The 144,179-nt window shown below is 36.6% G+C and overlaps 4 protein-coding genes across 8 annotated transcripts; all 4 read right to left on the reverse strand.

Annotated features, from left to right (window-relative positions):
• Window positions 1-631: 631 nt before the first annotated feature.
• KDM5B (lysine demethylase 5B) lies at window positions 632-58,432 on the reverse strand. Of its 3 annotated transcripts, XM_039319072.1 has the most exons (28): window positions 58,156-58,407; window positions 48,011-48,088; window positions 46,736-46,858; window positions 45,602-45,772; window positions 41,928-41,984; window positions 33,541-33,675; window positions 31,898-31,994; window positions 31,433-31,542; window positions 28,871-29,029; window positions 27,127-27,246; window positions 25,810-25,968; window positions 24,264-24,445; window positions 23,908-24,070; window positions 22,025-22,144; window positions 21,204-21,398; window positions 18,702-18,883; window positions 17,515-17,639; window positions 15,413-15,563; window positions 13,832-13,946; window positions 12,865-13,220; window positions 11,331-11,469; window positions 10,712-10,891; window positions 9,669-9,827; window positions 8,732-9,217; window positions 4,870-4,981; window positions 3,564-3,694; window positions 1,972-2,280; window positions 632-1,469 (listed from the first exon to the last, which is right to left on the reverse strand). In XM_039319072.1, the coding sequence occupies exons 1-28, from the start codon at window positions 58,291-58,293 to the stop codon at window positions 1,338-1,340; spliced, it is 4,584 nt and encodes a 1,527-aa protein (XP_039175006.1). In that variant the 5' UTR covers window positions 58,294-58,407; the 3' UTR covers window positions 632-1,337. The 3 variants fall into 3 exon arrangements, with proteins under 3 accessions (XP_039175006.1, XP_039175007.1, XP_039175008.1); XM_039319073.1 differs by lacking the exon at window positions 41,928-41,984 and having other exon boundaries at window positions 1,332-1,469; window positions 58,156-58,293; XM_039319074.1 differs by lacking the exons at window positions 632-1,469; window positions 1,972-2,280; window positions 3,564-3,694; window positions 4,870-4,981 and adding an exon at window positions 5,250-6,488 and having other exon boundaries at window positions 58,156-58,432.
• A 17,203-nt stretch (window positions 58,433-75,635) lies between these two features.
• Window positions 75,636-83,126, reverse strand: LOC120297008 (tubulin alpha-8 chain). The gene is made up of 5 exons (XM_039319124.1): window positions 82,981-83,126; window positions 80,097-80,319; window positions 78,988-79,136; window positions 76,557-77,237; window positions 75,636-76,066 (listed from the first exon to the last, which is right to left on the reverse strand). Exons 1-5 carry the CDS (start codon window positions 82,981-82,983, stop codon window positions 75,773-75,775), a joined length of 1,350 nt encoding a protein of 449 aa, XP_039175058.1. The 5' UTR covers window positions 82,984-83,126; the 3' UTR covers window positions 75,636-75,772.
• Window positions 83,127-92,950: 9,824 nt separating this feature from the next.
• Window positions 92,951-95,256, reverse strand: RABIF (RAB interacting factor). Its single transcript, XM_039319088.1, has 2 exons — window positions 95,070-95,256; window positions 92,951-94,467 (listed from the first exon to the last, which is right to left on the reverse strand). Exons 1-2 carry the CDS (start codon window positions 95,217-95,219, stop codon window positions 94,222-94,224), a joined length of 396 nt encoding a protein of 131 aa, XP_039175022.1. The 5' UTR covers window positions 95,220-95,256; the 3' UTR covers window positions 92,951-94,221.
• Window positions 95,257-96,864: 1,608 nt separating this feature from the next.
• KLHL12 (kelch like family member 12) lies at window positions 96,865-120,762 on the reverse strand. Of its 3 annotated transcripts, none has more exons than XM_039319086.1 (12): window positions 120,562-120,762; window positions 119,669-119,904; window positions 118,286-118,439; window positions 115,951-116,168; window positions 114,977-115,126; window positions 113,829-113,943; window positions 108,665-108,771; window positions 107,438-107,633; window positions 103,819-103,977; window positions 101,818-101,916; window positions 100,904-101,090; window positions 96,865-98,570 (listed from the first exon to the last, which is right to left on the reverse strand). In XM_039319086.1, the coding sequence occupies exons 2-12, from the start codon at window positions 119,849-119,851 to the stop codon at window positions 98,444-98,446; spliced, it is 1,695 nt and encodes a 564-aa protein (XP_039175020.1). In that variant the 5' UTR covers window positions 119,852-119,904; window positions 120,562-120,762; the 3' UTR covers window positions 96,865-98,443. The 3 variants fall into 3 exon arrangements, with proteins under 3 accessions (XP_039175020.1, XP_039175019.1, XP_039175021.1); XM_039319085.1 differs by having other exon boundaries at window positions 120,538-120,762; XM_039319087.1 differs by lacking the exons at window positions 119,669-119,904; window positions 120,562-120,762 and adding an exon at window positions 119,034-119,148.
• Between the last annotated feature and the right edge of the window lie 23,417 nt (window positions 120,763-144,179).

The following is a 144,179-nucleotide window of genomic DNA, read 5'->3' on the forward strand; positions in this document are numbered from 1 at the left end:
GTAGCCCAAATACCATAGCCTCCAAGCACTGAGACAGAATCTTGAAAGATTCTTTTTTCTTCTTCCATTGCATTTATATCCTACCTTTCCTTTGTATATATAGCAATATCATTTCATTTTATTATCCCCAAATCAACTAAAAGATAGATTGGGCTGAGAGTAAATGAATGGCCCAAAGACACCAAATAAGCAAAGATTTGAACCTGTATCATCTTATACCTCCAAAATACCTTAATTCCTTATTTTGTTCCTTACATTTTGAATGTTTTTCTTAATGACCAATGCAACAATTTTTCTTCTCCCACATTATATTCAGATAGGACTACTGATCTAACACGGCCTGTTTCTAAGAATCATTTACCTGATCTTAGCCATATTTGTGTCTACTATAGGTAAGAACCATCACAAAATTGTATAAGATTGTCCCAAAATAACAAATTACCAGGTTTGTCCCAGATGTGACTCCAGAAAAGGAGTCTTTTGTCTGTTTGATTTTTTAAAATAATAAGGCTTTCCAGGATGAAAAAGAGTAATTAATCTGAATATGCAGTGGCATAGGTGCTTTTAAAAAAAATATGTGAAAAAGTGCCACAAAAGTGGCTGCAATTCAACTTCTCTTAAGACACCAGTGTTGAATTTTGTAACATAACCATTTGTTTATTTCACAATATAAACTGCAACATTTGATACAAGCTACCAAAAAAGAAAAAGCCAAAATACAGCTGTGGCCATTACTTTACAGAGCTTTCTTGTCTCCTACATCACTAGTGTCATCAGTGATATTAGAACCTAAACATTTGCTTCCTGTACATTAACCAATGCTAAAAGCACCAACACGCTGTTTGGAATTATAATTCCAGTCACTGAAAGTAGACACAAGTTATTGCTCAGATAAATAAATCTAGTCTACAAAATCAAAATGAGGAAAACCTAACATTTTTAAAAATGTTCAAGAGTAAACAGGGATTTCTTCAAAAAGAGAATTATGGGGATGTTTAGTGCACTGCTTTGCACCTAGACAGAGCTGATTTAAGTGTGCTGGTAAATTCCAAAGAGGTAATTGAATGCTATACATGAAAAGGTGCACATCTTGATGCCTTCCAAACAGGCGAAAACCCCTGGACCAAAAGAGTCAGCATTTCAAACCTTAATAACCACAAACAGTTTAAAGAATAAAAATACAAAAGTGTCAAATTGTTTTAAGTCTGAAAAAATGATCCCATGAGGACAGAAGTAGCACCATTTGCAATGTGGCTTTAAAACCAGCCCAGTGGCTTTATGGAGAAAAATCTCATTTTCTCTTCTACAGTCCTGAATGCTCATCAAATTATTTACTTTCAATATGGAGAATCTTTTCTGGTACAGCTTGTACAAATATAGTCTTCTTTTTCTGCCATCTCTGGAGAAACACCCACACACACTTGATGAAACCACTGATTGCAGCAGCCATCACACTGGACCCAGTCCACCTAGACAGAAAAAATCCAGAAAAGTCCTCAGTATATAGCATTATTATATATGTCTGTTTACAGTAAAAATTTCAACAATATATGTCATGCTATCCACCAGGCCTAATTCTGAATACTATGTCTTAAGAAAGAGGTAGATAACTAAGATCCTCCAACAGTATAGAAAACAAAATGCTAATTTTCTATAGATGTAAAATGAACCATGTGGGAGCATTATTATTTAACAGACTTAAATCATTCTAATGGTCTTAAAATGTGAGATATAGATTACAGATGAATGCGAGAAGAAACTTGTTGACGATAAAAGTAGCTTAACAATGAACTAGTTATCAGGATAGCTGGTTTTGCCCTTCAATGAAAATTTGTGAGCAGACGGGACAGTTGTTAAAAAATACCTTAACTCTGAATTCCTTTAATTAAGTAGAGCAATGGAATAGGTATCCTTTTATTATGTCCTGTATTTTTTATTCCATTTACTCCACAAGTGTTTGTTTCAATTTACCTCATCACCTTCAGGCTGTAGGCAGTTGACAGCTGGACAAATGGCATTCTCATCTTCAGAGTCTTCCTGTTCAGAGAATGACATTTCTGAAAAAAGCAACTGATTTTCGTCGGTATGCTGAATGCCAAGCAGCCCCTCTCGTTCTAAATTGCTCAGCTCCCTCAAATGAGTCAATTTCATTTTTTTCTTGTTTGGAGCTATTTTTCTTACTCTTGCTCTCATCTCACTGCAGAAATTCTCTCTTTCAAAGCGTCTCTTCAGCTTCTTTTCCATAGAACAAATTCCATCTCTCTTCCCTCGACAATCATTCTATAAGAAACATATTTTAAATTAAATACTATGTTAACCATTTCTTATGCTTATTTTTTCATGCAGCAATTCTCTATAAGAAGCATATTTGTAGCAATGTACTTAACTTTGGATAATATAAAAATAATCTGTACATTGTCTTGTTGTATAGCTTTACAATGTCTTTTTCTTAGTGTTTATGTAGGCTTGAATTAATTAATACAATTTTATTTTAAAAATTTGTGAAAGGGATAGTGCATTATTTGGTAAGTGTGGATTCTCCTTTTAACCAGTATTTCCACTTGTTAACAGCCAATAACCTTTTTTTTTTTGGGCGAGAGATGTATCTTCACTATAGCAAAGTTTATGTCTCATGGAAAGCCCTTTTTAACTTTTTCCAGTATCTCCTAATAATGGTCTATCTTGTTCATATCACCAGCTACCCCTTCCTCCTCTACCTTCATAGTGCTTACTGCCCCAGGTACTAGAGAATAGTGTATGGAAGGGCAAATAGGCAAGCCAACATTGACCTCTAACATTCAAGAGATCAAAATGTGGAACAATGGAGTTAAGATACAAATTAAAGCAAGAGTCCACTGAATGTTAGAATACATTTCCTAACAGAAGTAGAATTTCAGAAATAGAACTGATTAGCCAGAGAAACTGTAGGTTCCCTTCACTGGATATGTTCCAAAAAAAAGGTTAGATGCTATCTATGAAAGATCCTTTAATTTTATTCCCTGCACTGAACAGTGGAATATTGGCTGGCATCTTCTAAATTCTACAGAAAAATTCTATAGGAACTTGATGGCCCCTCTTCATTACAGCTACCTCCACAGAAGGCCAGGAAGCACAATGGTGCTGTTGAGGAGGGCTATATAAGAAGAGCGAGATGAATCTCTGGTGGAGTCTTCCTAGTAGCTGGCAAGCATGATAAAAAGAGAAAACTCAGAACAGTGTCTGCATTAATTTAGTTCTCCTGATAAGAGTAAGAATAATAAAAAATATTCTTAAGGATGTATCTGTGGATCCCACTGCACTCCCAATGACATGCTGAGGAATGAGCTGAGAGTTGAAATGTACGACTGGTACAGTAGGAAAATTACCATGAATACATTGATATGTATACACTGATTAGCCACATCCACAATGCTTGTGGCACTTTTTTTTAAACATTTTGGAAATGCCCTTGATTACTCTTCCCTTCTTCTAGAGCAAGTAAAATATTTTTTTTAAAAATCTACTCTTCCAGAAACTGTGTCCAAGCAATGCTACAGTTTCTAAGAGTCTAGTCCAATACTTACTTTTTCACTAGTTGGTCCTACTAATGACTTTTGCTTTGTAAATAAGATCTCATATAATTCTTGTATTTCAGGTAGTGATACTTGTAGTAATTGGGCTTCCATCATTAGCTCATTCAATTCTGTACTTATGGCTACAACAAATCCAAGATAAATTTTTTTTAATTCTCCAGAGGTGACAAAGGAAATTCATTTTACAAACACTTATATTTGTATAATAATACACATACCTATGTTCATTTATACATTATCCATAAATATTTGATTTATGACCACAAAATCAGAAAGATTCAAAGCAATCAGCATTAAAGTGTGAATAAAAAAATCATACAAAAATGCCAAAATTAAACAACATTAAGAAGTAGTTCCAGCCATTCCTCATCAATTATCACTCAGCAGGATCACAAAACACCTTAGACATAGCCTATCCAAAAAGGGTCTAAGACAACTCGTGGCCAACTCATCACAGTGATCTCACTGTGGCCAACTTGCCATGGGACAACTTGCCGTGGTCAATTCACCATAGGCAAACTCACCAGGGGACAAACTCAACGCGATGTTATCTGTCACTATTTCTTCAACATTATTTTCATTTTTTCCAATTCCACAAAAATGGAAATAATGTCAAAGAAACAGTTGTGGATAACATTTATCGCATTGTGGAACTGTCCTGAGGCGAGATGTCCCATGGCAAATTGGTGGCAGCAAGTTGGCCACAGCAAGCTGGCCATGGTGAGTAATCCCATTCTGGCCCAAAAAACTTAGGTTTTCAAATGCTTTTCTAAGATAGAGAGTAAGGTAGCCAAATGGATCTCTAAGAGAAATAGTACTCTTGGAGGCAGGAGTGGCAACAGAGAAGGCGTGCCTCTTGAGATGCCACAAGATGTATTTATTTATTTTATAACTGAATAAGATTGTCCTGTTCTAAACAACTCTGGACAATGTACAATAGAATTCATCATATAATGCATTTTTAAAGCCCATGTGCCATCAAAATTCCCAACCATTAAAAGACAAGCAAATATGCAAGATCCAGCAGCTTCTTTAACTGGGGACACAGCCAGGTTTTCTGAGTATTTTTAACACAACCAGAGTGGGGACCAGGTATATTTTGGGAGGGATAGTATTCCAAGGGCAGATGCTGTAACAAAGGTATATACTTCCTAGCCTCCATCAGATAGGGTTATTTTACTGAGAAGGCCTGGGGCACACCCATGCTATCAGATCTTATAGGACGATAAGAGACATGAGATATCTCATAATGTATTTAGGATTTTATACTTCAATACCAGGAAGTAAAAATACTTACTACGAAGGGGGATGCAATTTTGTCCTGTAGAAAAAGGTGAATGTAAATGCATTGATCTGTTATTCCACTCATGAGGCAATGAGAAAGATGTGGCACCAATTGTCTGTGAAACCTGATTTTTAAAAAAATTAAACATTTTTTTCTTGTAATAGTCTATAAACATGAATGACTAATACATTGATATGTACAGTATTATTGATTAAATCAGAATTGTCTACATACTTTACTTTTAGAAAGTTACATTTTTGTTCCCATTCATTTTGGGAACAAAATATGCAATACAATTTTAAAAGAAAATTAAGTCTTTACAAGGAAATCAGTAATAGCACATTTGGTTAAGAGGTCAGGAATTTAACCAATTTAATTATTGTTTCCATGTAGTTTGATGTAAAGCATAAAGCTAGAGTTATTAAACTGAGAAAAGAATAAATCATTCTAAAAATAAGCAATATAGGGGGGAGAGAGGATTATCTATACTGTTTATTGTTTAATTTTTGTCTCTCCCTCTCCCTCTCTTCTATATAGAAGGGGGGATATTTATTCATGTGTGCCTAATGTTTTTAAGCTGCTTCAGTTGCCACTCTAATCAGTAGATATAGCCATTTCCCAGTAAGATTAAGCTTCTAAAACAAAAAAATATTGTAAGAAGGATTGTGACTCGTGCAGGTATGAAGAAAATGTCTTCTACATTAAAGTTTTCCCCCATCAAAAGATATAGTCCAGAGAAAACTATAGTGAACAACAATCAAATACATAATTAACAGAACTGAACCACATTCCCCATTATATTGAAAAGTTTGGGCCCTGCCTAAATAGGTATGCAATACAGGTTTATAATTATATAAATGGTATGGAAGAGGAGTGTCAATTTTTACACCAATATCAAAACTTGAAATTATTTAATAACTTTATTAATTATACATTGAGGATAGACATGAAAAAAATTACTTTAGACCAGGCCTGCACAACATATAGCTTTCATCAAGCAGACTTTTGTAGCCCTCCAGCATTTTTTTTAAAAAACAATATAAATTCACGACACTTCCACCATTCAAATATGCTACTCAGTACCTCCAGGCCTCATTGCTACCACCAGATCCAATGCTGCTAATCTCCTAACCATAGAACAACTGACTAGCATACCAATTATTCTTTTGCAGCCTGCAATGATTTTCAGTTTATCAATGTAGCCCTTTCTTCTCCACAAGTTGTATAGGCCTGCTTTACAATATGAATAATTACTTTTATGGAATCAATGGCATAAATAGTCATAGGCTTAGATTACATTAAAAGATAATTAAACTGAGAAGACATCTATCAATAGCTATTACCAAGGATAACAATCAGGAAATAGTTAATGAAAACCAATTTACTCAAGGAAGGGAGCAACATAAATTGCTTCTGCATCTTATGCATAGAGATCACCACAGATCACTAGGAAAAACACTAGACAGACTTTGCTCTGAATTAGTCCTTTTCTTATATTATTCTTCTTTTCCTTCTTTTTCCAAATTCCCATTCCCTCACACCCTAAGACAGTCAGCTGATTTGGTTCAAGATTGACTGAGTTTGAGATTGACTGTCTCAAGTAACATCACAATAGTTGATTGAAGAGTACTCTGAAAGTTCAAAGTAAAGGGATGTTTATACACAGCTTCATAACAACCAAGCAGATTGGAAAGAAAAACAATCCAAGGAAAAATTATCTATTCACTTTTATATGGGAAAATTTTTGACAATGACATCAAGTAGCTGAAATCTGTAGGTAAACTGGCAAAGGGCAATATTCATGGACAAATGTACTAACAGTTAATAAATATATATATATGAATCAAGACCAAATACTTAAAATAGCTTGAAATACATTGATAGCATTTTATCTGAATAGAAATTTCTCAAAATTTAATACTGTGCAACTATATTTATTATTGGATCAGGCATGTGCATCCATTTATATGCACACTATACCCATTCACATATACTGCACTGTTGAGTCAATGAGGCTTTCATTTATCATCCCAGAAATACATTAAATGATTGGCCATTGTTTATTCTGAAAAAATAGAGAGAATCCTCACAGCTGTCATTCCAGTTACTTGTGTTCAACAACCACACTTGTGGTTAAGGCCTTCAAAAGGTGGCATGCAGTTGAGTCCAAGATGTGGTTAATACCTCATTGCAAGACAGAGTGAAGCCATATTCCCTGAAGGACATGGTTGTGCACTCCCTTCTTGAGGTCTTTTTTGAAAGGCATCTGTCATCCAGTCTCCAATTTTCCCTACCTAGGGAAAGCTGCATTGATAATACGAACTCAGCTTCAGAGGACTCTAGATGAAATGAATTATCTGCACCATTTTCAGTTTGTTTTCAAGCTGAGTTACGGTAATGAAACAGCACTGGTCCCTCTTATGGAAGACCACTAGAGGACTCAGGACGGGCCTTCCTGGATTTCAACAGTTTTCAAAGCCATCAACCATATTATCCTTCTGGCCTGATTTCAGGGGTTGTGGGAAGCATTATTTTCCAGTGGTTGTCTTCCTTCCTCCATGGCCAGTTCCACTCGGAATCAGAATCAGAGGAAGGTCCAAGTCCTTGCTTTGTGGGATGCCTCAGAGTTCCGGTCTGTTCCTATTTAAAATCTATATGCAACTACTAGGTGAAGTCATCCATTGGCAAGAAGCTAAATATCATTAGTATGCTGATGATATTCAATTATATATCCTAGTCTTGGTAAGACAGAGTGATTTGGAGTTTTATGGATTTGAAGAAATATCACATTTGATTTTTGATGGGGTAGCACTCCTATGGACAGAACTGGTCTACAATTGTGGAATCTCCAAGACTCATGGCTCCTGCCTGAGAGGCAGATGATAACTGTGAATAGGAAGCTTTTGTAAAGATCCATCTTATGCATCAATTGTGCTCATTGATGAATTGAGAAGCTTTGCTCTAAGTCACTCATGCCTTGATCATTTCTCAGTTCAATTACATTCTGCATGGGGCTGCTCTTGAAAGCCAACTAGAAATTACAACTGGTCCAGAACTCAGTGATGTATGTTGCTGTCCCTCAGTTTGCCCATTACCCACTGCTGTTTGAGCTGCACTCAAAGTACAATTCAAGGTGCTGCTTATCAGTTAAAAATCTATACTAGCATAGGTTCAGGTTATCTGCAGTGGTGCCTCTCCTTGAGAATTGTCTGCCTACTCCACTAGACAGGATGCACACACTCCAGATTTCTTCTCTCAAATATTGTCTTCTAGTGAGTCCTAGAAAGCATATTGTCTTAATAGCAGCCCTTGCCCCACGGAAAATTCTCCCACCTGAAATCTGGCAAGCCCCCTCTCTTTTAGTGTCCAGAAGGCAATATAAATGTGATTTTTCTCCCAGGTGTTGAGATAGGGTGAGGTTGGAGTCTAGTGATTGTGGTTTCTCATGTATTGAAGAATGTTGGTTTAAGGGTACTGGCAGCTGGCCTTTTTCCAGGATATTCTTAACAATTATTTTTTTTATGTTCTTATCATTGGTGCTATGAGCTGCCCTGAGTTATTAGTTTGGCAGCTGGAGGGAGGGAGGGAGAGAGGATGGATCTGTTGTATCACTTTTTTCCCTTCAAATCCACATCACTGCAGGATTCTATATTTAGCTGATCAACTAACAATTTGGAAAATCACTATACATTTTTATACCTCTGTAGGCCCCATATCATCTTCTTCTTCTACTACTACTACTACTACTACTACTACTACTACTACTACTACTACTATTATTATTATTTTGCTATTATTTATCTAACTAGTAAAATATGGAAGCATTCATGCTGGTGTTCATATAGACTTTGCTAGGATATAACTAGAATCTTACCTTATTGGTCTCCTGCAACTGGCCTGCCATGGTTTGCCATTTGCTGTACAATATCCCTGAGTCTACTTTGTCGGGTAAAAGTTTTATATTCCCTGAGGATAACATTTGTTGTGCTCTATGTTGCCAGTTCACGGTTCTCTCTATCATATACCGTAAGGCATCTCCCTCAGGCAGTCTCACTCGAATTCGCTGTAAGGAAGCCAGTAAAGGTAGAATCTTTTCTAAAGGTGGCTTTTCAGATCTATGGCAGTGAGGACAAAGCCATATCCAAGGTTCCTGCAAAGTGCTGGGCACTGAAACACAGCTGGTATGGAACATTGCTCTGCACAGCTCACACTGTATCATTGGTGCTGCCGGCTCTCTCTGACAGAGGCAAACTTTGATCTCTACATTCTGTTCATCAGAAAAGATTTTTTCTTCATTTATTGCTCTCAGAGAATGCAGTGCCTCCATTTCTTTTAAACGGGCTTCACCGAGCATGGCCATCTGATAACAAATTACATGAAAATTATTTAGAGACCTTAAAAAAAGTCCCTAAAATGTTCAGTTACAATTTTCTCTAACTCTTGCAAAAAAAGTTCTAAGGAAAATGAATGTTGATTTCTCAAATCTTTTTGAAATACAGTTCACTATCTGCCATTTGGACAACTGTTAATGTAATTTAGATGCTGAATGCAAAACTTTACTTTTCTTCACAGACTACATTCAGTCCTGCGGGAGTGGGGCGGTTTATAAATTTTAAAAATAAAATAAAATAAATGCATAGAAAATCTGATTTTACTTTACTAACTTCAAGAATATACATTAGTATTCTAAGCAAAAAAGGTACTAATGTAAAATTCTGTCTCTGAAAGAATGGAAAAAAGAAGCTTCATAAAATAACAAGCTGTTCTAAGCACAATATATTCATTAAATTCTTTTCAGAATATATACATACCGCAGCTACAGTTTCCTTACACTCAGATAAAGCTCTTTCTAAATCACATAAGCTCTCAAGTTTGGTGCTCTTTTTTTTCCCATTTGGAACTGATTCTTTTGTTTTCTTTGTTTTTCTTTTAAATCCTGATGTCCCAATGTCACATCTTGGACATAACACCTGATAAAAATTAAAATTATCATATTTTCTTATTTTGTATCACAGAGAAATGTGTTCTGCTAAACCTTCTCTGGAGAAATGAGGGACCATTCAATGATTATAGATAATACATATATTATCTATTTCTAAAAGCCCTCATGCAAATTTCAACTTACCCAGATTAAAATGCCAACATGCAATTTAAAGATTGGCAGGTACTTCCAAAATTTTACAAAATAATTAATAGAACTAAGCCAGGGAGGTGGGAGTGCTTGCCTACAATACCAGTAACTGAATAGCCTGGATTGTAGCAATTTTTTTCTTCCTCATATACCTCCATGAGCCATGACAATTGAAAGAGAAATATTCCACAGCATAATCCATCCCAATCATCAATTAAAGTGCTTTCTTCAGTTCATCTACATGATCTGCCAACACACACACACATAAAAAATAAGCATAACAGATTCCTCATGTGAGGGCAGAAGAATTAGCCTAAGATCTGTTAAAATAACACTATACTCATGATAAGCACCCTTACCGAAGTGTGAGACTAAACTTCCCGTACTGCATGGGCAGATGAAAATAGCACAAAACTGAACCTTGCTTCTATTTAAATAAGGCTTGAATGTTTACTTACAAGTTGCTGGCTTTCTTCTTTGATGACATTTTTAATTCATGTTAAAAAAAAGGGGGGGGGAGTCCAAGGAGTTATTACATTTCAACCTGAAAAGTTTCTACTTCCATTATTGGCCAGGACAAGCCTAAGATCTCAAAAAGAGGATTCATCCTGTAAATCCTAATCAAGCAGTTGACAAAACCTTAATTCTTAATTATCATTTGTTTAATTTCCATGATAGGCCTGCATAAATTTTCTACTCAAAGTAAATATGGAAATAAATTACCTCCAGTAGAGAATAGGAAGAGTCCTCAGTCAAGAAAGTATTGCTGGCACATTCTTTCCAAGCTTGAACTTCAGCTACTAAAGACTCCAGCCTTGGCAGATAGTCCAGATGAACAGGAATAGAGCGACTTCTTGTGATAAGTTCTACAAGCATATCTAACACAGGCACACGTCCACCAGCCTAATAATGCAGAAATGTTACAAATGTTCAGTGAATATTATAATGACGAAGATATACAAAATGAAATCAGACATTAGATAACAGCAGTCATTTCTGCTTTTATAATGTTTTACATTACTTATCATTGTAAGTAATAATCAACTATATTACTGCTTTTATAATTTGTTATAGCTATAAAATAGCCAAGTAGAGATATGAATTTTTAAAATAAAAAGTGTATATCTAATTGCCGCAGAAGCCTTATATTATACATTTTATAACGTACAAGAAGTCGTCTTTGTTGGTTTTTTTAGAGGAATCATTATTCTTTTTAAGGAAATATCATTTACAGTAATATTACTGCAACTGCTTACAATCAAACATCACAGATCTGAGAAATAAAAGTATAGTCAAGTTAAAGCATGAACATCACCTACAATTATTAGATTTTTCTTCCTACCTGGAGGCTCTCCACTTCCTGTAGCCAGTCTTTGGCCTTCTTTACAGCATCTTTCAGAGCTATTCCATTTGGAAGATAAGCAGGGATAACATCTATTTCTTTCACTGCTGCTTCAAGACTGCTTAATGACTGTCGTGGCCTTAAAATAAAGAAAACACACAGTTTTGTCACGCCATACTGTTATCACTTAAAAACTAGTAAGTCAAAAAAAAAATCTCTCCTATAAAGAAGCAACAATCCCCCAAAATAATGCCTCAGTATAATAAAAGGACAGATTCTTGCCAAGATTCAGAAAAGCGAGTAATTCTATATACAGATAAAGAGTCCCAACAAGTCATCTTCTTGATGCGTAAGTTTTCCATCCTTAGGTTTTTGTTGCTTCTGTATAGAACAGTGATTCTCAACCTTTCTAATGCCGTGACCCCATAATACAGTTCCCCATGTTGTGGTGACCAAGTGGGTGTGGCCACCAATAAGAGGGGGTAGGACAGCTAGGGAAAAGGGAAAAAATGGCAGGCAGCATGGCTTGGTGACCCTCGTGAAATGGTCATTCGACCCCAAATGGGATCCCGACCCACAGGTTGAGAACCACTGGTACAGAATATGTGAATTGTGAGAATCCTTGTCTACGAATTATTGAAACACAAGTTTCTCCCAGTAGAGAAAATTAAGCCCAAGACTTTGTTGAAGAGACCTGTTTCCCAAATTCAAAGGTTTCTAAAAAAAACCCATTAAAGTTTGAATTATAAATTTATAAGTTAAAACAAGAGTTAAAACTTTATTGCATTTCTCAGTGTGGCATATTATAGTGTGAACTTGTTATGAAACCATAAAACTTTATGTATGACTTGCTTTAGTCCCCAAATTCAAACTTTTTAATATTGTTGGACTGCAGCTCCAATCACTGATTACTTGTTAGCAATTCAGAGAATATTGGAGCTGCAATCCAAAACACCTTAAACTACCAAGTTGACACCATTGCAGAGAAATGGAACCAGCTGGCATATGAATGCCTGGAAAATTAGCAGGTAAGGTTGCAAATGGCAATCACATGATCACAAGGCATTGCAACCAGTCTTAACTGTGAAACAGTTGGCAAGCATCCAGATTGCAATCACATGACTGCCAGATGCTGGGACAGCCAGAGCTTGAAGAACCAGTATTAACCATTATTGGCTTATCTCCAGCACAACTTCAAACTGTCTCTGAATGAATGGCTGTATGTTGAGGACTACTTGTACTATGTAAAAATATTTCCCTTCCTTTATTTTAAATATCATTAAGTAATTTACATTCTCAAGGTAATGTTTAAAATAATAATCAGCAATGAAATTGCTAACAAAATCTTAATTATTGATTACCAAAGAAATATAACTTTCTTGTAGTAAAAATACAATTTCATTGTTGTTGTTTTTAACAATAGCAGAACACATTTTTCTTCATTTTTAGTACAGGCTGAGGCAAAATAATAATTTAATCACTGAAAAGCAATGGGGATTTTAAGAGTTCTGAAACAGCAAGATTCATTTTCTACCTGGATTTTATCAGGGTTCTAGCCTTGTCATCCCAGTGTTCAGACACTGTTAGGAGTTCTTGGAGCCTAGCCATTGCCTTCTCAACTGCAGGGTGAGGTGCTAGTCCAACACCAGAATCTATGAGTCTTCTCATATCATCAAGAGTAAGGGAAGTATGGTCCAAACAAACATTTTGTACATCTTCCAACCAGCGTGCTTGTTCTAAGCGTATTCTTAATTCACCAAGCTGAGGAAGGTCAACATCAAAGTCAAAACTGACTTCTAAAAGTTCTTGTAGTTTTGAAGCACTGGGAATTTCTTCAGAGAGGACTTTTTCACTATATTTCTGAAAATCTTCTACACGATTAAGAAGATCCTAAAATATGAAGCGGTGACAATAAGTAAAAAAAATAAAATTTTCAAACCAGAACTGTAACTATTTTTAAAATTACTTTAACAGCATTTCACATTTGATGACAAATAATGTAGATTATTTCTACAACTAAGTGACAAAAAATCAGAATGTAAGGTATGTTTTTCTCTAAATCATTTACACTACAGTCTAAATTAACAGCGTTTAAGGATTTAACAATTCTTCATTGGATTTGAAGTGTAACACCCTGGCCTGTGCCTGAATGGATCAAATGGGATAAGTCAAGAGAAAATAAAATGCTAAAACAGTTTTTAAAGAGGTTGTATAAACAATCTGGCTTCATCATAGGTCTCACTGGCTAAGGATAGGACCTCACTGAACCTGATGCAATAATTGTCACTTGGGGTTCTCCTAAATCATTCTGTTCAATCAGCAAATAGAGTCCATGAAATCCCTGTTAGTTCATACAGTTTATGAACTGGTTTATATCAACCAGATTTACAATGATATTTACTTATTCTAATACCTGAATCTTTGAAAATATGAGAAGGTATATTTATATTTATTTTTTGGAGAAAAAAATCTAGTTTATTCCATTTATAATTCCAAGTTACCTTCAGTAGTGTTGTTTGGCTAAGGACACATGGTAAAGCATGCAGTTGTCTAACAAATAAACGGAGTTCATTCACAGTCAGCTGATTTTGAGATTTTCCTCCTCCAGACCGGTATCTGCAATTACACAGAAACGTTTTATACCACCAAAGGGTACATTAAATACATTCATCTTATTTCAACTAACATAGTAGAAGAATACTTGTTAATATATGAATATTTTTCTCAAACCAGACATCCATCGAATCATAATCATGTGAACAGATTTTTATGGACCATGCTTTCTATGCTAGCAATCCAATTCTGCTGTCATGTTATCATCAATTAGAACAGGAATGCACAATATGCAACTCCTGAAAACTTTGCATACAACTCCTCAAATGTCATGGCCTTCTTTGAGGACTGCACTTAGATAATAACAATAATAAACAACAATTGGAAGGGACCTTGGAGGTCTTCTAGTCTAACCCCCTGCTCAGGCAGGAAACCCTGTACCATTTCAGACAAATGGTTGTCCATTCTCTTCTTAAAAACTTCCAGTGTTGGAGCATTCACAACTTCTAGAGGCAGGTTGTTCACCAAGCTCTCTGCATCAGTTCAGCTAGGCCCTGGTGTCCACTAGCCTGAGATCCTAAACCCAAGATTCCGATATAAATCACCCAAATTTTATGTGCAGTTATATTGAACCGCAGATAGGACTGCACAAATTGTACACACTATCTTACTTTAAGCTGAGAATCTGAGGTGGTAGGAGAAGACTTAGAGATATGTGAGATATGTAAGAAGTAATTCTGATTGGCCCACATTTTATCAAATGCATAAAGCATTTTCTTTTCCAAAGCAGTGTGTGTGCGCGCACCCGCGCCCGCCCGTCCACACATGCTGCCATGCATATAGTAGTTAAAATATCTTGCAGCAAAATGCATAATTACAATTTTTTATATTCTCCCAAGATGCTATTAAATCTATGAAGAAGGGAGTGAAGTTAATTCAGTGAATTCACTGAAGACTTAAAAAAAGCCTTGCATTGTTGTCTGTTGGCAGTTTAATAAGTCGCTTTCATTTGGGAAACAATTTTTAAATGGGTCTTGTTGTTGTCTTGGTCAGGATTACCAACTGGAAGCAGCAAAAGCAACAGTATTCAATGTTGTATAACTACTTTGGATTAGATTAAAAGATTACTTATATGGACTTTTTTGCCTATTCAAGACATTTTATTCATCTTGTTATGCTAATAAAGTGGCAATGCAAGAAAGAACAATGAATGAGTAGAAAGCAATAAGAAAGTGAAAACGTGGATGAATGAAATCCTCAAAAAAGTGAGAAAATTAAAAATAAACGGTAATATATTAAACTATGTATGCATTTGATGGAAATTTCCTTTTCTTTTCTAATACTATACCTGATTTCTTTGGTTTATTATTTCTTACTCTTTTGTGCATTGCATAATGTTACCTACTTTGAAAGGAAACTGCTCAATAGGTATGCACATAGACAAGTTTCAGTACCAACAGTAAGTGTGAGACATATAGTGTTTCCAAACAAACACCACAGGAATGTAAAACAACTCACAAAAACCATACCTTGTTTGCCTCTTGCCATTAAGAAGTTGCTGTGCAACCGAGGCACATTTCTCCGCATCCTGAGTAACTAATCGGAGATGTCGCAATAAATCATTGTCTGGAAACTTTCTTATTTCTGATTCTTCAATTAAAGCTTTGAAATTCATGAGACCTTTAGGAGGATAACAATTTTAGTTAAAAATGACAGTTTTTATTATTACATTATTGCACATTCCTATAGCTACAGTATATCAGGCATCATTTTTGTACAGACAATTCTATCCATCAACTTTGAACATTTTGAGAAGGCCTGCTGAGAGCCTCTTCTTGAAACATTCTTGACTGAAGCAGCAGGCTTTCTCTCTAGCAGGGTCTGGTTTATGGAATGTTATCACTAGAAGCTTAGACGTGTCTTTGCTTCTTATGTTCAGGGTATCTTTCCTTTTTCAATGAGCATTTAGCCCTGTCTGGTTGATTTTTATTCTGTTTATTTACTGATTTTATATGCCAACTGTTGACGGATAAGTCCTCCATATAGGCATATTTTCATGCATGTTTATTATTATTTACATGATTTGTTTTTACTCCATTCTTGTACATCACCCAATTGAAAGATAACAGATATAGTTAGCATAAATAAAAAATAAAATGTATGATTGCTTAGTTGTTTAGCTGTAATCTAATATATTATGACTAGGTTGTTGAAGATCAACAGGACTCTGGAATAAACATGAATATGATTGGATAAGCAATGTCATAATGTTTAACTACACTGGTCTACAAATTTTGGGAAATTATTGACCTCCAAGATAAAATGTGTTAATTCTTACATATTTTGATTAGATGAATTAAAAAACAGCAGGCAAGGGTGCTGGTTGGCCAAAGTTTTCAAGATATTTCACAATAAAGATTTATACACAGGCGAGTATATTTGCCTGCAAGGGAGAGAGGTGTCTCATGATCATGATGCCTCATAACGTCTTGACAAAGTACGGTAGAACAATGAAAACGGTACTACATGGAAGTATATAAATTTATCTTCACTTGATACTAAAGATTATTACCTAACTGTAATCTCTTATTGCAAGGCACATTTATCTTGGTCAGATTTACGCATCATATAATTATTTCTGGTGGCTTGTGAAAGTGTCATTGCCTAACATTTCCAAAGAACAGTTGCATGATATTTTCCCTCAGAAGCCAGGATGTCTCAAAATTGTGTAAACAAGGCAGATATCTTCTGCTACAGTTGTGCTGAGGTTACATTTTGCATCTCAAAAGTGCAATAAGACAAGTGTGGTAAAAAAGGCTTATCAATTATATTTTGGATGCAAAATAGGGGATTAGGACAAGAGTTAGACCTTTCATTATCGTGGCTTACATGTGCAACTTATTTGCATCATTATCTAAACAAGAAGAAAAAGTCCATGCCTTTCACAGTCCTAGTAGTGATTGCTATTTTTGCATGGTTCCCCCAATTGCAAAAGGGATCTCAAGAAAGAAGAAGTGGACTGTGGAATATCCAAACATTCCATCCACACTGTGTCCTGTATCCCATGGTGAGGATTTGCCAATTCCAGATCCATCAAAATCCCACTCTCTAGACTCAGATGATGATAAAGACGATGAGCAGGATGCAGCTGATCTGGAGCCATCTATGTCAGTGGATCCAAACAGAGTGAAGTAAATTACCTGATCAGGGATTTGGAATTGCCTAAGAATAAGGCAGAGCTACTGGGCTCCAGATTACAACAGTGGAATCTCTTGCAGAGTGAAAAAGCATGAAAACGTTACATGAAAAAACAATAAATGAATGGAAAGTTATGTTACTGGTATCAATAAAAAGATAAATTTATAATGATTGGTGTGGCACCATTTTCATTGCTATATCACATTTGGTAGAAAAGTTATAGAGCATAATCGCACATCCCTCTCATACTTTTTAATTATTTTGATGCAATTTTGACCTGAAGCTGTATCTTGGAAACTGGAGCCAATTAATACTCAGGACTTAATTTTCCTTTATTAGTGACCCAATTCTGGTAAACTTTAGTTATTTTCATTTCTGAGGCTTTCTCTTTATAGACTAGTGCTACAGTGCCAAAAGTATAAAAGATACATACTTTTTTTATTATTAACTTTTGTCTCTAAAGCTTCATTGACGTTAGAAGCCCATTCATTGTATGATTCTGCCCGCAACTTAAGTGCATTCATCATTGGATACAGTTCATCCACTGCATATCGATACCTGGAGGTATTATAGAGTTCAAACAATTATTTATAAATTCTGAATAAAATATTATGGCTTTAATAAAAATATATTGCTGCAATGCATACAACAGCATGAAATACATTACTATGGTATAGTAATAATTATATAACTGTTGCAAAAGGCAGCAAATCTGTTATTCCTTCATTTAGATTAGTTCTACAATGAGATGTTTGCTTGCCTCAGCTATTATAAGCCTATAGGTTATTAAGGGTAACTAAATTTCTAATGTTATGTCAAATTTACATATTTTAATTTATAAAACTTTCTGATTGGGAAATCACGTGATAAGATACAAAATTCTGCATTTTACCTCAGTATCAATTTTGATCCATTTCAGATAAAGTAACAAGTCTTCTGGTAGTCAAAGCTATATTAGGACATAAACAAGACATGGCTGCTGCAGATATACCCTTTGCTGAATCCTATCCAGTATTTGCCTGTACTGTACTGTACTTCCTGCCTTTACCATGTTTCCCCCAACAACTCCAAGTAAAAAGATCATAATTGTTTTTACAACAAGAGAAAGTTGTAAAAATAATCCCTGGGAGAATGGTAAATGAGTGATGTAGCTTTTCCTTCCACCAATTCTGAATTCTTTTACATTTTCTTAAATTACAACAGTGAATTGGTGGTTCTTCTATTATCATATGTAATTTATAGTAGATTGTACTGTAAAAAGAGAATTTCATGAAACAGAATGAAGAGACAAAACACAGAAATAAGATTATGAAAAAATCACAATATTGTAAATATAACAATTCATTTTTTTCTATTTTTTACTAAAACCAGCTAGTTATTTATTACCTACAGACTTTGGTATAAGCCAAAACAAAACCAATTAATTTCTTATCAGAGTCAAACAGAAAGATATTTTCAGAATATATTGGAAACACATCTTCCCTTTCCTTTTTAAATGATTAGTCAACCAAAGATTTATGTGAGATTTATCTAAAATGCATGTGAGATTTAACTAAGATGCATGTGGGATTTATGTGCATAATATTTTAAAAAGTTATCATAATGAAGCAATATACTTACCCCATTTTATATTGATATATGGGACATGTACAGAGATCTTCTACATGATACAAGCATACCAATAAATCAGGGTTACAACTACAATAGACTGCAGACATATAGCAAGTGGTTTTACACTTTATGCACTGTCGTTCATCATCGGGCAACATTTCTAAATTCATTCTTTCTGATTCAGTAACACCCTGTAACAGACAATTCAAAGAATAGCCATTATATCAATAAGGAATGATATAATCAGAGTTGGAACAGACATTCTTAATCAAATCCACATCTTGTTCACTGCAGAACTTTCATTACAAGATAATCTTTATTATTTCCAACATTGGCAAACACGTTATATAGGTATTTTGTTCTGTGGCCCAATAAGAAAAGTTTTGTTTAATACTTAGCCAAAATTGCTTTCCTTAAGTGGTTCTTAATATGAACCATGCCATATTACTAATTTCTAGTTACCATTTTTCAGTCAACAGTGACTATGAGAGAGGTCATATAAATAAATGAGACTCTGAAGGGGGTCATGAGCAAAAATAGGTTAAAAACCCTACTGCAGGTTGTGCTTGACATACAACCATTCATTTGCTGGGAAGGAAAGACAGTTAAAATAGATACAATCATGCTGCATTGGAGGAAGGAAGTCATGGTGTGCAGCACTTAAGGACTAAGAATGCGTCGTTATGTGTATCCACAGATTCCAACCAGAGACTAGCAAGATGAACATGAGGCAAAGTCAAAACTATGGCAGAGAGACAGAGCAGCCACTGATATTCTGTTGGAACTCCAAAACAGAAGGAAGTGTAAGAAATATTGTTGCAAGGTGCCCAGCTAAATAAACCAAAAAGATCAGGGGGTGGTGTTTGGTAGCCAGGGCTGACTAGGATTCAAATTGACATAGTTAGACATAAAATTGTGGAAATGAAAACCATCTGATAGGGACTTGTTCAGACTTGTGGTGGCCAAGCAACTGCAGTTCAGAGCACTGGGGTGGTAAGCGGGAAGATAAAGAACTGGAAGAGAAGGGAACTTCAAGTTCAAGTTTAGATGTGGGAGACAGTGAAAAAGGGGAAACATTTTCTCATTGTAAGAGATGGTTGGGCGATCTTGCTTTCAAACCTGAGTGATGGGACAGAGGAAAGGATATATGGGAGTGCCTTAGAATGGAGGTGCCGGTGAAAGTGTAAGACAGGTAGTGTAGGTAGTGTAAAACAATTTGTCATCTGTAGAACAAAGGCACTGTCCTACATGAGTGGAAGGGGCATACTGTAGAAGGGATTACAGTAGGAAGTGATGTCTTTCATGCTACCCTGGGAACCTATTGATCCTGTGAATCTTGGTGAAGTGGACAGGTCTTGGAAAGACAAGGTCTCTCTCAGCCCAATCTACCTCACAAGGTTGTTGTAGGAAAGTAGAAGGCAAGAAGCATGTTTGCCAGCTTGAGTTCAACAAAAAAATAACATATAGGATAAAAAATTAACAACAGAGTAACAATACTGCCCCATTTCCAACCTCCCATTTTTGAGGAAGATTACTGAGAATAAGGTGGAGCATCAAATAGAATGGTCTACAGATAAAGCAGATTTTTAAACCCTTGGCAATCAGAAATCAGAACTAGACATGGGATGGAAAGCAGAATGGTCACTCTTATACGTGATTTAGGGCAGGATTTAGATGAAGATTATGTGACTACTTCTTATGCTACTGGATCTTTCAATGCTCTTCCATATAATTAATCACAATGTTCCTCTGTGAGGAATAGGAAAGATATTGCAAAGGTTTTACAGTTCCTAAATAGGCAGTCTCAGGTTGTGGGAAGAAAGGTCAGATTACATCTGTGTTATAGGTTTCTTTGCTGATTTATGAAGCTCTATATGAAGTGGGACTTGATTTTCTCCAACGTTACCAGTTCCAGGTAGAATTAGCCTTTCTAATGCATGAGGATACCCAAATTAGTAAGTAAATAATTTTTAAAAAATAATGCTATCTTAATGGCCAGATATTTTAAAGCTCTAGTCAAAAATAATTCATACTGCATTTATTTTTGATTTATTCAATTTAGATTTTGCCTCTTATTTGCAAAAATAATAAAGGCAGGATTTAAACAAGCAAATAAATATAAACAGATAGACTGTGAGCAGCTCACAGCGTAAAAAACCAAAACACCATAAAAAGTTAAAACATATAACAATAAACAACATGGTAAATTCCGTCAACAATAAAAATATCATGCAAACCATCCTAGCACCAAGCCTGGGAAAAGAGCCTGATCTTCAAGGCTCTTTGGAACCCCACTAGAGTATCTGGATCTCTAGGAGAACCTCATTCCAAAGGTTGCCTCTGTCCTCTCACTAGCTGGGATATATGAAATGAAATGGTATAGTGTCCACCACTTTGGATTGTTTGTAAAAAAAATAATAAAGGCAGAATACAAATAAATAAATAATAAAGCTGTCAGTTTGTTAAGCTTAAAATTATTTCACAATTCTACATGTACCCCTCAAAACTTACCAGATTATGCACAGTCTCTCGTAAAGTCTTTTCATCTTCAATCATAATAGCCATATCTTTTTCAACTGTAGAAGCTACCACCACATCAAGAGTTTCTGCTTTGGCTGCCATTCGACATATCATCTCATCATGAGAAAACACACAATAGCGGTTTAATAAGCGGTAGTGCTCCACACACTGACGACCCAAAGGCAACTAAACAAGAAATGGGAGCAAATATAGTTTCTCTATGTTCTAAGGTAAGCAACATCTTATCCATTGTTGAAAGCTGTTGACTGAAGAAAATGTTAATTTAATTCAGTTCCTTAGACTAAGAATAAAAAGGCTAATAACAAACTCTTCTAAGATCCTATACAAATAGACAAAATATATTTATTATACAAAGAACGTACCAAAGCTTCAATTTTGAAAATGCAATGTAAATCAAAATGAATTACAATCATTCCCAACAATTAAAAAGCTTTATATGTACACAGAGTTGTTACTTTAAACAATTTTCCTCAAAACAAGTTTTATATGCACAATAAAGACTGCCTCTAGAATTGATGGACCGGGAAAGATGTTCAAAACAGTCATTTTTAAGGTTACATATGAGAAAGCATTTGGGGTAAAAACTGATTTCATTAAAAAGAAAATTCTGAATTTATTGGATATTTTTTCTCCAAACTGATTTTTCCAGTACATTAATCGTACATACATCTAGTCAGCATATTTTCTATTTTAAACAAAATTCATATCAGAAAACTATATCCATATCGAAAAACCTATCCACAAGCCACTTAGATTTTCTAAATAAAGAGATCATTATATTCACAACATACCCAGTCAACAGTGCAGAAATTAACCGCTTCGGCAAAGTTAAAACCTTGATTAAAGCCACTATGATAGGCTCTTGGAAACGTAATCACAAATTCACCAGCACACTGATTGGTTCGGTAAATCTACAACAAAATAAAGAAAGCCAACAGAGGACAAAATATAACTATCACTTAATAAGTCTTGTTTTTACTTTTAAGAAACACATTAGGAGCTCTTTTCAATAAAAAAGAATATTTATTTTATCCCAGATGCTGGTGCCAACAGTTGTCAATGAGAATCATCCAACAAACCAAAAGACAGGAAATTCTAATGATTCCAGCATTATTAAAAAATACAGGTAGTCCTTGACTTACAACAGTTGATTTACTGACTATTCAAAGTTACATCACTGAAAAAATGACTTACGACCACTGAAACATCCCCATGATCATATAATCAGAATTCAGGTGCTTGGCAACAGACTCATATTTCTGACAATGGCAGTGTCCTTGGATCATGTGGTCATCTTTTGTGACCTTCTAATAAGCAAAGTCAATGGGGAAGCTAGACTCACTTAATGTTACTATCTTAATAACTGCAATGATTCATTTAACAACTGTGGCAAGAAAGGTCATAAAATGGGGCAAAACTCACTTAACAGTCTTGCTTAGCAACATAAATTTTGGGCTCAATTGTGGTCATAAGTTGAGGACTACCTGTAAAGAGTTTATGTGCAATTAATTATAAGAAATAACAGGAGCTAAATATCTAATCTTTTCTGTACATTTTAATGCTGCTGTAATTGCCACCATTTGGTCATGACAGAAACTGTAAATCAGCTACAGTAATTAGAAATAACAGCAACAACAGCAACTACAACACACAAAATAAGAAATTCGTTTTCCCAAGATAAAAACCAAGAATAAATTAGCGATTTGGGATGGCTTGTCAGTTTACAATGTGAGAACAGTATGATATAGCATATTATACTGTAGTCCAGAGGTCCCCAACCTTTTGGGCACCAGGGACCGGTTACGTGGAGAGAGGTTTTTCCATGGACTGGAGGGGGCGTGGTTTTGTGTGCTGCCTGCATCCTGTGGATGGGGTTTTCCTTGTTTATGTGGACCGGTTGCTGGCATGCCATGGCCCAGTACTGGTCCACGGTCCGGGGGTTGAGGACCTGTGCTGTAGTCTATTCTAGAGAAATATGTTACTAATATTTATTGGTTTTCTTATGCTACATGAATAGAGGCATTTATTTAATAGAAGCATTTATTAATACATAGGTAAACTGTAACATCTGGTAGGCTACTGTGCAATGCACAATGTGGATTAATTGGGCCTAACTTTGTTATAAATTAGATCGGAACTCATTTTTTAAAACATTTCCTTTCTTTTTAAAATCCATTTCCTGCATTTTCTTTTGTTTGTTTTATCTGTTTAAGAAATCTTTAATACAAATTATATTAAAAGAGAAAAAAAAATAGTTTCTCCGTTGATTATCACTTTAGCTACCTGTTTGGAATAAATCGCTTTGAACATATTTATGAAATTCTCCCCGAAATCCATGTATTCCAATTGATTAAACATAAAATCCCATTTCACATTATCAAATGCCTTTTGTGCATCAAGAAAGATTAGTCCCATTTGTTTTTCATTGTGAATTTCATAATATTCCAATACATCCAATATGATCCTAACATTGTTTCTTATATAAGTTTTGATCATTTTCAAGTAAGCCAGTAAAAAGTAGTTACATTCTCTGTTCTATCACACCCATTTATAGAAACACCTCAATATAGGTATGTACAAAATATGTAAAATATTCTCATGTGATAAAAATGCATTAAGATATGTATCCTACATTAGAAGCAGAAGGACAAAAACAAAAACTCAAGTGACATACAGGCACACCATGAGACATCAGTGTGTTGGGATTCATAATTGTAACCAGCTGATGCAAAAGGTCTGGTTGAGATTCAAACAGCTCAGGAGCCAGCTTCTTCATGACATCTTCCAGTTGTTCAGCTGCATATCCTGGGGCTCCATACCATGTTTTAGGTTCCCCCCTGCAAATAATGAAAAAAAAGTTATAGAGCAGTTTTAAATTTAGAATTATAATTACGTATTATAATTAGGAAGACAAACAAGATGTATACCCAAATGAAAGATTAATAGTGCATATGAATGTTAAAAGAAAATACTTAATTTAATGATCTATATAAGTTAGGGATCTTTAAGTATCATTTTTTGCAAGCTCACCAATGCAAATAGTTAATGGAGTAACTCCAGTGATCTTCAATATGCCAGCAAAATGATGAAAAGCACATCCCCACATACAGCCAGGGCAACTTCATTCCACATATATCTGCAGTGATGTGAGCAAGTACAGACTGTTCCATCACAGGCATATTATTCAAATTCCATCCGCTATCAAGATACTCCTAGAAGCAAAAAGTAGAATCCAATCAACCATAAACCAACCAAGTAAAAGAGGCAGCAAACTTTTTAATCTGATTGTATTTTTCTAACTTGATAAAGAATCACTCATTTATACTTAAAACTTTATAAAATAACACAGATAACATCCATCAAGACTCAATTTGTGAGCAAAACAATGGATAAAATGATGGATGTCCAAAGATATCAAGGAAAAGGGGATACAGATGAAGGGAATCATCATTTTCTTTGACATGCTGAAAAAAATCAAAATCTTGAGATATTTCCCTATTTATTTTCCTCCTTCCCCTAATTTCAAAGTCTGGGAAGAGAAATTTTCTTTTTCTGTGTACTGTGCTGGAGCTTTGTACTAGATACAACTTGGAAGTCAGAAGCACTTCGGAGAATTTTGTAGAACACTGAGTTATTTCACTTCTTTTTCAACCTATCTGGGGTAGTGAAACACAAATATCACTCTACTTTATTTGTACCCTAATAATGATTACAATATTTACATTTCAGCACAGTAAGAAAGTAGAGTTGGTTGGGTGGGGGGAGAAATAGAAAACTATTATTTAGTTTTGGTCTTTAACTAATTTTTGATTTGGAGCTGCCTAGACTTTGTTATAAATGGGCCACAATATAAAGATTTTAAATAAAGGTGAAATAAATAGTTTTATGGTTTTAACTTTAATGATTTTTATAGTTTATTTGTTTTAATAAACACTGCTTTAGTATTTCAAAAGCAGTATGAAAATATTGTAAACTATAAATAAAATAAAGCTGAATTTGAAAATAGTTCAAGAAACATAATATAATCCAATTGTTACCAATATTGTTCCAACTTTCAATTCTATTTCCAATCCTGACTGAAAGTGATATTAACCTTTACAATCCTAAATTATTTGGATCCTTGAGAAGCTTTTAAAGCCACTCATATGCATTATTTATCTACATTCTAAAATTGTATTTAGAGTGATATTTCTGACTAGACCAAATGAAGTGAAGCAGATGGTATTAAGAGGTCTAGAGGCATGTAGCATTTGGATTCAACCAGGCAAAACCGATTTGGCTTCACTGTCAGCAGCAACTTTTCTGGGCTTGAATAGTAACCACATGGGCCTAGGAAAATACTCATTTAAGTTAAAGAAGCAGTAAAAATATGCCCTGCACTGTAAGAGGTTTATTTGACATTTTATCTGCTGTAATATTTCAGCACCAAGGTAAGTTTTACTTTCTTCCAAGCTTTTCTAGTAGTAAAATAGTAAAAAGGTTAAGCCCTATAAATGCTAATTTCTTATTCTCTTTTAAACGCCACACATCTTTCTGGGCAACCTACATTCTGAATTAGTCAAGAAACAAATTTTACCTCCTCTTCTGGTCGAAGTTTAATTTTCCCACCTCTTACAGGAAACCCACTGCCAAATTCTTTTGAGGCAATATCAGCACCATATTCCACTGTCACATCCTCTTCGATTGTACTTACAAGGCGCCAAAACTCTTTCTCCACTAATTCTGTAGGGACCATCTGAATAGAAAGCAAACAAATTACTACTAACAAATAAAACAAAAAATGCAATGAGAATACATTGGGAACATATATGGAATTAAATGATACCATGTGGAGGTAAAGAAAAAAATATTTAATTTGTAATCACTATTTATTGAGCAACCCTTCAAAGTTATGAGGCTGCTGAACGAATAGTAGTTGCAGCCAATCTTTGAAGTTATGTTCACTGTGGCTCACCAATCACATGATAAAAATTCAGGCACTTGTCAGCCTGTTGCATTTATGATCACTGTGGTAGGTCAGCTGGAGGCATAGAGTGACAGAGGTAGGGAGCAGTGGCAGAGGAAAGTGCCCCAGAGGAAAGCCATAGGGGAGAGATAGGGAGATAATGGAAGCTGAAGCAGAGCGGGGCAGGGCAGGGCAAAAGTTTGAGATCCTTGCCTAAGAAAAATGCAGTCCTCACTTAGCAAATGCAACCAGGCCTACTAGAACTGCCATAGTCAAGCAATGCCTTCACATAATGTTTCACTTAATAAGTGCTTTGCTTAGCAATGGAAATTCTGGGCCCAATTAGAGTAGTTAAGCAAATCTACCTGTAATGTCAAAGGCTAAATCAACTCCATATTTCCCTTGCATTACTAGATAGCAACCTAGGAAAAGGTTTTCCTTTTGGAAAAGACAGACCAAAGAGAGCACCTGTCATCCAAGGGCATACAACCCTCTTTAGAAAAGGAATTTTTATTTGTAAAACAATATATCATAATTTCAGGGATGCATTATAGATGAGATAAAAGCACCCTTGAGTGTAACTAGTTATTTCAACATTTTCTCACAATTAATAGAATCTTTTTTCTCCATTATTATATGATGTTCTTGAGTGTAACTTTTTTTCATAAGAAATAGGAAGTTGAAAAATTTTTAGTATGTAAGAATGAGCTAAACTAGTGATAAAAAGACACTAAATATCAAACAGAATGTAAATACTTCCTGAGGCTAGATAAATTTTACAGTGAATAATTTCTGCACTAAAATGAGTCATACCTTTTTTGAAAAAATAGAATCTTAGCAATTGAAAGTAGAGAATGGTCATGTAGGATGAAGTAATATGCTCTACATTCCATGAATATCCCCCATAATGAAATCTAAGTTACAAACTAATTAAAAATATAAACATACATGTACTGGCATATTAAAATAATCTGACTTGAAGGAATCTGCCATTTCTCCAAATGTACGAAGCGTGTAGTCTCGTGCTGCCTGTTCAAAGCCAAATGCTTCTTGTGGTTTGTTGCATTCCTGTTAAACATAACAATGAATTAATAGTGTATGCAAAGTACTGAACAAAATGCAACATATAACTATGGATTATTTGCAGCGAGATGGGCAACAAATAAAATTTAATAAACAAATAAATTTGCAATTCTAGAGTTTATAATATGGTCACAGAAGTCAGAGACTGCAGTGCTCAAATTAAAAGAAAGGAGTAAAATTATGGATGATAATATTATGGGGACTATTTTTACTCTCTTCTAAAAGCATTATCACATCTATACATTTATTGAAATAATTTATATGGCAATCCATCTCACTACTGTGACTTGGGAAGAAATTAAAATCACCTCAAAAATTTCAATTAATTAAAAAACATTCAACCACAATAAATAAATCTATAATGTGACATATGCCTAAGTAGATAATTCCATCTTACAATCAGTAAGAAACAAAAACCAACTACCAGTGCTCCAACCAACTACCAGTGCTCCCTGACCCAAATGTACAAGGAAACAATCAGATCTTTAATGCTTACAAAGGCCAAATGAGTCAGGACTATCAAGATATCCAGGAGAATGCTATTCCGTAGGATAGTGCTATGATACACAAGGCATGTCTCTTGGTCCCACTTGAAGTATAACTTAATAGAAAGGACCTATACTTGCCCACTATGACACTTCTGGTGAAATAAGCAGAAACAATAGATGATCCTCCAAAAGGCCTGGTTCTACGCCATACAGAGTTTTGTAGGTGGCAATCAGCACCTTGAATTGCATCAGCTCACTGGAAGCCAATGGAGTTCACGGAGCAATATTATGAAAGTACTGTGAAATACTCAAAACTGTCTGTACTGCCATATTCTAAATCAGTTACAACTCTTAAATGATCCCCAAGGACAACTTCCATGTTGACCACATTACCATACTCCAAATGAGTGGTGACAAAGATATCAGTAACCATGAATTGGGACTTCCATTTCAGAATCAGATACTATCAGCAAAGAGGATGAATCTGTGCTTCTTAACTATACCTGCCATCTGCTACTTGAACAGGAACCAGTAACTCTTAAGAAAAATGCAAATTGCTAACTGATTCTGCCTAGGGAGGCTACCCCATTCCGTTAAGGATGGAAAATCTCCACATTTAGAAGGCTTTAGGACCTACAGTCATTTGGTCTTGCCCCAGGGTTCAGTCAAAACCTATTCTTCTCCATCTAGGCTGCCACAGCCTCTAACATAGGTAAATAATCCTAAAGACATCAGTTGGACAACCCTAGGCAGAGATGAATTAGTTATCTGTTCTGGGTGAGTTGCTGATATCTCATCCAGCAGCTTCATGTACCTACTAACTTGGATCAGGAAGAGTACAGAGTCCTGAGTCAACCTACAGAGCAGGGGTATTGGACTCAATCCTCCCCCCCCCCAATTGGAATCAATTAACTGAATAATTAACTGTGGACAGATTAGCTCTTATAGCAATGTGGGAGATTACCTATTAAACAGAGTTATGGGGAAGTAAAAAGTCAGATGCCTTAGTCACCTCTAAAATAAGAGAGTCAAATCAAAGAAAAACATATTTTTGTTTCATACAATATATTTTTTAATACTGATAATTTATCTTTTTTTAAAAAAGCTATAAACTCTATTACCTGAGCTAGACACTGGGGACATCTCCAATCTCCCTTGGGAACATCTTGAAGAGGTGGTATCAAGCAAAAAGTATGATAACTATCATCACAACCATCACATAGGAGCAGACGATCTTCATCGTTTCCACTGCCACATAATAGGCATACATACAAATCCACCTATTAAAAGAAAGTTGTGGTAAAAAAAATATTCCGATATTTAATATTTTATTCTACTGTTCACAATAAGAAAACCAAACTAAAATGAGTATATAAACATCTCATATTTATATTAGAACTTATTTAGTTGTTTTTACTGAACAACATGCAGTGGATATAGACAGTCTACACACCCATGAAAATACCATGTTTTGTGATGTAACAAAATCATACCAAAATAAATCACTTCAGAATTTTATTCCAACTTTAATATAACATATAAAAGTTGTATAATTCAATTGAAAAACAAACTGAAACCTTTTAGGGGGGGAAATAAAAATAAAAAAAAACTAGAATAATGTGGCTGCAAAGTGTACATACCTTATAAGTAGAGATATGGCTGCGTTCAGAATTAACAATCACATTCTAACTGTGTGGGTATTACTAAGTATCCATCTACCATTAATTAAAGTGACTCTGATCAAGCCCATATAAAGTTCAGCTATTCTACAAGGATTTTTCTGACATTTACTCAGTTGCCTCTTACAGCAAAAGCCATGGTTTGCAAAGAGCTTACAAATCAAAGGGATCTCATTGTTGGAATGTATCAAAAAAATTTCCAAGACATTGAATATACCATGGAACACAGTAAAGACAGTCATCCATAAGCAGAGAAAATATGGCATAACAATGACATTACCAAGAACTGCATGTCCCTCCAAAATTGATGAAAAAAACAAGAAAACTGGTCTGAGAGGCTGCTAAGAGGCCTACAGCAATATTAAAGGAGCTGTAGGAAATTATGGCAAGTACTAGTTGTGTGCTACATGTGACAACAATCTCCTGTATTCTTCATAAGTCTGGGATGTATAGTAGTATGACAAGATGGAAGCCTTTTTGTGCAAAGAGAAACATTCAAGCCCAGCTACATTTTGCAAAAACTTTCAAGACTGACAAAAGCATGTGGGGAAATGTATTATGAACTGATGAGACCAACGTTGAACTTTTTGGCTGTCATTCCAAAAAGTATATTTTTGCTCAAAAACAACATTGCACATCACCCAAAGCACACCATACCCACAATGAAGCAAGGTGATGGCAGCATTATATTTTGGGGCTGCTTTTCTACAGCTGGAACTGGGGTCTTTAACCAAGGTGAAGGGAATTATGAGCAGTTCCAAATATGAAACAATTTTGGTACAAAACCTTTGGGCAACTAAAATACTAAAGATGAAGAGGATTTTCACATTTCAACACAACTATGATCCAAAGCATACCTCCAAATCAACAAAAGAATGGCTTCACCAGAAGATGGAATGGTCCTGCCAGAGCCCAATTGAAAATCTGTGGAGTGACATGAAGAGAGCTGTGCCCAGGAGATGCCCCACAACCTGACAGATTTGGAGTGCTTTTTCAAGGAAGAGTGAGCAAAAATTTACAAGGCAAGATGTGCCATGCCGACATGCTCCTATCCCAAAAGAGTGAATGTGGTCATAACATCAAAAGATGCTTCAATAAAGTATTAGTTTAAGGGTGTGCATCTTTATGCAACCACATTATTGTACATTTTTATTGTTATCTTCCTCCTAAATTTTAGTGTGTTTTTCAACTGAATTGTACAGATTATATATTATGTTATATTAAAGGTGGGAAAAAATTCTGAAGTGATGCGCAGGAGATCAGACGTGGCAAGTTATAGGGTCTCCTGCTTGAGTAGGGGGTTAGACTAGATGATGACCTCTAAAGTCTCTTCCAACCCTATTCTATGTTCTACCTTGGTCTGGTTTTTTACATCTCAAAAACATGACATTTTTACAGGGGTTTGTAGACATTCTATAGCCACTGTACAATATGCAACTGGATAAAAAGAATAGATGGTACTGTTGCATAGACCGAGAAATGTAACACACATGGATTGAAAGCTAGAAATGAATGAAGCCATAACAGAATGATCTTTGTTATTTTATATATCCTATCACTCCAGAAGCATAAGAAGCAGAGTCTGATTGTAACTATTTGTTTTTGTATTTCTACCAGTCTTTCTCTTTTAAGAGAAAGAACTAACTGAATAGTGATATTAAGGGCTTTTTTTCCTTGTTAAATCAAATATACTTTGTTCTCAATGAGTATCAAAATACAGCTTCTGAAGTAGATCTCAATAAACCTGAAAGAATCTGAAAAATATTTTGAGTAATAAATATCAAATTAAACTAAAATTTCATTTAAAATAAATGAGGGAACAGTGGATCAACTTTCTAGAAAAATATGTTGTATCTGAACAGAACAGTTTAACATCAAGCAATTAGTGTTGGAACTTAGTTTTTCTAAAATCTGAGGAATTTCAATTATCTGGACTAAATAATGTATGTAATTTTTATAATTTTTTTATAATTAGCATGAAAAACCCCAAGTAAACATACTCACAGCATTAAAAATTTTCTTAGAACGTCCCTTTGATTTTTCTCTATCTGCTTCCCAAGGCCACTGTTTTTTCTCAACACCTTCTCGTTTCGGTATACCATGAGATTCTTTATCTGATTAAGACAAAACATCAATACTAGTCTAAGCATTTGGAAAAGAATATGCTTTGGAAAACATTTAAATGTAAATCCATTAAAGAAAATTTAGTTGGAAAAACTAATTTTTATTTAATCTGTAGAAACGTACACATTAAAGAAAATGATTTTAAAAAATAAATCAGAGCATTAACATTTTTTTTATAACAATGAAAGTCTTCCAATTTTGTAAACAAGAAAGTCTTCATAAAATTTTAAGTTTTATTTAAGTGAAGGACTGCATAGATTTTTGGGCAATATACACTGCTAGACCTAGCTACAACCTGAAGGGAAAACTATGTAACAACAATGTAGTTTTCACTTGTAAGCTTACCATTGTCAGGCTTTACTGGAGTGCTCCCCATTCTGCGCCTCAAATTATGAGTTTTGGTCTCTATAGTTTCTTCAATCTCTGTTTTAATATTAGTAGCCTTGTAAGAAAAAAAATAAGTTTAACATTTTTCATTTTAACATTTGTTTACTCTTAAATTAACCTGCTGTTAGATGATTTTATGCCAAAAATAGACTTTTCCTATATGTACTTAATGTGTCACTCTTATATGAGTTCAACTTTCATTGTGAATAAGAATTACACTATAATTAAATCACTTAAGACAAGTAAAATTAATGTGAAGAGAAAGAAAGATGCGGAGTCTGACTTTTTTTTCTCAGCTGCTAGCAATTAATGCCTTCTTCTGGTAGTAATGTAATAACAATGTTGAAGAATGTTTGCATGGAGCATACCTTAGTTCTGATTTAGCATTTCATTTCTAAGTCTAAAACATGAGAAATTACATATGCAAGGACCTTTATAATAGCCAAGAATTCCATATACTGACACTACTTATGCACAGGACATTGAGTATGCTACCAAATCAAGATGGTAGTTAATTTAAAAGCATTGAACTAATATTTTAATATGTTTTAGAACATTTATAATGAAGGGCTCTAAATCATCTGCATATTGTTAAAATTATAAAATAACATTTCACACGTGGTAAATCAGACCTCCAAATACCCAGAATTTTTAGTGAAGCTAATACCGTCACAGATCAAAACTTTAACTCAAAGCAGTACTGAACAGTGGAAGCCAAATTAAATTGATGCTAGATTTCAAAGGTTTATAAATCTGTTCAACTTCTACTCTGACATCAACATTCCTCAACTTGTTTGCTCTCTTTAAACCATATTATAAAAACTAGATTCTCTCTAGTGAATTTCTATAAAGAAGTAAAACCTTGACTCAGTGATAGAGAATTTTGGAGATTTTGACATCTCCCCCAGTAGTCATCTCATTATAATATACATTGTCATGAATTTTTTGAATCCTGTTATTTTTTTGTGTATACCTCTTTGAGTGATTGAAAATGACGTAGAAATATTAGTAATAATACCAAATTACCATATGTGATTGTTAAGAGATCCTTACACAATGTAAAAACTGGATCCACACATTATGCTAAGTCATAATTCTTAAAATACTTTATGTTAAATAAACCACAGTTTACACATTAAAAGCCAATAGGAAACACATAATTTTATAGCTTAATATGATGAGCTCCCCGAAGCACTGCAAAAAACAGCTTTCCATGTTATGACTACAGTGAAAATAGTCCAAATCTGGCCTCAGATGGCCAGTGAAGTAAAACTGATCCATTATGTTCGCACTAACATTACTGCTAACAGTTTATAGTAGTTAAAAGTTAAAAGTAATTGTTTCCACAAAGAAATACTGTATTATGGGAAGAATATGCTATCTCTAAGGCATGCACTGGAGTTGGAGCACAAATAAATTTAATTAAATAACGATAATCTTCTCAAATGTGGTTGAATTAGATTACAACAGCAGCTCCATTTGTCATCAGAACTGCAGACATAATCTGTAAACCTAAGAGTTCATGTTCTTTAATTTCTGGCAATGGTAATTTCTGTATTATGACCTCCTTACAATTATCATACATACAAAGTCAATCCTACCTCTGATTTCATGCGTTTTGCACGACGTGCAGGAGGGCAAGTTTCAGATGGTTGAACAGATTGTCTCTGAGGAATATCATGGGGTTTATATTCTTTGTCCTTTGTACCATTGGTAATATCCGGCTTCTGAAAACACTAAAAAAACAAGCAAAAATTAATTATTTCTTTGCACTTCATATAAAATTCCCATTGGCATTAAAATTATGTTAAGTTGTTGAAATGAACTTTTATATGATTGTATCAATTGAATTGGGATAACCACCTACAGTCATGTGAAAAAGTAAGTAGACCCTCTTTGAGTTCTATGGTTTTATATATCAGGATATAGTAAAAATCATCTGGTCCTTAGCAGTTCTTAAAAGTAGGTAAATGCAGGGCTTTTTTTCTCATAGAACGCCCAGAACGGAGTTCCGGCACCTTTTTTGGATGGAACCTTGTAGGATAGGCAAGGCAGGTTGTATGACATGTGTGAGTTCCGGCACCTTTTTTTTTTTAGAAAAAAAGCACTGGGTAAATGTAAACTAAGATGAACAATAACATGCATATTACACCATATCATTTAATTTACAAAAAGAAAGCCAAGATGAAGAAGCCATGTATGAAAATCTAAGTACACCTATATGATGGTATCAATCTCTCACATCATTGTGAAAGAATTTTGGCCCACTCTCCTTTACAGTTCATAGAGGTTTGTGGGCATTTGTTTATGCACAGCTCTCGATGTCTTGCCACAGCATTTCTGGAGGTTTGGACTTTGTTGGTTTGCTTGGGAGCATTGTCCTGTTGCATGACCCAATGTTGGCCAAGCTTTAGTTGTTGAACAGATGACCTCATATTTGACTCTAGCATACTTTGGTATACAGACTGCAAGGTTCTAGGTCCTAAACAAGCCCAAATTATCATCCCTCCACTACCATGTTTGATGGTTGGTATGAGATGATAGTGCTGATATGTTATGTTTTGATACACATAGCCAAATATGGCCAAAACCTCCACTTCGGTCTCATCTGTCCAAAGGACAGTGTTCCAGAAGTCTTCTGATTTATTCAGATGCAACTTTGCAAACTTAAGCCATCCTGCCATGTTCTTTTTAGAGATAAGAGGTTTCCTCCTGACAACTGTTCCAAACAAACCATATTCTTCAGTCTTTTTCTAATTATACTGTGATGAAGTTTAACATTCAAACTGAGGCCTGTAGGGTCTGAGATGTAACTCTTGGATTTTTTTCAATTTTTCTGAGCACTGCACTGTCTGACTTTGGGGTAAATTTGCTGGAATGTCCATCCCTGAGAAGATTAGCAAACGTCCTGAATATTTTCCATTTGTGAATAATCTTCCTTACTGTAGAATGATTTAAATTGTTTGGAAATGGCCTTGTAACTTTCCCAGATTGATGGGCAGCAACAACTGCTTCTCTTAAGATCATTGCTGATGTCTTTACTCTTTGGCATTGTATTAACACACACCTCAATGCTGAAGACCAGCTAATTCCTGAAACATCTGCTTTTCTTTGGGAATCATACTCGTTAATGATCAATTGATCAAGGGCACTTGGTTAGCAGCACCCGGCTGCTACTTAGTCTCTTCGTACCTATGGAAGAAGTAAGGGTGTAGCTAGTTTTTCACACATGCCTTTTCCATTTTGGCTTTCTTTTTGTAAAATAAATGACGACATGGTGTCATGTATTGCTGTTCATTGTATTTACCTATTTTTAAGAACTGCTAAGGACCAGATAATTTTTACTATGGTCTAATACATAAAATCATAGAACTCAAAGAGGTGTGCTTACTTTTTCATGTGACTGTATGTTTTCAATAAACATATAGAGTGGCTCAATCTTTTTTTTTTTTCAAAAGAAAGGTTGCTTATTTTCAAATGCAGACACACCAGACCCTAGCAGTTGGTAAACAACTTTACCAACCCCTACCCTACTTTGCAGTTGTTTAACTGCCACATATCATTCAAGAATTTTCCATAGGCCTACCTTTTCTGTGGTGTGCTACCAAACATAATTCAACATTTTCCATTGCTCCCCAAATGTCTAAACACTGGTGATTTTAGGAGCAGATGGTTGAGCTAAGAGATAAATAAGCGTCCTCCTCCTGTACTCTGAACCCCTATCAGGGCATCACCAACTTAGCCATTTGTGTTCAGGGCATATGCTGAGCATATTTGACTAGGAGGTTATCCAAAAGAGTATAATGAAAAATCTCTCCCCCTCTCCCTCTCCTTCTCCCTGCTCCCTCTCTGTGTCTGTGTGTGTTTGGCCTAAGTTATTGTTTCTACTACATTCTTCTGACAATGGGAAATGACTGCAGTACTGTTTCAAGCAGTAGGGTCATAAAGTATTGTTAGAGAAGAGCATTTGTCAAGTATTGTAGCATGCAGATACATAATAATATATTAATAATGCATTTTTATTCATTCACATTTTATTATTATATTGATATCCAACCTTTTCTGTAATGAGCTCAAGAAAACATGTTTTCCTTTCTAGCACTTCAATTATCCTGAAGTTGAATAGCTTGTATATAATGACTGGCCCAAATTCACCAAATAGCATTTCATAGTTGAATGGTAAAGGCTAACAAGATGTATTACCAACATTTAGAAATTGTGAGTAAAAAATAAGATACAAAAAAACCTACACTTGTTAAGTAACAGAATTAAGAAAGTATACAGTATATCAATTGTTGATAATTAATAAACAAAAATTGATTTTTCAAATCTCTTGCAAGGCTTCAAACTTTTTATAACAATTACATGATCAGATTTCTTATTTGAAATTTATAACTATGAATTAATTTCAAGCCCCTTTTCCTCAAATGCATTTTATTCGCAATTGAATGGCTGAATCTCAATTGCTTTCATTTCAATACATTGCTGAGATGTATTCACTCTAAACTGGAAGATACAGAAATATATTATTTGGTTAAGACTTTGGTCATAGCTTGGAATTAGCATGCAACTTGGACAGGATCGTATCTATACAAACTATGTTTGTAGCTCCTGTAGGCTTCCTTGGTTTATTGAGGAGCTGCAGAAAGTGAAGTGACACAAAGGACATCTAGATAAAGCCAAATAAAAGAGGAGGTGGAGTTGCTCTCTATATAAGAAATAACTACATCTCTACAGAAATAGAGCACAACAATGATGAAAACTGTCTTGAATGTATTTGGGTCAATATAAAAGGGAGAAAAAATGACATTGCCATAGGTGTATGCTATAAGCCACCCAACCAAACAGAGGAAATAGATGAACTTTTTGCTAGTCAGCTAACTAAGGTATGTAGGAAGCAAATCACAATAGTAATGGGGGACTTTAACTACCCTGACAACAACTGAGAGACAAACTGCACCAAGTGGAAGATCAAACAGATTCCTGACAAACCTAGCAGACAACTTTGTCTCCCAAAAAGTAGAGAAGGGAACTAGGGGATTAGCCGTATTGGATCTCATTCTCACTAACAGAGATGAAATGATAGAAGGTGTTGAAGCCATAGGAACCTTGGGAGGTAGTGATCATGCAATATTGGAATTCAACATTATGGAAGCACAAGCAATAGAACATAGTCAAACTAGAGTCTTGGACTTCAAGAGAGCTAATTTCAATAAACTTAGAGAGGGCTTGGGAAGGATTCCATGGTTGAGAATCCTTCAGGGGAAAACAACTCAAGAAGCTTGGGAAATTTTGAAAAGCGAGATAATAGAAGCCCAGTCTAGCTCAATACTAACAAAGAGGAAAAATAACAGCTCTCAAAAGAAACCAGCATGGCTGCATAAAGAACGCTCTGATAAATTGAAAGATAAGTATAGAAAGTAGGAAGAGGGACACATATCTAAATCAGAATATCAACAAATAACCAGAGCCTGCAAAGATGAAGTGAGGAAAGCTAAGACTCATAATGAACTAAGGCTTGTGACCAAAGTCAAAAATAACAAAAAAAAGCTTCTTTCAACATGTAAAAAACAAGAAAAAAGTGAAGGAAACAATTGGTCCATTAGTGGGTGAAAGTGGTAAGAAGGTGACTAGCAATAGGGAGAAAGCAGAACTATTTAATTCGTTTTCTGCATCTGTCTTTACACAAAGGGAAAAAACAGACCAACCTATCAAAAATAGTGCCATAAAAAACAGTATAAAAACACAAGTTAAGATAGGCAAGAAAATGATAAGTGAGCACCTGTCCAGCCTAGACGAGTTCAAATCACCAGGACCAGATGGATTACACCCCAAGGTTCTCAAGGAACTGGCAGATGTGATCTCAGAACCACTGAACTATATTTTTCAAAGATCTTGGAGCACTGGGGAACTACCAGAGGACTGGAAAAGAGCTGATGTAGTTCCCATCTTCAAAAAAGGGGAAAAAATGGATCCAGGAAATTACAGACCTATCAGCCTGACCTCAATACCTGGGAAGATTCTGGAAAAGATAATCAAACAACAAATCAGCAAACATCTAGAGGCAAACAAAATCACTACTAAAAGCCAACATGAGTTTGTCAAAAACAGATCATGCCAGACAAACCTTATTGCATTCTTTGACCAAGTGACAAAATTAGTGGATCAGAGGAATGCTGTGGATATAATTTACTTGGACTTCAGTAAGGCATTTGATAAAGTAGATCACAACCTACTACTCAATAAGATAGAAAAATGTGGGTTAGACAGCATCACCACCAGATGGATTCGTAGTTGGCTGACCGGCCATACTCAGCATGTGGTCCTCAATGGAACTGCATCTACATGGAGGGAAGTGTATAGTGTGGTGCCCCAGGGCTGTGTTCAACGATTTGGATGAGGGGATAGATGGGAAACTCATCAAATTTGCAGATGACACCAAGCTGGCAGGAATAGCCAACACTCCAGAAGACAGGCTTAAGATACATAAGGACCTGGACAGACTTGAACACTGGGCGCTATCTAACAAAATGAAATTCAATGGTGAAAAAAGTCAGGTTTTACATTTAGGCAAGAAAAAATAAATGTACAGGTATAGTATAGGGGGTACCTTGCTCAATAGTAGTAACTATGAGAGGGATCTCAGAGTCCTAGTAGACAATCACTTAAATATGAGCCAGCAGTGTGCTGCAGCTGCCAAAAAAAAAGCCAACACAGTGCTGGTTGCATTAACAGAGGGAGAGAATCAAGATCACGTGAAGTATTAATACCACTTTACAATGCCTTGGTAAGGCCACACTTAGAATATTGCATCCATTTTGGTCACCACAATGTAAAAAAGATGCTGAGACTCTAGAAAGAGTACAGAGAAGAGCAACAAAGATGATTAGAGGACTGGAGGCTAAAACATATAAGGAACGGTTGCTGGAATTGGGTATGTCTAGTTTAATGAAGAGAAGGACGAGGGGGGACATGATAGCGGTGTTCCAATATCTCAGGGGCTGCCACAAAGAAGAGGGAGTCAAGCTATTCTCCAAAGCGCCTGAAGGCAGGACAAGCAGCAATGGATGGAAACTAATCAAGGAGAGAAGCACTTTACACTCTGGCTTTCTTTTTCTGTAATGTCAGTGTTAACAGAGAGGATAGCATTTGTCTTCTGAGAAGTTGAATCAGTCTGCTCATCTATTATTGTTTACTTAACAATTATAAGGTACATTATTGTTGTTAGAATCCCTCTTACACCTTGGAGTGCAGGATATAGATCTAGTCTTGTCATTGAAAAACCCACAAAATCACACTGACAGCTATGGCTGTTTCTGGATCAAAATAGGCAATAGTTACTCATATCTCAACAAATTTTAAGTAAAATATGGTTTTATGCATAGACCATTAAAATAGTTAAGCATCAACCAATATAAAATCCTGCCATTCAGTTACCGAGAAGCACACAAATCAGAATTATTAGTCCTTGATATCTTCACTGACTGCATATTACTCCCAAGCTTATTTCAAAGCAGTGCTGTTAATGTGAATAGATGCTAAGTGGACCCAAGTACAGGTTAGAATATATTTTGGTATGTAGCAGCCCCACCTTTATGATCCCATGAATAGGCAATACCAGAACAGGATCACATAGTTGTGGCAGCCCTTGCCATATGACTTCCTGACAATTCAGATGCATCGCAAATTGTGTTAGTTCAATTTTATCTAGTATTATAGTATGTATCTAATTTTCTAAGCTGTGAAACACATTATCTGGTAATATACTGACATTCCATCATAATAACAAGCATTTGGTTTGACATGCTTTTATACTAGGAAGGGTACAATATCGAATTCTGTTTTTACCAGTGTCAAGTGTATAAATAATGTTCCAAAATAAAGACAAATATATATATTTAATCCTTTATGTTTCCTTAAAGTCTGTTTCAAGTCAAACTCAGCCCTTGGTGGATACTATGTACACATCCATGTAAATTTCAGGACAATGATGTAGAAGTACTGTAATATGCTATTGCTTTTACTCTGGGACTAAATGTCGATCTAATCCAGTGGTCCCCAACCCCGGTCCGTCGACTGCCAGAAACCTGGCCACGCAAACAAAGCCTCATCTGTAGGATTTAGGCAGTACACAAAACCATGCTCCCTCTTGTCTGCAGAAAAATCGATCCCTGGTGCCCAAAGGTTTGGGGGCCGCTGGTCTAATCTCTATCCCCAATACTACCTGGAAATATCCTATCCACACACCAATCAAACCAACCCTATCATTAACTCTTTAGCCCCAGATCAGATGCTGCTGCTGAGACAGTATACTATCCTCATACTATTTGCATTATATGCATTGTAATGACAGATGCAAAATATTTGCCAAACTGGATTCTTAAAAATGAAGCAAATCCCTGATCATTTTAATGACCCTTATTTACAACATTTTTATTTGCTTACAAACATTTTTCTAGTTCATGACTCTTATGAAAGAAAATTGCTTATGATTATCGACAAACAGGTCTCTCTCCATAGGTCAGTTAACCACTTTGACTTCATGAATGGAATGATGGCACTGATGCTGTTAAAAAAACCTACAGTATTTCACATGGAAGAGGACCCAGGAATTGCCTGTTTTGAGATACATTAAAAAGGTACATTACATACTCTAATAGCACAGACATTTTTATGCATTCTAAGAATAAATTATACCTGTCTGTCTACACTGAGGGGAAAAGAGTTCTACAAAATGCAAGATCATCACCTCATTTTGCCAGGTTTTAAAAATTCAGTACTGAACAGAAAGAAATGGGGGAACTATTACCAAATTTAAAAGGGCAGAAAGATGAGACAAAGATAGGCACATATATCAACAACAGAAAGTCAGGAACTAGTAAGAGTACAAATTGGAGTAAAAACTCCATACAGTTCTTCTGACATAAAAAAATAAAATAAGAATATGCAAATTCTGATAGAATACACATTTATCACAAGAACTTGTTCATCTCTTTGCATTTCAAGAAAAGAAATATAAATGAACACTCAAGCTAGTTATAAGCTTCAGCTAAGCAACCTACTGTATCAAGAAAAGGAATTCCCTGAAAATTTTTAAAAACTATCTTGTTCATAATCTTTCTATTTAAAAAAAATCAGAAATACTGAGAATTTAAATCAAAAGCATACTTTAAAACTGGGGATATTTGGTGCAATTTATTTTAAGATACATATAAGCTTTCATATTGTTCAAAATTAGAATTTTTTTCTAATACATTTCAACACTGAGGAAAGAACAATAACCAGTCAGAAATGTTTTAATTTGGATATGTGAAAAGGATGACTCAATGATCTAAATATCCTTTTCTCATTCTAGAATTTAATGTGAGAAAACCAGAGGAAACTAAATGCTTAGAATTTCTCAGAGAAAATATCAGAATCTGAGATATCAATTGCTATATCCCAAAGACTGCAATTTTTGTAAGTCACTAGTAAGAGCCATAAACATTCTTCTACTTTAATAGCTGAATATAATCCTGCTGAAATAAGGAAATATATGTTTTAACATGATAAATTTTCTTCCGTATCAAGTACGTTTGGCAGATATGTGGTAATGCTAATTTAGTTTCTTTTCACCAATTCTTCTGTACCAAATTTTATGTGTATGAAAATATCATTATACTAGCATTTGGCTATATTGTATTGATCAGCAGAATCTGATCTCTTATTTTAATAGAAATGTTTCATTAAGATGTGTACACAGACAAAATAAATAGATTTTATAGATCCAAGTCCTTGGATTATTTATATATAAACATAAAAATTTTAAAAATACTTTATGATCAAAAGTAGAAGTGAACCAGATAAAAAACATTAAGATTAATTTAAATAATAGCTTATTTAACAAATATACAATTTGAATATTTTGCATAGGAAAGAATTCAGAGAACATCCAAAATAGTTTAGAACAAAGATAGGGATGTCATTCAAAAAGTCATGTCAAACATACCTTTTCCAGAACTGCATCATCCACTAAACACATCAGTTTGGAACAAATGTCTGGTGCCTATTGCAAGAGAGAGCTTGGAGAGTTACAACTTAAAGGAATTGTGACCTTGTAAATGGAGGCCACAAGTAGTCATTTAAAAATCATTTACCTTTAGAATGGCCTTTAAAAAAAAATACTTCAGGTTTTATTTTCAAAAACATCTGCAAAAGTAGATTTTGAGTAACACAGTAACCAAAATGGCTCTGACTTTTTAGGATGAAAATGGAAAGTTGTTTATATGTTCCTGTCACAGTAACTATGACTACATGAGGTAATGAAGAAAATGTGCACAAGACATCCCTCCAATTCTATTAGCCTCAACAGCAATATATACATACACAAAATGATTAAATGAATTGCATTAATCAGTAGGAATATAGGAAAACGATCATGACAGAATCATGAACATTATTTTTCTGGTCCAAAAGCAGACATTTTTATTGAGACAATCTTGCATTATTAACATTTCTATACTAACCAAACTGTTCAAGTTTTTTTTTCTAAAGATACATATTGCTTAACTGAGAAAGTATTGAATACTGTATGCATGTTTAAATACTACATTTAGTATCTAACTGTAAAAAACTGTAAGAAAGTTATGAGCTGCTACAGATCTCAACTGGTTAGGATTTACGAATGTGTTTTCCCACAGTGAGGCAATGTAGTGTAAATTGACTAAATTCAGTCCACTTACAATTTTACCATCACCACAACCAGTTATGATTGGATTCATCTATTGATAGTATTGCTTCCTTTCAATTTAAAACTGTCCTTTCAATTTAAAACTGTCTTCTATTGGGATGAGAAAGTTGAACGAAACTGGACTTCAGTTTCCTTGTATAAACAACATGGAAACTGAAATCTCATGTCTTATCCCCAATTTCATTTTGCAGAGTCTAACAGATATTCTCTTCCCCACTCCCCACCATCTGACTCTTATTTGGGGTTCATAACGCAATATCCTTTGGTCTTAAAAGTTCAACACAACTCTTCAAAAAAAATATTAAAAATATTTTGCATACTCTTTTAATGTGATATATTAATATTTAATTGATTTAATCCCTAATAATGCAAAGAACAAATCACAGCTTTATTGAAACCAGTTATTACTTCAAAGTCATATCTCTATGTTCATAAACTGAATATAGTGCTATAGAGGCCGACAATAGCTAGTCCTTTGTTCAGAACAATAACACTATGACCATTAGAAAATATTTCTAAACACTTATTCACTATGGAAAATGTATGCACACCATACTATACTCAAATGTGTGATAATGCAAACATAGCATACGGCTTACTGATAATTTATTTTGAAAAATGTAGGTTTCCATTAAAAAATACCTATTTGTAGTTAAATCAAAATTATTCAATTGTAAAAGGGAGCTAATTATTTCTCCTGCTTTTCTTTCCTTCTTCTTTTATTGAAGAAATATCAGCATATAATTAAAAAAATGATTAAGAAAAAGAGTAAGGGGGGGGAAGGCAGGTTAGCAGACATGACTTTACCTCACTTTTCTAAACGTGTATTCATTATAACAAATCAATTATTAAAAGCCCATATATATATATATATATATATATATATATATATATATATATATATACATAAATCATAATTCTATCACATATGAGTGAATTGTGTGTGTATATGCATCTAAAGAGAGATTAAGATTAATCACGGTTTGCATTCTTTCCATGCATTTTATTAACTATATCCATCTTTTAGGATAAAATTTCAAAATGGTCTCTACATAAGGTAACCTATTCAATTAAAAAGTTAAAACAAAATAGCCCTATTAATTGTTTAAAGAGCAGATAAAATCAGGCCAGCCATAAATGAAAAAGAGAGCTTAGCAAAATAAAATGCATTCAAGGTTCTTTCAAAGACTACAAGAGAGAATTGTAAATGTTTAAATGTTTCTGAAAAATGGGATTACATTAATAAGATGCTATTTTAATACTTTCTAATTTCATCAACTGTAGTTAAGATTTGATATCAGAGCTCAAGGACAAGTTTAAGTCCTTGGAAAGATTATTAAGAAACTAGGTATCAGACTGATCCCAAACAATTCGGGACTTCAAAGATCAACACTAGCACTTTTAATTCATTCCAGAAATGGATCATAAATAAAACAAATGCAAAATTGGAATTATGTGATCACAGGGTTTATCAAATACTCTTGAAAGATGAATTTCATTAATATGAAGTTTCCAAGACAGTCATAAAATGGAGCACTGTCCTAATATGGTACAGACATAACTAAGCTGGCCATAAAGATTTATTCTAAAAAAAGTTATCTTTGTTTTGAAGGAGAATGTTATGCGTTAACAACAAGTTTATCAGACAACCAAAACTGGTTCTGAACATGATTATTTCATAGAAAATCAGAACACTCAATATCCAAGCAGAAGATTGCTTTTACATTTAACTCTCACATTTGAGAACAGGAAAAAGTTCTTATGCCTACACAGTGAAAATGAAAATACCTAAACAAGTTCAAAATGATACATGAAAATTAGCATACTGAAACACGGGTACTGTAGTGTAGAATACAGGGTAAAGACCAGCAGCAGCTTCAAGTTACTCCAAGCAAGGACATTCTTCCAATTGTGAGGAAGCAGTCAATTCATTCATTTTTTCTTTTTAACAGGATAAAAATAGCCTCTATAAAAATCAATTTCTTGATAAATAATGGTTGTGTTTTGGGGTCATGGAAATCTTCAAAGTTGTATAAAAATTTCCCAAACCCCACTGAATTACATATCACTTTGAGAATTCAGCAGCCAGCACCAAAACTTCTAAATTAAGGACAAATGTTTTATATTTTAAAGCAGGGCTTTTCAACCTTTTCACCCATTGTATCACTTTTAGGATATGTCAATATCCAAGTACCACCAGTCACCTAGCAATGTGTCAAAAACTTGATGACACCCCCAAAAGGAAAAAAGTGATGAAGTACAGGTAGTCCTTGACTTACAACAGTTTGCTTAGTGACTGTTTGAAGTTACAATGGCACTGAAAAAAGTGCCCCCCAAGCTACAGCCGAGCAAGACACCTGCCTGCCCCCCCCCCGGCTGCGCTCTTCCTCCTGTCTGAGGTTTTCATTGTTGTGAGCATTTCTGTTGAGGATTGGCCGTGGGGGTGGGGTGGGGGGGTGTTTGGTTTTTATTCCCCCCTCCTGCTGGGTGGTTGCACCAGGTTATGGTCACTTCACATGACCCTGGGACACTGTGATCATCATAAATATGAATCAGTTGCCAAGCATCTGAATCTAAATCACAAGACCCTGGAGATACTGCAACATTCCAACTGCTCAGCACTTCTTCTGGGCTCAGCAGAAGTGCCAGGATCAGCGCCGAGCTCCAGCTGGAGCCTGGCGCTGATCCTGGCGCTTCCGCTGAGCCCTGACAGCCCTGCAGCTCTAGCCATCTCTCACTCAGGTTGTGTGGTGCTGCCACCAGTTCAGCTCATTCCCCTCCCCTGCTACCACTTTTCTAGGATGGTCACGTACCACCTGCCAGGTGCCAATGTACCACTGGTTGAAAAGCCCTGCTTTAAAGCACTGTTAGAATGTTTTAGAGCAGAATGGGAAACATTTATTTAAAATCTGGACTAAAAAAGCAGAACTTACCAGAAGACTAGCTCCAGATTGGAATAAGTTGTAAGGGTAAAGAATACGTTCATAGTGAGCACGTATATGTGATCCCACCGCTTTGCCAGGTGCAAATCCCATCTTGGAAGCTATTTTAGTCCATTTTCTGTCCTTGCAGACCAAGTCAAATCCACCTTCCTCTGCAACTAGCTATAAAGTAAAAATAGTTGTGTAGCCAATTATGTGTATGCATGAAAACAGTGGTAAAAATACATCTAATAAATGGCAATTACTTTGTCTAAATATGTAGTTGTTTCCTTTATCAATAATCTATGTTATTAATAAGAAAAATTTAAAATAGTAATTTGATATATTAGAGAAAAACAATGTTTTAAGTAATCAACATGTTCTCCAAAAACAGGGGTGAACTCTTCAATCTTACCACTTAATTCTGGCAAAGCGACACAAGGTACAATTCCTTACCATTTGCTAATAGAAAACAAAAAACTGTTCTATAATCCCTAGAACAGTGATCCCCAACCTCTATGGACTGGCAGTAACTGCAGCAGCAACAGTGTGGAGAGGGATGATTTTGAGCACGCAACCTAATCCCATGCATGCGCAAATAGAGCTTTGCGTGCTTGCCCACACTTTCGCGGGCCAGTTTCCAACAGGCTGTAGACCATTAGTGGTTTGCAGACAGGGGTTGGGGACCTCTGCCCTAGAATATGTCAATTTTTAAAAAACAAAGAATATTCATAAAACCAATTAAAAACTGAAACTAAAAATCCCATATACAATATAAAATACCGTATATGCCGGCGTATTAGGCGACCCGGCGTATAAGACGACCCCCGTCTTTATAGCCGGGCCGCATTCCTAGAACGTCGTCTTATACGCCGGAAACTACCAGTATTTCCGGCGTATAAGACGACTCGGCGTATAAGACGACCCTCGTCTTTGGCGCCGATTTCAGCGCTTGCGGAAGTCGTCTTATACGCCGGCATTTACGGTAAGCCTCATTTGCACCTTGTCCATGGCAAAAAATAATGTATATCCCCAGTCACCCCAAGGGTGACATTATAATCTGAATTTTATTTCTAAAAAATGCATCTTGCAGTGGCCTTAAGAACTATTTCTAAATTTTGTCAAAAATTGTAATGCACAACTTACCCTGTTAAGCTGGAACAAATCTAGAATTTTTCTTTCTACATGTGGAATTTTCAATGTGCATCCCTGGAGTTCCCAGAACTTTGCTATCTGGTCCAGAAAATTCAGTTTCACCCTAGTCTGAGCCTATTAAAATATAAAGTGTATATATTATACACAAGTCATGCAATTAAGATGGGAGACCACACAAATTTAATAAATATTTATTCTCCTATTCAAATGTCAATGTTTCACGTAGCAGTACAAGAGAAGTATTAGATGTATTTCTAAACAGTCATATCATATTTGATACTTGAACAAGCATTTTCTGCTTAAATAGAGCTAGTATTCTAAAAAAGTACAAAAATAATTCTTTAAAAAAATCTGTCTCATTGAAATTATTAAAAATAAAATTAGAAGCTATTATACTGGGTATATAGTTACAGTCAAATTATATTTGAAAACCAGAGGGTATGTATATACTGGGGTTTTCTAGCCCTTGTACTCAAGCTTATATATTTCTAACATTCATTAATGATCTAGATTCTCTATCTGAAGTCCCTGCCAATCATTGCCTCAATGAACTGGATTCTATCACACAGAAACAAAAGAAAAATGTTTTTTCTAATAATGTTTATGTGTTTACAAACAGTCCATTATTTATCATTTACTAATTAAATTAGTATTTAAATAATTTACCATACATCCATTTTACACTACTTCCAAATTTCACACAATTCTAGTAGGGAACTACTGATTTAGGATGAATAATAAAGTGGACAAATTTTTGACAACTTCAAATTACTTAGGATAGTTAAACCAAAAAAGGGCAGCTAAGTAATTCAAATCTATATTCCTGAACTGAAAGTGGCCACTAAAACTGCAGATTCTGGCCCCTCTGCATCTGAATCTAGGCTGAGAGAATACCTGGGGTACAATTTAGTCCTGATTCCCAGGAGGGAGGAGTGTGAGAGTAGTTTAGAGGGTTTGGGTGGGAGAAAAAGAATTAAAACAGCTCATCCCTAGGTTCTCAGAATATATGTTTAATACTACAAGTAAATTCGCTTCAGTTTCATTAGATTTCTGTCTGAAGGTAAGGATCAATAAAGAAAACTGCTTAGAAGAACCTCAATGTGAATTTCTTGGTTTTGGAACCTGAGTCATGAGCACTGAAATATCTATATGCTGTAACAAAAAATAATTTGAAAACTATTTAATTGTATTTGATTTCAAAATTCTATATGCTATAATGTATAAGATGTTCATTATTAATGCAATTCATATTTCTGGGGTCATTACCTCTAATTCATTCAGCCTTTGGATTCTTGGAGTAAAATGAAGTTTATCAACATCACATGCAAATGGAGGCTGCCAGTCCTAAAGAAAAAGAAAAATAGTAAGTTTAATCTGAAACATTTCTTACTGCATTTTCAGACACTTAGAAATTTAACTGAAAAAAATATAATGGTGCATTACATCTTACAAGCGCTATGGCAGACAAAGGTAATTTGGAAATCACAGTGATGAGGATCAAGCAAGTATATTAGTGCTTACTGTCCTATCTTTGACTCCTTTTGTCTACTGGGAGCAGGTGAAGTACTAAGAACACTTGTTTTATATTTTAATATTGCCTGCAATCTGGCAATTAAATGACTTTTTATTAAAATTAGTGTATCAGATTAGTTTTAAAGATAGTACAAGTAATTTTCCTTGGTTTTTGGAAAATAAAGTATTTGCTCAGTTGTTTTAAATTTCTGATTTTAAATTAAAATTAAACCCAAATCTTCTTTAGTGTTTCTGAACACAATACTATATGAGCTGCAAGCTCCCAGTAGACTTCTGGGTTTCAATTATTTTAAATCCCTGTACAGCATTGGACCAGGTTATTTGCAAAATTATCTTTCTCTGATGGTTTTGACCTGTCTTTCCAGATCTAGCAAGGTGGACACGTTCTGGGTATTATTGCTAAAGAATTGTCACCTGAGGAGTCACTGAAAGCATGCCTTCTCTGTATGGCACCTATCTGAAGAGTATGAAATATGGACAGTTCCCAATCTATTGATCGTTCAAAAAACCATGAAGACCCAGCTCTTCCTCCAGACAATGGAATTGAGATGTTAGTATGGGGACCCTGACAGAAATTTATGTAACTAGTGGCTCTAAAGGACAGGTAGTCCTCGACTTACAACTGTAATAGAGCCTGCCAATTATGGTAGTAAGATGGGATGGTTGGTTATAAAACAGGTTATAATGTGACCAATACAGTTTTATGACTTTTTTCACAGTAATGAATCAGCAAATGCTATGGTCATTAAACAAGAGCCAGTTTGGTTTAGTGTTAAGGCATCAGGCTAGAAACCAGAAGACTGAGAGTTCTGGTTCTGCCTTAGGCATGAAAGCTTGCTAGGTGACTTTGCACCAGTCATTCTCTCTTAGCCTAACTCATCTCACAGGACTGTTATTGTGGGGAAAATAGGAGGAGGGAGGAGTATTTGATATGTTCACTTTAAGTTATTCCTAAAAATAATATAGGCGGGATAAAAAAACTCCCCTCTTTATTCACTATGGGTATTTTTGCTAAATATGGAAGCAAATGCCAGTTTTCAGTAAAAATATCATAAATCAGTCACATGACCACACTGCAAACACCATAAAAAATCAAGGACTACCTGTGCTGAGCTTTGATGTAGCTTTATTTGGTTTCTTTGTTTTACTGAAATAACTTGTTTTTATTTTGTTGGCTGACCAGTATTTCTTTCCCAGATGGATGGCCAATATTATTGTTTTTATTAAACCTGTAATTCCACCCAATTTAATGACTCTGGGTGACTCACAAAAAAGCTACAACCAAATCAATAAAATATAAAATACAGCAAGCGTAATGAAGGAGGAGTCTCACTCTTCCTTGCCAAAGACTTGGGTGAAGAGCCAGGCCTTCACAGCTCTTCTAAATAGCAACTGAGTGGGGATCATTTGGATCTTGTGAGAAACTTCTTTCCAGGGAGCAAGGCTGAACTGGACTAATAAATAAATAATGAACTTGTTTATATGTGAAAACAAAATGCCTATGTACCACTGAAATTTATTCTAAATAAATGTTCAAAAGACTGCATCCTCTCAATTCAGGTCAATTATATACAATTAAATAGTTATATTTCAATCCTTATTCCATCAGCATAGTTAAGTGATTGAGAATGAGAAAGAATGATAGGTATATTTTTATATATTAAGATTCATTACTGGCAGGGAATTAGAAACTGGTTCAGATTTTAATCCATACATATTGTTATGTTGATTTTTTTTATGATGACATTCAGCTATTTATACTTATTTAGAATAAAGCTATTAGCAGAACAACAGAATACGGAATTTGCCACATTAATGTATAGTATAGTGGGAAGAGGTAAATGTCTAGTAATAGAGATGATCTCATTATAGCCACAACAATTTTGGCATCCCTGTCTCATTACTACTAGCTAAAACTACCAGCCAAGACATAGAATACACTACTGTGTTACCTCCATATGAGGTGGCTTTACTTTACAAGGTTGTCTATATAGCACAGGCAATGAGACACTCCTTAGACAAAAACAATGCAATTTGCTATTGGCTAGTTGTTTCACAGCTTCTTAAAATGTCAATCATAATTTCAGTGACTGAAGGATGCCTTTAGCAGCTTACTTGTAACAAGGTAAAGGCTTCTGCACATGTGCAGAAGACTCTTCCAGTTATTACAGGGGTCCCCAACCCCCGGTCTGTGGCCCACTGCCAGACCGTACCCCTTTCAGAACCAGGCTGCAGAAGTGACGGCGGGTGTGTGCACAAAATCATCCTCCCCCACTGCCGCCTCCGCCAATCCGTCAAGCCCAAAAAGTTGGAGAACACTGAATTACTAGAACTTCTAGAAAATTATCAGAGAAAAAGCAAAACAAAGCAACATAGCTAAGGTGACCAACTTTTTTACAATGAAAAGGAGGACACAAATGAATTGAAGAAAAAAAATCATTAAAAAAAGAAACATTTTATTCATTGCAACAATACAGAATACACTATAATATGATAAATGCATAATAAAAAACATTTGTAACAATAACATTTAATATTGTAATTATGCTTACATGCCACACCCCCGCCCACAGCCACCCCGCCAGCACTGCTGCCCCCCCATGTAGAGTGGGCCCCGCGGCTCCCAAAGCACCAGCTGCACCGGCTCTGGCCCCAGGGGACAACCCGCCATCAACACACCCCGCCAGCACCACCGCCCACCCTGCACAGCCCCATGTAGAGCAGGCCCCGCGGCTCCCACAACATGGGGGCAGCTGGTCACTGCCGTCCCTAACACCCCCGCCCGCAGAAGCCCCGCTGCCCCTGCCTCTTACGCCCGCAGCCATTATTGCCCTTGCAGGGCTGAAGATCAAGAGAAAGTTACTGTGGCATTGCCGCTCCAGTCTCCTCCAGGTAGGAGATGGTGTAGTTGGGTAGCAGGGAAGGGTGCAAAGTTCCTGCCAATTCGCCTTCGCTGCAGACAACTTACATGTGCAAAGTTTGCTGGCTGGGTGTTTTGGTGCGCTCAGCAGCAATTCCTATTGGCTTTCGAAAGCCAATAGGGGGAGTAGCACAGCTCTTGCAAAAGTTGAAAAAAAAACCATCAAAAAAAGGTGCCGGAACGCCGTTCTGAGCGTTCTATGAGAAAAAAAGCCCTGCAGATTAGTCTTCAGTATCGAAAAGGAGGACAAGTAGGAGGACACTTTTCAAGGGAGGACAGAACTCACAAAAGGAGGACTGTCCTCCCTAAAGGAGGACGGTTGGTCACCTTAACATAGCTATTTTGATATTAAAAATGAGGGGGTCACCTTGCTTTACAAAACAGCTTCAAGCCTTCATTGAAGCCAAACACCCTTTTGAAAAACTGCATAGCTCTATAGACAAAGTATTACTATCTATCAAAGCAGATTAAAAATGCCTCATATTATAGAAAAAACAATCCAACATTGCCAGTTATATGATATATGAATATTCTTTGTCTGCAAATGTGGTCCCAATCTTATATTTGTTGGGGAAGAACAAAGTGCCAAAACTAAGAGTAGGGCTGATCAACATACAAAAAGCAAGAAAAATTAAAATATTGCATGCTTGCCCATTTTTCCTAGAAATGCCTCCCACAAGATCACTTCCTTCCTTCCCATTTGAATTCATTTTTGGTTTCAGAAGTTAATCTGAAAAGAAAAACACTCAGAAAATATATTGGCAAGGAAGACTTCACGTAACGAATCTTAGTTTTCCCTACAAAGTTCATCTTTCTATTATTGTTATATTATTAAAAAAACCCTCAAAATTGAAAATCCTGTTGTTCCTTCACCTTGTTATATGGTCCCTTTGAAATATTTTTCTCACTTTTTTTCTATAATGACATAATAACCATAAATATGATCTTAGCAAAATAGGATTTTGTGGACTTATCTGTTAAGAAAATGTTCCCTAATACAGTATATGGTAATTTAATATCTACATCTATGTTTATATCCTATTAATATCTTATTTCTGAAATTTCCACAAAATAAGCTTTCAATATTTTTTTTTTGCATCTCAGAGGTACACAAGTAGTTCTTGACTTATGACCAGTTGTTTATCAGTCATTAAAAGTTTTGACAAATTCCCCCCCAAGTACTTATGACCCGGTTTTGATGTTTTGATGACTGCCCCCATCATGTAATCACATTTTGAGTGGTTACTTCCCTCTTCTTCACACCGAAGAGAAATGTAAAGCTTTCATTACCCTCACTATCAGCAACTATGGTTTCTCAATATTTTTTCCAACCATAATCTAACAATATTTTGTCACTTCATTCATGATTTATAATGTGGACCTGGTTTTTCAGTGACAACTTCTGGACTTACAGTAACTCACAGTAGGAAATTTGCCATCTTTCATAGTGAAGAAATTATGCATAATGATAAATGAAGTAACCTACCACTTCTGAAATTAGAAAGTATTATGTAAACTCAATGAGAAATATTTTTTTAAAAATATTAGGAGATACAAATCTTAACAGTGAGCAATTCATTCACATTTCATGAGCTGTACAACTTTTCTATCAATTCTGCTTAAATCAGAAGATCAAATATGGTGCAAATAACTCCATTAAACAGCACTTACTATTTTTTTGCCATGTCATCAGAACATAATAAGTTACACCTAACTAGAATTACCTGACTAGAATTACACCTAACTAGAATTACCTGATTCACAAGCTTCCTACAGCTGCATTAATTCAAGATTTAGATCTTGATTAATCACAATTTGACTAACTGAATGTTACAATGTAGATGAGGAAGTATCCTATCTACATAATCCTGGATGTAATAAGTTCCTAATTCTCAGAATATTCACCAATGACTATGTTAGGAAATTCTGGGAACTGAAAGCCACGCATCTAGAACAGGGCTTTTCAACCAGTGGTACGGGTACCACCTGTGGTACACTGGCACCTGGCAGGTGGTACGCGACCATCCTAGAAAAGTGGTAGTGGGAGAGGGGAATGAGCTGAACCACACTGCACAAGCCTGAGCGAGAGATGGCTGGAGCTGCAAGGCTCAGCGGAAGCACCAGGATCAGTGCCATTTTCCAGCTGATCGGCGCTTGTTCGGGACTGTCAAGGCTCAGTGGAAGCGCCAGGATCAGCCCCAGGATCCAGCTGGAGCTCGGCGCTGATCCTGGCGCTTCTGCTGAGCCCTGAAGAAGCACCGATCAGCCGGAATGTTGCAGCATCTCCAGGGTGTGATTTACATTCAGATGCTTGGCAACTGATTCATATTTATGACGGTCACAGTGTCCCAGGGTCATCTGAAGTGACCAAAACCTGCTTCAACCGCCCAGCAGACAGGAGGAATAAAACCAAACACCCCCACCCCACCCCCGCTGGCAATCCTCAACATAAATGCTCACAACAATGAAAACCTCAGACAGGAGGAAGAGCGCGGCCAGGGGGGCAGGCAGGTGTCTTGCTCGGCTGTGGCTTGGGGAGCATTTTTTTCAGTGTCATTGTAACTTCAAACAGTCACTAAGCGAACTGTTGTAAGTCGAGGACTACTTGTACTTTATCACTTTTTTCCTTTTTTTTTTTTTGGTCATCAAGTTTTTGACACCTTGCTAGGCGACTGGTACTCGGATGTTGCCATATTCTAAAAGTGGTATAATGGGTGAAAAAGTTGAAAAGCCCTGATCTAGAAGGCAACATATGGAAAGCTGTCCTAAAGTAGAAATAAGGGAGTCAGATATCATCAGAAAAATCAAGAAACATCAGGAAAATAATCTAACATAGGGTTTGTAAACAATAGTTATAACTGAAAATCTCATTTCAGGAATTAATATCGCATAGACAAATTTTTTATGAAGTGCAACATACCTGTTTGAGATTTTTATTTTGAAAACTTTTATGTTGTCTAGCATTTTGAAAAATGAATGCAGTTCTAATAAATATAAATATTAATATAAAATAGCTCCAAGTATGTCTAAATGTATAATGTTCAATAGTTTAATCTCTAAAATAACTTTTAAGTAAATATCTATGATAAAGGTCCAGTACTACAAAAGAGAACTTCGTTAATTTTAAGAGCAGAAGGTAGAAAAGAATTCATAGTTTTGAGTAGTATCTACTTCTTAGACTTAGTCAGAAAGGGGTATTTTCTGCCAATGAATGTACGTACTGTTTATGATAATAAAGGGACCATTTTTTTCCTGAACATTTTAAATGAGAAAGATATTTCTCTAAAAACTTGCATTCTGCAGTGGGTTCAGTGAGTTAAATAGTGTGTAGTTTACCCAAGTCTATACTAGTACATATTTATTAAATGTACATATGCTATCCAATGTATAAACATGTACTTAAATCAATGTACTTACATTTATTTCAACAAGTCTCAACTCTGTACAATCAAACAAATTGTAAGAGTTGGGAGCTGCTAACTTTACTGAAATTATTAAATAATGTGGTATTTGGGGCTATAGCCTCTAACATCAAGAATTTAAAATTGGTACAAAAGAAGTTTTCAATAACAAGAAGGTGAGAAAGAGACTCTACAGATTGTTATTTTAAACAAATGGACCAAATTTATGTCAGCATACTTTAAATTTTCCATTAGATTATATTAATAAAAAATAACAGTCAAGAATAGGGATCCATAAACATATTCTGACCAGATAAACATAATTTTAGTGTTTTCCACCCATTATGAAAAATGAAAGCTACTTATGCATAAAATGCTAGTGTGTCTCTTCAAAATGGTATACTCACTTTCTAGAAACAATTGATGCCAAATCCAGAAATATGTGGAGTTTAAGTATCAACAATAAATGCATCAAAGCAGAAATGCCTATGTAATTATGGTACACAGTGTTTTGTAAAAAAAAAAAAAAAGGTGCTTGAACTCACACGTCATACAACCCGCCTTGCCTACCCTACAAGGTTCCATCCAAAAAAGGTGCTGGAACTCCGTTCTGGGTGTTCTATGACAAAAAAAGCCCTGATGGTACATATTATATTCCATATACTGATCTACAAACCAGATATGTTTTCCAATATGACCTCTGTTATACACAACTAGGCTTTATTATAAAGGAGAGAAGCAACCTAGAACTAAGGAGAAACTTCCTGACAGTGAGAACAATTAATCAGTGGAACAGCTTGCCTCCAGAAGCAGTAAATGCTCCAACACTGGAAGTTTTTAAGAAGAGACTGGACAGCCATTTGTCCGAAATGGTGTAGGGTTTCCTGCCCGAGCAGGGAGTTGGACTAGATGACCTCCAAGGTCCCTTCCAACTTTACTACTATTACTATTACTTATAAAAAGAGCTTCAAATGTGGAACACATGTTCTCTGACAGTGCGAGATAACAAATTCCAAGACCAGGCATGGAAAATAGTTTTCTTCTTGAAAAATATCTTAAAAAACCAAATTAGTTTTATTTTTCCACAAAACTGTACCAATTTATATGAAACATATGTCTCTTATTTTCAGTCCATTTCCTAAAATGGACTAGATTTTATTTTAAAAATCTCACCTTAATTGACAAAACTCCCAGTAATAGTAATTCAGCTACAACTTGGTTATCCCAGTTTTTGAACTATATCTCACAAACATGTACAAATCTGCCCCCAACACTAGAATTTAAAGTGATTGTAAAACATGATAAAGGCTTGCATAACAATCTTAAATATAGAAATTTTATCTGACTTAATAACAAATTTAAATATGGAGAAAATAATTTAGAGAATCTACAAAATATATATATTACCTTTCATATATTTTTTTAAATCAGAAGCTGTATAATATGTATATAAGTGCTATCCCACTAAGTGCTACTTCTGAATAAACTTTATTGAACTAAGTGGATCACTGACTGGAACAAAGATGAGTATTTTTTAATTAGCAGAAGAGAAGTCCTACATACCACTTTCTCCAGTTATATTGACTACAGTAATTAAAACTAAGTTATTTTCAAATGTATCCAAAACAGAACATAAAGTTTTAATAGAACTTCTAACATTATCAAAATGTCTTAACTTCCAAATTAAATGCTGTTAAGGACCACTCACTATAATGAATGCTGCCTGAGGCCATTTGGTCTCCTAAATGAAGGAAGGAATAGATTTCTCTTTTTAAAAACCAAACATGTGATTTTTAAATACTTCCTTCTGATCCATATTTTATCTTTTTCACCAAATTCAAATAACTCTAGTAATAAAGCCACTGCCAGTAACAAAACTCTAGTAATAAAGCCACTGCCAGTAACAATAACAGGCTGCTTTACTCAAAGCTACCCTCTTGCAGCCTGCTGTAGTGCCTGTTTATATTTTTAATGATGGGGACTTATCACCCTTTCCACTATGTTTTGTACTCTAAAATGGTGGCCATGTCTGCCTAGGATTCTAAAAGAAAAGATTTCTCCAATCTCCAATGTAATATATTTATTTTCAACTTTAAAATATGGATACCTTTATTAAAATCAAGCCAGATGGGTCCTGAATGGCCACAGAATTATTTTTATAGGTGAAGAAAAGAGGGGGGAAAGGAAATCTTCAGCTTTAGCTCAACCACAATGCCAATATGGAGGGCAACACCCAAGCAGCTGTCTCATTTAAGTCTTTATACAATGACTGCTCAAAGTATTTATACTGAAAGCAGCAGTGTAACTCTAAGAATCTGACACAGGTTAAAATTTGTTTGACAAAGTACCTGACTAGATACAAAACTACTTTCAAAATATCCAACTTTATGAAGTGGCTGTCTCTTTACAGCTATACAATTTCTCCTAAGACTACTGCCTTGTAGAACTCCACATTTTTTAAAACAAAAATATCATATAGCATACATTTTCATTATTTGCCTGCAAGAAGAAAACATACCTACATCTAGTCATGCAGGGAAGTTTTAAAACCCTTTATGAAGTTGAAAACATGTCTGAAGCTGCACACATGATGCCTACAGTTGTTAGATCTTCTGGGGTAGAAACAAAAGCTTCAACTGCTCTTTAAAGGCAGTGCCCACTAGCGATCCTTGGAGAAGTCATCCAGAGAAGGCCCTTCAAAAACAATCCCGAGATAACTTCTTCCTTTGATCTAAAAACCCAGCAGCTTAGAATTGTTTCGTGTGTGAGAATGGAGGGGGGTGGGGGGGGAAGAGAGAAACGCTATAAAAGTAAGCTTTTGTTTTTTGTTTCCCAGGTTGTCGGCTGGACCTCACAAGGCAACTTTATTTTGACCGCAGAGGGTTGCGAGTGAGCAGAGTTTCTCGAGTGGAGTCAGGGGCCGAAGCGAGAGCGATGGGGGAGCTCGCCGGCAGCCATATTTATGGGTCTCCCACGGGGAACCGAGCCTCCAAGCCCGCTTGCTTACAAGGACGGCCAAGCGACACCCCACACTCTCTTCTTAGCCGGATGGGGTCTGACCTACAAAAAGAAGTCGACCTGAAGCATACAAAGCTTTTTAGGATATTGGACTCCTGGGATGGCAAGGCGAGGAAGCGGCTCCCCCTCCCACTCCGTTGTTCCTCTTCACTAGTCCTCACGAAGGAAAGCCTCGAGCCGACCCTGAACAGCTGGATAGTAGGGAATCCCTCCTAGGGAAGGGCGCACTTTTCCCCGTGGTGACGCGGGCGTGGGACTACAGGAGGAGTGGAAGCTTCGTGCAAGGAGGAAGGGGGAGTTGGGGGAAAGTTTCAGAGTAGGCACGGACGGGGACGCCCGGCAACCGAGTTCAATGAAAGCCTTGGAGGACGGGGGAGGTACTTGGGGTCTCGGGAGGAGTTCGTCGAAAGGGGGCGAGTGGCCCGGGGGACGACCCCCCCCCCATTTTCACGTACGGCTTCATCCCCCCTCCCAATGCCTGTTTGGGATGGGAGCAAGAGAAGAACCCTATCCCGCGGGCGTCGTAAAGGTTTACTCACCGGTGGTGGCCGCACCTTGCAGATCCCGGTCCGCTCGGCAATGGGCCGGATCTTGTGGATAAAGCCGAAAGGGTCCGCAAATTCTTCCCAAGTGGGCTCGAAAACAGGGCACTCTGGCGGCGGCAGGAACTCGGCCATGGCCGGCAGGACGGGCACCTCCGACTCGGGCAACCGTTCCGAACAATCCCCCAACAGCCAAAGGGTCGATGAACACCTCTAGAATGGACGATGTGCCTCCGCGCAAAAGGGAGGGAGGAGGAAAAAGAGTCCGCGGATGAGGACGCTCTATGAGAAGTCTTCCCCCCCCCCCGCTTTTTCTTAGGGGCTGACGTTCATTCTCACCACATGGGGTGCCAAGCCCTCCTTCTCCTTCTCACCCCTTTGTTTGTGGGTCGGGATACGGGCGGCAAGAGTCTTCCAAAGCAGTTAACAGAAAACGGGGCTGTATTCTCCCACTTGCTGAAGGTCTCTTCCCCCCGGCTACTCTGACTGGAGTTTAGGGCCTATTGGGCCCGAAGGATCGCAGGTTGACGGGAAGGAAAGGCTCCCGGCCTCGGTACCGTGGCTCCACGGCAACAAATTGAGAAGGAGGGCCAGGCTTAAAAGGCCAATGGCAAACAGTCTCCCATTGTTCGAATTGGTTCAGTCAAGCCAGTTTCTACTAAACGTAGTTAACTTTAGTTGGTATAAATATATACATTGCCAGTCGAGGATGCCTGGGACTGCGAAGAGTAGGCCCTTGGCTTAAATTGCTGTGACAAATTGCCTAAGAAAATGGGTGTGTCTTGGCCTGGGTGCACAACTCTTGCAGCCATGTGTACAACTGATTCATTCCATACTCTGCCTGCAGCTTTAATTCATGCTTGCCCTGTTACCTCTTCTCCCACCCCCGCATAACTATAAAATCAACCTGAGCAGCTATTTTGATATGAATAAGGTCATTTTGTATGTTTGAGTTATTGAGATTCTCTAATTATAGCAATAAAACACAACACATGAAAACAAAATAACCTCCTGCCAAAATCTGAGACATAGTTTTCAGTTTAAAAGCAAATTTCTGGCACACACCCCTCTGATCTTTCAGTCCAAATACAATAATTCATCTGCCTCCTCTCCATCAGCCGTGAGATGAGGAAATGTCATAGAAAGCTATATTTGTTTTATTATGCTATTGTTGAACTGAATAGCAATTTTTTTTATCAAGTTTTAAGTTTCAGATGGTCGTGAGTAGGATAGTGATCAGGGCATTGATTTTAGTGAAATCTTTTTTGTAAATAAAACTTGTTAGTATGGTAAAAAAAAAAGTACATGTCTGATGCAAGAGAACAATGCACACACAAAGAGGGACAGGATTGAGGTATTTGTAATTCTTTAAAGAAAATTTGGCATTATGAAAAAGAAGCATCCCAATAAGTAGAGTACATGAAACTATCAATAGTCTTTTCAAAACTGCTTGCATTACATTAATATTGTGAACAGCATCACAATAAGGAACTTAATTTCTTTGTATAGTCTACAGTTGTATTTCAGAATGGAAACTGGGGTGAGGCCAAAAAAGGTAAGCCATATTTTCTCTGACAATATTTGTAGTTTTTAATCTCTCTTTATTAATCTAGTGTAACTGAACTTGATTCTGCTTGTTTGGCAATAAAGTCTACTGAATTCAGTGACATTTATTTCCAAATGAGACTTGAAAATACTGCATAATGCATGTTCAATGATTCTGGTAATTGTTTTACTTTGCAGTTTTGCTTAATGATTTGTTACTTGTAAACATTGGCCCATGAAATCTACTATGATAAATCTACTTATGTCTTAACCTTGGCTTCTTAAACAATGTGCAAAATAACATAGGTTTAGATTGGTTCCAAAAGAATGCTGAGATTCTAATATTGGAGAGGCAAACATGCATATAAAAAGACTTCAATATTATTTTAAAAGAAAAAGAAAACATGCTTAGGATCATGGACTTTAACACAAAGCAGAATCATTTATTAGTTTTTTCAGAGGTGAATTGAATATAACAATTTTATATATTAAAAAAGTACTAAAACTGTGTGTGACTTCTCTTAGAACTTAAGGGCAATTTTATTATAAATATTTTAAGATTACTTTGTTTTAGTTTGAACAAAAATATCTAAGTTTAAGCTTCTTATAAATTTAAGTAATTTCTTCATATAGACCTGCTTGCTATATATAAAACTTTTGGATTTGTCTTTGTTCTAGAAACCTATTATGGGATTGTTGCGATGCTAGATTTCCTCCAACGGAAGATCAACTCGAGACCTCTAAACTAATGAGCTGAGCGCAGAGAACGCAAGCACATAGGTCTCTACTCTCTAATCCACCTTCGCCTTTATGATCTATGTTTACATGTGCGGAGCGATCTTTCACAGCTGACAGCCATCTCAATGCCGGCACTTCTTTTTTTAAAGAGCCTCTCTATTCTCTCGGATAGGCCAAAAGCTTGGGGGAGGTCATAAGGGGAGGGAGGCTGAGCTGTTTCATTGTCTGCGCCTGGTGCTGTGCAGTGGGGAAGCCTTCTTTTCCAGTGTAAATCACTGCACGAGGGAGGGAGGGTGGAGTGTAAACTGGAGATCTGCTCTATGTGTGCCTTTCAAGGCTGCACAGAAGAATCGAAGCTCTTCAGTACGGGCCATGGGCAGATCACTGGAGTGTTCAAGACAATGGAAAGTAGTGATTGGGAAGAAGAGGACGATCCGAGTAAACATTAAAAACCAATGCTGCAACTCCAATTTAAAAGGGGTTTACTTTGATCTACTAAGATGAAAGATATATTTATTTCCTAGTAAGAGTGCAAATGCATGTGGAGGATTATAGTTTTAGCATCGGGGACTATAATCCATCCGCTTACCTGGAAACAAATCCCAATTAAATCTCAGTCTAATTTACTTCTGAGCAGCGATTAATAGGACATACTATGTTAAATGTGCCCCGTTCCTGGACAGAAAGAGAGCTGTCACTTTTTAACATATTTTTCCTTTTGACAATGAGGCTTCTCGCAATATCAATACAGCTTTGGATACTCCATATTATGCAGGGTGCGCTTAAACTCCGACTAAACTATCTTTAACCAAGTTTTAGCTCTCCAAAAGTAGGTCATATTTTCACCGTGTCAAGAATTGTCTCTGCCTACCTCATTCCATCGATGTTTAAGCCTTACTCATTAGCAGAATTTTTCAAGAAGAAATGGGTTGTAATTTTGGAATTATTCCAAAAAGTTTTACAGAAATAGGTTTCTTCCTGCGCTCTCTCCCCCGCCGCTGTAAGTTATATGAAGACTTCTGGCGTTAATTATCGTCGATTGTTTTGCACTTTGGAGGGTGGGGGGAAGTTTTCTTTACAAACAAAAGTTCAAACCGTCTCCCCCAATATCACCCAGCAATCCTTCGAATCTTGACATGCAATCAATTTAATCTTTAACTTCCGCCCTCCCTAACAACTATGCCTCTGATTCAATTTCACACAAAGCTCAGAGGATCCGGTACTACTCTACATTGTGTGAGAGAGATAAAATACAAGATAACCGACCCTATAATTTAAGGCTTTGTCCAAATGACTTTACCAACTAGCGTGGTACGTGGCGTCTAAACTCTTATCCTGCTATAACCCCACCCCACTCTTTATTCTGTTACTGGCAAACTATGGTGAAGGCGGGATGGACAGCGATGGAGGTGATGTCACTTAGTTCATACTGCTCTTCCGTGGCCAGAACTTTACACTCGGATTAGCATCCTTTGGCTCTTGACCGGTATGTCGGCCCATTCGAAGAGGATTAGCAGAACAAAAGGACAATCCTCTCTTAGGTCAGATTATCAAAGGGAAGTACAACCTATATAGGATGGGGCTAGACCCGTGGACGAAGTCCAAACGCCTCCTTCATCAGGATCTACCAGGGATCTCCTATTGTACGAAGGTGGGGATGAAACAGGAGAGCCATAAATATGTATTACCAAGGTGTTGTGACTGACACCACCCTATTTTCAGGTACTGACCCAACAAAGAAAGGATGGGCCAAAGCACCTTGCACAGAATATAGCCCAACCCGAGGGGAAAGAAGAAGAGACTTGCCATCTAGGACCCAGGGGAGCAGCAGGCGCTGCACGTAGCGCACGTGTATTCGCTCCCGTATTTCTGGCCCAATCTGCTCCTCCCCCGTACAAAGGGAGGAGTCGTTACTCTTTCGACACAGCTAGGTACCGCCTCCGTTTTTATCCAACTTTTAGTTTGGGAGGGGGGTGTCCACCCAGTCCCTTTCTGCACCTCAGCTCCTAGGTATGTGATACCGTAGTAGGTTTGCAACAGCTGGTAAACCCAAGCCTTTCGGGTGCTGCGCCCGTCGGAATTCAGTATTTATAATTTGCACATCTTAAGCGCATGAGGTATATGCTATTGCCCAGGGCATGGTAGAGTTCCGCCTTCTTGCCCTCTTGCCATACTAGAGAGTTAATGAGTTATGAAAGATGACAGTATACTCCCTTTTAGTGCGTGCTAAAGCTACGCAGCTGATCATCCGGAATAACGACTATAAGGGTTGAAGCAGGGAGTGGTTTTATTCTAGACTGATTAAAAACAGAAAAGGCCCAAGGGTCTACTCTAAGCAATAGTGTACAAAAGTGTGACCACAATCCAATGCACAAATGACAATGAATCTCATAGTGTCTTAAAGCTGTGATACAGCCTAAGGAAGTCAGAGTCAAACTTCCAGAGAAGCTATGGAATCCTTTTTTATTTAAAACAACAGTAATCTTCTACCTTACAACAAATTCTCATTTTATATTAGTCCTTTCTAGTACAAAAACTAATGTATATATATGACAAAAAAAACCTAGTAATATAATCATAAGTTGCTCAAATATAAAAAACTCAAAGGTTGGCTAGAATTTTTATATTAATATGTGAGCAATTAAAAGTTGCAGGAAATAGCAATAGGAAACTTTCTAATTCTTTTACATTTGAAATAGTTCTCACCATATTCTAAAGGGGGCATAAAAAGAAATAAGCAGGAAACATTACATTCAGACCCTAAAATTGGCTATCTGCATCACCACATTATATAATATAACAAGTATAATATAATGAGGGTAATATTTGCACATTTATTTAATGGCATTTGCCCTCTCAGTGTTCTCTCTGGATTAAGTTTAAAAAAAAAACCAGTATAGATAAGAAAACTTTAAAAGACCTGTGTTAAAAGATATTTGAATCTTCCCCATATTTTAACAGAGAGGTGGAAACTTCCACCTTAACATAATATTCCATAGAAAAAAACAAAGTTAATGGTCCTTATTTACGCATATCTGTGGGAGATGGCTACAAAAGGAGTCCCATTAAAGACAGAATTGCACATATATTAAAGTACCAATGTGAAGTTCTCTATTCTTTGTTTAGAGAATAAAGTTATGCTTAGTGCATTTTTAAAATAGTCTTCCTCAGCCTGATATAACTAACTTATTTGAAACTAGCTGCCATCATTAATGTTCATTGGCACACATCTAGAAAAGTTGGTTGACTGAAGTTGGGAAGGAGCTATCACTTTGCAACTTCAATAAACCAAAAGAAAAAGAAAATGTGTCAAAAGCATACACACATAAAATTGTTCCTCAAAGAAGGATAATAGTAAGTATTAAACACAAAATCTTACAATTAAAAATACACAATACTGCCTTAATAATGGTCCCAGTTTAATGATGGTAATTCTGCAACTCTTTTGTTAAGCGAAGCAGTCATAAATTTATTTATTTATTTATTTGACTTATATACCGCTTTAAGTACAAGCACTCTCTAAGCGGTGACAGCAGCAATCCCAGTTGCCGTCATTAGGTGAATCCCGCACAGTCACAACATCCCATGGTTACATGATCAGCCTTTGTGACCTGCCAGTTTCTCCACTGACTTTGTTTATCAGAAGCCGTGTTTCTGTAACATATGAAGCCTCAGATTAGTCAACCACATTGGAATATGTATTGCTTGAACCCAGGCCCTGCGATTAATTTATGGTTCTGGTATTATGTGAATTCAAAAAACTGGATTAGATGTGGTTAAGTTAATGGCAAATATTGAAACACAAATTTATTTTTAACAAAGCAATAGACAAAAGTTTGGTATTTTAGAAATTCTTCATAAATTGAAAGATTCAAGAAGTTTGGGATATAGTTTAATATAACTTTAATGTATTTAACCTTAATTGGCTTTCAAGAATCTAATTCAGTATAGTAATAATATATAATGAATAAAGAATTTCATGTGGGCATGTCATTGTCTGGTACAGAGGACCCCAACCTTTTGGGCACCAGGGATGGGTTATATGTAGAGAGGTTTTTCCGCAGACTGGAAGGGGCATGGTTTTGTGTCTTGCCTGCATCCTGTGGATGGGGTTTTCCTTGTTTGTGCGGACTGGTTGCTGGCATGCCACGACCCAGTACTGATCCATGGACCAGGGGTTGGAGACCTCTAGTCTAGTAGACCCTAAACAGATTTTTTTGCTTGGGGCTCCAATTTCTGGATGGTGTTTTTAGCTGTATGAAGTTCTATGCTTGGAGAATGAATCCTATTTTATATGCTTTCCAAAACTAACACAAAATTGATTAATTTAATTTCCAGGATCTCCAGCAGATCAGAGTGGCAACTGTTCTGTATGTCAGTAAGGTATTATTTGCAAGAGTATGGTAAAACTATAATTATTTTACATTTTGGGGTAGTGTTTATATTTGTTTTTATTTATTTATTTATTCAATTTCTATAGCCACCCATTCAGTCAAGGACCCTGGGCAACTTACAATTCCAAAATTATAAAACAATTAAAATAAAACATTTTAAAGCATTTTAAAAAAATAATAAAAAACATCCAAAATAAATATACATAGCAACCAAGATGGGGCCTATTAACAATAAAGCCAAGAAATGGGGCCCTTATCACATTCAGCACCCCAGGCTTGGGAACACAACTGGATTTTTAAAGCCTCACAAAAGGCCGACAGGGTTTGGGCCATTCTAATCTCTGAAGGGAGGATATTCCACAGAGCAGGGGCTAGTGCAGAAAAGGCCCATCTTTTAACTCCTGCAGCTGACACTCATTGGCTGACAGAATCTGCAACATGTCCAATCTGCAAGATCAAATTGAATGGGTAGAGACTCTTATAAAAAAGCAGTTCCTCGGGCAACCTGGTCCCAAGCCATATAAGACTTTAAAGGTGAACATGTAACACCTTGAATTGGAATTGGAATTACATATCAGTACCGTCCCCTAACTACATCTGTGGTGCAGAGCTTTGTCGGTCCCACTAGATGGTGGTATACAAGGACATTGTTTAATTACACAGTTAAAAGTTAGAACCTGAAGTAGAGAAACCAGAACAACATAAAGCTAATTCCCATTATTCATTTAGAGCATTTTACAGAGTTAGCCTATCAGTGTGTCAATAGAGCAGTAAAGAGGACAGGGTTTATATTCAACAATGGTGCATGGCATTAAAATAAGATAAAAGTCATATTGGATTATTTTTATTGTTGTATATTGTCTATTGGTAAACCACCCAGAGTGACTAAATTTTCTAAATAAAATAAAAGAAATAAATGTCACTAATGCAGAAATGATCAAACTAAGTTTAGAGATAGGATGATTCTTATACTTCAAGATTTTAAATGAATATTTACTAATAGACATACAAACTGTTGCTTCAGCAGCAAGGATCATATCTAAAATGTGATAAGCCATTCATAGATGTTTTAGCAACACTTGGATTTGGGCAATTATTTCTTTTGGCTATCAATAGTATAGTTACCCTTGAAAAATGTAACATGAGGTTTCAGTGTTTACACATATGCAGCCATAAATAATCTGTATTTTTGTTCTAGTCTTTCCTCTAATCATTTTTTCCTTTAAAGCAGACATGTTAAACTTGTAACATCACGTGACATCACACAACGTATCGGGACGGTTTTGCCATTGCCAGCAATGGGGTGGGCACGGCTTTCGGATGATGCATCCGGCCCATGGGCCGGCAGTTTGACACCCCTGCTTTAAAGTGACCTCTTCTTCGTTCCCCTTTAGGGTCAATGTTACCTTTTTTGGAAGATTTTAAAAGTGTGAACTGATTTTTCTGGTCATATGACCCAAAGAATTTTCTATTATCTTTGTAATTTCACAAAATGCTTATTCTGCTTTGGCAGTAAAATAGAAATATATCAAATATTCTTGACATCTTCTATACTCTATACTTCTATAGAAACCTGTATTATTTCCTCATATAAATTACCTGCTGTTGGTTTGGTGATAATGGGAGAGGGCTGTTTTGTTTTTTAGGGGGTTTTGGCCAGCAATCTGCTAGATTAAGCTTTGTGATATTATCAATTACATTGTCAGCTGCTCTAATGCCTTGAAATGCAGCTTTATCTGCTAAAATTGGCAAGTGAAAATAATGATTGTCGCCTGGTAATGTTTATTAATATTAAAGTCAGGAATATAGGGTCGGGTTGAGAATTTGATAGCCTTACATCAGTAATAGGTTTTCCTGAATGCAAATGAAAAATGTATTAAATCATCAGCTTTTGAAGAAGAGAGTTGCTTTGGCATGGCTGCAGAAATTTGGGAGTCGATATTTGCTCTGCTTAAGTGTTTTTTTTCTGTGCAGTTTTTCATGAATATTCACTTAAGTCCTGCCTGAAAATATTATGTATAATTTCACTTGAACTTGAGGAATTAATTTACTTCCTAAACCATTTAAACAGAGAAAAAAACATGTGAGGTCAAAGTAAATATTTAATGGCCCGAAGACACATTGTAATATTTTCTATTCACTTTTGTTGAATATAAATCACATTTAGTGGATGAAATCAGTAATGAGGTAGATAGTTTCTGGAGATTTCTGCTCATCTATATCAGACGTATAACATGGCAAGGGATCAGAGGAGAGTGATAGACCCTAGACACCGTCTGATTTCATAATACATACTAAACTACAAACCATCCATAATTGAATCATAATTCAATCTGGGTCAGTGGTTCATTGTTAAGTATATCATACAAATACACTAAAAATTAACTGAGTAAACTGCTGGTAAATATACTGTGGAAATAGTATGTACAGAACAAGAGAAACTTAGTCAATTTTGCTGTGCTATTGTAATAGATGGCAATAGCTGTATGAAATGAAAGAGTCAAAGTAATGAACATAGATCAGTCCATATTGGAATCACATTTATTAAATGTGTAACTTTGGGAGCATTAGTATGCTTAATACCTAGCCATGACAAAACATAACTCTAAATGAAGGAGAAGATTAAACGCTTAACAAAAGAAGAAATACAGAGATGCAAAATAATTCTGTTAAGGTTTTCTCTTCTGCTTTTCTAAAAAAGCCTTTTAAGCCCATGAAAACTAACATAACACAAGTCTCTAAACAACTAATGCCTAGTAAATAAATTCAAACAAAATGGAATTCCAGAACACTATAAAGTCAAGCCAGCTGTATCTCATTTAGTATACTTCTTCAGTGGTTTTTATGAGCATACCATGGTGCTCTGAATATTTTAGCCTTTCTCTTTTTTTTTCTGTTGTTGTTACCTCTGCCAGCTCTAGCAAGGCAATGCTATCCGACTGTATTCTGTTTTCTATATAGCCTCTAGCTCAGAGCTTTTCAACCTTTTCACCCATTGTATCACTTTTAGGATATGGCAATATCCAAGTACCACCAGTCGCCTAGCAAGGTGTCAAAAACTTGATGACCCCGCCCAAAAAAGGAAAAAAGTGATGAAGTACAGGTACTCCTTGACTTACAACAGTTCACTTAGTGACTGTTCGAAGATACAATGGCACTGAAAAAAGTGCCCCCCAAGCCACAGCTGAGCAAGACACCTGCCTGCCCCCCTGGCCATGCTCTTCCTTCTGTCTGAGGTTTTCATTGTTGTGAGCATTTCTGTTGAGGATTGGCCATGGGAGTGGGGTGGGGGGGTGTTTGGTTTTTATTTCCCCTGTCTGCTGAGTGGTTGCAGCAGGTTTTGGTCATTTCACATGACCCTGGGACACTGTGATCATCATAAATATGAATCAGTTGCCAAGCATCTGAATGTAAATCACAAGACCCTGGAGATGCTACAACATTCCATCTGATCAGCGCTTCTTCTGAGCTCAGCAGAAGTGCCAGGATCAGCGCCGAGCTCCAGCTGGAGCCTGGCGCTGATCCTGGCGCTTCCGCTGAGCCCTGACAGCCCTGCAGCTCTAGCCATTTTTCACTCAGGCTTGTGCGGTGCTGCCACCGGTTCAGCTCATTCCCCTCCCCCGCTACCACTTTTCTAGAATGGTCGTGTATCACCTGCCAGGTGCCAATGTACCACAGGTGGTACCCGTACCACTGGTTGAAAAGCCCTGTTCTAGCTGACTATATTTCTATAGACTGCTTTGTTCTTAGAAGCCAAGAAAACATGTCTTTCCCCAGGGTGAGTCTACTGTCATCAGATCAGTAGTGAATTGTAGTTACTTAGTTTTTTGAAAGTGTATTTATTGTCTTCCTCTTTATAGCAGAGTTTAATGAATTATTTAACTATTTAAATGCATTAATTTGCAAATAAGAGTGAGATAAATAAAACTATTGCACTTGAACTGGTATAATTGTATTATGATGTTTTAAATAATAGCATTGACCTTATGTCTGCAGAGTTTCTCAGGCTTTAAGAAAAAATAAGATATTGCCATTGGACAGGAAAATCTTGTGGCATAAGGAACAGTAAGGTGTTGAATAAGCTTTGCGGTTTATAAACCTTTATCTTGCAAACGTTTGATGCAGTGGAGGAAACCATTTCTCTACTATTGGGAATCTATATCTATTCCTGAAATTTGCTTCCATTTATGGAATAGGAGAAATACAATTTTTAAGCAGCAAATATTTATTTTTATAAATAAGTCAAGGTGGTGAACACACCTTTCCTAACAGTGAGAACAAACAACCAATGAAACAGCTTGCCTTCAGAAATTGTGGGTGCGCCAACACTGAAGGCGTTTGAGAAGACACTGGACAGTGACTTCCTGTTCTGGAACGCGGCGACACCGGTAGTGCCTAGAGACTTGTCTCCGCACCGTCCGGAATTTCCCCCCTGGGGGGACAAAAGTCGCCCTGGAGGGGCGACCATTGAGGAGGAGGCTTGCTGGTAGGTAGGGGAGGGTGGCAGCTTCCCCCGTGTCTCCAGCTATCTCCTTAGGGCCGACGGAGCAAAGATCGGCCTGCAAGATGGCCAACCACCTTGCTGCACCAGCTGAAAGTCACATTGACATCTAAGCGTTATAGACCCACCGCGGATGATCCGGGTGAGACCCCTTTTGTTCCTCTTTTCACCCCATGCTGTTTTTGCCTGCAAAAGCTTGTCCTTGGAATTATTTCCCCATCTGGAAAAAGCAGCTTTTGTAATTGTCGGAACAAAGGCGTTTTATAAAAGGACAGAAAAAAAATTCTTTTAAAGACTATACTCTCTCTCTCTCTATGTTGAGGTACAGAAAAAATTGTTCTTTTTTTTTTGAGCGGTGTTATTTTATATTGGGAGAATATTTCTTTTTCCACTCTTTCTTTAAGAAATAGAAAAGAAAAGGAAAAAAAATTGCGTTTGAAACAGACTTTTTAGCTTACTGAGGACATCTACTGGTCAAAAGTTAATATTGTAATTGTTGACTATTTGGAGATGATTTTGGCTTTCAAACTATTTTTCAAAAGACAAGATAATTTGAGCCAGCTGTGAGATTTGTGGGGGTGGATACTCTTCAACTGTAGCCTCCATTAAAAAAAAGAAAAAAAGAAAAAAAGGATTGTTTTTCAACTATTGTTAAAATGGAGAAGCCTCAATCACACTTAAACTGTAAACCTATACTGGAAAATATTTTGAGACCAAAGAAGAAATATGTACTACAATAAAAGAGTTTACTATAGAATTAAGAGCCAGAATTTCTACTGTAAACCCCAAAATTGACTCTCAGATTACACCTGACTACTCTCCAAAACAGATTATACAAGAAGAGGATTTAACTGAGAATAAAGAGAAATTTATCTTGCCTTATAAACAGTCTACTTATGGCTTTGAAGACCAGGAAAAGCAAAGACTTGAGTTTTGAACTTTTGAAGCAACGAGGACTTATGGATAAGAGAAACAGAGGGCCAATGCAGAGGCCAAGATGGTTTTCATTGAATCAAAGGACACTACAAGCAAACAAAAAGAGACTTATCAGCTGGAAGGGAAGCTCTGCTATGGAAACCTGCCTGGCATAAGAGGAAGGCTAGAATAAAATTGAAAAATGAAATTTAAAATTTCATGCATTGAACTAAAGGCAAGCTAGAACTATGGACTGATTTTATGAGTTAGAAGTAAAGAGATGTTTTAGACTTGGATTGAATTAATAATTAATTGAATGCTAATCAAATAAGATGACTTGTTTGTTTCATAATATGGATGTTATTAGCTATGATAACTAATTGGATGAAATTTGTATTCTGCTTAATAGATTGATATGAATTAAGGTTTGATACTATTCTGTCAGTTTAAAGAGATTGATTAATTGATGGATTAGATATGTATAGGATAGATAGATAGATATGTACATTTAGATATATATAGATCAATATTTTTGCTTAAAATGAGATATTTTCTATGTAATGGACTAAAGGTAATTTAGAATATTAAGAATGTATTTTTTAGAATGATACGTTTATTTGTATGAAAATTATTATGTAATGGAATGAAGAAAATTGAAGAGATGTTTTAGATTTGGATTGAATTATTAATTAATCAAGTTAATTTAATAAGATGATGTGTTTGTTTGATGACATGGATGTTATTAGTTATGATAATTAATTGGATAAAATTTGAATTCTGTCTAATGGATTGAAATGATTTAAGGTTTGATATTATTCTGTCAGCTTAAAGAGATTGATTAATTGATGGATTAGACAGGTATAGGATAGATTAATATTTTATTCTAAATAAGGGAGATTAGTGGAAGAAGAAATAAATAAAATTCATGATAAAATTAAGGAACTAGAATATATGTGGAAGAGATACCTGAATTGATAAGGTTTTTATTTAAAGTTAATTTGATTACAGTATTGTAAATTTATAAAGCTTTAAAACAGATTCAGGTGGAATAAATTTAAGCTAGAACTGGATATTTTAAATATACTATGCTATTTGAGGGAAAAAGAGAGGGAATACCTGATGTATTGATTGTACTATGTATATATGTTTTGTTCTAGGTTGTTTGATTACCCCAGCACCACAGTGTGTCCTGAGTACTTTGTTTTAAGAATTAAAAAAAATAAAAAAAATAAAATGTGTTTCAAAAAAAAAAAAAAAAGACACTGGACAGCCACTTCTCTGAAATGGTAAAGGTTCTCCTGCTTGAACAGGTGGTTGGACTAGAAGACCTCCAAGGTCCCTTCCAATTCTATTATTCTGTACTTCTTTATCCTCCTGTTTTCCCTGCAACAAGAATCCTGTCACATTTCAAGCTGTATTCAATAAAGGATGGAATTTTAATATTTCTGACAATATTCTCTCAAAGAGAATACAGTATTTGGCCTTATATGGAAAGTTAATTTCAACTCCCCTTCTAGCCTAAGGGCTATACCCAGGAATGTTCATTTTAAGGTTTGATCAGTATCCTGTTTCATGAAAGCAAATATATTAATAGTCCTGTACCGAAAAGCTTGAAATACGTTGTGGTGAGCAGAACTGTTTTTGTGCCCCAAACTCTCCCACAAACTCCGAACTTGTCTTTAGAAGGATCTGACTGTGGTAATGACTGCTTCAATACTGTACCACCTTAATGTATAAGCCAGCTGGATAGAAATCGGTTCATGCAGCAAATACCTGCCAGAAGTATTTGGTGGCTCAGAAATGTAAAGAGGCATATTCAGTACAAGATTAAAGAAGAATAATCTAGAGCCACACATATGAAACACTTATGCAAGACCTTAAAAGCACTTGAAGATTTTTTTTTATGTCTTCTGATCTAAGTACTTAACAGAGCAGCATATATTTAAAATGGGTGGCTTCATGGATTGTAATTAAATTATATTTTAAAAATTAATAGTATGTATTTAAAAGTAAAAATATAAACAGTTTTTAAAGACAGTGTGCTCCAAGAGAATTGGTATAATGGTAGATATTTAATCAAAGATATAAATATGGACTTGCCACAAATGTCAAGGACAGGATCTTAATTTCATTGGCAGGTATTCTCCATTGCTACTTACAGTATGTTATAGCATACTTCAACCTGGTACCTCCAGATGATTTAGTTCAAGCTGCTTGATAGTGAGATGGGCAACATACAAACTTAACAAACAAATCCAACAACTTTAAGGTGTGTAGACTTCAACTCCCAGAATTCCCCAGCCACATCTTAACATGGTTGAAGTTGAAAAACATTAATTTAGATCATCACTCCAAGTCAGCCTCGTCAAAGGCTGACTTGGGGAAATAGAACTCCAACACATAATGAAGAACCAGACTGGAGGCAACTGTTCCATTGAATCCATTCTGTTCAGTGCTTCTACTGAAAACTTTGTAAATAAGAACTTGACCTATTTTCAGAAATATAATAAGTGTGTTAGTTTGTTTTTGCCAAAAACAACTTGTGACTGGAAAGTGACGTATTTAAAAAAGCTCTCTATGCTTTGGGCAATGACAAAGAAAATTGATAACGCAGACGGCATTTCCCCCCCCCACACACACACACTATCACTGCTAGGTGAAATGTAGGACAAATGTACACCAATCATAAGTATTTTCCTGAATGCAAAAGTAAAATTAAATTTGGGTTATCGCTATTCCTGTTTATTACTTAATCTAGGCTATTTTTTAAAAATGGCAAGACTAGCTCAATAAAACAATAACGGTCAGATTCACTAAACACTAGACATAACATGAAATAGCTACCAGTGACAGGAACTTGCAGTTTGTCTAACCAGATTCTCTTTTATAGACAGACTTCCTTTCCCCCATCTGCACTTCAAAGGAAGAGCCATCCTTAAAAAACAGTGCACAATTTAAACCCAGAGGGCTAATCCCATTTAAGCATCCCTTTGCAAAATATACTCATTTACAGTTGACATTCATCAGACCTCAGCAGGAAATTAGACCGAGAACAGCATGAAAATAGCACATACTAAAAGAATAATAATCAGGTTTAACAGGTTTTTGCAGGACACTATTTAAATGTGGGTGGAGGAGTGAGAATTTGTTATGTCTAAAGACAAGATTTCATAGTTAAGTACAGTTAACACTCCACAATAAGCACATTACTGTAAATCCATTAAGATGAGGGTAATATAAATGTCATTAAATGCAAAATTAAAAAAATATTTTCACCCATTGTAAATTTGTCTCTTTCACAAAAGATGTTTCATAATGTGGGAAAGACTTTTATTCTTGAAGTCTTCCAAAGGTTGAGCATAAGTCCTGGTGTCTAAATTAACCAATATTTATTTTCTTTACAAGAATAAAGTTTTTGCTACAGGTAGCAACTGAGCCCAAAATTTCTGTGGCTAAGCAACATCTGGCTTCCCCCTGCATTTTGCTAGTCAGGTTGCAAAAGGTGATCACATGAACCCTAGATACTACAACTGTCATAAATATGAACCAGCTGTCAATTGTCCAAATTTTAATCATGTGACCATGGGGATGCTGCAATGGTCATGTAAAAAACTTTTTAAAAGCTTCTAGCACAGTGGTGGTGAACCTATGGCACAGGTACCAGAGGCGGCACTCAGAGTCCTCTCTGTGGACATGCACGCCGTCGCCTCAGTCCTAGGCCTTCAGCTGGGTTTTATAAAATCTTTTTGCTTTAGGCCTCTGCTGCTGTGTGCAATCAATCAATTTCAACTTCTCGCGGGGGGGGGGGGGAGATCTTGCAAAGTTGGAATTGATTGATTGAACTTTTTAGTCCCACCCAGTCTGCCGTTACCACCGCAGCCTCACCCAGCCAATGGGCCACACCCACCCAGCACCCGACGATGTATAAGTGGGTTTTGGGTTGCAGTTTGGGCACTCGGTCTCTAAAAGGTTCACCATTACTGTTCTAGCATGTCTTACAATTGAGATTTCTTGGTGCATTCCTGTCCCAGTACTACTGTAACCTCTGTTCAGATTTTTTTTTTTTTTTTGAGAAAAAGTCAAGACCAACCAGTACAGCTGGCTTCTGTGACCAGGTTAATAAAGAGGGTGTTAAATGAGTATGGGGATAATCAGATTCATTTTAAATTATTTGAATTCAGATCCCAATATCCTGAATATCTGCTACATTTTAAAATATTCTAATGGTTAGATTCTGTCTTCTTAGCTAAAGAAGTTATTCAAGGAAAACATAGATGCAAGTTGTATGCTTTGTATAATTTATATAAAAATTGAATTTTTGTTATCTTTGGGTGTTCCAGTGTTTATTCCCAAGAGCAGCCTTCCCACAAACTGGCTGCTTTTCCCCTATCTGGTTCCTAATAGGCTTTAGGCAGTGATTTAGGACACTTCACTGCATCTCTACCTGGCTGTGAAGGTGGAGTTATGTAACTGGGTGTCATCTGCATATTAACTTAGATTAGATGTCCTTACACCAGCTTCAGATGAATGTTAAAAGAGGGGGAAAAAATCCTAGTTTGGGATTACAGATGTGGACTATTTAATAGACATGTAACAGGCAGGAATAGAATGTTATGAACCGTTATAAATTCTGTCCTTACTATTTACTATTCAGTCTGAAAGACTGAAAACTAGTTTTGTTCTTACAACAAATGGAAAACATATAAAACATTTACTCAATTACCTCTTTCTCTTCCATTCCTGCAGTTCAGAGAAGCATTGATTGATATTCCCAGGCTTTATTTCACACCTGCTACTTTGTATTTTCAAATGCCGGAACAAGAACTCTAAGTGGGCTCATCCCAGGAGATGGTTGGTGTCATCACTATGATTAATTTTTCTATCATTCCACCTTATTAAGCCTCTCAATTCAAAAAGAAATCCATGATCTATGGTTCAAAGGCTGCAACTATTCCCAAATTCTCTTTTTAGAGAATGGCATGAAATTGAATGGGACATAAGATATGTGAAGTGGAGCTTATATGTCAGGCTCTGTAGCAGGCTATTGATATATGGGGGAAAAGTATTGTGCATTTTTGGATTAGATAAAGTCTGTAAAATATAAGTTTGAATTATGTAACTTTGGGTGTGAGTAGTTATTTATGTATAAAGGATATTTATATGACATTCTTTTAAGAGTATGCTTTTGTATGCAAGCAATATTAAAATAGTAAAAAAAGATGGATTTTTCAGTAAAAAATAAAATTTTACTGTATGCAAATACGGAGTGAAAATGTCTGTGTTTAAGAACATGCTATAATGAGACTACTCCATGTTGATATGCAAGATCATTTTACTTGTATCCCAGCTAAAAGTTTTAGTGCTTGCATCAACAACTGATAAAATTTCTTTGGTTGTAAGAATTTATTCCAAGCACTTTATCACGGAATGCTAAATGTTTACATTTGAGATGTAAAATGTATTTTCTTGGTAATACAGGCAAAATAGCAAATGGTAACAGCCTCACAATATTTAATGAGTTTTAATACTCTTCGCCTTCATCTTCACCATCCAAGGAGTCAGTGCCGACTTCTTCATAATCCTTTTCAAGTGCAGCCAAATCTTCTCGGGCCTCGGAAAATTCTCCCTCCTCCATTCCTTCTCCTACATACCAGTGGACAAAAGCACGCTTGGCGTACATCAAGTCAAACTTGTGATCCAGACGGGCCCAAGCTTCAGCGATGGCTGTGGTATTGCTGAGCATACAGACTGCGCGTTGGACTTTGGCCAAGTCACCACCAGGAACTGCTGTTGGGGGCTGATAATTAATACCCACCTAGAAAGTTAAAGAAATAAACATTGTCAGGCTTTCCTACATCAAAGTAGTATGTAACGTTTCTATATCTGCACATCAGAATGTGCTGCATTTACATAGAGAATAGAAATCCTATATTGTTCTGTGCTTAAGCAGCGCCAAACTGGATCTTTATAATTTTTAAATTATTGCCTTTTTAATAGAAAAAATGAAATAAAGCAAAAGTCTAATTATTTGCATTTGTCAGAAACTATCTGAACATTATTCTGCTGTTAAAGAAATGGAGTTCAATTTGCATAATCCTGCATGCAGTTTATCCAGTAACAGATATATAGCATCTTACCTATCAGAACTATGAGCAAAACTCTTCAGCTACAATATGCCCTTAAATAACTGCACTGTAAATCATGTTGCTGTTTATACCATTTTAAAGTTGCATGTTTCTACATTTATTCAGAAATCTACACATTTAGACAAGATGCCATTTGCAATACATATCAGCAATACTTACCTTAAAGCCAGTAGGACACCAATCAACAAATTGAATGGTACGCTTTGTTTTGATGGCAGCAATAGCAGCATTGACATCCTTGGGGACAACATCTCCACGGTACAACATACAACAGGCCATGTACTTGCCATGGCGAGGATCACACTTCACCATCTGATTGGATGGCTCAAAACAAGCATTGGTGATCTCAGAGACAGAGAGTTGCTCGTGATAGGCTTTCTCTGCTGAAATAATAGGGGAATATGTGACCAGGGGAAAATGAATTCTGGGATAAGGCACTAGGTTTGTCTGGAACTCTGTGAGATCCACATTTAAGGCACCATCAAATCTGAGAGAGGCAGTGATGGATGATACAATCTGACCAATCAGACGGTTGAGATTGGTGTACGTTGGGCGTTCAATGTCTAGATTCCTTCGGCAAATATCATAGATGGCTTCATTGTCAACCATGAAGGCACAATCAGAATGTTCAAGGGTAGTGTGCGTAGTTAATATGGAGTTATATGGCTCAACAACAGCAGTTGAAACTTGAGGAGCTGGATATATGGCAAATTCGAGTTTTGATTTCTTTCCATAGTCAACTGAAAGGCGTTCCATCAACAGAGAAGTAAAACCTGAACCAGTGCCTCCTCCAAAACTGTGGAAGATCAGGAATCCTTGCAAACCGGTGCACTGGTCAGCCTGAAAGAAAAATATGCATGTTACATTCCAACAGTACAATCAAAATTTATGTCTTATATGTTTGCCCTTCTTTCTTATATTCCATAAAGTATCAAGAATTTCCAGTTATTATTCTGATCTGTAAAGAAATTCAGAAAAGGAAAGGAAGTTTGTGTCCAGCATTGACTCTCAGTAAGATCTTTCTACATAAGAAATATGTAACATTTTTTCCTAGACACCCTATTCTAAGTGGACACTCTGCAGCCTTATAGCCCTCGGATTAATCTCAAAAGTGCTCTCAGTTTAGACTTCTGTGAACACTGGTTTGACTCTTGTCCCCAGGAAGAGGAAGATATGTCAGAAAAGAGTGAAGGAAAAGTCAAAAAGAAAAAATGAACAGAACAGAAAAATGAGGGGTTCCAACAACTTTTGGCTCTAGGATTGCTCTAACTGATTTGCATTGAAAGAATATGACCACAGTAGGAAGTGTTGCTCACGAGTACCCCAAATCACAAAAAGGAAGAAACTGAAGTGCCCTTGCTCTTCGAGCTTAGTTGTTCCACCTGGCTGCTCTGCCTGTTGGCTGGATGGCTGGATAACGGTGTCCCCAAAACACCCCCCCAAATAGGCTCAGTGGTCATTGCCTCGTCTTCACTTAGCAAGTTGTCCTTGATTGTCATTGCCAGTTTGTTGCACGATCAGGGTTATATTGATATGACAACAATTGCGTCCGGGAGCCCAGCCTTTCCTATGGATAGGAAGGGAGGAGATTGGGAAGGAACAGCAGCTCTGCCACCTTATCAGTTGCTGCTTGCCTAGCCTATTATTGCAAGTGGGCAGAGAAGCCTTCCAGAATGCCTGTGGTAAGTGCCTTTCCTTGTCATATGTTAGCTTCTTCATTTCAGCCAATGACATTTTTCTTAATGTTGGAAAAAACTTTATATTGCAGCCCCTGGGCCAATAAGCTAATCCTCCTACAGCAGGGCTTTTCAACCTTTTCACCCATTGTACCACTTTTAGGATAAGGCAACATCCAAGTAACACCAGTCGCCTAGCAAGGTGTCAAAAACTTGATGACCAAAAAAAAAAAAAAAAAAAAAGTGATGAAGTACAGGTAGTCCTTGACTTACAACAGTTCCCTTAGTGACTGTTCAAAATCACAATGGCACTGAAAAAAGTGCCCCCCAGCGCTCTTCCTCCTGTCAGAGGTTTCCATTGTTGTGAGCATTTCTGTTGAGGATTGGCAGCGGGGGTGAGGTGGGGGGTGTTTGGTTTTTATTCCCCCTGTCTGCTGGGTGGTTGCAGCAGGTTTTGGTCACTTCACATGACCCTGGGACATTGTGACTGTCATAAATATGAATCAGTTGCCAAGCATCTGAATGTAAATCACAAGACCCTGGAGATGCTGCAACATTCCAGCTGATCGGCGCTTCTTCTGGGCTCAGCGGAAGTGCCAGGATTAGCGCCGAGCTCCAGCTGGAGCCTGGTGCTGATCCTGGTGCTTCCGCTGAGCCCTGACAGCCCTGCAGCTCTAGCCATCTCTCACTAAGCCTTGTGCAGTGCTGCCACCGGTTCAGCTCATTCCCCTCCCCCGCTACTTTTCTAGGATGGTCGTGTACCACCTGCCAGGTGCCCATGTACCACAGGTGGTACCCATACCACTGGTTGAAAATCCCTGTCCTGTAGCACTTACAATTTGTGCTTTAAATCTGATCTATGCTCAAGCTAAACCTCATTGTATGTTTGACAGGGTAAAAACATTAGGACATACCAGCTTCCTAATCCGCTCCAATACAAGATCGATTATTTCTTTTCCCACAGTATAGTGACCTCTTGCATAATTATTAGCAGCATCTTCCTTGCCAGAAATCAACTGTTCAGGATGGAAGAGTTGCTTATATATCCCATTCCGTACTTCATCTGCAATAGAATACATAAGTTATTCTACGGTGAAAATCTAGAAAATAATTTATTGTTCATATTCTACTTCCTCACTGGTTCAGAGTATGACCATTTAAACTATAACCTCTCATTAATACCTAAGATTATAATACCTAAAATTATAAATATAATAAGGTATTAGAAATGATATCCTGCAGAGGTTTGAAGACCTGAAAAACTCGTTAAAATTGTTTTAATTTCCCTTCCAGCAATTCCCAGTCTTCTATAAATAATCCCTTTTATATTCACAAATCAGTACATGTTTTAGGTTTGATAAGAAAATACAGATTATATATTTCAGCCATTTATAATATTTTTATTTTTCCCCTTCATAGAAATATTGGTTTCTAGTTTCAAAACTATAGATGTATTTTAAATCACAAATATTTAGTGTATTCATTTTTAAAAAATGAATTTAGTTTTACAAATTTTTATAGTGAAAGATTAAACTTTAAAAAATTATCATTTAATTTTAAGACTCTCTTGAATGATTTTGCTTGCTACTTGGGATCTCCTCTCTGGGAAATAGTGGGATATAAGCTTATTGAAAGAGCATATATTCTTATTTCCTAGTTGCAAATTTTAACCTATATCTTAACTGGACACTTAACAGGAATGTGATTCATTGTGCCAAGTACTCCAAAAGTTACAAACTAATCATGAGAATATGCAGTAGCAGAGGGCAAAGAGAAACACTATCTGATTATTCAAGAGTTATGAAGTATCAAAGGCTAGATAAAATAAAGCAGATTAGTTATACATTTGGAAATAAATACTGTGCTTTGATCCAACTATACAGTAGGAGTAACATGCTTCTATAAATTTCCTTTATAAAGTCCAGAAGGCAACATATAAAACAGGAAGTTTTTACGTTTTAAACCTCTGCTAAACCACTTTCACATTTCTCCCTTTTACTGCAGCCATGTAAGCCATATTTACCTATGACTGCTGGTTCCAAATCCACAAACACAGCACGAGGAACATGCTTTCCTGCCCCCGTCTCGCTGAAGAAGGTGTTGAATGAGTCATCTCCACCACCAATTGTTTTGTCGCTTGGCATTGTGCCATTAGGTTGAATGCCATGTTCCAAGCAGTACAACTCCCAACATGCATTGCCAATTTGCACACCGGCTTGGCCAACATGGATTGAGATGCATTCACGCTATGGAGAGAGACAGACAGGAAATTAATACGGTTTCCTCCTTCTTTACCATAAACTAAAAGGCAAAGTGCCAGCTAATTCACTAAAGGGAAAATAGGTGGCTGTCAGCTTCTCTTGAATTTAAGGGATAGCCATCTTTTAAGGAGTTATCAATTCCTTGAAACTTTACACCAATGCTAGAATAAGACTCCACTATTTACTTCATATTCTATGAAAACGTTAACTTTCATTTTATAAAATAGGCCTTAATTGTTTTGAAACAGTTGGCTATAAATACAGGAATTAACGTCCCAGAATTTTGGTCTGCCTTGTTACAGCTTCAGGGTGGAAAAAGCTATAATACATGTAGTCCTTGACTTCTGACCTTAATTGAGCCTGGAATTGCAGTTGTAAGTTTTGGAAGTCATAAAGCTGGTCACCATGTGACTGGTTTTACAATCTTGTCTGCATTGTTTGTTAAGTAAACACTAGGGTCATTAAGTGAGTGTTTTTACCAATGAGCGTTTTTTTGCCAGAAACCAAAAATAAATACCAGAAACCAGAAAAAAAATCCTACAAAAATCATGTGACCAAGGGATGCTGCAGATGGCCATAAAAGTGAGTCAGTTGCAGAGACCCAAAATGTGATCAGTTTTGTGCTTTTTTGAGGGACAGCCATCAGAATTTTGAAAATGGGTTATAAGTAGCTCTGATGAGGTCCATCATAACTTTAAATTAAACAAGGTCTACCTACAAGTGTAGGTAGACTTTACAACCTGGGCATCACCCCCTTTATCTATGTGTCAGACTGGACAATCTATGTTCTTTTCATCATTTGCTACATCCAGTGCCTGTGGTGAAAGAAAAGATATACTTTGTAAAGATAAAAAAGATGAAGCCATTTACTCCCTCAAGCCATGGGAAAAAACTATTTCCACTATGTTTAGAGGCCTTGAACTGATACTTCTTTATGCCTGCCGTGTCCACCCACCTTCTTATAGGCATACAATATTTGCACAGGAAAAAGAAAGCAGATCATTTGAATCCTATAGAGGTGCAGTGTTATCCATTTGATTTTCTGCTAAATGGGTACAATTGTTAGGGCCAAACATTTGGTAAAAAAAAAAAAAAGCTCCTCTCTAATATTGACAGTTGTTTGGCTAAGGGTTTTCAAAATTCCAAAGGTGCCCATCATCCAAAAAGTGGAACAGAGCAATGAAAGTTGTCTCCATCTATCTAGCAGTACATCTCTGGTCATCAATTCTTGACTGCTTCAATGTCTAGAGGACTATAAAACTAGAATAATTTGTGGCTGTGCATAGGACCCTTCTTTAGTCATCAATTCATGCTTTGCGTAATTGTCATTAAAGGCAAGAGCTTAAATACTTGTAGATATAAATCCATTTTAACTACCAGTATGTTCAGAAATGTCTGTTAGAGAAGAATTTTGATTTTAGTTTATTAGGCTTAGGATTCTAAGTTAGGATTTGTCTTACTTTTTCACTAGATTGCAATATGAAATTATATTTGATGAAATCAATATAACAAAAATAATGGTTACAATCTAACAAAAATCTTGGAATAATTTTAATTAAAAATCTGATCTACAATTCAGGGAGAAACAAAACAATTAAAATAAAAGGATAAATTACATAAGCAATACGAACTGAGTCAAATTGCATTGTGAAAAACAATTTTATGAGATTTTGTCATCGAGTGTTGAAATATCAGGAGAGAAAAAATGGAGGCAGCCATCTTATTTAGAACTTTTCCACCATTTTATGTCAATGCACAAAGTTGCATTGTACAAAGTTGAAGGATAAAACTCAAACGGCCAGAAGTGTTTCGATCAGTTACAAGTTTACAGAGAGAGGCCTCCTACAGAAAAATACTGGCTGGGAACAGTCATTAAAACTCGGGGAACTTAAAACAGAGCCGGGTATGAAGGTGGCGAATCAAAGTTTCTTTCTCATCCCTTCCGCCCTCTTTTTTCTCAAACAAAGAAGTTTTTCTTTGGGAGAGCAGCTGTAATTAAGTATGCCCGGGTCTCAGCTTCCCCAACTCTTAATTCCTCTCGATTTCTGAATATACACTCAGTCCTTGAACACATATATTTCAAAAGCTTAATACAAGAGCCTCGTAAGAGACTCCCAGTAAAACGTAACACGACCCTACGACAAACACCGCACTCTGAAGTGGTGGCGGCGCTACAGTTGTTCGCTGCCTTCTCTCCGAAAACCTGGGGCACTGATATCGGAAAAGGAGCATTAGCGGAAGACGAGTGCGCTTCTTGAGCGGGGGGGGGGGGAGAGGCACCATGTTTGGGGAAAGGCTCTCAGATAGCAGATCTCTGCTTCCGGAAAGCCACTCTGCCCAGCCTTTTCCTTCATTAGGGCCTCTTCGCTACCCAGCCCCAGCCCCCTTCTTCGAAGCAAAGGTTGTCCAGGCTGTCAACAGGGACCCCCCCCAAGTTCAGGACGTGCCTGTTTTCGCCAGCGATCTGGACGCGCGAATTACAAGGCCTAGAAAGTGGAGTAAGTCAGTTTAAAAAGAAAAACTTTTGGTAAAGGGGCCTTTGCCAATTACATAACGCCCCACCTGTGGTCATACGGACGCTTAACTAATCACATCCCTGGAAAACGCAGAAAACTATCCCACAGCAAAAGCCATATTGGCTCTTACCATTTCTCCGGCAGGTTACGGCTCTCCGAAGCTATCGGTGCTCTGGCGACAACAGACGCGCTACGGGTCTGAGCAGCACCGCGAAAACAGCTGCTCCGCTCTCTGGGCAGCCTTTATAGAGAGACTCCAAACGAGCGCTTTTCTCCTTGCAGCGCATTGGACAGCTCCGCCGCCTCCTCGTGCCTCCCCTTGCGCGCTATTGAGTCGGAAGCGAAAGTAGAGAAGCAGCCTTCTCCTCGTCATTGGGTAACAACTATGAATTTCTCCATTCGCGGGCGGCCATAGGGTAATTCGTAATGGGGCAAAGTCAAGAAAAAGTTCCCGCCAACTGCAAGCGGCCGAGGTCGTCTCTCTTTCTTCCCGCGTCGGATCAGCTCGCGTTTTTCTGTGCCAAGTTTGGATTTGCCTAACACTTGTACGGAAGCGCGAGACGCAGATGCGCTCTGTTGCTGGTGTTGAGTGGCTGCCTTCTTTCAGGGCTCCCTGTTGGTTGCCTGTTTGTGTCTCGCAGAAGAAGGCGGCCTTTCGATTTTCACACCGTTCTCCCAACAGCATTTTCGTGAATCTACTGGGTTGGATGAAAAATGCAGAGAGCCGAAGTGAAAAAAACGAAGCCTTAATAAAACTCAATTCTCCATTCTTGGGGGGGGGGGGCATGGAAGGAAATAGGGACTAGGAAGAGCCAAAAGCTGGATTTTGGTTGTCAACGTGGCAAACGTCGGAAAGTTAAACCCAGATCAAAGGAAAACTGCACTTTTCAGAAAAACTGTCTTAGTGGCCCTTTTGGGGCACTCCTGGGATCTGATGAACATTTAACTTGTAATAGAATGCTTAAAAATAGTATATGTCACATTTAAGAGTTTTAGCTGATGCTAAATTTAAATAATATACCTTGTGTGTTTAATCCTAGACCTATTTGTGGCCAAAAAATTTATCAAATTTAAGGGGATTTCTAAAAATCAGAAATCTGGTGACATCTTTTCCAATTAGCATATTATTAAAAACATGGATTTATACAGCAGTATAAGTGTAAAAAATAAAATCTTTGGGAAATATTTTTCTGTTGGAAAAGGTATTATTAGACTCCTGATATTTTTGCCATCGTAGACTAACATGGAGGACTTCTGAAGATACCTCTACATTGGCTGGATAATTAAATACCTATAAAAAACTGCTCTGTCCAGTGTGCCACACTTCTATTGCTTCGTCTGATTTTAAAAAGTTAAGTGGGACCAAGGCCAGTTGGTCGATCAAGAAATCCCAGATCTAGACTGGGAAGTTGAAACATTCTGGAAGGAGAAACAATGCCAAACTATTTCTGTAGGTTCCCAAGAAAATTACATGAATGTAGCCATTAAGTCTCCAAAAATAAAGCCCAACTTGAAAGTGCCTTTACTCTTTTTAGGGTGGAACGATATAAACAGATGTTTGATGGGACTTTGTATAATCAGAGTCTAATTTTAGTCAATAGTTCTCCATTCCTCATAAGATTAAACACTTGATTTTATCTGAGTTCAGAGGGAACAGATTTTGGTAATATTTAACTGTCTGAGGTTGTTTCTCTGGTCAATAACATTTAAATTGTAAACTAGCCTTTTCTGCCTGATTCTCTCCTCATTCTTAGAACTGTAGTTGCGCACAAACATAGCTCTACTAATAAGGGATCGTTAATTAGTCCAATCATGTTGTAACAACACCTACCTTATTCTATAGAATTGATTGTGTTTTTCTATGGTCTTTGAGTTTAGTATTAGCATTAGATTCTCCCATGCTATGCAACATATTGGGCAGCAAGGGATTTCCAGTATTTTCAATTTTGGGTGAGTACTTCAGTATCTTCCCATGTGATGTTTGAAATCTTTAAGTCATCAATGAACATTCTTTCCCATGTATTTCGAGGGTATCTTCTTGATCATTTGATACGGGGGGGAGGGTTTCAAATCATTGCCATCTTGGGAATTCGATTGTTCTCCATACGGATTATATGACCTGCAAGTGTCAAGCACTGGGAAAATCAGAAGATTCAGGCAATTCAAATGAGTATATTTATTGCAAGCTTAAGCTCTCTACAAGAATCTGACCAACTAACAGTAAAGGGAAATGAGGCGATAGGAAAAGCATTCAAGGTGAGCTGGCTTTAGATCTCTTGCAGGCGCGCAGGGATTCATGACCTATGACGCTTTTGACCTCTCCCAAAGGCTCAGTCTAGTCATCTCCTACAGCACATTAGAGTCTTTTTTTTAAATAATTTTTTATTTTTCCAAACTCTCCCCCATACATATATCGTGATATTTATCAGATGTTAACATACGTTCTTTTTACATTCATATATAAGATACTTTCACATTAGAATCTCCTGTGTGTAACAAAGTTATGTAATTTGCAGGAGAAACTGTTTTGGAGCACTTCTTTGTTAATAAAGTGCTCAATATAGTGAATCTTATTAATATTCGCTGATGCCTTTCAGATCCCACTGACATAAATGGCTGTCAGGATCACTATAGAATTGAGCAAATGGAATTTGAGTTTCGGTGATAAAGATGATGAGGACCAGATTTTATTCATTCTCTGGAAAACACCTGTTCCTTTTCCAATGCGGCACTTGAAGTCTGTCTTTGCATCTCCATTTTATGCTATTACAGTATCCAAATAGGTGAACTTTCTACATCTTGAAGTTACTGTGATCCAAGTGTGATTCCTCGTGTCTGTGCAATGGAGCTTCCATGCATGATTTTCGATTTCTTGGCACTTATCCCAAGACCAATTCTGGTTGCTTCTTCATCTAAGGCAGTTGTCACTTGTAATTTTGTCTTGTCTTGCTCAAGAATGGCAATATCATCTTTTGAGTTGCTGCAACTATATATAGATTATATTTATAAATTTTAATTTTTAGAAGATATAAAAATAGGGCCATGTATGCTTTGGGAAAAAAAGTGGCAGCTGGAAGAAATGTGTTAACATTAATGAGAAACATCATTTTTTCATCTCAGACAAAAGCTGGAAAAAATGCAGGCTGTACTAAATGAATAACATTTAGCATCCTCTAAGGACCTCATGATAGAGCCAGCTCCACAGCCTCTATCTTGGGTATGCATCCATAAGATTTTTTCCCCTTTCAGTTTGTGTAAGAAAAGGAAACAAAATGCTGTAGCCAGTGAGATATTTTATATCACTTTCCACAATTTGGAACTTTTCAGATGTATTGGCATTATGATAATTCCAGTTAATATTGTCAAGGAATTTTGGGAGACACATTGTAGTTCCAACACACATGGAGGATGCCAGGTTGAGAAAAGCTGCCTTAAGTTTGGTATATTTCCAAATCTCTCAGAGCCACATTCTCATTTGAAGTACTATAGTCCATCAGGTTTATATAGAGGCATCAGTCTGTACGAGCTTATTCTTGTGAAGAATTCTGCCCATCTTCTATTAATAGTTTGCAAAAGAACTGAACTGGGTTGGGTATGGACATGACAGAGATGAGAAAGATTGGAAGGAGGTTTACTCCCTACCTGCTGTAATTACTGTACATGATTTGTTTATTAACTGGTAAGACAGGCTAATCAAGAGAGAATAGGGATCATTTCACATTCTTGAATAAGTTAGGTATGGATGAAGAACTTTAAGCATCCACATATTATATCTGGTCAGTAACAATCTGGGAAAATTACTTACAGTACACAATCTAGTGTTGGGTTGGTCATTAAATCCCTAAAAGATTTGCAATCTGACTGTCCAAGGAACTGCCTCTCTCATAAATACTGACCTTAAGATATGGTGGGAGACTATTTTGAAGATACCCCACTGTCTGAAGCTTGTCATCCTGTGCATAAGAGAGAGGCTATACCTGTGTTGCTCACAAACTATGGAATATGCTTTCTTGAAAGTTGGGTTTGGCTCCAGAACTTTCAAGTTTTAAATAGCTGTAAAGTTGTAGCTCTTTAATTAAACAATCAGTTGTTATATTGTTTTTAGTACATTCATCAGCTCAGTCAGAAGCACTGAATGAATGAACAACTATTGGATTTGAGCTACAAATATCTACGTGGCCAGTACATGTGATTATCTGGAGTTTTGCAACCCAGATATAATAGCTCTGATTTTAGTATCAATATTATTCAGTTTTTAAATTTTTATTGTGCTTTTTTTAAAAAGCAAAACTCTTAAACACCTTGATGCTTCTTTGAGCACAAAGCATGGGTATAAATAAATAAATCTCATAGCAATGGCTTTGGGGGCCATTGGGTGAAAGACAAAAATGAATTTCAAATGGCAAGGTAACTTTATATGCTCACTTTTTATAGTAAGCTTTAGGGCCTTATTTGACTTCAGATGTGGTATTTGGTTGTATGTGTAGATTTCTCATATGGGTAGATGATTACAGGACTTATTTTTGGCTATCTACTTTATTACACATGCATTAGTACAAATTGTATTTGCCACGCTAAATAGGCACATACTGGTATTAATACATGGTCTACTTTTGCTCTAGCAATCATAAAGAACTCAGTTAGTGATGCTGGGATCACTTCTAACATGCTGCAATGTGGACTTTATACTTTCACTGGGTTGTATCCAGCTCAGACACAATCATCCTGGGCCAATCTGAATCTGGCTCCTATCAATATCAGTACTGAATAATTCATTGTTTTTCCGCCATTAAATTTCAGTATAAAAATCAAATAAACATGAAAATTCTTGGTAAGACTGTGGATTTTCTGATAATTTCTAATGAGATAAATTTTGTAATGTTGTGATTGTGTAAGCTAACAGAGCTCACTAAATTATGTTAACATTTCATATGTAGTGTTCTGAGTTTTATTTCTCAAAGAGAAGAATCTTGGGATAATATCAAGAAATTATTTTGGGATGTTTTCTACTGTCTTACAGGGAAAAAATGGGTGTTGTTTACATATAGTTTGTATTTTCAGGGATGTACAGCATGTTTGCCAGAATATGTAGTGGTAGATTTGGAAGGGAGGGGGCTGGTCCAGGAATATTTCTCAATGACCTGTGAAATTATCTGAGAAATCATTAAAGGATGAAGATTGAACATTTGACTCAATCATTTGCAAAAATGTTTTACAGTTCAGGTCTGGATGACACTTTTAAGGGAAATATTTGGTTTTTGGAATGAGTGCCAGATTAAAATTCATGTAGAGACCTTGTATGCTACCTAGTCATCAAGGAGGTGTTCCAACATGTGAAAAGGAATTCATTTATGAGATGTATTAGAGCTACAATTAGTAACACATATGGTGGGAGCTTTTATACTCAGAACAGCTGTCTTCCCTGAGGGACTGTTTTCATCAGTAGAGAGTTGCAATGTACACTTTCAATAATTGGACTGCTCTGTTTCAGTTAAACAAATTATAAACATTATAAGACTTGGTGCCAATAAAATAGGAGGCCCAATCTAGGATGCTGAGAAAGTCCAAATATTTATATTAAGAATAATTCTATAATGCATTAGCAAGTTATGAAGTTTCTTTTAATTCCTTTCGAAAAGGAGAAGTTCCTTCCCCTAACCCAGTAGTTGCCTGAAAAAAATTTCCTGTTGAAAATCCATAGTAGTAACATATGGGAAAGAAAATGCAAAGCGAATATGGTTCATTAAAAGTAGAGCCAATGACCACAGCCGAATGAAGAGCCAGTGAGTAGACCAGCTCTTCATAATTCCTCTCCAGACAAGGAAATGACCTGAGAATATTCCATACAGTGGTTCCTGGTGAGCAGACCACAAGACAGCAGTCTCTGGCAGGTTTGGGACTCTGGGAGAGAAGGAATTATCATCTTGCTCAAACCACAATAGGTGACTTCAAAAGAACCCTGGATTTGGACACTTCCTTTTAAAATCCGTTTTGGAAATGGCCTTTTAACTGCTTTTCAGATATTTAGAACCTTTAGATCAGGGGTTCTCAACCTTGGCAACTTTAAGACTTGTGGACTTCAACTCCCAGAAGTCCTCAGCCAGCAAAGCTTTCTGGGAGTTGAAGTCCACAAGTCTTAAAGTTGCCAAGGTTGAGAACCCCTGCTTTAGATCAACAAATCTGAAAACACCAGATGGGCTTCCTTCAATCCAGTTTCAAATACAAGTTTAAGGATTTAATTTTTTCATGGCATAAACAGCAAAAGGTTAATAAGAGCTTTGATTCTGAAAAGTTATAAACAAACCAGGGGTCCAGATGGATTTGAAACAAGAATGTGCAATTATTTATAAGAATCCTTCTAATGGGAAACTGCTTTTGTTTTGAATTCTTAAAAACAATGATAGGATAACTCTTTGAAGGTTGGACACTAGCGCGAACTAGAAGGAAGTTAAGATTATAACTAAAGGAGAACACTTAAATTTGATTGGTATTGAATGCAAAAAGGAGCAAAACATTTTAGCAGTGGACATATTAAAGGATAATTTTGAACAAATGGACCCAGAAGTTAATTTTAAAGTATCTGCCTGTATAGATACAGTGTTTAGATGTCGTGAAAGAGGTACATGTTTTACTGGACAAGACTGAGACTAATCTGAAAGTGGATTTTAAAATGATAGGCAAAAAGAATGATATGGGAAATAATGGTATATTTCACATACAGAAGAAACTGGCAATTTCTTAATAATTAAAAGTATATATACATAACAAACAAAGAGTGACCTGGATAATTTTCCTATTTGGATTTACAAAGAAGTTTGTTAAAACTTTAAAGAATTTTGGGGGAAAAAATGAAAAGAAATCGAGATTTAGGACATTTTTTGAAGAGACTAAAGACCAAGATTGTTAAAAGTAAAAGGAAGGAATATAAATTCAATTTGCTGTATTTGATTAAGGTTAAAATAAATATTTTGTTATGCAAAAGGGTATCATGCAGAGATTCAAGATCTGTTTCCTCTGTTGTACTTGAGTACAGGTATCAGAATAATAATCTTTAATTGTAGGAAGATGAATTTCAATTTAATGCAAGAATAATACTAACAGCAATTTGACAGTTAACCAATTACTAAAGAAGAGACTTCCCCTTCACTGAGTATATTTGAACAGAGACTAGACAGCTACCTATCAAGAACCATTTTCATTTGAATATATCAGCAGGAGCTTGCATAGTTTAAATGGCTCCTTCCAATGCTATCATATCTCTAGGAAGGTAATTAGAACTTTAAGGTGCTTATCATGCCCATATTGGTATCATATCCATTTGTTTTTCTTTAATCTGTCTAACTCAAAAACTGCAGGCTAGATGAATACAGCATCTAGTAAAAGAACCTTCAAATTCACTGGGTTGTCCTTGAGATTAAAAAAAAAAAGACTTAAATGCATCTGAGCATAAGGGTTTGTTTTCAGATGTTCTCAAGATGTAACTTAATATTCACACATGCTTTTCTTTCTAGAGCAAATTTAGAATAAAGACCAAATAACATCTCTTTATTTTAAATTGTAAACTGCAATGTTTACCTTGAATTTAGAGGATTTTCATCTCTCTTGTAAGAGGTTTTTATCTTTATTGTAAATTTATAGTGTATTTTTGTTACACATTATGCCAGTAGAGAAGAATTAATTTAATTCCACTATCCCAAAGGTGCTGTTCCCAAAAGGCAACTGGACTTTTTTGGTTTTTTTCTTTGAAAATATAGTGCTTCTCATCCAAGAACTTCTTGAGTTCTGAATTGAAAAAAAAAATGAAAAAACAAACAAACAAACAAGAAAGTCCAATTGTCTTTTGGAAAAAACAATTTTGGGACAACCATAATCTGGATGATTGAGAATCTCCATGGATATAATTCCATCATCATATTATTGACTTAGCAACAAGCATCTCTTAAACATCTTTCCTCCAAGCAAATAAAATTATTCTAACTGTAAATATATTTCAAAAAATCTGCTATTTTAATTTGTTCAAATTAATTTTTGATTTGTTCATTAGAAAATAACTGAGATTTAGGATCTTGCAAGATGACTGCTTTGTTGCAGGAGGAAAGTTCATTTGTTATTCATTATACAATATTTGGTTTAATGTTATTGTGCAAGATTCAAATATTTTTACTCCAAAGTATTGCAGAAAAGAACTACGTTCACATGTTAAAGTTCATAATATTTTCCACATTTTAAAAAATAGGACTGGTGTCATTTAATGCTCTTATTTGTAATTGAATTGCTATAGAATATACTGCAAAAATTATGGTCATTAGATGGTAGCGTTTTGAGCACTTTTAAAGAAGCATTTTTAAAAAAATTGAGACATTTATTTTTTAAAAAAAGCTATTATCACAATAGAAAGGCCAGTATGCAGCCATTTAAAAATGTAAAAATAACAAAAATGAACATAAAAATAATTATCCCTGCTCAAAAGCACTGCATTATCATTTTGTGAATTGTTTTCTTTATAAAATTAGTGTACGCTGCCTTTCCCTAGAATTTTTTTTATAAAAAAAAAAACTGCAAAAAGTATTGAAGTATGGCTATTTCCTCCTATAGCCAGCTTACAATATCACCCCCATTACATAAGAAAGAGGTTAGTATGCTTGAAGTGTTTACAGGATTTAAGCTTTTTTAAAAAACAAAAACAAAAACAAGATTTCCCTGGTTGCGCTGCACTTCCAGACAGTGGAATCTTTTGTTGTTAGTTGCTAGCAGGTGATATACTGTAGGAAGAGGAAACTTCCTTTTCTCTTTAAAACTTCTCATTTGCATCTGACATATATGATAAAATTCCTCTTACTGCTTCATGTATGCTACAATTTAATTCATTCTGTAAGTTTGGTTTGCCATGTGGACTGAGATGGTGTATCAAATTAATTCCTCTTCTTTTAAAGTATTAAGATCTATTGCAAAAAAGTCTGAAACATGCTTTTGTCAAACAGAAAAATGTGATGTATAGTTGATTTCTGTTTCAAAATTCAGGCCAAGTATCATTTTTTAAATAGTGGATTTACACAATATACTAAACTATTATTTATTCTAGTTTGGCATGTTTGGTGAACCTAGTTACTGCAACAGCAAAACATGAAAAATATTCCTTGAGAATACTCTATGTATTAATTTATCTGTAGCAATATTTAAGATGACAGGCATAACAAAAATGTTGCTACTTGTAGTATTAGGGATTTAACAAAGCCTTTTAAATTTTTGCAGAGCTAGTATAAGATCCCCCAGCAAGTACCTTCCCATTCATAGAATAATAGTGCCACCATGTGGTAGACATTTAACATGGAAATATCACAAGGCTCTATGCAGCAAAAAGAAACATTTCGTTCTGTTAAATTGTTTCCCAGCCTGTATTCCGATGAATCACAATGTACTCAAGGAGACAGACTTGGTTAATAGGAGGAGATATTTTTTTTTTGGGAAGAGAGCAATGAATTATCCAGCAGAACCCAGAAAGTCATTTTTTGAAATATCTAGCCCCAAATTTTCTTTATTGAATTGGGCTTGCTCTCCAGCTAGCTGATAGTGTGAAAATGACATCCAAGTGCAAAATTAGACACAATACCAGTCCCTTAGTCATCATTCACCTATGGAAGCTGTGCACTCCTACCCTGTACATAATTGGTACCTATAGTGTTTAGAAACCATGAACGGAGCCTGAAGAATAGCTTATGTAACAAAGCTACTCCTGCCGTGAAACTGAACTCACTGAAGTTCAGTGTCAGTGTTGTGTACCGCTGATCTTTATTCCTGAATATCCAAACATTTATACAGATATCCAGAGATGAAAAACCTTATACATGTACAATTCACAAAGATGAATTGATATATGGTTGGAGTGGGAGCATTATGAACCCCGATAAATTTAAACCAAAGAAGAAAACAAACCTCAGCTAACGTTATTTCTTTAAATTAACACACAGAAACCAGAATCACTGTAGCATTTTAACAGCATTCATGTCATACTTAGCATGGTTAAGATTAAGTTATAAACATGCCCTCTCCCTGGAAGTTGTCCATCCTATGAAGAGCATGTAGCTAATAAGCTGACCATCTTTCACATAGCTTATTTTTATTTATTGAAATTCAGAGGCAGCCCAAGTCCAAACAACCCTGGACGTTTTACAATTAAAACTAAAAGGAATTATAAAATTGAACAAAAGAGAAGCAGGCATATTGCCAAACAGACAGTACAATATAATAAAGGCAACTGATTGGTTCAATATCTATCGTACTTCCAAGTCTTGGAGAACACTCTAAACTTGACATCTAAATGAAGAGTTTGGTACACTATAGAAGCCAGAGGAAAAAACATGGCTTAGTTCTCTATTTTCTTCTAGACCAGGGGTGTCAAACTCACCATGTCCTATGACATTTCACGATGTGTAGAGACTTTTTTCCCCTTGCAAGAGCTGGGGTGGGCGTGGCTTCCGCGTGACGCATCCGGCATGTGGGCCGGCAGTTTGACACCTCTGTTCTAGACAGAGGAAAAATAAAGGACCCACATTCAGATAATATTCTTAACTAGACTAAATGATTGCTAGGTGATTCATTGACCATATCATTGCAAGGGGCATCAGTAATGAGTTGTGTTACAGTAACTTTAAAAAAAAGATTAATAATGGAGGTTCTATTCAGAAAATGTAAGGTTACACCTATTAGAGTGAGCCGTTTTTCATTAGCTATTGGTACTTCCAATATAAACAATACATACATTAAATGCATGATTTCAATTCAATTAAAAATTCAGTTTCAATTTTCCATTATTACTTCCTGCAGTTTGACTATTTTTACATTTAAGATGACCTGTAGCTAATGACTGACTTTTAATTAACAATGATCTTGAAGTGGAAATTCAGTTATTTGTAAACATTAGATATCAGTAAATATTCAAAATCACAAATGTTTACTCTTTTATCCAGAACAGAGCAGAAAGCCATAAATCACAATATTGTATGCTCCCTCCTCTCCCCAAAAATCAGAAGCCTTATTCCCTGTTGTATTACACACTTATTTTTCAGAGAACAAAATTCTGAATCTTTCCTTTTTTACTAAGGAAATTGAACTGTCACTTTGCATGGAACTGTGTGTTTCAAAGTATATGCACATAATTGGACATTATTAAATATCAATACAAATTTGGTCAGAACCAATGAGTTGCAACTGAACAAACAATATAAGCAAATATTTCAATTGATGCATCTGAAAAGGGCATTTCATTTATGCCAGTTTCAAGCCTGCATATGGAGGCCATGAACTTGGAAAGTTATTTAGAATGTGGTGTAACCAGGTGACTAGGAGCCACTTTTGGTCAGCTATGAGCATTTCATTCATGAGAAACACGGTCCAAAGCCACATAAAAACTCTTTTTATCATCCAAGCAGTGCCAGCCAATAGGACCAATTTCACAGTCTGCGCAGATCAGGAACTTTACATTTCCAACATCCTTGGTGAAACCAACATTTTCAAAAGAAAACATGTCCTCAACTAGCCAATGGTCCTGCAAAACATCCCCTTCTAGGTCACTGTTTGTCACCAAAGCGGTCTTCTTCTTCATAGCAGGAAGAAACAGCTGTCAAATAACAAAAGCAGCTTGTTATTGATGAGCCAATGTAGGAGAGAGAAGAGAACATTGGAGTTAGATGGGGAGGCTTGGTTTAAGTTTCTACTTAATCACATCATTTACAGTGTGCCTTTAGCGCAAATAAACCCATATTTCTGCATTACTGAGAGTGAGAAATGAGGAGACCCCAAAGCCAGCTAGTCTGGGATACAATTACAAGCAGCCACATAATTGGCATAGTGGAGAGGGAGCTCCAGAATGGTGTCAAATACAAAACTGGCAAGATAAGGTATTCAGTTGCTGCTAAGATTCCTCTGGTCTGGATCCTTGATTTAATTTCAGGCACATTTCACTACCATGACAAAGTACCTCATGCATGTCACTCAGCTATACATTGGAAGGCCAAGGAGGGAAGGGATGTCTTTTCATTAGGGACCTAATCAAAATAATTTTCCATCCTCAGAAAGTTTAGCTTTGTTTAAATCTATCTGTCGATCAAGGAATTGGCAACTCCGATTTCATCTGAGGCTGGAAGTTACACGGGGGAGGAGAGCCTCTTGACTGGCGACCACCACCGACTACAGCACAGCGGCGGGCCGAATACGCCCTACCTCTCTGCGGGTGAAGGTTGCAGCTCCGGGCAAAAGGACGCGGGAGCCGCAGCGCTGGCAAAGAACGGCTTTGCGGTTCCGCCCACTTGCGCACACGAGCTCCTCCGGTCCCAGCTCAGCCGCCTCCATCGCCGAACTGGGCGCCGCCATACTTACGCAAGCGCAATAGAGCAAGGGAGGAGTGTCTTCACGGCGGCGTTCCTCGACTTCAGCAACTTTAAACTGTGGACTTCAACTCTCCACCCAACTATGGCATTCTGGGAGTTGAAGTTCACAAGCTTAATGACGCTGACGTCAGGAAATGTTGCTCTACCCGGATAGGCGGGATCTGGTTACCCTCCTGTCCACCGCATTTCTGAAAGTGGGAGCGGCTACTGAAACCGGGAAAAGTGTGTGGGGGGGGAGCTTTCCAGTTGCCTCTGCTGTGCTTGCTGCTGGAGTCCTGTCTACATCAGATTTCAAGTAAACAGTCAAGGATCACAACGTAGCATCTGACCCAGGAAGAAATTAAAAAGTAAAACCAGGTATTTAGACTCAAGATACCGGCTAGTTTGATTCAATTCCGAAAATGACAGGGCTTCGACTTGAAAACCCTACTTTACCTTGTGACTACAGCTATACGTAGGTTTAGTATCTATTAGGAGACCATGGTAGCTCATAGATATAGTAAAAAGCGTGCCCAAACATTTCGGCATCGGTTATTTATTAGTTCACTTCAGCATAAACGGTAATTTTCCATAATTTCCCATGAAAATGCCGCCTTCGCTTCGGAAAGAGCAAGCTACAACTACTGATCCTGACGTCCGGGTGATCGCAGAAAACCGTTCCTTATGCCAATTCAATATGGTTTTACATACCGAAGGAGTGCTAAACATCTTCAAAACAAACGGCTTTAATTCTTAGTATTTTTATCAATGTGCGAATGGACTCACTGCATCACTATTATGCTGTAGTTTTCTCTTTTGCCCTTTCAATATTATCATGAAGAGTATTGTCATGTCTCATAAAAGGCTCCAAAATTTTACTGTAATTACCAAAAGCAAATTAATAAACTATGCACCCAATTTGAGAGCTCATATAATATAAACACGAAATTATGCAGATAACTAATAAAATCCAGGAATTCTATAAATCAGGGGTCCCCAACCCCCAGTCCATGGACCAGTAACGGGCTGCAGCTTGCCAGCAACTGGGTCCGCACAAACAAGCAAAGCCCTATCTGTGAGATGCAGGCAGCACACAAAACCACACACCCTCTGGTCTGCGGAAAAACTTCTCTCCATGGAACAGGTCCCTGCTGCCCAAAAGGTTGGGGACCTCTGGCTTACATAGTAGCTGTCTTAATCTTTTCATGAGGCAGTCTGAAAACAATTATATGAAATTAGTTATTTTCTAGTTGTAAAAACCTGTACTTCAACAACATTGTTGACTTTTAAGTAATAGCCACAACAGTATTAGTTTACATCTATTTTCACAATAAAATCCCTTCTATATTAATGAGAGTGATAAAGGTTTCAGTTTTAATCTTTTTTAAAATATGACAATATGATTAAAGAATGTTAGTGTCTCTTAAGGAAATAAAACACAAATTCAAAACCCAGAAGGCCAGGAAAATTTAAAATTCCTATTATGTAATCATAATTACTGTTAGAAACCTAGGTAAGCCTTCAAAGAGTTATATATGATATGCTCTTGGCAATGTTATATTTAGCCTTTTTTAAATCAATGACACCTAAAAATGAACCCAGTATTTAATATAATAGTGCAAGTATAATCAATCTATATAGAGATATCAAATATTTGAACCAGCCATCCTTTTATTAAAAAATACATATGAAAGGAATCAAACACTAGTGTGATAGGTCAGGATTTTTAAATCAATGTTATTTGAAAGTGCATAATTAGTCTATTGGACCCCCATCCCCAAAACAAGAAGTCACCCACACCCAAGAAAATAAATACATTCATCCCTTGGTTCCTGATTGGATAACACACACAAAGCCTCAGTAGATTTATGGGAGAAAATGCCAAGGTCACACTGAAAGCCATAGCACATAATTGAGGATGGAGGAGCATTATCCACAGGGTTATGTTTCCACCAGCAAAGTGACTTGTCTTCACGTATCTAATACATGCTGCATTATATATCAGAGGCATATTAAGGAGATAGGGAGCTGGGAATCTTAGGTGCCACCACAGAGGAATGACTTGAGCAAGTCAATAGTTCCAGCTTGCTTTGGAAATGATTATTCAAAAATCCTTAATGGATAAGAAGGAAGTTAACTTTTCTGGCTGAAGCATCAGAAATACAGAATAACAAAACGGAAATGCAAAAAATGTGTACTGATATTCATCCTGGACATACACACTGCAATCCCTTTATAGGCATCACATTTCAACCTTATTTGCAGTGCAACTTGAAGGTGATCACTGTACCTTTGGGAGTGTCTTATGATTTGAAGTGATAACTCATAGTGCGTGGGCACATCCAATCCCTAAAAAGTACCTTGGATAAAGGTTTTCTTCAAAAGCACATATTATTTATAAATAACTGCCGCATTCAAGATGCCAAGAACATCCTTCATTGTTCTGCTCCTGGCAAGAGTTTGTAGCTTAGAAGTCATATGTAAACATAAACCTGGTTGTTGCTTAAGCACTAGCACATAATTTTTTTCTCTAGTGCATATTGATTCTAGCCCCTGGTATTTTTTAAAATATTTAAAGATGTAGTGCTGTCTGTTTGCTTGCCTATTGTTTTTCCCAGCAGACATGACTGCATATCCCAGTAGCTATATCCTCTATGTCTGCCTCTTGCCCCACCTTATGTATTGCATATGTAAAGTTTGTATACTGATATACAGAATCTTTCATTTTCATAGATCAGTTGTGCCTGATTGCTTTCCAGAAGGACATGGGCAAGCTGGTGCAGAATCTGAAAAAAATATCCCAAAAAAGTTTGATCTGCTCATACGATGTTCACCAGGATATTTGGTATATGAAAATATTCAGGAACAAACTGAACTTTGGATGTGCTCAAAACTCAATGAGTACGTGCTGATGATTAGAGACAACTGAGATGACGAACTTAATTTTAGATATTCAGCAGACCAGGAGGCAGACATTCTTGCAGCTCTGATAATTCATTTTTACAAGTTTAGTCTACATAAGCATGCAGTTCATCCATTGTCAAGTCAAAGTGCATTGTGTCTGGGTTTTTCTTCAAACCAGAATCAGTAGATTTGTTGATGTTTTGCAGCATAATCCGGATATTAAAAGTGACCTGATTCACAGCTACAAGATGAATAATTCCAAGTCAATCAATGTTTTTTCTGGTAATTGTTCCATGGAAGTGCTCTCCCAAGCCTTTCCTAAAGTCACTTCTCCCGTAGCACACAAACACCAGCATCACAACGTTGGGTTCCTAGTGATGTCACCACTTCCCAGTTGTCGATGATAGGATCATAGCATTCAATACTGCTCAGGAGTGAGTTTCCATCATACCTGTATACAATAGAGATTTACAGATAAAATCTTGCTAAGGTCCAGATTATAGTCAGAACTATCACAATACCTTTGTCAGAGGAAAGTAAAGCTTTTCTCAGAGCTTTTTAAAACTATTCAGAAATTAGTGTAAGGCAAAGTTTGCTATACAGACAGTCCTCGAGTTACAAGTTCATTTAATGACCATTCAAAGTTACAAACATCACTGAAAAAAGTGACTTATGACCATTTTCAAACTTAAACTGTTGCAGCATCCCCATGGTCACGTGAACAAAATTTGGATGCTTGGCAGCTGGTTCATATTTATGACAGCTGCAGTGTCCCAGGGTCACATGATCTCCTTTTACGACCTTCTGACAAGCAAAGTCAATGGAGAAGCCAGATTCATTTAACAACTGTGTTACTAACTTAACAACTGCAGTGATTCACTTAACAACTGGCAAAAAAGGTCACAAAATGATGCAAAACTCACTTAACAAATGTCTCACTTAGCAACAGAGGTTTTGGGCTCAATTGTGGTCATAAGTCGAGGACTACCTGTATCTACTTTTACTCATACTATTACTATACAATAGACCAGACATGTCAAACTCGCGACATCACATGACGTCGCGCAACGTATTGGAGCTTTTTCGCCGTTGCCGGCAATGGGGCGAGCGCGGCTCCAGTATGATGAAACCGGCCCACGGGCCGGCAGTTTGACACCCCTGCAATAGACCAATTTCCATCTTACATTTTTACAGGAAATTTAGGACAAGGACAAGTGCACTTCATTAATATATAATCTAGGTATGGAACCAGAATGCACTGTCATTTTATATACAATAAACTGTTGGTTTTGTCAACATGACATAGACATAGAACAGCCTTATTTTTTAATATCTTTGGTTTCAAACCTACATCATAATGAGGTAGATGTTAAAAGTCACCTAAAATGATCCCCTCCAGGTGTTGCACTTCAGGTGAATCCCTGTGATCTAAGTCAGGGCTTTTCAACATTTTCATAGATTGTATCACTTTTAGGACGTGACAATATTCGAGTACCATCAGTGCTTAGCAAGGTGTCAAAAACATGATGACTAAAAAAAATGGGGAGGGGATTTTGGGTTTTAGTGATTAGATTGGTTTGTTATAGAAATGGCTAATTTATACTATTATGAAAAAGTAAAAAGTTGAGGTTTGGTGTTAATGCTTCATTCTACTGCAACAGAAGAAGTCAGAAGTCAATGCCTTTTCTTTTTCCCTTCTCCCCCTCAATTCCTCCCCCCCTTTTCCTCCCCACTGTGTCCTACTATTCGCTTTTGTATTTTTGTATTTTATTCTATAATCTAATAAAATGTTATAAACCATTAAAAAAAGTACCGGTTTTAATTTCTTGGTGGTGGTTCCTTTGCTGAATTACTTTCCCTTTGCACTGACAAATATATGACAAATTTATCCATATTTATTAATATGCATCACTATTTTGGTGGTCAGCTGGCTAGTCTGCCCTTCTTCCTCTCTCCCTCTCCTCCCTTTTTTTTCTCCCTGCCTGCTGGGCTCTCCTTCCACAGCCTCTTCTCCATCCCCTTTTTTCCCTGTCCTCTTTTTTCCCCTCTCCTGCCAAAACCTGCTCCTTTTATATCCTCTCCTCTCTCCCTTCCTCCTCTTCTCTCTGGTGCATCTCCAGCTGACTTTTCTCCTCAAGGCTGCGGTTCTCTGTCTTTTTCTGTCCCCTTCTCTCTCTTGTCTTTTTTTCTCTCCCTTTCCCGCCAAAACCTTTTATATCCTCCACTCTCTCCTCCTCTTCTTTTCCGTGTACCTCCAGCTATGCGCTGCTTCTTGAAGCGCCAATCAACTGGAGTCCGGCGCCAATCCTGGACGTTCAGCAGAACCCTGGCAACACTGCAGCTCCAGCTGGTTCTCCCACAGGCCCGTGCAGTGCTGCCACCACTTTAGCTCATCCCCCCCCCACTACACTTTTAAACTTTTTTTACGGTGTTTTCCAACCCATTGTATGCATACCGCCTGCCAGGTGTAATGGGCTGAAAAAGCACTGATCTAAGTAACTTGGGGCAAGAAATACACAGCAAGCAAACAGCAATGTGATTGGCCTGTGATATACACCATATAAACAAAGGCATAGGTTCCATCAAAGCAGAAATGACTTTAAAGGGTTTGAATAAGATGACAGATCATGCATGCACACAGTATTGAATTATACCCAAAATAAATGGTATCTAGAGAGGTATAGAAGATGTAGGCTATAATTCCATAAAACAAAACAAATCTCGGGGGGTACCTAGTACATTTAAGGATCATAAATGTTAGTTCCACAGGCATCATCTGCTTACCCAGCTATGGCATAAAGCCTTCCACGGAGTACTGTTGCCCCCACGTAACAGCGGGGTGTTGTCATGCTTGTTACTGTTGTCCAAGAGTCTGTACGAATGTTATAAGCTTCCACAGAGGAGAGATGTGATGTTCCATCAAACCCTCCAACCACATATATGTGATCATTCAGCAAGGCTACTCCAGCTCCTGCAAGGAGAAGTAATGAAATCTGATAGCAAAGTAGATGAATTCCTTCTGTTAATCATACCCGGGGGATTATAGGAAACTGCATAGTCTGCTTTTGATAAGACGTGCTAACTTCTATCCTTGTGCAAGAAAGTCAGCTAGGTGACTTGGGGGCAATTACTCTCTTAGCTCAACCCACCTCACAGAGTTGTTGTTGTGGGGAAAATAGGAAGCAGGAGTATAAAGTTTGTTTGCTGCCCTCAGCTATATAATAAAAAGTAGAATAAAAACCTAGTAATAACAACTGCCTGTGCCCTCATTCTTAACAACTTTCTTTAATATTCATAATTACTACTGAAAGTTTAAATTAATAGTAAATTAATTTGTGGTTGTTTCAGGATGTCCAAGGAAGTACACATATAAAATGTCTACTAAACATAATAGTGTGAGAAACAATGTGGTTTATGTTGTAAAGATAGAGAAGAGATTTTGGAAGAAGCTGATCACTGGTAAGCTTGGGGAATTCTAGCTTCATAGTTAAATGCATTTTTAAAAAACTTTTTCAGGAAGGCTGCCTGAGGAAAACACTTTTGCTCAACAGATACTGTCTACTAAATGTGTCTGACTCTGTAAAATAATGTATACATTGTAGACTTTTATTTCATCTCTTTCTCTTATTTAGATTTATTCTATCTAGAAAGCATTTAGATTTTATTCCATAATTCCATAACCCAATCAGAAATCTCACCTGAGCGTTTAGTAGCCATTGGAGTCACATTTGTCCAATGCCCTGTATGGGGATCATATCGCTCCACAGAATTTAAGATGTTTAGACCATCATACCCACCTAAATACATACACAACAGAAAGTAAAATAAATTAAGTGTCTCTATTTGTTTTATATTCAGACTCAGAATAAAGAAAACCCATGAAAAGCAAAAAGATCCATAGTGGGGAAAAAACAACAACACAGATTTGTAGCCATACTGATTCAGTGCAACAATAGTATATAGAGGTCCTAATTTACATACCTACTTTTTTATTATTTGAATGCTGAAAAAATAAATTCTACAAATATCAGCCCTAAACCCAAAAGGGCCTTTAAAACTCTGTTATGATATCATGCTGTCCTTGAAAGCTGATATAGGTGACTGTACTGATTAAAGAAAAAAATACGAATACTTCTATTGCCACGTGGAAACCTCTTCTCGATTTTGTGCTTGAGATGGGAAAAAAATGAAAATTTGACTGTGGGCTTTACCAATTAGATAGATTTGATGTTATTGAAATGGGTAGTTTATATTATTTTGTAAAAGTAAAAAGTTGAGGTTTGCTACTTTATTGCACCAAAGGAAGTCAGAAGTCAATGCCTTTTTTTCTCCCTCACTTCACTTTTCTACTCCCTTTTCCCTTTCCCATCTTTTCCGCTATTTACTTTGTATTTCGATTGTATCATATATTATAAACTAATAAAACTTTGTATAAAAAAAGGCTGATATAGGAAGATTCCTTTCCTGGAAAGACAATGCCTATTGTCACTGGAGACTACAAACCATGTGTCTCAAGACACAGAACTACAGAACATGTGTCTCCCCAGTGCTTGTACTACAGAGACATTTGCACTAGCCTCATCTTACCATTATTAAATAAATATCCAAGCACACAAGACAATTTTACACCATCCTGTTGTTTTCAGCTACCAACCCTGTAACAACATACTATGTTTCTGGTTCTGTGCGGCAGTATTCAAAATGCATTGGATGATTATCTGCACTATAAACTACATTTAATAAGCACCTAATCTACAATATTAACTTTGTAATCTAATACAGCCTTCCACATATTAACCTTTATGCTCTTCTATATGCATCTAATGGTATTCCTTATTTTAGACTCTTGCTCTTTATATATACCTTTAGTTTTTAATTACATATCTTTTATATCTTATACCTAACAACTGTATCCCCCACGCTCCTTCCTTATACTGGTCTATGGCCCTAATAAAGATTTGATTTACAAATGTGAGCCTTAGACAAATACTCTTATAGTGAATAGTGTTATACTTTGCTGCATAATTATTCTAATTGCCTGGATATAATGGCTGCTATAGTGCCAATTTATAGTATCTAAGCATACTTGTTGAGCAAAGGTTATTCTAAAGGCTTGAATGATTTTCTTCATTCATAAGGTATCAGAATATATTAGCTTTAGTGTTCTAGGAAAAATGATGGAGGTTCATTTTAATTTCATAAAACCCAATTCAACTAAACTTTAATTTGTTACAAATAAACTTCTTAGAACATCTCTTTTTCTAGATGAAATTATATTACAGTGCTGATACATTTTGAAATATCTAATTGTTTAGGGCATTTTTTTTATATGGTGTCTTGTTATTCAAATGCTTTGAAGCTCATCAAATTTGGTACTCAATGCATTTTGATATGAAAATTTTGTCTCGGTACTTTTGTTCTAGAACCAATTAACAATGAATACCAAGGTACTACTGTATCTCCTAAACGCACAAATATTAAGGAATTGATGAAATCTGAAAATTCCTAAACTCTATCTTGTAGTACTGTACTTACAGTTACAATTTTGAGATACTGGAATTTTGTACGAAGGGCACTCCAGGTAAAAATATTTTCATACTTGATAATTTACATACAAGAGAAAATCTGTGGATGCTGGAGTATGTTTGATTAACACTTTTAATACGAGGACATCCAAATGGGAGGGGTTTTTTACATACCAAGGCAGTAGATAATATTATTGGCCACAACCAGTCCTGCACCTTCACGAGCTGTCTGCATATCTCCCAACATACTCCACTGATCAATATTTGGATCATATCTTTCCATACTGGTATGGCGTCTGCTTCCATCAAAACCTCCGGAAACATAGATCATATCTATAACAGAGCAAACTGGTGTCAGCTATTTCATAGAGAGGTTTTTTTTATCACAATTTTTCTAAACTTTTCTTATTAAATTATGTGTATTACTGTTTTACTTTATTTCCAAAGCACTCCATAGCGTATCAAATGAAATATAGAAATTTATAATAAGAATAGAATAGAGTAGAGCTGGAAGGGACCTTGGAGGTTTTCCAGCACCCTGCTCAAGCAGGAGGACTTATACCATTCAGACAAGTGACTGTCTAGCCTCTTCTTGAAAATTTCCAGTGATGGAGTGCCCAAGATTTCTGGAGGCAAGCTGTTCCACTGGTTAATTGTCCTCACTGTCAGGAAGTTTCTCCTAAATTCCAGGTTGCTTTTCTCTTTGATCAGTTTCCAACCATTGTTTCTTGTCCTGCCCTCTGGTGCACTTTGGTGAATAATGTGACCCCCTCTTCTTTGTGGCAGCCCCCCAAATACTGGAAGACTGCTATCATTTTTCCCCTATTTCTTCTTTTCTTTAGACAAGTCTGCAACCGTTCTTCATATGTTTTAGTCTCCAGGCCTTTGATCATCTTAGTTGTTCTTCTCTGAATTTTTTCCTGCCTCTCAACATCTTTTTTGTGATATGGTGACCAACATTGGTTGCAATATTCTAGGCGTGGTCTTACTAGGGTTTTATAAAGCAGTACTAATACTTTGCGTGTTCTTGATTCTATACAAATATAAATGATAAAAACAAGGGTGAACTACCAAAGGGAGTAAATATTACATCAGGAATGTGCATTTTCTACTGGCTTAGAAATCAAGCTAAGAAATTTGGAAATTTCCTTGCCATGTTGAGGATCACATGCAAAAGTAGATGGGACTGGGATACTTTTTGAAATTTATAAAAGATGAAATAGAACATTTTGACCATTAAGCTCCCTTCTCCAAACTCTTAACATTTCTGGTTCCATGTCTCTGGAGGAAGAAATTACTAATGCTAGTGGGTTGCATTCTTCAAATCTCTGTATTAAACTAATTAACTCCCTGAAATTAACCTTCGTGAAATTAAACCCCTAAATCAGGAGGACCAAATCTTGTACACACAAGTGATTGGTTCTCTAGCTTTAAAAATTCTGCCCTAGTTTCTTTAGGATACACAAATTGAAAATTGCAGCAAAAGGCAAAAAGTGTATTTAGAACACTTAGATAAACAGACAGAGTTGTACGTATTTTGAAAATTATTTAAAAGAAAATGGTAAAAAAGGCTCATACATGATAAAAGATACTGAACATGAAGATTCTGAAATCAAACTATCTGTTCTGGGCCCAGTACTCTTCAACATCTTCATCAACGATTTGGATGAAGGGATAGATGGGGAACTCATCAAATTTGCAGATGACACCAAGCTGGCAGGAATACCAACACTCCAGAAGACAGGCTCCAGATACAGAAGGATCTGGACAGACTTGAACACTGGGCACTAACTAACAAAATGAAATTCAATGGTGAAAAAAGCAAGGTTCTACATTTAGGCAAGAAAAACCAAATGCACAAGTACAGCATAGGTGGCACCATGCTCAATAGTAGTAACTGTGAGAGGGACCTCGGAGTCCTAGTAGACAATCACTTAAATATGAGCCAGCAGTGTGCTGCAGCTGCCAAAAAGGCCAACACAGTGCTAGGCTGCATTAACAGAGGGATAGAATCAAGATCACGTGAAGTATTAATACCACTCTTCAATGCCTTGGTAAGGCCACACTTGGAATACTGCATCCAGTTTTGGTCACCACGATGTAAAAAAGATGTTGAGACTCTAGAAAGAGTACAGAGAAGAGCAACAAAGATGATTAGGGGACTGGAGGCTAAAACATATAAGGAACGGTTGCTAGAATTGGGTATGTCTAGTTTAACGAAGAGAAGGACAAGGGGGGGACATGATAGCAGTATTCCAATATCTCAGGGGCTGCCATAAAGAAGAGGGAATTAAGCTATTTTCCAAAGCACCTGAAGGCAGGACAAGAAGCAACGGGTGGAAACTAATCAAGGAGAGAAGCAACCTAGAACTAAGGAGAAACTTCCTGACAGTGAGAACAATTAATCAGTGGAACAGCTTGCCTCCAGAAGCAGTAAATGCTCCAACACTGGAAGTTTTTAAGAAGAGACTGGACAGCCATTTGTCCGAAATGGTTTAGGGTTTCCTGCCCGAGCAGGGGGTTGGACTAGATGACCTCCAAGGTCCCTTCCAACTTTACTACTATTACTATTTATTTCAATCTCTCATTCAAAATGAAATTAGACTCGCTCTTTGCATGCGTAACCGAATCATTAAAAAAAATTATGCACAAGTCAAATATAGCAACATATGGCAAACAGAGAAATCTATACAAACATTTTCCACCCCCCCATTCTTGCCATGTATTCATTCTCTTGTGGGAGGTTGGGTTATTACTTTGGTTAATTATTATTGTTGGTAATATTAATTACCAACACTCTACCAGAGAAGCTGTGTAAGAACTCTATTTAGATAAGCACAAGTGTACTGCAGCAACCCTAAATAGCAGAAAAAGCAAACAGATCATCTATACAACATCTTCCAACAAAATGAATATTCACGCAACTTCATCAAAAAGTACCTGACCACTCAAGCCAATATAGCACAACCAAGTCAAGTTGTAAAAAGGACAACACTGCCATACATCAAAAATCTCAGAAACAACCACAGACCATTGCAACCACATGGAATCAACATAACACACAAGCCAACCAAAGCCTCAAAAAAAAAAAAAAAAAAAAAAAAAGACCCAGTAGCTTCAGAAGAAAAAACATACAGTGTTAAGACTGCAAGACCCACCATGTAGGACAAACAGGCAGAAGACTAGCAGAACAGATCAATGAACCCCAACTAGCAATCAGAAGACATGATGACAACTGTTTAATTTCACAACATATGAACAGACTTAACTATAGTTTCAACTGGGAAACTCTGACAATCCTAGATGCTAGAAAATTTCTGCAAACCTGGCACTCAGATAAATTGGCCATGAACAGACACATAGACATAAACAACATCTAGTACTGTGCAAAAGAAACAACCAACAAGCCAAAAAAGGGAACAAAAAGACCAAAACACCTCCACACCAGTAATCAACAGTCAGATGAGCAAATTAACATCAGGGTTAATGTTAGACTAACAATCGAGAAGTAAACAATACCCCAATCAAGGAACTTCCAAACAAACTAACAGTGAATAGCCCAACCAAGAACCACCAAGACCACTCCCACCAACACTGACAGGGCAAGTCACCAGAATATAAATTGAGAGCAAACCCCAGCTCCTTACTAGCACTGATGATGTTACCTAGTTTGGATAATGAACTGTCTGCAAGAAAACCACCAAGCTCAGAGAGCACCGTTCATCATTAAATATTTCCCACATGTGGATTTTTTCCAAGAGTAATCATTAGTTGATTGTTTTTCAATACATACCTCCTAGAGTTGTGGCCCCTGCTAGACCCCGTCGAACATTCATTGGAGCTACAGAGTACCAAATGCTATCTTCATCAGAAGTATAATCTAAGCATTCCACAGAGCTCAAACGTGAACGGCCGTCATAGCCACCTATCACATATATCCGGTCATGCAAGGAAACTGTAGCAACATAGCGTCTTTTGCGGCTGATGCTCTATGTAAGTTAAAAGAGAGAAAATAGAATCCAATTTTTGTATCTAAAAAGAAAATGGCACTAGCAATTTTCTAAGGCTAGAAAGCAGAATTGGGAAGAAAGAATGTAAACTGTTTCCAACACAGAGAAGATTCTGCAATCATAATGGACTAATGTGATAGGGTTTATGTTTGTGTCCAGTTCATCTGCAACAATAATACTCAAATTTCCCATGCTTGCCTCTTCAAAAAGGAACACAAATATGTTTTTCTCAGCATAAAATAAACCTATCTTTATGGCCGCAATGAATTCTGGAGAATTTTAATTGAGAGAGAAGAAATGTCTTATAAAAACCAGGAAAATGTCTTCTATGTAACTCTGAAAATATAATAAAGCAATATTTTGTTCGAAATGTTCTTAAATCCTGATTTAGCAATCTTACACGCAATATGGTTTTAAGTAATCCTTAAAATAGTTTTGGAAGCAAATTTTAGACTTTTAGAAATGTGAGAAGGTGGTTTGCTTAGCACTGTCATTCCATTAACAAATATTGAGATAAGAACTAACAACTGTCTGACCTTGACTCTGTTCCTGTCTGTACCCATCTGTATTACAATCCATTCACATGGCAGAATACTACTGTGTTACTTCCTTGAGGAGTATAGACAGGAAGAGAGTTATCTTCTACTGTTCACCAATAGGGTGTTCCAGTTTTATACCCATCCCTACATGGAGATTTCTAGAAAAACATACTCATAAAGTTCTCCCTCTGACAGATTTTTTTTTACCCATTCAAACATTACTGGTGGAAAGCAACTAGAGAAAGAACGCTGTGAAATTAGAAGCTTTGGGCGAGGAAAAAATTCTTTACATGATGCTTCTTTGCATTAAACTTCATCATGCCAAAGAAATTTTGCTTTTTTTTTTTAAAGGAAAAATGCTCTAGGAATCTTAGATTAATGAATTATATGCAAACAGACACCTAATGTTTCATGTATGTAAATAGCATGCTGTTGTTTTAAACATATATGATGAAGCAGATAATTACATACTGGTAGGAAGCTCCATTCTTGTGTTTTGGGGTCATATTTCTCCACCACATCAATGGGAGATTGTTGACTTCCAAAACCTCCAATTACTAAGAGAACTTCATTGGCACCTAAATGAAAGGGACCATCATAATGTTACACATCAGTAAGCATTACAAATAAAAATTTTAAATAACTTTAAAATAAACTGAAAGCCAGTGTGGCATACTACCAAAGGGACTGGATTAGAAGTGGGAAGATTTAGGATTTAGCATTTCCCTTAGGCACAAAACCATCTGGATAAACTTGGCCTAGTCACTTACTCTTGTTCCTAACCAAGGTCAGGGAAAAGCAAGCTGAAAACCACCCTCACTGTTGCATTATGCGCTGAAAACTTTATAGGCAAGCTATGTTGCAGCAGTACGAAATAAGTGAACACTGCAACCAAGCAGGATAAATGCAAAGACAATAACATTCTGAATAAAGAAGTACAAATTGACTACCATGTTCAAATACTTTTTCCTGAAGGAAATAAGATGCGGGCATAGAAACCAGGAAACTGAGAGTTCTAGTCCCATCTTAGGTAAGAAAACCAGTTGGGTGACCTTAGACTAGCCCCCTAAAGTCTGTTATTGTGGCTGTTATTGCGGAGAAAATAGGAGGAGGAAGGAATATTACATATGTTTGCTGCCTTGAGTTATCTATAAAAATAATAAAGGTGGGACAAATCATCTAAAATAAAAAAAATAGCATAAAGTTCTCAGGGTATTTTATACTAGAGCTGTGCAGCACTTCAGCTGAGTACAAAATCATATGATAACTCTCTGCAACTGCTTAAAGGAACAGCATCTTTTCCTACAGTAGGATACATGATTGCCTTTTGCAACTGGTATGCAGTTCTGGCAAAAGGAAAAGCTCAGCTGCTTTTTTTTTAATATATTTTTTTATTACCAAAGTTAAAATACAAACTCCCCCCCCCAAAACCCCACCCCCCTACACACAAAACAAAACAACACAAGGAAAACGAATACATAAAAAACATGCACATAAATTGTCTCCCCTAATTGAATACTGATATATTTCAACAATAGTAGTTTCCCCCCCTTGTGAAATTGGCCCACAATTTATAAACTTCTACAACTCTGTTTACCCAGCCAATTTGACCTGCTATCTGTTTACTGTAAAAAAGAACAGTAAACCCAAGAGCAAAGTTAAACTTCAAAGGTCTCTGTAACTGCGAATGGCTGCTCTACAGATTTCCCAACTGAGACAGGCAGTCCTCAAGCTGTGATGGCAATTGGGACCAGAATTTCTGTTGCTAAGCAATATGGTTGACAGAAGACTGCACTGCTTAGCAACAGCAATCCTCGCAGTCCTGGTTGTAGTCATAACCCAAAGACTGTACAGGTTGTAAGACAGGTTGTCACATGACTGGAGTCCTAGGGAAGCAAACCAGAGGGCAGAGTTGCAGGCAGTTGGATGACCGTTGAGGGTGGGCACTACTGAGTGCAGATGGGGACTATGGGCAAAACATTGCTATGAAATGTAATTGTGCCAGCAGAGGTCACTTTGGAGTGTGTGGACACTACGAAGTACGAGATTCTTGAGATCTTGCATTCCATAATTTGGAATACTCCTTGGGAGAAAACGCAATAACAGCAACCATGTTAAGCACCTCTGAAATTCTGAATGGTCATTGAACAAGTGGTTATAACTCTAGGACTATCTTTACTACAAGAGCATATCTGAAGCATCTTTCTACATTCAGAACTGAACTGCTGCATGTCCTTACATCTTTTCTAGTTGAATTCAGACCTGGGCCTGGGACACTGGTCATTTTTACTGATGACTCGCAATGCGATGTGGGGGTGAGGTACTGTGTCCCTTCTTGTCCTGCCAAATCCCTCAGCGGTATTTAATACCATTGACCACGTTATATTTTTGAACCACCTGCAAGAGTCGGGGATCGGAGTCACTTTTATACATTGTGGCTTCTCCCTGAATGGATAATGGTGAAGCTGGAGAAGAGGCTTCCTCTCTTCCCCATCTTATTCAACATCTGTATGTAGCCTCTGAAACAGGTCACCCATTGGTTTGGTATCATCAATATGCTGATTACACCTAGCTTTACTTCATAAACTCTAGCTGAACAGTGCCTAGAGACTGTAAGGCAGCACCCCCCAATCTTTTGGACACCAAAAAACTCTCTCCATGGAGAGAGTATTTTCTGTGGACCGGAGGGGGTGTGGTTTCACATGCTGCCTGCATCCTGCAGATGGGGCTTTGCTTGTTTGCACATCCCAGTTCCTGACATGCCATGGACCAGTGCTGGTCCATGGACTGGGGGACCCCTGCTCTAAGGAACTGGATAGGGCGAAACAGACTGCAACTGAATTCTAGTGAGATCATGTTGCTTTTAGTTCAGAAACTTTCTGGTGTCGTGGATCTTCTTGATGGGGATACCATTTCTACTGAAGGTAATGGTGCTTAATCTGAGATTTCTCTTCAATTTAGAGCTCCAGCAAAACAGTGGTTGGAAGCTGCAATTGGGAGAGCCTTTAGCCAGATTAGTGGAATTACCAGTTGTACCCTTTTCTGAACCTAGAGACAGAACCTGAAGACAGAAACTCATATTGATGTCATCTCTCAGACTACGGCAATTCACTTTAGATCAGTGGTTCTCAACCTTGCTAATGTCGCGACCCTTTAATACAGTTCCTCATGTTGTGGTGACCCCCGACCATAAAATTATTTTTGTTGCTACATCATAACTGTAATTTTGCTACTGTTATGAATCGTAATGTAAATATCTGATATGCAGGATGTATTTTCATTGTTACAAATTGAACATAATTAAAGCATTAAATGTAATTATGTGTTTTCCGATGGTCTTAGGCGACCCCTGTGAAAGGGTCGTTCGACCCCCAAAGGGGTCACGACCCACAGGTTGAGAACTGCTGCTTTAGATGGTCCAACCTAAGAAAATGGCTCATAGAGAATGCAGTGGCCTGCTTCTAACCAGTATTTAGCCAGCTTAGAATAACAGCACCAATTGTAACTAGTTGAACTAGTTAGTTGCAGCCTTTTATGCCCAATACATGGTCCTGATGATCATTAATAAAACCCTTTATATTTTGGGACCTTATTAACCTTTGGAACTATCTTCTTCATGTAGATTCTGCCTTATTCATATCCTGGTCCAGTTACTCACCCTGAAAAAAAAAATCAGGGAGTTTGATCTTGGAGATTGAGTTTCTCAGTAATAGCCCACTCCTTCTGGAATCTCTTTTCCCCCTGAGATTAGATGCACCCTACTGATTATATTTTGGGAGATGATGAAATAAGTTTTCTAAGAGACCACATAGACTTGTTTGATGGCAGCTTTATAGTTTTTAGTTGTTATTTACTATTTATTGGTTTTACAGATTGATTTTATGATTTTATCTTATATGCTGAAAGCTGTCTGGAATCGGAAGGAAGCATATAAACATTAGCAAACAAAAAGTAATTAACACATACTCCTAAACATTTATTTAAGAACTATGTAGTTGAGTAATGAACTACGTTTATATTAATACTGAAATCTCCTATCTTCTTAAAATTCTTCACCAAGAAAACTATACTACTTCACTGAACAGTTTTGTTCAGATTTTCTACTACTTCCCTTACTTTCTATGCTGTATGGAATTGTTAAGATATTAATCCCTGTTATAATCAAACACTAGAATATAGCAATGCATTTCATTTATATGTTCAATAGCTAATAATATATTAACAATATTGTATTTTAAATGTTAATCATTAATCATGCTAATCATTGATTTTTCCCTTCTTTAATATGGTAACAAAAATCAAGCAATCATTAAATACACAATTGAAAGGCAATTCAACTTCAATGAAACAAATTATCCTTCTCTTTCTTTTCAAAAATTATGCTAATTATTCTTGCTAACCTGAGCCACATAATTGTGAGACATTTTCTGACAATCTGACTTTATTCTAGCTATGTTCTATACTGGCTTTTGGTGAGCTCATTCTATTGTAATTCAGTTAATTGCTTCAATTAAAAAGATAATTTTGAGGTTACATTATATTTCAGTAGTAACCAGTGTAATTTCTTCTAATTAGTTTACAAAATAGGCATTTCGTTGCCGGGCCGCAGCCCGTGATGGGAGCATGCAAGTGCGCACCCTGCTGCATTTATAAAAACTGTGTGTGCGCAAAACCATCCCCTTTCCACCCCCACTGCTGCTGCTGCCACCTCTGCCAGTCCACTGAGCCGGAAATGTTGAGGACCACTGATCTACAGCACCTAAAATATAACAATAGCAAAGCCAGTCATCGCTCCATCCATCTGAACTAGATAGACACAGCACAGAAACCTCATTTGTACCATTTTTCTTCAAACATTTATGTTTTGGGCTTGAAGGTACATGGAGATCTCACCACTATGAAGGTTTGTAAATTACATAAATTATGCTTAAAACATAACTTCCCCTGTATTTTGATTACTAAACAATTATTTAGATAATGTTTTGCTTTTATTTTTATGGAGCAAACTGGAATTCTCCTGCTTGAAACTCAAATTATTTCAACAAGTGATCACTTCAAAACTTTTAACTAATTGAACATTTTATCCTGCCTTTATTATTTTTTACAAAATAACATAGCAAACATATCCAACACACTTTCTTCCTCCAATTTTCCCCACAACAGCAACCCGGTGAGGTGAGTTGTGCTAAAAGTGGTCCAAAGTCATCCATCATGGCTAAGGTGGGATTTGACTCATGGTCTCCTGCTTTCCAGCATGGTGCCTTTACCACTAGACCAAACTGGCTCTCCAAAAAGAGTCTGATTCTTATTTTCAATAACTATTTAATTCATTTGAATCAGAAAAATACAATTCTAGACTTTGAGGGTAGCAGGTCAAACACAGAATATCTAATTTTGCTTAGCATTTTGTATTCATATAAGACACACAGCTCTGAATAAGATACAGCATGTCCTTTGGGAAGATATATATAAAATCTTTAACTTTTTAAGCCCAGTATCTTTTGCAGCAGCGTTAACATAATACTATGAATCTACTAAGCCCTAAACCTGGCAACTGACAAAAGTCGATAAACATAAGAATGGAATGTGACATTTCTTTCTTCTTAAATGTTGATTTGAATCTTCTGCCACTTACCAAGACGTGCTCGGGTTCTGGGGCCTTGCATTTGGCTCCGGAGTTCAGGTCTCAAATGAAACTTTTTAGCTTCATCTACAAGGTCTCTACACTGTAAACTGCATCGGATAAAAGGCTGGGGAAATATAACAAGACTATATAATTTTTACAATATATACAAGTTTGCAATACCACAGAGGTACACTGCCTTATGAAAACAACAACAAAAAACATATGTATTTATATTAAAACAGTATTTTTAAAAGAATACTTAGACCTATACAGACATATACAAATTTGTGTTGTGGTGGCAGAAGGAACCCATTTTAAAGCTAAACAATCAAGCTACTATAAAATTGCTGAGTTTTAGACTATTTATTTTATACTAATGAATCATCTTATCATAAGTACTAATCCTGATCAAACCATTTTGGTGGAAAGACACCTCTGAAGGACAGATGCAGTACCCAAAACATAAAGAAAAGTCACTTTTACTCTCAGAGTATTTAAAAGAAGCTCTGATTTGTTTGTATTTGGTCTGCTTTCAGTTCACCTGAAAAAGGATATTGCAAAGTTGGCAAACAAGCAATCCAAAATATCTGAGAAACTGCAATAACTCTCCCAAAGAAATGGTATCTGAGGTTTCTTTAATATAGACCCAAGGGAAGTAATGCCTGACCAATATAAATTGCACATGGTATGGAAAACATGGAGAGAAGCTTCCCTCCCCCCTCAGCGTTAGAATGTAGTGGCATCCATTGAAACTTGAACCCATAAAAATGTGCTAAATTCAGGAATCCATTGGGGGGGGGAATGCCTAACAAAATATGTACTTTGATGTGAATTTAATTCCTTTTGTATTTACATGCTATGCTTTAATATAAATACAAAATACATAAAATGCTAGGGAATTCCTGGAAGCTTGGTATTCAGAGAAATCAGCCATCAACAGACACAGAGATAAACAGTTATACACCATTAAAAAAAGACAACAAAAAAGCTAAGGAGGAAACAAAACACCAGCCAATAAGCAGCAGTTAACACCACTTTCTAGCAATGATGTTATTTAAATTGGATAATGAAATGTCTGAAAACAACTAAGCATAAATTGCCCACCATAATTGTATTAACGACTTCTAAAAGATGAGCAATACAGAACCTGGACCAACCTCAGTATCTATGACATCGGTGATATAGCGTGGAGTTAGAAGTGGCATGCGCACGTATTGCAAAAGCTCTGGTAAAGAGGCTTCCCGTTCCTTTTTTGAGTGCTTCACCCAATTAATAACTGCTTCAAAGACAGGCTCTTCAGAAGCGACCTGCAAGAAAAGAAGCAAAAGTCATCAGACTTTTGCAAAAGATAGCCTCCTGGCAGCCCAAACACAGGTTGTAACTGTACTGTGGGAAAATTGAAAAAACCCAATCATATATTATGGGCATTTGTCTACCATTGAAAATCTGTAGCTTTGTCTTACGACTGTCACAAATATAAAGTGTGAACATGTGATGTATAATTCCAAGATGTCACATGATTAAAGGCAGAGGACACAGTTCCTAATATGATCACTGAATTGAGGGCTTTTTCTGCTTTTTTTTAGTCCTCTCTGAAGAGGGGGCAGTTTTCATTGGCAGCCTTGGAAGAAATAATAAAAATAATTTCACTAATATTTTTCTTCATTTTTTTTATTTTGAAGCATTCAAATAGGACTTTTAGCCAGTTTGGTCTGGTGGTTAAGGCATCAAGCTAGAAACCAGGAGGCTGTGAGTTCTAATCCCACCTTAGGTATGAAAGCTGATTAGGTGAGTTTGGGTTGGGGATAATAGGAAAAGGAAGGAATATATAAGTATGTTCGCCACTTTGAGTTAAATATAAAAATAATAAAGGTGAGATAAAAATAAATAATAAAAAGACCCTCCCATGTTTCCCATTAAACAAATACATTAACATAAAAAGGAAAGGATGTCTAGGGTGCAAACCATCTTATATCACATAGCATTGAAATGTATACATGATTATGTGATAGTAAAAAGAATACAAAAATCCTGTTTATACAGCTCAACAAATACATGATTGGTTTGCATTCATCACATGTCAGAATTAAATATTATTTGCCTTAAACTGCAGTAACAGATGAGTTCTTACCTGAATTTCATCGCACTTGATGAGTTTTTCCACTTCTTCTTGGCTGAGGAGGATAAACTCTTCGTGTTGTACTACATCTGGAAAATGCTTCTGACTAAAAACCTCTGCTGCCAGCATTAAATCAACACAATTATGCGTTTCAGCAAAATCACGAATACCCAAACAGTTAGAAGGATCCAACTGGCTTTCCAGAAATTCACAGCAAGCCTGCTTTACTCCTACAAGAAAATAAAATAACAGTTGGCACTTTGGTCAAATCATAATTCTGAAAAATTACTCGGAAATCAAATTTAAATTAAAAGTAAAAATGTGCAATATTTTTTTCTATTGAACAGATTGAAGTATTTTTGGAAGAACACTCAACCCATTTATATTCATTAAACAGCCTCCATCCTTCTCCTTCAGTTTTTCTTTTCATTTCTTGTTTGTCAGTATTCAGCATTTCTCCTAACAGCTTTATTATCCATTTGATCAGCTCTTCTTCCTTATTCTCAAATGTATTCTGAAATCTTGACAAGTGAGATATCTTTTCCATTTCCGATGTTATCACTATATCTTCTAATTTTTCATTTGTCTGTTTCTGTCTGTTAATTCCTTCCTTTAGGTCCTCCATCTTTGGATCAGTTTCTTCTAATTTTCCTTCTTTGTAGTCATTGTCTGGATTTGTTAGATTAGAAAATTATTCTTATCTCATCATGAAATAAAACAATTGTCTCTTGGATTGATTTCACCATAAAAAGAATTTCTTTCTGAGATTCATTAACATTTTTTGTTGGTAAATCAAGCTGGGGACTTCGGAGAGAAGTATTAAAGATGGGGTTTTTTTACCCTTTGTGGCTAAGTATGAAACACTCATTTTGTTTTTGTATGTAGTCTTTATAGTCCAATAGGGTCCCCAACACAGATAAGCAGCCCAAGAGTTTTTTTTCCCTTTTCCCAGATGCAGTCTGCAAAAGTGAAAGTTTCCAGGAACAAAGAGTCTTATGTAAGTCCAGGCTTCAAGCCAAGTTTCCTTTAAGCATAATAAATTGTAGTGCCATGATTCACCAATAGATGTCGTTGACACCGTCTTCCAGCTTTCCAAATCCAAGCCTCTTTTACAGACTTTCAAATATCTTTTCTAAAAAAAAGTCTCAAAGGTACTTTTAGTCCCTAAATTTCAAAGCTATATATCTGTATTAATTCCAAATTGATCTTGTAGTTTTCTCTATTTTCCCCCAAAGCAATTAATTTGCTGCTTTTCTTTTCTTGAGGGAACGGGGCAAAAACTTCCCTTCCCTCTCTCATCAGGGAGGATTCTTTGCTTTCGGCATTCTTTTTTCCAGGAGAGTAGTATTAAGGTCATAAAAAGAGGATAAAGTCTCACCCAGTTCCATTCACATTGCTCAAAAATTGCTGGTTAGTGCCTATCTTTGGTTGACAGAAGCTTCTGACTGGCCACATGAATGTAGCCAGTCTTTCCCCCACCGGTTTGGAGGGCTTCCTTGGATTCAGCAGGAGGCCCACCGCCCCTCCACGATCGACGAAGGTCCCCTCCTTTGTTGCCTTTCCAGGGTGACTTTTGACCCTTTTTAGGGTCCCCAGTGGGGCGAAATCAAATGTAGAAGACAGAGCCCCGTCTTCCTGTGCCCGTTACACCACAACACCTAACTGGAAGGTTGACAAGTGTAATGTTATATTGGGTTTAAACTAAAGTCAAAAAAATCCATATCTTTACAAGCTGATGTTGCTTTTTTACAGAAGACACATCTAAAGATGATGATTAATCTTTGCTTAGAGATTGGGTTGAAGAGGTGTATTATTTCAATCCGGGTAAAACAGGTGGCCATTATAAGTCATAAACACTTCTTTTTATAAGTTCAATAAGCTCTATTTGACATAAATACCACTTAATTCCAGCTTATAAAAATACTGATATAAATATGGTTATGATCAGTATTTATAGTCTGAATTGAGACTCCACTGTCATATTTTTTGACATTTTAAACACCTCTAGAATGAAAAGTCACATACTGATTGTACTAGGACAGATCATCAATTATTTGAAAACTGTTATATGACCATTCATAATATTCAGCATTCAGAACTAAGCAAATGGAGAAGCTGGAACTTAGAATCAGTTGTAAGTACCACTCATTCAATGCTATCAAAACTTTGGGCAGTTGCTGAATAAATGGTTGGTAAGCAAGGACTATATATATGTTATTTTAATACATCTTTAACTTACTAACTTTAGTATGTTTGCAAAGTTCTGTTCATTTTTGTAGACCGAAGATGTCTACAGAATGCATCTGATCCTTGATTTCTGCTCTATATAATCTGTTTCTGGCATTACCTTTCAGCTGAAGTAAACAGGCCGCAGGGAGTAACTCCTGAACATTTTCTACCGTCACATGGACCGTCTCTGTATATACAAAATCCAACAGTATTTCCATAGTTGAGGCTGTTAGTCCTTGGATATCCACATAGGGTTTATCTTTCTCTGAAAGCTACAAATTACAAATAAAGCTATATTTAATTACAAGTATTTATATTAATGAACTTTTCTGGGTTATGAATACTAATTTGGAAAACGTAAGTATGGATAAGATGAAATAAATAAGCACTTATTCAAACTTTTCATGTAATATAAAAATTATTATAAATGCATCCTTGAAAGACTATAACAAAGACACAAATAGTGCTTTTTCTAAGGAGCTTAAGGTATTTCATTCACCATACCAATTAAGAGGAATTTCTCTTTTATATATAAACTACAACAAAATCTTCCTCCTGAAAAAAAAGTTATTAGTCTACAAAATATAATTTATTTAAATAAAATATATTTATTGTTAATATCTGTACTATTTATGGCCTAGAGAAGTAGCATTCCTAGTTTTGTTTCAGATCACCTACAGACACATTTGGCAAAAGTAATTCACTAGGTGATAATTTACAAGCATGAATTTACAACAAATAAAAAAAAATCAAGAAGTATAAGATTCCTTGAGAACTAATATATAGCATCAAACAAACATTTTGCTTTTGAGAAAATAATTTAACTTTTATTCATTTCAATCTTTTTTAATAGTACTTCAACACACCTTTTTTCTAGAGGTCTTATATGTTCAGAATGCATAACCATATAACAGAAATCCTTTTTAAAAATTATTTGCTTATTTCAAATACATGTTAGAATTGTGGTTATCAAAGCATCACATAAGAGTGTAAGTTAAGGAACCTCTGATTTAAATGATGTATTGCGATAAGAGATCAAATACTCATATTATTTGATTATATATGTTATACTATACATACAAAAAATATATAAAGATGTCAAAGAGGGAAATTATGCAAAAACAAGATACAAATGAAAATTTCAAATACTGATTCTCTATCACCATGTAGGAGAAAAGCCACTAAAGCCACTAAAGAAGATACATCATAGTGCAAAATTTATGATGTTGGCCCAACTTGCATACCAGATTTAATGTTGAACTTCATATTAACCTTTATACAAGTTGAAATATCCCCATATACAATTAAATTGTAGGGAGAAGAAACATTGTTTTGTCAATTATTAGTCTAACAATTTAAATTTAAATTGTTAGACCAAATTTAAATGGGCAACATTCAGCTTTAGAAAAACATGACTAAGATAACGTTTGAATTATATATTTTTGCAAATTTTTGGAAAAAAAAATATACCCAAAATATGTTTGATGTGTATCTTACCTACCTCACTTGTGAACATAGCACAAAAGTAGTCACTGCAAGCAGCTAATACAATACGATGAGCTGGAAAGTCTTTTTGTTCCACACGCAGGGTCACATCACAGAGCGTGTTACTCTTTCGCAAAGAGTTCATTGCATTAAGAATAGACTTGGCATGTGAATTAGTCATTATATCTTTAGGAGCCATAGTCTTAGCCCAGCCAACAAGTGCTGAGAAGGCAGGTTCAGAGTATGAATAACCTGTAAAGATTTTTTTTTTTTAGGGTGGGAGGCTACAAGTCAGTTAACAAAGTGCTACACATGTATACTGAGTTTGATCTGCTTTCCTCTAAAGAAAGTTTGAGTATTTTGTACAATTCAAATTTAATAGCCTATTTTTCATTTCGAAGATTACAACCTTCAACATACACTTTTAAGTACTCAGCAAATATGCTTTCCTATAGCATTAGCTTAACTTGACACTTTGTAAATGAAAAGTAAGGCCATGTCCTCCTTACAAATGTAAACTTTTCCAGCTAATTCAATAAGAAGAAATTCATTCACAATTGAAGCTTCCAAATGAGCTGCTACTGGAAAATACACCAGGGACGTTCTCGATTGGATGCAAAAGACACCCAAATTAACGAAAAGGATACTTCTGTCTTAGCCCAACCATCTATGTCAGCGAACAGATTTAGCCACCAGTGCAGTTAATTTTGCCAATATTGATCTCACTAGCCACCGGAAGGCAATATCCTTATTCTTCAACCTGAAGCATTGCTTTATAATAGCATCTTCATATATAACTGGGGAGCGGGAAGAACGATTTTCCCCAAACCCTAATTAACTCTATTTTTTGAAGAAAAAGAACGCAACCTAAGGCAGAGGATTCACCTGCTCCGTTTCTTATGGTTTTACCTATCTGCAGAGCCCTGCCGGATACCGGCGAGCTCTTCAAGCCATGCAGTCAAAAGAGGGTCCGTATTATACTGAGCCGAGCAGGGAAAAGAACCGCCGGTGAAACATTTCTACCAAATCCACCACGGTAACATTTTCATGAGGGGAGAAACTCCCACTTCCTCAGACCCTCACGTCTCCTTCCTCTTTCACATTAGGCGCGTGCCGATTGCGTCACCGTTTGCGCCGAGGCAGAGACAAAAAAAAAAAAGAGGCCGATCTATTGGAACACATGTGCAAAGAATTGCAGCGCGAGGAAGGGAGGGACAGATAGAATCTGTTTCTTTATGGTTGCTGAGCAATCAAAAACTTGCATTGTGGTCCCCCGCCTCGTCTGTTCAGTTCAGTGCCTTGCCGAAGGGAAAGTGGCTGTTCTTTTTTTCTTCCTCGGTTTTTAATGTTTTCCTTTGCTTTATCACACTGCTTATAGCCCCTGGGGATACGGCAAAGGCGCGCTAAACAAATGATTGAAATAAAAATGGGGTGGGTATATTCGATTCAGTTATTGACTCCTGGTGACTGCCTGGACTAGTAAAAACTATTCTACAGGGCCGCATACAACATTGTGACATACGCTCATCACGTTATTTCCCTTTGGGGATAAACATTGGGAAGTACAGAAAAACAACCAGAAATAGCAAACCAAATACATCGAAAATGAATGATAACAGAAAAGGACCTCTAAGGATGCAACCAAATGCCTCTAGTCAAATTTTGTGCAGGCTATAACCACTTTGCACTGGCACCCTTCCTAAGGCCTCTTCTGGGAGAGCTGGCACATTATGCTTTCTTATTGTTTTAATGCTACACAAAGCAATTGGGACTTTGCTTTGCTTCCCTTTCACTGAGGATTAACTATGAAGCATCAGTTGCTGCCTGGAAAAGCATCACTAATTGCTCAGGTGCAGGGAGGCTAAGAGTATAGGCAGGTGCAAGGAATGTGTGGAACTTAATCATTGTCTATCCTCTGTGTCTGCAACCTGTCCCTTAGGCTATGATCGGACATCGCTTTAGAGTCAAAGAGACAGAGGAGCCTGGAGGAAGGATGATAAGTATTGTCTTCCTATCCCACATCCATCTGTGCTTGTGATCTATCAGTTGGGCTAACAGTAGCAACTGGACTACATTTTTAGCAAGAAAATATTGTGTGTGGGAAAAAGGGTTAAACACATCCACAGCCATCATGATCAGGAGTATAAAATTCCTTGAATTGTTTAAGAAAAATGCACACTCAATTCTGTTTGCTTTAGTTGTCCTACCTAGGAGATGAACGTTTTTTTTTTTCTGTATGAGTACTGCCCTTGTGGGAAAGCATAAGTTTTATAGCAGAATATTCATGTACAGAAAATATAAGGGATAGCCAAATTGTAGCATCTAGTTAAGTACTTTCTATCAGTAAAAGAATAAAAGATTGAAGTTAGCTAGATGCTAGGTTTCACCTATCTCTTTAATATATTTCTTGTAGATATTAATCTTAACCCTATTTTTTCACTGTGCTCCTTCACTTTCAGTGCTTGACCTTCCACATCATTACAGTAGTATCATGAACATAGTGCAGGTTATTTTTTCCTACAATTTTAAAACTACATTTTGTTCCAATACGATTTCCTCAATATATATTCATAAATCTATGATAATGGGATTATGTAATCAGAATCATATATTAGTTACTAATTTAGTTTAGTTTAGTTCTGAGGTCAAATATAGAATTGCATATGCTAATAGCATTGCTAGCTCAGTTGTTCCATCAAATTTATTTATGGTATTTGCTCTGTATAAACAATACAGTTTTAAGCTGAGGGTTTTGTTTGATAAGGTCTAATAAAACTGGTACACTATTCTGAATGTCTTTCCCAGCAGATGGCAGAATTGTCTCCTGACTAATGTTTGGATGTTTTGTTTGGGAGAGGCACAGAATTCATAGAAAAGCAACATCAAGAAGTAAGATCTAGCCTACCCTTTTTGTCTAACATGAAAACGCAAAGAACAAATTAACAGTATATTCAATTGGATTTCCTCTCTCTTTCAGAACATTTTTCTGAAATATTTTCATCTGTTAACTTCTACATAAGCAAATAGTATTAATATTAAAGGGGTATATGGTTTCAAACTCTTTAAATATAAACAGACGAGTCCTATGAAGAATCATATCCTTCTAAACTAAATTTAAAAATTGTTTTTTTTTTCTAAAAAAAGTATCCAAAAATTTTTGGATTATATTATCTCCTTCCCACCAATAAATTTTCAAGTGACCCATAACCTTCTCTTCAGTTACTGTAATTTTCCCTTTTTTTTTTTTGCAAAACTGTCAAAATGAGTTCATTGAAAAATTTGTTCACAAGTATCTTTTGCAATAGCTTTTTTAATGTTTATGAATACAAACATAAAAGACTAATACAAACTAAGGAAAATATAAAAAGTAAAGAAAAGAGCAGAAAAGTAGAAGGAGATAGAAAAAAGAAAAGGAAAATATATAAAAGGTGACTTCCCCCTCCCTCCAGACAAGTATAAACAATTTGAAAAGTATAACTTAACACCTTCAATTAAAAAAAATCTTCTTCCCATATTTCATCCCACAAGTTTATTTTTAAGGTGCTACTAAAATGTGCATTTTGGTGAAAATTTCAAAAAAGCAGTCTTTGTAAACAATCTCCCTTAACAGAATGTATTATTTTATGTTAGCTTTATGTCCAAATGGATATAGATTTTCTCTAATATATTTTTATTATTATTGATAAATTGCATTGTGAAATAAAGAGAACTATAAATTTTAAATTTTGCAATCAAAAGCTTCCAGCCACTACAAAATAAGATACATTTATATTTAAATAAGAATTAACATAGTACTTAGAAAGTGATACTGAGATGGAGAATTAAATTAAGGGGGACATCCAAATATGAAAATGTAGCAATAACTTAACATTTACACTGGTTGTATACATGTTCAAATCATGATACCTGAAAAAAGTATATCCTTGGAAAATTGTGAGTCATAGACTAGCTGAAGTTCGAGAGCCAGTTTGGTGTAGGGGTTAAGGAACCAGACTAGAAACCAGGAGATCCTGAGTTCTAGGCCCACTTTAGGCACAAAGACAGCTGGATAACCTTGAGCCAGTCACTCTCTCTCAATCCTAGGTAATAGGCAATAGTAAACCACTTCTAAAAATCCTTGCCAAGAAAACTGCAGGGACTTTTCCAGGTAGCTGAGAGGAGTCAATACTGACTTAAAAGCATGCCAATACATACATGAGTGTGAAAACACACATACACTAGACCAGACAAAGTTGAGGTCACCTCAAAATTAAATAATGCTCCAGACTAGACTTATTTGGAAAAAAGAATTTGAAAACCCAATTCTAGCAAGTTACTGGCCTTAGTTTTTTTTTTTTTTAAAAAAAATATTGAATATGTTTCTTACAGACTTAACATGGTGTAAACTGGTGACAAATTTCTTTTTCATATCTACTAATTTCCAATGAATGTTAAAAAGGATTAGTTATCTATTAATCTGTGCTGGTGATACAAACATTTAAAGGTATGTTAATACATGAGATTTAGTCAAATCATACCTCCTGGTTTTTCCATATTCTTCATAGTCTATGAGAGATTAGATTTAAATACATTAAGGTTAAAATATAGCTCCAAATTTGAAATGTATTAATTATGAAAACATTTGGACCTATCATGCTTGGAGAGGAAAAAAAGTGCTACATATTCTTGGGAAGGTAATTGTGCAACAAAAACCAAAGTGAAATGTGTGCACTGTCAACCTTTGAACTGGTTTTTTTATGGATAAAATGGATATATTACTTTTTGGTCATAGACAATATTAACACTTTTTTCCTTTTTTTTTTGCATACTTTGTTTTATATTTGTTGTTGTCTTGAAGCAATCATTTTTTATGAAAATTAATTTAAAATTGACCATAATACTATTAAAATTGACCATAATACTATATAAAATTGACCATAATACTATTAAATATATGTATACATATATATACACACACAAATGTTATTGGTTTTTTGATTCTTAGAACAAAGTGCTTAAGACACACTGTGGTGCTGGGGTAATCAAACATGCAAAAATAAAACCATATATGAATAACTCAAATCTACAATGAACATTCCCTGTCTATTTCCCTTAATTAACATTTAAAATAATCCATTTCTAATTTAAATTTCTAACAATCATAAACCTCTTTAGTCTCAATTAAATCCTCTTCTAGTATGTTTTGGTTTGTAGAATGGTCAGATGTTGTCTGAAAGTCAGTTTGAAGGTTTGGAATATGGCTTCTGACTCTTAATTCTGTAGAAATCTCTTTGATTGTAGCACATATTTCTTCAGTAGCTTCGTAGATCTTTTCCAATATAAGTTTATAGTTCAATTGTGGAATAAGGTTTCTCCATTTTAATAATAGTTGAAGAGAGTGCCTTTTTTTCTTTTAGTGGAGGCTGTATTTAATAAAGCAGTATCCACCCCCACAGTTCCCACAGCTACATCCGCTTATCTTGTTTCTTCAAAAGTAATTTGAAGGCCAAGTCCATCTCATCTCCAAACAGTAACCAGCAGTTGCAATATTAACTTTTTGCCACTAGATGTCCTCAATAGAATTAAAAATCTTTTCCAGACACCATTTCCCCCCCTTTTTCTATTTTTTAGAGAAAAAAGTGGAAAAAGAAACAATCTTCCAGTATAATATGATAGTAGAGCTCTTTAAAAAAGGTTTTTTTCTGTACCCCAAAGTAGATAAGAATTAAGTGTAGTCTTTAGAATTTTTTATTTTAACCTTTTTGTTCAACGCCTTTCTTCCCACACATACCAAAGCTGCTTTTTCAAGATGGGGAAATGGTTCCAACAGAGCTTTTACAGGCAAAAAAAAAAAGAACAAAGGGTGAAGAGAGGAGTAGAAGGGCTCTCACCCGGATCATCCGCGGTGGGTCTATTCACGCTTAGATGTTGCTGTGACTTTTGACTGGTGCAGCAGGGTAATCTTACAGGATGATCTTTTGCTCCGTCGGCCCTCAGGAAATAGCTGGAGCCATGAGAGAAGCTACCGCCCTCCCGCAGTCTCCAGCAAGCCTCCTCCTCGGTGGTCACCCCTCCAGGGCAACTTTCGACCCACAAGGGGTCTACCGGCGAAGAAAAACCCAGCCGGTGGGGAGATGAGTCTCCAGACTCAACTGGAGTCACCGCGAACTGGAACCGGAAGTCTAAATAGGTATTTTCTAAGATGCTCAGAATAGTACAGTAATGCAGTATTTGTGATTCAAAGAGGAAATTTGAAAAGAGACAATCGTGAGGTAAAATTTATTTAGAACAACTGAAGATAATTCAGATTCACAATGAAAGAAGTTCAGTTAAAATAAATAGAATAAATATATATTGAAAATGAGAAGAAAAACGTACCAAGTAAAACAACATGATCAAAAAGAACAGTGTTAAAGAAACTGGTAGAAGCAAGAAGGCATGTTTCCATTTCAAATAAGTCTAATTTCATTTTTTTTCATTTGTACTCCTTCTTGGACAATTCCTGTTCATCTTTGTTTTAGCCTATATACTTTCCTCTTTAAAAGCCATGTTAAAATTTCTATTTAAAAACATTGCCTACAGCAATATTTTCAAATGATGGTCCAAAAGCTGTATTTAAACGGTCTTCTTTATTTTATAAGAAATAACTCTAAGACTCTAAAAATCTCGGTTGTCATTGCAACTATAATACTATTCTCCAAAGCACCCGAAGGCAGGACAAGAAGCAACAGAGGGAAACTAATCAAGGAGATAACTAATATAGAAGTAAGGAAAATATCCTTGCAGTTAGAACAATTAATCAGATAGAACAATTGTTTTTAGAAGTTGTGGGTGCTCCATCACTGGAGATTTTTAAGAAGAAATTGGACAACCACTTGACTGAAATGGTATAGGGTTCCTGCTGGAGCAGGGGATTGGACTAGAAGACTTCCAAAGTCCCTTCTGTTGGAAGTCAGCCCCCCCCCAGAGAAGGAAATATTAAAAGGACAGAAAAATATATTTCCTCAAAGGATCTTAAAGAGGCAGAAAAGCATGCCCAGTTTTTTTCTTAATATCGCCAAGTCTCCCTCCACCAAGCAGACACCAGCTCTGTAGAAATGCAGATGTAAACCATTCAGGAAGGTTGAAGCTAGAAGATTAAGAAGACAAAAACACCTAAAATCTACATACCCCACCCAAACTCTAAGACAGGACACAATAGGATTAACCCATAGATGCCAAAGGGCACACCCTGACTCAGGTCAAAATACATGACACAGGAAATACATAGTCTCAAACAGGAGCAGGAAACAACCCCAAGAGCCCCAGAGGGTATAAAAACCCACTCCCTACATGTGCTCTCTCTTTTCTTCCAGAGCCATCTTCCTATTTGGGTCTCCTCTTATTTTGGCGAAGCCAAAAAATAGCAAGGCAGCTCACCATCTTAAATCCCCCTGCAACTCAGACTAACCTAAGCACAACAAAGCCCCCACCCAAACAGAACACTCCCCCAGCCAATCAGAGCACAGCCAACCCCCCAGCCAATCAGAGCGCAGCCAACCCCCCAGCCAATCAGAGCACAGCCAAGCCCCTAACCAATCAGAACACACCTCCACCCAATCAGAACACAGCCACGGTCCCACCCAATCAGTTCATACCCCCATTGGCAGTTAAAAGGAAGAAACAGCTAAGACCACACATTACTCCTCGAAGCATGAAGCTGAAAACACCAGCCTGGAGATGACGAATGGGACTTTGTCAAAACATCGCCAAGAAACTTCCAATTTTACGTGGGAGAAAACCCGAATAACCACAGACCTACATACAAACACCCGCGAAAACCTCAGAAAAGACACACACACACACACACACACACACACACACACACACACACACATAAGATTGCAACTAAAAACTTATTTATTGTATGATTTATATGGTTTTTTCCCAGAAGAAAATCAAAATTTCTAGTTTCATTATAATATTATAATAATAATAATAGTAGTAAAGTTGGAAGGGACCTTGGAGGTCATCTAGTCCAACCCCCTGCTCGGGCAGGAAACCCTACACCATTTCGGACAAGTGGCTGTCCAGTCTCTTCTTAAAAACTTCCAGTGTTGGAGCATTTACTGCTTCTGGAGGCAAGCTGTTCCACTGATTAATTGTTCTCACTGTCGGGAAGTTTCTCCTTAGTTCTAGGTTGCTTCTCTCCTTGATTAGTTTCCACCCGTTGCTTCGTGTCCTGCCTTCAGGTACTTTGGAAAATAGCTTAATTCCCTCTTCTTTATGGCAGCCCCTGAGATATTGGAATACTGCTATCATGTCCCCCCATACCCAATTCTAGCAACCGTTCCTTATATGTTTTAGCCTCCAGTCCCCTAATCATCTTTGTTGCCCTTCTCTGTACTCTTTCTAGAGTCTCAACATCTTTTTTACATCGTGGTGACCAAAACTGGATGCAGTATTCCAAGTGTGGCCTTACCAAGGCATTGTAGAGTGGTATTAATACTTCACGTGATCTTGATTCTATCCCTCTGTTAATGCAGCCTAGCACTGTGTTGGCCTTTTGGCAGCTGCAGCACACTGCTGGCTCATATTTAGGTGATTGTCTACTAAGACTCCGAGGTCCCTCTCACAGTTACTACTATTGAGCATGGTGCCACCTATGCTGTACTTGTGCATTTGGTTTTTCTTGCCTAAATGTAGAACCTTGCTTTTTTTCACCATTGAATTTCATTTTGTTAGTTAGTGCCCAGTGTTCAAGTCTGTCCAGATCCTTCTGTATCTTAAGCCTGTCTTCTGGAGTGTTGGCTATTCCTGCCAGCTTGGTGTCGTCTGCAAATTTGATGAGTTCCCATCTATCCCTTCATCCAAATCGTTGATGAAGATGTTGAAGAGTACTGGGCCCAGAACAGAGCCCTGGGGCACCCCACTACACACTTCCCTACATATAGATGCAGTTCCATTGAGGACCACTCGCTGAGTAAGGCCGGTCAGCCAGCTACGGATCCATCTGGTGGTGGTTCTGTCTACCCCACATTTTTCTATCTTGTCAAGTAGTAGGTTGTGATCTACTTTATCAAATGCCTTGCTGAAGTCCAAGTAAATTATGTCCACAGCATTCCTCTGATCCACTAATTTTGTCACTTGGTCAAAGAATGCAATAAGATTTGTCTGGCATGATCTATTTTTGACAAACCCATGTAGGCTTTTAGTAATGACTTTGTTTGCCTCTAGGTGTTCGTTGATTTGTTGTTTGATTATCTTTTCCAGATCTTCCCAGGTATTGAGGTCAGGCTGATAGGTCTGTAATTTCCTGGATCCATTTTTTTCCTTTTTTGAGGATAGGAACTACATCAGCTCTTTTCCAGTCCTCTGGTAGTTCCCCTGTGTTCCAGGATCTTTGAAAAATATAGTTCAGTGGCTCCGATATCACATCTGCCAGTTCCTGGAGAACTCTGGGGTGTAATCCATCTGGTCCTGGCGATTTGAACTCATCTAGGCTGGACAGGTGCTCACTAACCATTTTCTTGCCTATCTTAACTTGTGTTTCTATTCTGTTTTTTTATGGCACTATTTTTGATAGGTTGGTCTGTTTTTTTGCCCTTTGTGTAAAGACAGAGGCAAAAAATGAGTTAAATAGTTCTGCTTTCTCCCTGTTGCTTGTCACCTTCTTGCCACTTCCACCCACTAATGGACCAATCATTTCCTTCACTTTTTTCTTGTTTTTTTACATGTTGAAAGAAGCTTTTTTTGTTATTTTTGACTTTGGTCACAAGCCTTAGTTCATTTTGAGCCTTGGGTTTCTTCACTTCATCTTTGCAGGCTCGGGCTATTTGCTGATATTCTGACTTAGTTATGTTCCCCTCTTTCCACTTTCTATACTTGTCCTTTTTATCTTTCAATTTGTCAGAGAGTTCTTTATGCAGCCATGCTGGTTTCTTTTGAGAGCTGTTGTTTTTCCTCTTTGTTGGTATTGTGCTAGACTGTGCTTTTATTATTTCATTTTTCAAAATTTTTCAAAATTCCCAAGCTTCTTGATAGGCAGGATTCCATCTTGAAATATATTGACTTTCATTCAGTCAGTTTCCTGGATCTGCTGGATTTATTTATTTTACTTTTTGTTTTGAGGTTGCCTAAAGACCTGTTTTCCTCCCTGTGGTTTGAGTTATATTACAAAATATAGAGCACAGAACACTGTGACCCTGACTGCAAGATAATGACACAACCAATTGATCAAGGGATGGCAGAATTCCAGTTCCTGAAACCCCATGAGCTGCTTGAATTCAGAGCAATTGTGAAAAATCTCAATATCTGAAAAAGCTGAGTTGGTTAAAAATATTTAGATTGAACATAGAATCATAATAAAAAGTACAGGTAGTCCTCGCTTAACAACCACCTATTCAGAGAATGTTGGAGGTTATGATTCCGCTGCTGCCTACCTGTTGTCCCAGCTGACCTTCAATATTTTCTTCCTCTCACTGCTGACAAGGCCTGCTTCATAGAGGCAGCTGCTGACCCTTAGTGAGATTGTGGGAAGCCTCCGCAAGTCTTGCAAAGCCTTTGTGCAGTCTACATAATGGGCTGGTGGGAGCAGCAGAGGTAAGTGGGGATAGAGTGCAGGGCAGCCAAAAGGATAGAGATGGGGGGGGGGAGCAACAGGCAGATGGGGGGGATTAAAAGCAGAGTCAAACAGGGCAGGGGAAGGGAATCATGAGGTCCTCACCTAACAACCGTGTGGTCCTCACCTAACAATTGCTACTGGGACTACTAGAAGTGCTGTTGCTAAGTGGTGTGATCTTGTCATGTTTCCCTAATAGCCACTTCACTTAGTGATAGAAATTCCAGTCCTAATTAGGGTTGTTAACCAAGGACTGTGGTCTAGTCTTATATTAGAGGTGCACAATCTGCAGCTGGCCCTCTCTCCAAGTTTTTTGTGCATTCTCCTCTTTAAAGTTGCCATTAAAGTGTAGTTTTAATATGACAGAAGGGATCAGTTATTGCATGTTTGAGAAGTAATACTGGTAAATCTAATAAGAGATTTGGACAATATCAATAGAAATAGCAATGTTTACTATATAATAATACTGATGTTCATCTTGTCATGTCTATGAATGAAGAACTTTAATATATTATCAAGTACACCAATATAAAGGTAATATTATCTTCATGATTCTGACACCATCCAAGAACAGTATGTAAATGTATTGTTTTACCATCATCTGCTTTGAAGGCAGGGCTTTTTTTCTCATAGAACGCCCAGAATGGAGTTCCGGCACCTTTTTTGGATGGAATCTTGTAGGGTAGGCAAGATGGGTTATATGACGTGTCTGAGTTCCGGTACCTTTTTTTTTTAAAGAAAAAAAGCACTGCTTGAAGGCATAGGTAGGTGACCAATAATTGGTGTTTGGGAGTTTGGGGAGGACACGGATACGCCACTTCCCTTCTTGTCACTAGTTAGCTTGTCCCAGAGTCATTTCTCTCTCTATGTTCAATCTTTTCATTAGTACTTCTTTCCAGAATTCCTTTTACATCCATTATCTCCTCTTTGTTTTTATGTCAACCTGTCTTTAGGCTTCCAACTAATTTCCCTTTCCCTATTTCATCTGGAGAATGAAAAAATGTGTATATTTGTGCTATCCATTTTCCCAGATACATTCTAGAATGTATCTTTGCCCTCAGAGGTAATAGATTGTTTTACCTCATAGCAGCATCCAGAAAGGCTGAACTGGTTTTTGTTGCTTATTTACCAGTTTCCATATAGTTTCAATCATCACTCCCAACCCTCCCCCTCCCACAATAAGAGAATTGTAGCTCAGCAGCTGATCAGTTTCTAGGCATGTTAAATATATTTGTTTAAAGTTTTTATATGCTACCTGTGTGCACAACATTTCTGATGTTATGTATTTTATTTATTTAAACAATCTATATACAGATGCCTATTTCAACAACAACTCTGGGTGGTGAGCCATAATAAAAATAAAAGCAAAAATTAAAATACATGCCAGCCAAGAAAACCAACAGTAATTCCTGTAGCTAAGAGATGGGTCCCCTCACACACTTGGCGTCTCAGGTCAAAGCACAGAGACAGGTCTTTAGGATCTTATGAAAGGCCAGCAGGGTTGAAAGCCAACCCAGGAGGCAAACATTACAGATGGTGAGTGCTATGGCAGAAAGGAATAATCTTCTGGGCATTGCCAGCCTGCAATTACTTAGTTGACAGGATCCAGAACATGCACATCCTGCTGGATGAGATTGGATAGGTAAAACCAGATATAGATCGTCCTTTAATTAATGCAGCTCCAAGACATGAAGCACTTTAAATTGCACCTGTAAGCACTCTGGCACCAGTGCAGCTCACAAAGTAATAATATTATATGCCCTAAATAGCCAGTGCTATTAATTACCCACTGCATCAGTTGAAGCTTCCAAATGCTCATCAAGGGCAGCCCCATGTACTGTATACCATATTGCATTAGTCCAGATGGGAAGACACAGCCATGAGCCGGGCCTCCTGGTCCAGGAATGAGCTCAACTGATGCAGAATTCAAAGCTGTGCAAAAGGCTCTTGTAGCTAAGATTGTCACCTGCTCTTCAAGGATGAGTCACAAATCCAGGAAGACCCAGTTTGTGCACCAGATCTATCTGAGGCAATGCTGCAATAGCAATGACAATATAAAACATAATAGACATACATACTATATGCGGATTTTGGCCCAAGATCTGCTTCTTTATTTTGTTTGATTTTATTTAGTTTTATTCATTTATAACATAAAATATGAAAATACAAAAGCAAATAGTAGGGGACCACAGTAGAAAAAGAGAAAACAAAAACAAAAATGGGTGGGGGTGGGGGTGGAAACAAAAGGCATTGACTTCTGTCTCTCTCTGTTGTAGTAAAGTCAGACATTAAAATCAAATCTCAACTTTTTATATTTCTATAGTAGTATGCACTAGCCATTTCTGTATCAGCAAATCAGTCTAATTGGTAAAATCCAAAATCATGATATCAGTTTTTTCCACCTCAAGCACAAAGTCCAGAAGTGGTTTCCAAGTAGAAACAAAAGTACTTATATTCTTTTCTTTTATCAGCACAGTCAATTTGGCCATCTCTGCTAATTCCATCACCTTTTGTAACCATTCGTCCATGGTAGGAATCGAGGTATCCTTTCACTTTTGTGCATAGAGCAATCTTGCTGCTGTCACCATATATAAAATCAGAGTTCTATTTTTTCCCCAGTTTTCTTTCCATTAGGCCCAGAAGGAAAGTTTCTGGTTTAATCATTATGTTCACTGTAAGAATTTTCTCCATTAATATATGAATCCTACTCCAATATTTCTTTGCCTTATCACATGTTCACCATAAATGATAAAAAGTCCCTTCTTTACATTTCATTTCCAACATTCATTTGAAATACCTTTATACATTTTAGATAACTTATCTGGTATTAAATACCAGCGATACCTCATTTTGTAGAAATTTTCTTTTAGGTTATAATTTAATGTGAATTTTAAGCCTTTTATCCACATATTCTCCCATTGTTCAAACATGACATTATATCCAAAATTCCTTGCCCACTGGGTCATACAGTGTTTTACATGTTCATTTTCCAAACTCAATTTTAATAATGTTTTATAGATCTTGGCAATTATATGATCATCACTACCACATAGTAGGATTTCCAATTCATTTTTAGCGAACTCAAAACCGTGGCCTTTTTGTCTAGTTTAAATCTTTCCTTCATTTGTTGATATGTAAATCATTGACAAGCATGACCTTCTAATTCTAATTCTTCCCTAGACTTGAGGATGGGGTCTCTAGAATTGAAAGATACTATTTTACCATACGTTCACCATTCTGGCTTTGCCATCATTTCATTTCTAAAAAAAGTTTCCTGGGGGGGATACCCATAGGGGCAGTTTCATAAAAAATCCTTGTTTTATATTTATTCCAAACTCTTAATATTATGCATCTAATCAAATGATTATTAAAACCAACATTTACCTAACTTTATCGTACCATAAATACCCATGCCATCCAAACCTTAATTCATGGCTTTCCAAATCGAGCAGCCTTTTATTCTGGAGGTTCACCCACTCTTTTAACCAAACCAAACAGGATGCATCAAAATACAGTTTCAAATCTGGTAAACCCAGACCCCCTCTTTCCTTGGCATCTTGCAATAACTTATATTTGATTCTTGGTTTCTTTCCTTGCCATATGAATTTACCTCTCCAAAATAGAGAATCCCTCTGCCACTGTTTAAATGGAATGTCAGTTGCAAGCATTGGTATTGTCTGGAACAGAAATAGCATCTTTGGTAAAATATTCATTTTAATTACTGAAATCCTGCCTAGTAATGATAAATGTAGTTTATACCATCTTTGTAAATCCTTTTTTATATCACTCCAAAGAGGTACATAATTATTTTGAAACAATTTTGTGGTTGTATTTATCAACATAACCCCCAAATATTTCACCTTTTTCTCAACCTTGAAACCAAATCTTTTACTCAATATATCACAATCCTGGGAGGACATATTCTTGATCAACATTTTTGTTTTCTGTTTATTTATTTTAAAACCTGCTAGAACCCCAAACTCTGCTTCTCTATTTTGGAGAGGTAATAGGATCATTCTAGAAGTTTGTACTGTTAATGTCGAGAAATTTTATTGTACCATATCCTTATAATATACATAGCTTTTTTAAAATGCATTTTAGAATTGTTACCATGGGGGAAATAAGAGATTTAGTGTTGCCATTCTATTCTCTGTAACTATCTGAATGGACAATACATATTGCTACATGTGTTCTGGGTTGGTCATTACATTGCTTCTAGCTCATGTACACGTAATATATTAATATTATTCAATCTTCTTTCTAAATTAATTAATTGAATTCTGTTACTGAAACAGTGTAAGATCTTTAAATACAGTAATTGTCCTGTTTCTGCATGCTACTTCTTTTAATGTGTGATAGATTTCAAAGATTTATATTAGCTTGAAATAAAAATGATTTCTTTTCTGCTTCTTTGCCCTTTTGGAACTTTTTCCTGAGATAGAAATAAATATATTTTCTCAAGAGGAGCTGTATACAACATAGGCTTCAAATCTAACTGTTGTGTCAGCAGGCTCAGAAATGTTGCAAATGGTCCCGGGCAGACCGAAAGCTGCCTGGGACCAGACTGGCTGTCGCCAGCCTTGTACACATGCGCAGGGCACGAAAACAGCCAGATTCCTATTGGCTGACACTGTCCAGATTTAGGACAGTATAAAAGGCCTGCGTGCCTTTTGGTTGTTGCTGGTTGTAAGGAGGAGTCAATAAAGAAAGCTTGATTTTCATCATGTGTCTTCGTTTAATGCCTGCGACCTGAAAACATAAAACTAACTAAAGCATGTATTCTGTTTGTTTTGTTTAGCAATTGCTTATCTTTCAAGTGAACAGGTTATTCTGAAACTAAAAAGAGATAATAACATTATACAAGATATTCCTCTGATTAATCAGTACAAATGTTTGTTCTTTGTTGCACAGTAGCTACATCCGTATATTACTTACTGTCAGAAGTGGGAAGAATTCTGATTTAATATGAATTTCTCAGATGTAGTGGAACAAAGTTCAGAGAAGAGCAATTAAAATGATCAAAGACCTGGAGACTAAAACATACGAAGAAAGGCTGCGGGACTTGGGTTTGGCTAGTCTAAAGAAAAGAAGAAACAGGGGCAACATGATAGCAGTATTCCAGTATTTGAGGGGCTGCCACAAAGGAGAGGAGGTCAAACTATTCTCCAAAGCACCAGAGGGCAGGACAAGAAACAATGGTTGAAAACTGACCAAAGGGAGAAGCAACCTGGAATTAAGGAGAAACTTCCTAACAGTGAGGACAAGTAGAACAGCTTGCCTTCAGAAATCGTGGGCGCTCCATCACTGGACGTTTTTAAGAAGAGACTAGACAGTCACTTGTCTGAAATTGTATAGGTTCTCCTGCTTGAGTAGGGGGCTGAAGACCTCCAAGGTCCTATTCTATTCTATTCTATTCTATTCTATTCTATTCTATTCTATTCTATTCTATTCTATTCTATTCTATTCTATTCTATTCTATTCTATTCTATTCTATTCTCCCTTTCCATCATTTGTTTATCATGATGTGTGAATCCAGGATGTCAGGCAAGGCTCTTAATTTAAGTTAAATGCCAAAGAAATTTAGAACCATTGCAAAGAAATAGTTCATTGTACAATACACTGGCCTTTTCCACATATATGGTAGGAGAATATGCTGATTTCATACAGGCATTGTCCCCTTGTACTGTCTTAGCATTTGAAAGTAATGCAGAAACTTGACTCAACTCAGCTCCCACTTCATACAAAATGCTATGAAGGCTCTTTCACAGCATTTTCTCCAGAGCTGCATGGTTGATGGTTTCCCAATGATGGAAACTCCTGCCCTGTCTAATCATCCCTATCTAAATCTTCCCACTTCTCCTTTAATCAAAAGGTGTGGGGTTACAGTCAGCTCTCCCAATGAGCGGAGCCCAAGTTCCCCACTTTTGTTATATTTTTGGGAGGTTGGGACTCTGAAGAAGTTTATGATTCTGCAAGGCTCAAGGCACTGTTTTATCCTTTAGAATTCCTGAACACCAAAGCAACCCATATCCCTACTTATTTTTGACAAAGGTCCACCACCCAAAGCTAAGTAAATCTTAAGCTGATATAATTTGTCCACCCCTAATTCAATGTGTGTGTAGATATAAGAGAACATAAGAAAAACAAGAAGGGAGAATGCACATGTACATATATGTTTCAGTCCCATTTCTCTATTTCCACCTAAGACTGGTATCCATGTTAAAAACAGTACAAAACTTCTAAGTTTTTAATTTTAACAATCTCATTCAATTGTTAATGTAGCAGAATGGTGGAAGAGTGCAGCTTTTGTCCATTTTTCAAATGTACTATTATGTAATCTTCTACAGCACGATTTGCCATCGTTGCATGCTTTGGAGTTTTGAAATAGGTCCTGCCAAGCACACAAGCCAAGGTAACCCAAGATTTCATGGTCAGCCAAATGTATATATCATTATACCGGTAGAGAATTTGTAGACATTTTTATGGCTGAGGCCAAAACTCTTCTTGAAATATGATTTTGGAGGGTGTCAGAGTTCTGCCACTTAAAAAAATGTATCAGCGCAGCCCTGCCAGTTCCTACTGGAAATACCTTTTTTGATTTTGTATTTATACCTTGCCTTTTTATGGAGGCAAGGTGGTATACTTTAGAGCAGGGGTCCCCAACCTTGGCAATTTTAAGACTTATGGACTTCAGTTCCCAACAAAGCTGGCTGAGGAATTTTGGGTGTTGAAGTCCACAAGTCTTAAAGTCCCCAAGGTTGGTGGCCTCTGTTTTAGAAATCTCAGAACAACAACTCTGAAGCTTGGTCTGAGAGAGAATGACTGGTTCATAGCCATTCTGAAACCTTTTCGGTTGAGTAGAGGCCTGTATCTTGCTTTCCTTGTCCATATTCAGCACTTCAGCCACAACAGTATACCTGGTGAAATACCAATGAGAATGTGGAATTGTAGTTCACACCTAGGCTACTAAAAGATGTTTGTGAAAATTGATGATCCATGCTAAAGAGACTATGCTTCCTTCTGAATTATCCTCAAATTTATGACATTTAGCAGAACAGAAAAAAGAGCTCACTGAGCCATTCTAGAATTGTGCAAAATGTAAATATAAATGTTTTAAGCTCTATGTTCAGCCAATATAAATATACAGTTTGCTCCTTTACAGTTTATTTTAGGTTATAAAAGTGATCAGATAGTCACTTGATTCATTAAACATTACTCTGAAAAAAATTCAAGACACTTCCCATATTTCCCCCCCCCTCTCCTTTTTTTCAGCCTGATCCAATCACAGTCAATGTTGTTTTTCTCACAACACATATTTAGGGAATTCTTTGGCACTGACCTTTCTTTATTCTAGTTACCTGTAGATGAGCTTGCCCAGAAAGGAGGCAGTGGTGAGTATATAAAAATTAGAGATGCTGTTAAAACAAAATATAGCACCATTTTCTAAAAAAAAAAATACAAGGGACAAATTGAAACTGTAAGAAAAATAGATAAGAAAACAGAAAAGATAATTCAGGGGTTCTCAACCTTGGCAACTTTAAGACTTGTGGACTTCAACTGGCTGAGGAATTCTGGGAGTTGAAGTCCACAAGTCTTAAAGTTGCCAAGGTTGAGAACCCCTGATGGAGTGATGTACTCTTCAAGAATTATCTGAATGTTATTTTGAAGTACACAACAGATACTGCCAAGCAGTGAAAAAGTTTCTTGGATTGAACCAGTTCAGGAGTAATGTTTGGGTAACAGTACTGTATGTGTGGTTGTTCAGCTGGTCCTCTTGCAAAGGAACACAAAGGAATTTCCATCACAACAAAGAGTAGCATGTCAGAGATGAAATGGAAGCCTTTCTTGTTTAGAATATTAACTTAATATTAATAGAGGGTTAGACTAGTGCTGGAATAAAGTATTTGGCATTGTGCTAAATCGGACTCTAACTGCTGCCAAGAAAATTCTTCCAGATGACATTCAACTGTAATTTGAAGCCAGCGTAGATATACTGTTTGACTAATATCAAGAGGCAAAAAAGCCCAGTGAAATACTTCCTCTGGGGATTGTAAAGGATAACATCTCAAAACCCAAAATAAGAATGAGGCTTGTGGCTTAATGGTCCTGTGTTGTCTAAACCAACTTTTTTTCCCAACATCAGCACCAATTGTCTAATGCCTATAGATTTATTATTCATAACAAAGGTTAAATGTTCTCCCAGTAATAACAAGCCAGCTCTTTAGAGCTGAAAATAATACCTCTTTTCTCATTTTAGTGAAGCCTGTCAAGCAGTGATTCCATTCATGCCACATTAAGATGCAAAATAATTCCCATCCTCCATTTATAAGTTTTATAACTCCTATGTTTAACTTAACTGACATAAAACTTTTAGCGGATGAAGATGTTTCTCAATTGTACCTGTCAATAATAATGTGAGACCACATAATTTAAGGGTTACTCTCTAGCAAAACTACTGTTAATATGTTTGATTAGACACAATTGTAATTATTTTGTGTATTTTCTTTGCAGAATCTAACCAAGACTGCAGTTTCAGCAGTGATGGGGAGCTTCTCAAATGGGCCTTTAGTTCTACTCTGTTTACTGATTGCAGGATCTGCTAAGAGTAACAAACATAAATTATTAACTTATTGTAATGTTATTAAATGTACACATTAATGTGATATGTTACAAATTAATTCTTTATTTATAAATAGTTACACACACTCTTGTTGTTCCACTAATTAAAGCTTATTAGAATTCAGTGTTTATCTGGGTTCCTAGATCAGGGTAAGCCTTGGTTTGTTTACCCATGGTTTAAGTAAGCCACAATTGGCTAAATTCACACATTCTGCAGTACCCAGTGCTGGCTGGGGGTTTCCACACATCTTAAAGTTGTCAAGGTTGAGAAAAAATGATGTATATGTAATCCTCTTTAACTTTAAGGGAGACTGCCCATCAAGATCATAAGTCCTGATGGTCATAAAATGGGTTAGTCTTCCCAGACTCTTATTTTACAACTCTTTTTCACTTGTTATGTGACTATAGCTGTTGTAAAGTGGTTGCCACAGTCGTTAAGTGAATATGTGGTTGTTAAACAAGCCAATGGTTCACTGTGGGTGCAGTTTTGCCAAACATGGAAGTGTGGGGCACTGCAAATGGCTGTAAATATGGCCATGTTGCCACCCATCTGAAATTCAGTCATGTGACCATGCGACTGTTGAGATTTAGATTCTGGGTCATAAGTAGCCCTAAGATAGGTCCACTGTAACTTTAAATGGTCGCTAAGTGACCAGCATAAATGGAGGACTAACTGTAGTCCATATAAGAGTGTAAATAGATCAGTTCTCTAATTTAATATAAAATAATTTTATATGTATTTTATCTTTCCTGCAGTATATTCAACTGAAGAAAAATTAAAGTATAAATTGTGCAAACATTATATGGAGATTGGACACTTTACAGAAGACCTGAAGCCTATGACATTCTGGCAAGTGAAGTGTCCTGATCAAGATTAATAGTTTCAATAGAATTATTTTATAGGTCCTCTGGAAAAGACATAGGTAGCTATTTAGCATCATTTAAAAAAGGAAATGTGAATTAAGAATTATTGCTTATAATTTAAATAAAAATGCAACACATTTATAGTGAGGAATACTATAATGCGTGTGTTTCCTCAATTCATTGTTTAGGTGTTAATTTTCTACTGTGAAGAAGAAAATGTCCTCCCAAGAAAGATAAAACGCATTCATAAGCTACATGTGCTTTTAATTATATCCAGAATATTAATATGTTGAAAGTCTTTTGAAAAGGGAATAGTTTTCTAGGGAGCACAAAATCTGCCTGGCTCAAATACTTTAAAAGCCTTGAATCATGCATTAATTCCAAGAGAGTTAATGAAACCTAGATGAGATTAGCAAACCTGCAATATGAAGGGAGTGGAGCTCTTGGGATTGTGATGACAATCTTTTTTTTTCCAGATTATTTTCCTCTTGGAGACATAGCTGTACAAAGTAGACGTATTCCTCATAATAGAGCTATAATAGTGAAGGATGAGAATAATGGCCTCCTTGCACATCCTAAAGGTTTGAGGTACTTAAATGTAGAAGATACAATATACTGAACATTAATATTGTGTTTAGTAATCCTAAAAATATAATAACTTTTATGCCTGCCTGAAAAGGATAGACCAAAAAGCTTTGACAAAGAGGCTATAGGTCTTGCCTGAAAATTTTCCCTGAGGATTCAGAGATATGAAGAATACTGTTGGAGATGGTGCCCAATGAAGTTTCCCCAGTCTTCTTTTTCCAGGCTAAACATGGCTAGTTTCTGCATAAGATTTCATTTGAAGACTTCCTACTGCCCAAATTGAAAAGGTCATTGGACTAATTGGAAATGTTATGTCAAATATATTATTTATATTAAAGAATTATTTCTTTTGTCAATGCAGATAACTGCATTTCGAAAGCAATGGCATGGGCCAGAAACAATACACATCCATGTAAATATGACTTGCACCAGGCATACATTGCACTTTTCACTTCTTGTATGTAAATGTTGGATTTGCACCCTATTCATTACAGTTAACAATTCTAAAAAAAATGATAGAAGGATGTGACCTTGACTTTTCATTTGTAATGGATTTTGTATCTTGAATTTTCAGAGAAATCTGGAGAAATAACAATTTTAGAGTTTTTGAGATGGATTGTGAACATGGGTTTAAAGCCTTAGGAAATGTAGTTGTTAAAGGCTCCAGCCAGCTTCCTGATCGGCATAGCTACAGGTAAGACTGGATGTCAAATTTCCTTTTTTTAGTGGTTGTTTTTTTTAATTAAAATATTTTAATGATGATGAGATGTTATCCATTGAGTCACTTTGTTAAGGTCCAACTTTCACAACCATAGATAGCTACAGCGAACACAATAGTGGACTAACCTATAATTGGTTTTAATGATACCATTAAAATAATATACCAAGACTTCAATAAAGGATTGGAGAACATAATAAAGTTAACTCAGAAGATCAAACTCAAAGATCAAAAAACTCAAGATCAAACCACAATGATAGCAAACACTATAAAAAAATGTGTGAGTTGCATCTAGTCTCCAAACTAGATTAGAAAAAGAATGTGTAGATATAAAAAAAATACATTAGAAATATAGTATAAAATATTGGAGTAAAAGTAAAAAATAAATGGTGAACATTTTGAAAAAGAAGCTGGAAATTTATTATTATTGTTTTTTACTATTATTACATCTATTTTTTCCTCCAAGAAATTCAAAATGGCTACACAATTCCCTATTTTACCCATACTTATTTTAGCTACTCCTGTAAGACAACAGATAACTCATGAAAGTGAGATTCACATATAATGCTAACCTACACATATAATGTAAACCAAACCATAACTGGCTGGATGTGCTTAATATGCCGAGTCAAACTACCATAGGTCGTAACATGAATTATAGTAGCTTGACTCATACAGCACATTTTGCTCCTAAGACCAGGGACACTTGCAGGGAGAGGTTAACTCAACATTTTCATTTCACAAATTTACCAGGTCTGTAGGCAAATCTTATTTCCTACACATAAGCTATTTACCAAAGCGCCTGAAGGCAGGACAAGAAGCAACGGATGGAAACTAATCAAGGAGAGAAGCAACCTAGAACTAAGGAGAAACTTCCTGACAGTTAGAACAATTAACCAGTGGAACAACCTGCCTCCAGAAGTGGTGAATGCTCCAACACTGGAAGTTTTTAAGAAGAGACTGGACAGCCATTTGTCTGAAATGGTATAGGGCAGAGGTAGGCAACCTCGGCTCTTTTATGACTCATGGACTTCAACATAGCTGACTTAGGAATTCTGGGAGTTGAAGTCCATAAAAGAGCCCTATACCCCTGGTATAGGGTTTCCTGCCTGAGCAGGGGGTTGGACTAGATGACCTCCAAGGTCCCTTCCAACTTCTTCTTCTTCTTCTTCTTCTTCTTCTTCTTCTTCTTCTTCTTCTTCTTCTTCTTCTTCTTCTTCTTCTTCTTCTTCTTCTTCTTCTTCTTCTTCTTCTTCTTCTTCTTCTTCTTCTTCTTCTTCTTCTTCCATATTTCTAATGAAGTCAAAGAACATCTTTGTTGCAGCAGTCACTATCATCTTTAGGAAGGAAGGGGCTGGCTCCTAAGTTAAGAGTTATCATGAATCATTTGATATGTGTTCTGTTTCAAAACATGAGTATCTCAGCTTTGTTCAAGATTCTAGCCTTCTTGGTAGTAGAAAGGTTCCTAGTGAAAAATCAATCAGTTACAGAAACTGGACCAACAATAAGAGATCTGTAGAATGAAAAACAGTAGCACTCTGCGCCCTCATGAATTTAGGCTGGAATCCTAGGGTCAGCTGGGATGGAAATCTTTTCAGAATAAGTTTGAGATAACAGGCTTCTCCACTTTCATATGTGCCGTACAGCTTTGTGTGACAGGTAGTGCTAAGCTTATCTTATATATCTAAATACTTCTTGGTACATATACATATTCCATATACTCAGAAGCCACATATTTCTACTCATCTCTAGGCTAAATGTTATGATTCTAACTTATGCCCTTATTTTTTAGTGTTTGTGGCCATCATCCATAATTCAGAACCATTATATAGGTTTGTTAACTTAATAACCTAGAACAATAATTTAGTTTAAACTAATAGTAATTACAAGCTAGAATGAATTCTGAATTCATAATTAAGCACAACATGTAAACATATTACAATTATGAATAAAATGAACTTAAAAAGTGCATTGTAAACTGATCAATTTCTAGATGTGTCAATGAAACTATATTAGTAAGAGGAAAACTTCATCCTATTTGGGAAGAGATTGGCAATGTAAACCGTACAAATATTGGAGCTTGGGGAGTTGCAAGGGATCCTGATGTAGCACCAGGTAAATCTATTCAGTTCTTTTACTCAAATTAAGAAAAGGAAGATTATGGAGAAGTGGATCCTATATTTTGATAGACAAAGATGTTATGTACATTAGCTGCCTAAATCCTGTTTGACTGATGTCAGGTAACTTTGTTTTATACCCTGAAAACGCAATGGAACTGAGAAGGTGTAATGTTTCTGTATTTAAAATATTTTTTTCTGCTTTATTTTGTGTGTAAAGATAACTATCTGCCTTTTTTTTTGCTTTAGTTAGTTTATCTATGATTTCTTCTCCCTTATTATGTATATAAGCATATAGTATTTAGGAGCTTCAATAGTGAGCAGCATATAAATTTAATAAATAAATAAAAACTATTCTAATCTATATATAAACAGATATCTGTTTATAACTACCTATAAAGACAAATACATATACATGTGAATGCTAGGAAGATATTGAGAGTACACAAAGTGAATCTGTTTGGCTAATTTGGAACTTGTACCAGAGATAACCATTGAAGAGCTATAAAAGAGCTAGTAAATTATGACAAAGGAACAGAATTTACTTTTGTAAAATATTTTCAATAATGGAAACAGAAATTAAAAAATGAAAATCACAAAATGCTTTTATGGAGAAACACGCATCTTTCACTTCAGTTTAGAAAATCAGTGTAGAATACTCAGATGTCAGGACAAAACTCAGACTGACCTTCAAGATAACAATTATAATAACAAGCATCAGGACAAGGTGTTAATAGCATGGCTCATTATTATTATGGTTCATCACACAATCAGTCATCAGATTCAATTTGGCATTTTTATCCACCTATTGAGTCCTTTCCAAGGAGTTGGGATGGGCAGATGTTGATGTTTTGTGGTGTTAAGAGGTATCGTTTCAGGATGTAAGCTGTCCCAAGAAAAGCTGCCTTTTCCAATTGAGTGATGGTGAATTTGTTAATGCTGATGGTATTCAAGTGGTGCTTCAGTTATTATTATTATGATTTGTCACACAGTCAGTCTGATGCTCAGACTGGATAGGGCATTTTTATCTACCTGTTGCAATTTA

The sequence above is a fragment of the Crotalus tigris genome, unplaced genomic scaffold, assembly GCF_016545835.1.
Source record: "Crotalus tigris isolate CLP2741 ecotype Arizona unplaced genomic scaffold, ASM1654583v1 scf7180000022411.5474196:2289641, whole genome shotgun sequence".
Taxonomy (NCBI): domain Eukaryota; kingdom Metazoa; phylum Chordata; class Lepidosauria; order Squamata; family Viperidae; genus Crotalus; species Crotalus tigris.

Bases quoted from the DNA above. Each gene is read 5' to 3' on its own strand.
- KDM5B (XM_039319072.1), bottom strand. From the start codon at position 58,293: ATGGCCGAGTTCCTGCCGCCGCCAGAGTGCCCTGTTTTCGAGCCCACT. The intron at 48,089-58,155 runs GTGAGTAAACCT...CTTTTTCTTTAG, and splicing joins GCAAGGTGCGGCCACCACCG to GACTGGCAGCCTCCATTTGC. The intron at 13,221-13,831 runs GTAACTTGGAAT...TTCATATTTTAG, and splicing joins GCCAAACAACACTACTGAAG to GATCTTCTTAATCGTGTAGA.
- LOC120297008 (XM_039319124.1), bottom strand. The intron at 77,238-78,987 runs GTATGTCCTAAT...TTTTTCTTTCAG, and splicing joins TGGAGCGGATTAGGAAGCTG to GCTGACCAGTGCACCGGTTT. The intron at 76,067-76,556 runs GTAAGTATTGCT...TTAACTTTCTAG, and splicing joins GGTGTCCTACTGGCTTTAAG to GTGGGTATTAATTATCAGCC.
- RABIF (XM_039319088.1), bottom strand. From the start codon at position 95,219: ATGGCGGCGCCCAGTTCGGCGATGGAGGCGGCTGAGCTGGGACCGGAG. The intron at 94,468-95,069 runs GTAGGGCGTATT...GTTATTTGACAG, and splicing joins CAACCTTCACCCGCAGAGAG to CTGTTTCTTCCTGCTATGAA.
- KLHL12 (XM_039319086.1), bottom strand. From the start codon at position 119,851: ATGGCTCCTAAAGATATAATGACTAATTCACATGCCAAGTCTATTCTT. The intron at 108,772-113,828 runs GTAAGTGGCAGA...CCTTTCATTTAG, and splicing joins CAGAACCCGAGCACGTCTTG to GTGCCAATGAAGTTCTCTTA. The intron at 98,571-100,903 runs GTAAGCAGATGA...TATTGTATACAG, and splicing joins AGGCTTTATGCCATAGCTGG to GTATGATGGAAACTCACTCC.